Source organism: Citrus sinensis, chromosome 2 (genome assembly GCF_022201045.2).
Source record: "Citrus sinensis cultivar Valencia sweet orange chromosome 2, DVS_A1.0, whole genome shotgun sequence".
In the NCBI taxonomy this organism is placed as follows: Eukaryota; Viridiplantae; Streptophyta; class Magnoliopsida; order Sapindales; family Rutaceae; genus Citrus; species Citrus sinensis.
The window spans coordinates 4634592-4741870 of NC_068557.1; the positions used below are offsets into that span (position 1 = coordinate 4634592).

The following is a 107279-nucleotide window of genomic DNA, read 5'->3' on the forward strand; positions in this document are numbered from 1 at the left end:
AAAAGTCATGTCATAATTAGTCATTAAATCTTATGACTGTAGTTTCATCCAAATGCTATTTTATTTTGTATCTCAATCTTAGTTTGGAAGTGTATTAATAATGCTCGTTTGTTTATTAATTTGTATATGGTTTTGTCTAAACTGTGGACCTAACCCCTTGTTTTCTTATAGTTATTAGATTGAAAATTGATGCTTCGTATCTACCTATTACTCCGTATCTTATTTAATTAAATATCGAAGAATGGTCAACAATAACGTTATCAATTTTGCTAATCGGTAAGATTTGCTATCTAAAGTGGCATCCCTAGTATTTTATTTTAGTTCATGTATATATTTTGTGGACCTTACTTGGTCCTAAAGATCAACGAAGATACGTTTAGTGGGGCCGACTTTACAATCATGTAGATTTAAGAGATTGAAGTAGAGGCTATAAAATAAATTGGGATTAAAAAAATAAATCAATTGAAAATAATTAAACACATGGGAGTTTATAAAATTATAGAATTCTAGCTTTACTATTGCGTTGAGTCATTGGTGGACCCAAGTTTTCCAAATTTGTTGATAACGACTTAACATTTTCACAATTTTACCCGTGGACCATTATGATCAAAAGCATATTTAAGACCAAATTTAATGGACCCTAAATAAGGAGAAGGAGTTGTGATTCTGAACAAGATGTGAAAGCATTGATCACTAATTTGATTAAATGATGCCTATCATATATAATGTGTCAGGTTCGGGTAATAGAAGATTCTTGGATGCTTTCAGAGCTTTGTTCCTTTTTCCCTTCACTCCTTCCTTGTGTAACTTCAACCAACTATGATGATATGCATTTACACATGGTGATAATGAGTAATACTCCAAGAACACCGGGTAATAATAAACAACTTGATTGGAAGTTTCATACATGTGAGAAAGGCAAATGATCTTTATGCCCCAACAAACACTACTCCAAAATGTCTATTACATTTGGACATTTGGTTAACAAAGCTTCTATTTTTTAATACAACCATTTCATAAAAGTTTCAAATTATATATATATATATATATATATATATAGTATATTGCTTCTTTTAGGAAATTTAATTAGAAAAAAAGAGATGCATACTGTTGAGAATTCAGGTTGTGAAGAACCAGCATTTGATCCCAAGGCCCTGTTGGCATGCCACCTGAGCAACCATTTCCAAAGGGCAGCTGATGAGGAAGGTGAGGTGTATCCTATGAGCTGGCAAAACTGTTATGGTGAGGAATATCAACATGTGAATTCTGCAAGCTGGAAATTTCTAGAATGTTTTCAATGATTGGCTGTGCAGCTGTCATTCTTTATCTTATTCATTTTCAGCAGCTCCTTGAGCCAGTAACCGTTGTCTTTAGTTTATGTATAAATATTTGAGACAATTGTATTTTCATTTGAAGCTTCTTTTAATAAAAGAAAAGCATGTTTGTTTCTCTGCTGCTTGCATATTCAAGCAATTCATTAAGAATTTAAGTTGGTATCAGAGCAACTTTAAGCTATGGAAAGCAGCAGAAATTCACAAACAAACATGAATCAAACACTGGAAAATCCAGACGACCAAAACTTGAATCAAAATCAACCAGAAAATGTTGATGACTAGAATTCAAACAACAACACTAGAAATATGACCATAGTGGCTAGAGATGGACTATACGAGCTACTATGCATGCCTACTCATTTGAGTGGCAACAAGGTCACATATGCTACTGAGTTATCTTTCTTTTCAGAGTCTGAGTCAATAAGCTATATTAGCAATCCTATGTCAATGATGTGTTTCAATTTCAGTGTTGGTAGTAATGAGTCAATCAGTACCAGTGTAGTTGAGTCTAGTGAGGCTGACAAAGCAAGTAGTAGGAACCTTAGAACCAATGATATGGATCTTTGGCACTATAGGCTGGGGCATCCAAATTTGTCAGTCCTAAGAAACACTCTACTTTCATGTAATCGGCTCAATATCAATAAAAACATTTTTCCTTCATTTTGCAATGCCTGTCAGTATGGAAAGCAAGCAAAACAAAGCTTCAAAAGCATTGAAACCAAAACTAGCACAGCCTTAGAATTGGTTCACAGTGACCTCTGGGGACCAGCACCTATCCCATCAACCCATGGACATAAATATTACATATCCTTTGTGGATGATAGAACTAGATACACATGGCTGTTTCCTCTAACAGCAAAATCACAGGCCCTTGACACATTCATTGTGTTCAAAACTCAAATAGAAAATCAGTTAAATCTGAAAATCAAAGCCTTACAGACAGACATGGGTGGAGAGTTTAAAACATTTGAACCATATCTAAAAAGAGAAGGAATAGCTCTAAGACATTCATGCCCATATTTACATGAACAAAATGGAAAAGTGGAAAGAAAACACAGACATATTGTGGAAACTGGTCTAGCATTGTTAGCTCAAGCAAAAATGCCTTTAAATTATTGGCAAGAAGCCTTCAGCTATGCCACATATCTCATAAACAGACTGACCTCACCTACACTCGAAAATAAAACTCCTTCTGAGCTGCTATATCTCACCAAACCAGATTACTCACAAGTGTCCCCTCTGAGTCAACACAGCAAAAATCAGCTCATAGTCAATCTCAGGCCACTGCTGAAAACTCATAACAGCTCTCAAATCCTGTTCAAGATGAAGCATGTGAGAATTTGAACCTCAACACTATGTCAGACAACCAATCCCCTACTCAACTCCCATCAAACTCCGCAAAAGAAAACTGCAGCCTGCCAGCTATAACAGAACCAAACACTCAAGCCTCCAATACTCAAAAGGAATTACCTTTACATCCTATGATCACAAGATCAAAGGCAGGAATCTTTAAACCAAAAGTCTACCAAACATCTACTCAACCTGAAACCTCTTTACCCCAAGACTCAATTGTGGCATTGAAGGACCTTAAGTGGAGAAGAGCCATGGAAGATAGGAGTGTCAAAAAAGCCCGCCCGGACCGGACCCGGCCCGGACCCGGCCAATCCGGTCCGGGCAAAACCCGGACCGCATGCATATAAAAACCGGATCCGGGTTTGAAATTCTCAAACCCGGACATTTCCGGGCCCGGGTCCGGGTTCAACACAAAAAACCCGGAACCCGGACCGGACCCGGTTTTTTAATAAATTTAAAAAATAAATATATTATATATAAATATATAATTATGAATTTATGATATGTTAGATGTTATTTAAATTTATTGTGTTGTTGAATTTAATTTATTTATTTTATATATAGATTGAATGAGTTTAAGTTAGAAATTAGATGAATTTAGGTATTAGAAAGTAGATTGAAATAATTTTTATTTATCATTTGTGCAAAATTTGCATTGTTAATGTGTTATATATTTGTATTTGACTATTTTCTTTTTTAAAGTTTGAGATTGAATGAGTTTATTTGATTATTTTCTTTTTTAAAATTTGCATTGTTAGAGAAATGAAAAAAAAATTAAAGAAAAAAATTGAAAAAAAATTGAAATTATCACATGCGGGTTTTAAAAACCCGGATCAAAACCCGGACCCGGAAGGTGCCGGGCTCAAGCCCGGACCGCACCCGGAAAAACCGGGTTTTAACCCGGGTCCGGGCTTGCATTTCTCTCATCCGGTCCGGTCCCGGGCAACACCAAAACCCGGACCGGACCCGAATTTTGCCAAGTCTAATGGAAGATGAATACAATGCCTTAATCAAAAACCAAACCTGGACTTTAATACCACATGACCAGAACTACAAACATATTGGAAACAAGTGGGTGTACAAAGTGAAGGAGAATCCAGATGGTACCATAAATAGATACAAAGCCAGACTTGTCGTGAAACAATTTCTACAGACACCAGGACTTGATTTTAATGAGACTTTCAGCCCTGTGGTCAAAGCTGCAACCATTAGAATCATTCTGACTTTGGCTGTGAATAATGATTGGATGTTGAGGCAAGTTGATATAAATAATGCTTTTCTGAATGGGGAGTTGACAGAAACAGTGTACATGCCACAACCTGAAGGGTTTGAAGACAAAGGAAAGCCAAATCACATTTGCAAACTCAAGAAGGCTCTTTATGGCTTGAGACAGGCACCTAGAGCTTGGTTTGACAAGTTAAAGAGTGCTCTGTACTCTTGGGGGTTCAACAATTCAAAGTGTGATACCTCACTATTTTTTAGAAGGAACAATGCTGAAATGGTCATTATACTTGTGTATGTGGATGGCATAATTGTCACTGGAAGTGATAGCAAAGGAATTGAGGGTGTGATAAGAAAGCTAAGTGAAGCTTTTGCATTGAAAGATCTAGGAAATCTGAGCTACTTCCTTGGGATACAGGTCATAAGAAATCAGAATTCTATTCTACTTTCTCAAGCTAAATATGTCCAAGACCTATTAACTAAAATCGAGATGGAGAGCTGCAAAGGAATAGAGTCTCCATTCAGCACATCAGAAAAGCTGAAGAAAGGAGAAGGTGCCAAGCTCGATAACCCTTCATTCTACAGAAGTGTTATTGGAAGCCTGCAGTATGCTGTTCTAATGAGACCAGAACTTGCCTACTCTGTCAACAAGCTGAGCCAATACATGTCTGACCCAAGACAGCCTCACTGGATAGCCTGCAAACGAGTGTTGAGATATCTAAAGAACACTGGCAACATGTGTTTACAATTCAAAAAATCAGAACATCTTGATTTAGTAGCCTACACAGATGCTGACTGGGCAAGTGATCCAGATGACAGAAGATCAATAAGTGGGTATTGTGTGTTCCTAGGAGATAATTTGGTAGCTTGGAGCTCAAGGAAACAAGGAATGGTGGCAAGATCTACAGCAGAGTCAGAGTACAGAGCCATGGCTCAATGCACCACTGAAATCACTTGGATTAACTCTCTGTTTGATGAGCTGAAGATTGAAATACGGAGAACTCCAATGATTCTGAGTGATAGCACAAGTGCAGCAGCAATAGCCACAAATCTTGTGTATCACTAAAAAACAAAACACTTTGAAATATATCTGCACTTCATTAGAGATAAAGTTACTCAAGGAGAGCTGGATATAAACTTTGTGGCTAGCAGAGACCAAATTGCAGATGTTTTAACCAAACCATTGCCTTACTACAAGTTCAGTCAATTTCGAAGCAAACTCAATGTCTTTGACAAGACCTTAAGTTTGAGAGAGGGTGTTGAGAATTCAGGTTGTGAAGAACCAGCATTTGATCCCAAGGCCCTGCTGGCATGCCACCTGAGCAACCATTTCCAAAGAGCAGCTGATGAGGAAGGTGAGGTGTATCCTATGAGCTGGCAAAACTGTTATGGTGAGGAATATCAACATGTGAACTCTGCAAGCTGGAAATTTCTAGAATGTTTTCAATGATTGGCTGTGCAGCTGTCATTCTTTGTCTTATTCATTTTCAGCAGCTCCTTGAGCCAGCAACCGTTGTCATACGTGCGTACGTACCTGGACAGCCAACTTGAGGGAAGCAAGCTCACATGCAGGATCCCTGGTGCGGATCATGCGGATGCGAAGATCTCTCCTTTTGTGTGTGTGTGTGTGTGTAAACGGCATGCAGGCCGACACTGATAGTTCACTAGTCGCTGCCAGTTTCGTACGCAGATAAGCTTTTGTTGGAGCTATATTTAACTCGTGAATCACATTTCGGATACGTTTTCAAACAAGTGATAATAGCTACAACCACAAACTTTGGACAAATTTATATAGATTTTAGAAACTGATGATGTGCCAATACTGCAATCAACAGTTACATAAAACACTCAACAGCTCACGTGGTTTATTTTGTATCATGAAATTTCTTTTGTGTTAAACAAAGGGCGGTGTACCAACCACACGTTGAGTGTGATTGCTTTCATATCTACTTTGTATATATAGTTATAATGTATGAAAAATCTTCTGAGTTAGATTATTAGTGTGCCATGTAAAAGTTGGGTCTCTTTCAGAATTTTCGTAAACCGCATATATATATCTATTGAGGTACAAACAAAATTTGAAATATCATTGATTATTTTGAGATGATCAAACAAACTTGATGAATGAAATTTTTTTAAGTGAGTTCAAGGGTTATTATTACACAATCGCGTGACCTAATAATTTTGTCACTTTTTCACAGCAGGCTGGCTAGTGGATAACACGTTGACTAAAATCTATCATTTTGATAGAGCCAAATCATGCACTCGCGGAACACCTTTTGAAGGAGGGACCATGCTGATACTCCATCGATTTTAGAAGATCAACATGGTATTTCTTATCATTCATGGTGAAAGAAAATTTATCTGTTACAATACAACCTGTGGTGAATATGAATGGGGCCAAGACTATGCTTCCAGTATTGTACGTAGCACATTAGTTTGCTTCCGTTTAATTACGTCTTATAATTAAGTTATAACCTAAGTTTATATACGTCCGTTTCCAAAAGTACCGTCAGATGTATATTTTATTAAGGCAAATCCAACGATGTAGAAGCAGCCACGCTGGAGATAATTAAGAGTGACTCGCTTTGCTTGTACAGCAGTCACCAGGTCAAATAAACACAAACAGTTGTTCCCTTTAAAAGAACAAGTTGGTGGTCAAATTGAGTTAACAAACTTTCAGGTTAATAGAATCACAAAGGGTTGGCAGACATAAATGGTGGAAAAAATGAAATTAGCACCTTTGCAAGTATAGGTTGCCAATTAATGGTTTAATGTTGATGGAAAATTATGAATAAGATGAAAGATGATGCAAATAAAATTAATTACGTGCAACCCTGAGCTGCATGTGGGAAGATAAGGAGTACGTAATTGATTAGTTCTCTTAATTGTGAACGCGAGGAAGCAACGATTTTTTTTTTTGTTTTGGGGGGGGGGGGGGGGGGGGGGGGGGGGGGCATAGAGGAAGCAAAGAATTGAAAAAGGGATTTGTGATTCCTTTTATGGCAAACCACGTGGCCTGGCTTATCGAGGTTGGTGGCTAATGAAATTACATTAAATGGGTTTTTGGGATTGAAGAGGATGTCGGCAAAAGCTTTATTATTTAAGAAGCCGCATAAAGCCAACAGCCAGAGAATCAGAGGGAGACGAAGATACAGAGGCAGCTTGTGAGGGTCATAGGGTTTGATTAAAGAATTTCAGAGAGAAGATGAAGCGAGTTGATATTAATTTTATTATTGTTTGTTCATAAGTATAATGTATATAATTATTTTTAAGAATAAAAGGAGAAATTCTTGAACATGTTGAAGGTACCACATTTAATTATCGTATGTATGCAGCGATTTATTAAAATAAATACACATATGACATACATGCATTAACTGAGTATAATACCTTTAATATATTCTAAAATCTCTCAAACATGTTAAAAAGAAGCGAGAGTAACGTGCTGTTAACGTATTAGTATATAGTTCTAAATAAAAAGTACCAAATGATAATGTTGATACAGAAATTGTTAGTGAGAGGATTTGTGAGAGCTGAAATTAAATAAGATTATATTTAATGACGAAAGCCAACCAATTAAAGAGCTTTCCGTTTCTTCTTTCTATTACAAAGCAATGGGCATGGGGGCAATTTATAAACAAGTTTTACCGACCATTGGTTGGAATTATAGAACAAGTTCTGAACTTCTGAGTTGCATAATTATGATTAATGATGATAAAGAGATAAGAAATGAAAATATATAATCCAAATATGTCAGAAGCATCTTATAAACATGCATAGACAGTAAAGCCTTTTTATAGGGTATAGGGATATATTTTATGAAAGAATAAGCTCTATATAATCATAAAAAAATTATGATCTTAATTTGGATGAATTATAAATAAAAATAAAGTTTATATTATAATAAATTATAATAGTCTTAAGAAACTTACTTCCATATAATACTAATTATTTATGTATTGAAAAAAAATGTCTTATTAAATTTAAGTTTTAAGATGGAATTAAATATATGAGATAACATCCTCTCCCTTTTTCCTCCCTCTTTCTGTCTTCTTGTTTAATGAGTACTTAAAATTGAGTTTTGCATTTATTTTTTCATATTATTTACAATCAAACCAATTTAACTTGATTATGAAAGAAATAATAAGAAGACAAAGAAGAAGAAGAATGTGAAAATCCTAATTCATATGTATCATCGTTAATGAGAAGAGACATCTCATCATTCTTCTCTTTCAGACATAGTTATTTATTCAACTCCGAAATTTTATTAATATAAATATCAAAACAACAATAGAAACTCCAGGAATAAAGTACATAAAACAAACTAGCTAGCCTCAATTTTGTTTAGGGTTCATGAACCTTTTCCCAGTCAAACCACAAGCCAACGCCTGGTTTGGAATATTACCAACGGTTTCAACACCAAGAGCAAGAACCACACCCATTCCAATATGGAAATGGGGCTCAATATGGCAGTGAAATGCCCAAGCACCTGGATTATCAGCAACAAATCTTAAAGCAGTCCAGCCATATGGGAATATCACCGCAGTATTTTTCAATGGTGGATTCTTCAAGTTAAATTTCTTCTCATCTTCTTTCGTAAACTTCCCTTCTCCGCGCCCTAATACCCAAAAATCATGCCCATGCAAATGCCAAGGGTGGGTTTCACTCAAGTTTGGCCTTATCGCGTTTGCATTTTGAAGTATAACATCAACTGTGGTGTTTAAACCAAGCATGTAAACCCCACTTCCAAGAGTTGTATTAGCGTTTACAGGAGGTTTCATCACGTCATACTCATTCGAGAAGTTTTCGGGGGGACCATTCTGATCAAAAGCATCTTTAAGACCATATTTGATGGATCCTAAGTAAGGAGTGGGGGGTAAATTCAGGGACACATTGTTAATAGCCCACTTAGTGAACCCGTTAATGGTGTTTTGAGTGTTAAGAAGGGTGAGCCGACGGTGGAAATTTGTGGGAGGCTTGGGGGATCCCATTAGGGCAAATATTTTGTTGGAGAATGATTTGCTGTGATCATAGTCGTCCCATCTAGGAGTTATAGGTGGTGGGGAGAGAGGGATTTTGGAAGCAGAAGTGGGATGATAGTTTAAGAGTGTTAGGGCCGGAGGGGTTGCAGGTTTTCTTCCCCTAACACCAGCTGAGATCCAGTAATTATGGGAGGGATCTTGATTTGTTGTTAATAAGACCGAATAGCTCTCACCAGAATATATGTCCATGTCATCTACTTCAAATGGTTGCACGTAATTTCCATCAGCTTCCACAACCACCATTTTGTGATTCTGCAAAAGATTTAAGAGTATTGATCATACGACACGGTATGTGACATAGATATAGCATAAAGTACAAATCAGCAGTGAAACCAAGTTTCAGAGTCAGCCTTCGAATAATTAATAAACAAATAAAAGACGACAAGAACGAGGCCCAAGCAAAAGCTGCATGTGCATGTGCATGTGCATATGTGATGTGAGGTTATAAACAGCCAGGGTACGGATCCAAGTATATGATCAGCAGCAGAGAAATGGGAGTGGGAACCATTCAAATTAGCCATGGCCCCCCATTACACTGTCCTCTTCTCAGTATGTGGGCACGGGCACGTCAGACTTCTTGTAGAATTTGAATGGAAAAGTCATTCAGAGTTCCTGCCTAAAGACTGAAGTAATGTTTAGTGCATGATGGTGGGGGCGGGAATGAGAGCAAATCGATCTCCATTATAATTATGCAACCCCTATCTAGCTGGCTTCCACTAATTAGTAATTATTATGCGTATACACCATGTACATGCTTAATCCACCTGTATAATAAATAAAAGAAGCACAAATGTTTCTCTTTTTTGGCTTTACATACGTACGTACGTACATATATACCTAACGAAAATGTTAAAAAAAACTGATGATTAATAGAACGTTGACAGAATTAATTATAAATTATACGAAGGTATGCCAATATTAATTAAGATTAACTATAAACTCATGTCGGTTACTATGTTAGTTGATTATTATCAAGGTAAGCCCTGCTCAAGTGTTACCTACCTCTGATTATAAATGTCAGAGTTCTTTGAATTCAAGTGTTGAGTGTTCCATACCATACCTACCACTTCCTAAACTTTCGATATCTTTTTGACCCCCACATAAGAATAATTAAGGGATCAAACACATGATTTAAACGTTTCTACTGCTTTTCTCTTGTCCCCGAAAAAAGTTCTGCCACTTTATCTGTCGTTTAACTTTAATCACAGCTTGTCAACTTTTTATTGAGAACGCGAGAAAAAATCTGACAAAGGTCGCATGATGTATCAAAAGATTCCCAATTTTTTAGAGCACAGATATTAAGATTAAAAAATTTTGACAACACAATGATTATAAAAAATATATATATAAAATAAAATAATCAATTAATATTATAACACCGGATTCATTTGATCTGTCTTTTGTATTTTTTTAATCACAGTACCAAATATAAATATAAATATAAATATAAATATAAAACTCTTGTGTAGAAGAGAGTCGTTTTTTCGAAATTTAAAATCTTCAATAAGTTTTAGCTTCAAAATTCAAACTTGTACGTTTCCAATTTACAAAGATTACAACCTTATTTACATTATATATTGGGGAAACCTTAGGTGCAACTGTGGTACCGTGCTACAGTTATATTCAGTCGTTAGATTCCAATGAACCCCACCAATCTAAGTACATCAAACGGTTGCAACTGTGGCACGGTAAAACAATTGCACCATTGCCTGATCCTATTCATTTCGCTCGTTATTGGTGACAATTTATTAGTTATCTGAACAATTATAAAACTGGTATTATACTATTAAGTATAGTGAACAACAACATATTTATTGTAAGACTATAGCTATGTTAGAATTAACCTACGGTAAAGTAGGAATTTCAACTACACTTATTTATCACTTTGAGTGTGTGGTTGAGATTTGTCTAACTCCAACATAACCATAACCGAACCCTTATCAAATAAAATCTTTTGAGACGGCATATCTATTATGTAGTATAAATTATGAATTATTTACCAAAATATAATATTAACAAAGCAAAGCTATGAATATATTTATATTAAAAAAAAAAGATTAGGTAGATTACAGAATACGTACCTTGACAGCCAAGTTGAGTGAAGCGAGTGCAGTGGTACTAGCTATCCTGAGCCTGTAGGTCTTGTTTGGTTGAACATGCAGGATCTGGGGTGCGCACTGTTCATTCCCTCTTAACTTGCACTGTTCCGCCGAGCCGTTGCTAAAATGCGCCGCCAGTGAACAATTGAATTGCCCTCTTCCGTTTATCAGCAGTGTCTGATGTGTGTGTATACGTACACACATCATTCCCAAACGCGAATAAAATTTGAAAAATTAATTATCTTTGCTGCTTTCATGAACATTTGGGTGAAAATTTGGTTATCTTATGGAATTAATTTAATTAATTACCTGTGGCTCACCAATCCAACGTAATGGCCTTGAGGAGAGGCCGACCTCTTGCTCATGGACACTTCTGTGCCACCAATCACTTAACAACAAGTTGAACTCCCCATCATAATGGAATGGCTCTTTCTCTCCGTCTGCCACGTCCACAATCAGAGATCCGTACAGACCTGCTGATCTTTGCATCCCTAAGTGTCCATGGTAAAAGTACGTTCCTGCCTGCACTTGCCATACGTCTAACATATCATGATTCTATTAATTAGTTGGTTGTAAATATAATATAAATACAGAAAAAAATTTTGCTAATAAAGAGACAGAGTGCTGACAAAACGTTAGAAACGAAGTCAATTAGCAGTATCGGTTTAACGTCGTTTGCTGACAGCGTTCTGTCAAAATTTTCTTAATTTCTAAATTAATATGAACATTTTTTACACTACCTTGTCAACTTTGAATCTGTAAAGATAGGTTTCTCCGGGGTTGATAGGACACTGGGAGATGGAAGCAGTGCCATCAGCCCATGGAGTGCCGAGCTGTCTGATTCCGTGCCAATGAATCACAACTCCTTCAGTATAGAGCTTGTTAGTGAGCTCGACGGCGATCGTGTCGCCGGCCCTGGCTCGGATCGTCGGCCCGGGAAACTGACCGTTGATCCCCATCACTATGCTTTCTTTGCAATCTGGGGACCAAAACATGTACTCTACTTCCCACTTATAGTGTCTGGTTTTTGAACCGTACGAGGTCTCAAAAACTGAACACAACATTAGTATCCAACAAGTGACAACAACAGCAACATGTCTCAAACCTAACCCCATTTTTTTCTATCCAACTATTAATGAAGACTAAGAAAGAAGGTGAAAGATGGCTTCAAGAAAAGCTATTGTAAGCATATATATAGCCACGGCGGGCACAAATGGGTCCATTGAAATAATTAAAGATTCATATTTTTAAAGCATGGCTTAGCTTTTGCGCTTTTCTTTTCTTCTTAATTTTTTTTTTAATACTATTTTGAATGATTACATAGGTCATAGGCTGGCAGTATTCACAGTGACTGAGTGCACATGTGGTCATGGCCATATAAATTATTGCTAATCGCTCATAGTGCGCAGACACTGATTATTTTCTTATGCAAATGAGCTTTCGCGTTGTTGGATGGAGCTACCTTTTGCGAAGTGAGATGACACCCACGATCCTTGATATTTCTTATTTTTTTAAAAAAAAATTATTTATCCATTACATTTTCTTATTATAATATTTATAATGTTTCAATTTTAACTTTTTTTAAAATTAATACATTATATTAAAACGGTAAAGAATGACCTATAGTACATCGCCACGTCAGACATAAATATAAGGCCACATTAAAGTTTAATACACACTTAAAATAAAACCTATGACTCGACGGATAACTTCTCGACGAGCTAATGTCAATATATAGACTTCTTACTTCTGATAAGCATATCATAACAGGTTGACGATGAGTTTACAATAGTAAAAGGATCTGAAAAATGTTTTTCTCATTGCAACTTTTAACGTCACGATGCATTTAATCATCATTAAAGAAAATAGAGATCCGAGTGAGAAAAATTAGAAACAGTAAGAATTAACGTAAATATAAAAATAAGTAAATTGATTTTGATTTGTCAAAATGCATTTCATAAGTACGCCGTTGGATTTCGGCTATCAAAAGAGGTTAAGTTGATTCAATTTGATCGGAAGAAGTGATTTTTTTTTCATCTATAATGATTTTTGGAGCTTCGTTTTGAGAATAGAGCCGCACATCAATTCGTTGAACACAACTATATATATTTTTATTACGTAAAATGTCTTCTTCTCGGAGGAATAATAATAACAAGGGTCTGGCTAACTTAGAACCGCTTTAAGTTAGAACATTATTTTATAATCACACAATTAAAGTTATTATGAGTTTTTTTAATTATTTATCACTTTGCGTGTGTAGCTGAGATTCGTAATCCATCGTAGATCAATTCCAACTTATCCATAGCCTAATAATAAATATTTGTACAACTCTAATCTTCGATACTTTGGGACCATTTTCCTTTTATATAATTAAAGAAAGAGTACTGCTAAATATTAAGATTAACGAAAGAAGGACGAGAGAATTACCTCTTCTCTCTCTATTGTCAACTTTTTTTCTCTCTCTCTCCTCCCACCACATGCTTCATTCTCTCGTCCTATGTAAAAAAGATGATGACAAAGCTAAATAACAAAATCAAAAGCAAGAGCTATCATTGCAATTAATCAAAGAATCTCTATATTGGGAGGAAAAAAAAAAGACAAGAAATGATGTCTTCCAGGCAAGGAAACCTTTTCGACAGCACAAATTTTCGGATCGGAAGATTATCTTAATGAATCAAGAAAATTAAAAATCCCATAAGTAAATGTCTAAAAAAATACATAAAAAGTCATGTCATAATTAGTCATTAAATCTTATGATTGTAGTTTCATCCAAATGCTATTTTATTTTGTATCTCAATCTTAGTTTGGAAGTGTATTAATAATGCCCGTTTGTTTATTAATTTGTATATGGTTTTGTCTAAACTGTGGACCTAACCCCTTGTTTTCTTATAGTTATTAGATTGAAAATTGATGCTTCGTATCTACTTGTTACTCTGTATCTTATTTAATTAAATATCAAAGAATGGTCAACAATAACGTTATCAATTTTTGCTAATCGGTAAGATTTGCTGTCTAAAGTAGCATCCCTAGTATTCTATTTTAGAGTAATGATACAGCCATAAACTCTTGTACAAACTTATTTTGTACAAACTGATGTAGCATGATAAGATTGGTTGAATTAAATATCATTTGGCCCACATGATTTATTTTTATTAATTTATATTTTCATTCAATCAATGAATTAATGCCACGTCAGTTTGTACAAAATAAATTTATACAAGAGTTTGTGGCTGTATCATTACTCTTTATTTTAGTTCATGTATATATTTTGATGGACCTTACTTGGTCCTAAAGATCAACAAAGACACGTTTAGCGGGGCCGACTTTACAATCATGTAGATTTAAGAGATTGAAGTAGAGGCTATAAAAAAAATTGGGATTAAAAAAATAAATCAATTGAAAATAATTAAACACATGGGAGTTTATAAAATTATAGAATTCTAGCTTTATTATTGCGTTGAGTCATTGGTGGACCCAAGTATTCCAAACTTGTTGATAACGACTTAACATTTTCACAATTAAAACGAGGCATATTTATGGTTTTTTTTTTTATATCAAATCATTTGATATCTGAAGATTACATTAGGTCTCGACTAATTCAGATTTGAATCGAGTAGGACCACCAGAGCAGTAAAGTTCTCTCAACAAAGATTTAATGTAATTACATTTCCAAATCTCAAATGAAGGATTTTAATTAAATTAGAACAATTTTATGCCAACTGATCTATACATTTATCGATAACGTGACATATTTATGTTTTAACCTGTGGCTGCTATCTAAACCTGCTCTATGATATCTTCAGATTAATTTACACAAAAAATGGTCATTATTGTTGGCCCTCAAAAGGGATCAAAATGACACGTGGATCCTTCCTCGTTCTCAAAGCAAGAGCACTCAAAGTTCTAAAATTTAATTTGTGTAAAAAGAAATAATCGATGTGTGTCTTAAAATAGAACCTCTGTAATCGTTTCTGAGAACATAAAAAATCTCTACGATTATTTCACCTAACTAGTCCTTTTCCCCATTTTTAATTTTAATTGTTATCAAATTTTTTTTTTATATATTACAATCAGAGTGTTATTGATATTTATAATAAAAAAATCAGTCAGGACTCTCTTAAATAGACCCATAGCCCGTTGACACGCCCATTTCGCCAGCCAGGTGAATACAAAAAGAATAAATATGTTTAATTATGATTGATTAAAACATCAAATAATGAAGCTGTTGCGATGAACTGTAAAGAGAAACATAGAGATGTAAACTATTGCAATTTGCAAATATCGTAAAAAAAAAAAAAAAAAGGTATTTTGTTGATTAATATTTAAAGGTATGATGAAAAATTCCAACTTCAGGATGCTTCCTTTTCCAACTGGCCAGACACATGGACGCATAATTTTGGCTTCATTTTTGTTGATTTGCGATATATATATATATATATATATATATATATATATATATATATATATATATATATTTGGGAGCCAAATGGATTTTGGTTTGCTTTCAAATTAGGTTCTAATTATATGTTGTGTTACATCGACTCTCAAGTTCTCAACACTCCTCTTACATATTACCTACTGCCATCTTCATTCTATCAGACCTTGGTAAAAGAATTACAAAAAGTGATGTTGCTTATACATGACGCCTACTTCATTAAATAAAAAACCTTTCTTTAGTAAAATTTAATGGGACAATATCAAATCAAAGAGTTAAAATAAATAAAAATATATACATACATTGTCTAATTTAGCTGAACAAGTTCATCTTCTTCTTTTTTAATCAAAATATAATGATTATTTTGATAATATATTAAGTCCACGCATGTCAATACCGTGTACTAATTTTTGAAAAACTGATGCTGTTAGTAGCATACGGTGAAAGCTACTATTTTAACTTTTTACCAAGCAAAAAAACCAAGTTCAATAGTACATATACATGTGTAAGATTAGAGATTACCTTAGTTTTTCTATTATATATGGGAGATGACAATAATCTTTCCATTATTTTCAATATATTGTATTCTTCTCTGTTATATATCCTCAGTCGTTTTTTCTCACACTTGTAAGGGTGCAATGAACATAGAGAGATTAGGGGAGAGTGAGAGAGAGAGAGAGAGAGAGAATTAAAAGGCCACTTAATTTTAATTGTGTGTGGATGGAATATAAACTTATAATAAATTTATGGGCGCATTGAATTAATATTAGTAAATAATTGAGACAAAGTGAAATTTAACCTATCGATAATTTTATTTTTTCTTTTTCTATTTTAAAATTTTAAAATGGAGATGAAAAATCTCACCTATTAAATACCATCCACTATTTCCCTTATTGTTGCTCGAACTGTTCAGATCAAATGCATTCAAAACAAGCTGAGGAGCATCAATAATTTGATCAATAACGTATATAATATATAACAGAAAGATCGAGACATCTAAAACTTATGAAAAAAAAAACTTAAGAATATAAATATATATCACGTGTATGGTGATAATATTAACTATTAAACTACCAAATATATCCAATAATGTTTTAATCCTTAATTTCGCTATCACCCAATTACGTGTGCCACTAATTTTTATTTTGTCACTTTTAGGTAGAAGACTCATTAGTGAAGGTCTCAATAAAAACTTCGCCGTCCTATCGTGGAGAAATTTTACAATACATCAGAAGTAATACAACTAATTAATGCATATATAACATGCACAATTAAATTTAATATAATTACTATTTGCATAGTGATTTTTTAAAAATAAATGCACATATGTCATAACATTTACTTATTGTATGATTGACATGAAACGTCTTATATATTATATAATTTTTTCCTATAATGCCATACATAAATTAAATAATATAATTTTTTTTTAAATAAAAAATTTATGGGTCATGTTGCTAGATCTATTGGACTTGCCAAATGACAAGCCCTTAATGGGAGGGCTCACAATCTCAGTAAGGGAAAATGATCATCTCCTGATCTGATCTCTTCTGATTTTTTTAAGATCTTCTGCCATGTGTCTTTTAGTGATAGTATATGGGTAAGATTCAACTTCTTTTATTTTTATTTTTTAACTACTAATCAGCAATTGAATTATTTGCTTATGACATGATCAAATCAAGAGAGAATCATGATCCCTCAGTAAGTTGAGGTGGTGCACCTGCGCGACATAGGTTTCTCTTCTCTCATAGGTGAAGCAAGTGTTATAAATTCTATAAATTTGAATTTGGGGGAAAAAAAACACATAACATAATATTCATTTTTAGGCTAGGGTTGGTGCATAGATTAAATTGAAATCACTTACTGAATTTGACTTAATTGGATTAGATTGGATTAATTATTAGAATTAGATTGAATTGTACTAAATAAGATGTAGTACCATGTTATATTTACAATAGTATCGAATTAGAGTATATATATGATAAAAATACAATACTAACATAAAAATAATAAATAAAAATAAAATACTAAAAGTACCAAATAAACCAGACCGCTAATAACAATAAATAAATAACTTTTCGAGTGATATATACTGTGTATAAATGAAGGAATATATTATAAAAGCGCAAAATAGTTTTTCTGTAGTGACGCCAAGTGATCCCATTATGTTTAGACAAAATGTTAAATTTGGACCGCCGACCACGAATCCAATTTTAAGTAAAACATGCAAAACATGGAATAAATATTTATTCTTACACCTAGGGATGGCAATTGTACCCGCAAACCCACAAACCCGTCCAAACCCACCCGCCAAAACCCGCCCGTTGCGGGTAATTTTATTTGTTGCGGGCGGGTTTAGTATTATAAATTAAAACCCGCATATGGATGCGGGTGGGTTTGGTATTAACCTTATACCCGGTGGATACCCGCATGGATATCCACCAAACCCGCAATAATTTTTTTCAAATATTTTTAATTTAATTTAAATATAAAAATATATAAAGAAAATAATGTAATTAATCAAATTACCAAATAGCAAAAGGCTCAAAGTTGTGTATGTGTGTATATGGCTCATCTCTTATTCTAAAGTCATAACCTAAAGAAAACTAAAGGCATTTCCCTTCGAATTAGTATTTGAAAATATTAATCTTAATTATTATTTTAGGCATTGTGTTAGATGGGTGCTTATGGTGGTGAATAAAATAAATATATTCTCTTTGATCTTGTTTTAAATGATAATATGAAATGTAATTATTATTTTTAGATATTAGTTTGTGTTTTTTAAATAGATTTGTATAATTTATACTTAAATTTGAGAATTTGTGTTGAATTGATGTGGAAATTTTAATTTTTCATTTACATTGTTTAAATATAAAATTGAATATGTTATATGGAACTTGAGGTTATTATTATAAATTTATATATTAAATATTTGTGATTTTAAATACGGAAACCCGTAAAAAATCCGCCGGATACCATTGCGGGTTTGGTAATTGTTAAAACCCGCTGCGGGTGGGTTTTTTTAAAAAAATTAAAACCCGCTGCGGGTTGCGGGTGTGTTTGGTAATTTAAATTTTGTGCGAGTTTAGGTTTGGTAATGGCAAACCCGCTGCGGGCGGTGCCCATTGCCATCCCTACTTACACCCCACTCCTACACTTACCCCTCGTTCCCAGACAAGAATTTCAAAAGACTCATGAGATTTTATCCTGTTTGGTAAAATATGAATCCAAGCAGCCCTCATATCCTTCCTCCACAAGAATGGAGATTTGGTGTTCTGGCATTTTAATTTAATTTTATCAATTTCTTCTTGTTTCTAAAATTTCCACTTCTTGAGCCTTCATTAAGTTGTTTCTTCCTGTTTAATGATTAATGATTATAGAAGACGCTCAGGCATCCCACATATCACAATGCTATACTTCACACCAACATGTAAGCGTTTGACACATTTAATACTTTTTTATATGGAACTCTCATAGATGGAATAGAAAACACTTGGCTAGTATTGTATTACATCAATAAAATTCTCATCTTGAAAGTTGAAACATTTTTATGAAGATCACAACGATGCTATTACAGATGCATTTAAGCAGTATAATACAATTTACATATATGATGGCTTCATTTCACCAATAACACTATGCTTTTTAGGTAAAGACGCTTTCAATCTTCGCGGACACATCTATTCGAAACCTGAGTAGAGCTTGAAGCAACAATCAATCGTTTATGAGCAGTTTGTGTCATAACTTGCAAGTCCCAGCAACTCTGGACCTTCTAATCGAGGGTTATTCTCAAAGCTACACCATTCAAACAAAATATGGTCAGGGAGAGCAACAGAGAATAGAAACCTACAACTGGCAGAAGAGATAGAGAGGCGAAGAAAATTATTCAATGCTCTACGGTGTGATGTCCAGCAGACTGCAGAAAAGCAGACACTTCTTGGAGACAAACTTACATTTAGCTATCAGCAAATGACTCCCGTTAAAGTTTCCCTAGAGACTGCTTAATAGCAGCATACAACTATATATCTGTGATAGATATCAGACAAAAATTTCTTCCACAGTATCATTTTGCCCCTCCCATCTAAAGGTTATCAAATTCACTACAATCATTTTGGAAAATAGCATATTACACGTCCACAAAAGCACACAGCATGTAAACTATGAGGATAATGTGTAAGCATGAAGCTGCAAAGCATCCAGTTACCAAGTTATGCACATTTCTAAGTCCCTGTCCTACATATAGTTAGTTGAGAAAATATTATTTCAACACAAAGTTTCAAATAACTTAACTTATTCAAGATTATTTTGGAAGATTCCAAATTACCTGCAATACAAAACAATCATGTTTTACAATACAAAACAATTCATGTTTTCATTTGCAGGATGTGGTTGAAATTTCAATTGATTTAACAGAAGAATGACAATTACCGGTTGAGATTATGGAAATTTTTAATAATGATTTCCGACCTGCAAAAGCCTCTTGTTTTCTAATATGGCGTGCACAAAAAACCTCATACGTATATTATTTTTTCCATTTTTTTTTCTCTGATACAAACCTCAGGCACAAATCAAAATAAATCAACAAGCACATGAGTATAAGAACAAATTAAAAAATCAATAAGATGATCTATTAAGGGCAGAAAACCCAAACTTTCCAGAGTGGTTATTTACAGGTAAGACATCTCGTCAGATACTGTTGCTGAAGCCAAAACCAATTTAACTTAGAAGGTTGAGGCCTCTGAAATGCAAATGCAAGTAAATCTCAAGTCTAGAATTCACTAGCAAAGATGCAACAGGCTCTAAATCTTTTAGCAACCAACTAACGATTTACTAGTAACCTTCAATAGTATTGCCATTGTTCTCAACATCACAACACTTCTTACCATTGTAAATTTCAGAACCGGAAAATGAGTGGTAATTTCACTCAAAAAGTGTTTATACTAATTTGCTGAATTTATAAGACTTAAGTGGTGGCAATAATTTATATGCAGATTTCACAGTAAAGTATAACCTTTCACTATCATTTACAGGCAGAATAACTCCAGAAATATCATAATAACAGAAACAAACACTTTCCCTTTTTACATAAGTAGAGTCAATATTTTGTTGAGAGTTTTGAATGTTGTTGGGCCATTCCTACAACAATCTTTGGGATAGATGGCTCCTCACATAGTATTAAATCAGGCTTACCAAGAAGAAGTCATGCATTCAAATTCCCCATTTGGTTAAGTGAATTACAACACAAAGCAGGTTCCAAACAAGAAGTCACATGGTTGACTCACAGTTCTGAGGAAAAAAAGAAAAAGGAACAAATCCCAGAAGGATCCCCATCAAAGTATCAATGAGACTTGGAAGGTTTATGCCTATTTTTATGACTATCATGTTCTCAAGTCATAATCCACATAACCTATTTATGCCAACCATGTTCCGATGAAGATGCAACAACACAGAAATCACTGTGATTCAGATGTGAATAAGATAATCCTAAAATCCTCTAAAATTCAAGTACAATGCAACTAACATTTCACAATGAATTAAATTTGCAAAGTGACCGTCATAATATATTAATCTATATAAGTTTCAGCCATTTATATAAACTATCTATCATTGCAGGGAAACAGATGGCAATGTCTATTAGAGTGCCGAATGGATACCCTCCTTACCTATAATCTCCCAAATTACATGCAATATAGTTAGAAGAGCGCCATAGTTAATATCCCCAGTCATCACAACTCACACAATTGATAACTCCCCTTGATTGGAAGTATAGAAGTAGGCGATGTTACAGGTATGGAATTCATGCATCATGGATCATAAACTTGCAACATGGAAGGTTACAAGTCCAATGTTAAATAAATTTCATTTTATGATAACCCCATAAACATAACAATCCCAGTCCTGTAAAATAACAAGATTCTCCACAGAATAACGTAAAATAAAAAAGACAGATATAGCCTATTTCTATCAACAAAGAATGACACAAGGACCTCGATAACATAAATTGCAATCCAAGGACAAAAAAATAAGTTAAGAAGAAGCAGAAGGTGTGTGCAGAGATGAATAATTAAATCCATATACATTAGCTTGAACAAAATTACAACAGGGATGCAAGCAGCAAGTTACAAAAAGATGAAACATACTTGTTGAGTGGGATGTGTTCAAATGGTCCGCTTGTAGGAATTGTTCCACACAGATCATTGCTTGAAACATCCCTGATAAGCAGCCAAATTTTTCAATATTACAGCAACAGAAGACAATACCAACAGATACCATCATACAAATGTGTGTACTTACACAACTTTGAGACTTGAAATTCCAACAAGTTCCCTGGGAATTTGTCCAGTTAGCCGATTATCGTTAAGCCGCCTGCAAAACAAAGAACGTGACACTCAGGCCAGCAATTATACATCACCATCTTATATCAACTAATTCCAGAAAAAATGAGGGACAAGTGATAGGTCGCCCAAATTATAACTGTATAGAACGGTCTGCCAGACCCCAATTGCAATGAGATGCAAGGCTGTATTAACCAACAAAACCACTTAAAAGTCTAATGAGGGAGCATACAGGACCAGAACACACTGTTCCAAAAGTAACTTATCTAATTCCAATATCGCATTTGAGTTTTTACATTGGTATCTGACTCCAAGGAATACACTTTGAGCTTGAGAATCAGCACATGTGTTGATATAAGCACTATTACATAACAAACAGTCAAATACGCCAACCCCAAAGAGCATACAAGCACATTGCAAGCACGAGAACTGAATTTTGCCAGTCCCGAATCATAAAAAAGACAAGCTGAGAGCTGATAAATAAAAGCGCAGCAAACCAACACTTACAAAAAAACAAGAGATTTCAATTTAGCCAAGGAAGGAGGGATTTTCCCCGAGATGTTGTTATTATACAAGTCCAAGCTGATGAGGCTCTTCAAGTTACCGAGCTCGACAGGGATAGTTCCTTGGATGTTGTTTTTGTAAAGTTCCCTACACGTAATAGCAATTTAATTTATGTTTAAAAAAAAAAAGAAAACTAATTAATATTTAATATATACATATTACGAAAAGAAATGAACAGAAACAAATTCTGATTCACATACAGGTATTGCAAATGCTCGAGCTTGCCCAGTTCAGGGACGAGACGGCCGGATAGATTTGAATTACCCAAATCCCTGCAAATGAAGACCAGCAAGAGCAAAACGATGAACCCGGGGGAAAAAAAAAATACAAACCAAAATAGGAATTGTGGGGAGGTGGGGTGGGGGGGATGGAGATGGGGCCCACTGACTCACAGTCGGGTAACGCGGTTGTCCTGATTACAGGTTATGTGAAACCAAGTGCAGGGATTGACGAGAGTTGGATCCCAGCTCTGAAGCACGTTATCGGGATCTGATAGGCTTCTCCTGAGCGCGTACAGCGCGTCCCCCTCCGAGTTTCCACTCACCACCGCCACCAAGCTGCTGCTCCCTATTATTATTATTATTAGGCTTACGCTGAACGTTATACACACACTCAACCACTGCGCTGCCGCCGCCGCCGCCGCCGCCATGGCTCTCTCTCTCTCTCTCTCTCTCTCTCTCTAGGGTTTGTGTTTGTCAAAGAGAAAGAGGATCGGCTTTGGGAATATCAGAGAGTCACCACGCACTAATTACAACTTGTACTTTATTTATTTACGGAGCTGCTCTGCTTTTCCTATCTTCCTTTTGTATTTTACTGTGTCTGTTCCACTTCAATTTTTGGCATGTCAAAGATTCCTCTTATTTTTATTCCTTTGAATAAAAAAAATTTGAAAAAAAAATTCCTAAAATTGCCTCTCCTTTTTTTTTTTTATCAATTATTATTTTACTGTAATTAAGATAATTATGTAAAAAATAAAACAAATTTATATAAACCACTTGCTTTTTACTAAAAATTTGGGGTCAATAGAAATTCATATTGAATCAATGACTGATTTGAATTTTTTTTTATTTTTGAAATAAAATTAAAAAAATTAGCAAAATATTGTATACATTCAAAACTTATTCAAACCTCCTGAGGGAAAAAAAATGTAAATAAAACCCCCTTTGATAGTTTTTGTAATTTTGTAGTTTAGAAATATCAATAAGGCGACAAGAAAATATATTCATTGTTCAATCAATGAATGATTTAAAATTTTTTTATCTATAAATTTGATAAGAGACTGATTTATCATTGTCGCATCTTCCACATTTACTTATTTAGGGAGTCTCTCGATCTCTTATTTATGACTTGTTTGAATAACTAATTAATTAATTAATAACAAATTCTTTAAATAATACTCGTTTCAAAATTCTAATTATTATAGGTCGATTATTTTTTTTTCCCCCTTTCTCAACGAAATTCGTGGCTCTACCCTTGGTTTTAGGTCCATCAAATCTCTCTATACATGTAATATAATCAATAAACCAAACTAAATAATAAACCACTTAAATATGTTGTTGTGGTTTTGGTGCGAACTTACTAGTAGTAGTGGTGGAATTGGAAAAAGGCAAGTCCACTTTCTTATCAAAGTGAATTGGTCCAAGTCTGAGTATGACCACCACCTATTTTGTCCTTTTGATTCATCTTTTTGCTTTCCAAAAGTCGTTTCAAATTGACAGTGACAGCCCGTGTTCGCTCCCGCGAACCAGATGGCTTTCCCTTTTGAATGGGTCGTCATCATATAAGCCGTGTCAAACTTAGATATGTTTTTCAGTCCAATCAAAAAGTAAGGCCGAGTTAGTGCCAGCAATTTCGCCGTTAGGTTACAACTTAGAAGGTGCCTTTTTTCAGTTAATTATAAGATAAAGAAAGTCTTTGCAATTGTTATGTGAGTGATTTTTTATGACAGGTTTTTATTTATTCATATATTTTAGCTCGGATTTTAATATATTGGACTTTATTGATATATTTGTATCATGTTGGAAATGAAATTCTTGAATTGAGAATAATGTAGTCACGTGTTTTCTACAAAATAAAAATAAGAATCAAAATGACAAATTTAGTATGTTGCATTTGAAATTTGATATGGGTTTAGTGTTGTTTCTTGTGCCTTATTATAACAAAAATACTAATAAATATTCGGAAGACATAATTGAAAGCGAGCAAAATAATCGATATATGTTCGGCGGTGCTATTTCAAAAATAATTTTGCTAGTAATTACATTTTTTTTTAAAAAAAAAAAGCTATGTAAAGCTAGTCTTATTTTTTTTAAAATTTTTTTAAACGTATAATAAAAATTCTTCTATCATTTGTGATTAGAAGATCTGGCATTTTCGCATTTATATAAATTTGTAAAAATGACTCGACATATAAAAAAGGGTGTTTGGTTTTCTTACCACCATGTATCTCGTTTTGGTTTGTTCCGTTGGGCTGCAGTTATCGAGTTGGCCCACCATGGAATGCTATTTATTCCTAGCGGTGCACGTTCGGACCCCAGTCTGTTTCAAAATGGACTCTATTCGGGAGTGCCACAAAAGTTGGCCCGTGATTGTAATAATGATATTCATGTTTCTTCTTTAAAATATATATATATATATATATATATATATATATATATATATATATATATATATATATATATATTTGTAGTAATAAAAGCGCCCTTGATCGTAATAATAGACAAAATAATTTTTTTTCTAACAAAAAGCATCACACAAATCATGATAACTATTAAATAAGCAGGACATTAGAATGAAACATAAACTAGTTCATTGGTTTTCAACGGTTAAATAACTTCGTATTTTTTTATTATAAATTAAAAATAATTATTGAAAATTTGGCAATAAGGGTAAATTAGCTCACTAAAATGGGTATTCAACTTCTTTTCAGGTGGGGATATTTGGACTCACCAAATTCCTTTATAAGTTTATTTCAAAAAAATAAATTTATTATTAAAAATCTAAATTTAAAAATCTTACAATTATCTTTCACTGATTTCTTTTGCTCTTAACTTTACAATTGCATATTTTCTCTCTAATCTCCTATTCTACAAATTAAACACTTAATTTTACTCACTTTTTAGTTGATTAACTTGGCTTTTCTTATAATATCATGATATAAATTTCATGTTTTTTACAGAAAAACTTTTTTTCTTGATATTTATTAGCTTATGTTTGGTAAAAATTAAATTTATAGAAATTCATTAATTTTCATAACGGATAAAAGTTTGTTAATATTGATTCATAAATGGTGGGTTTTGTTCCTCTTAATTAGTGATATAAATTATTTGTATTTAAAAGTAATTTGAATGAATTGATGTAAATTTATGAAATTGAGAAGAAAAAGAGAAAAAAATATTCATTAAGTAATTTTTTCTAAAATTATTTAAGTAAAAAACTTTTTAATTATAAAAAAAGTGTAGAAAAAAATTAATTATTTCGAATAATCTCGAAACTTTTATATCAAACGAAATAAAAGAAATCGAACTCCCCTCTCTTCACAATTTCCCTTGGGGTAGGCACAGTTCAGTTCGGTTCGGATCAAGATTGATTAGGCCCGATTAAATTCGGTTATTTTATAAAAAGAACCGAATACAATAAAAAAACCGAACATGAACTAATTTATTTGATTTGGTTCGGCTCGGTTCTATTTTTTTCGGTTCTAGGCGTATTGGACATATTTTGAATTTTAAATTTTAAATTTTTAGCTTGTTGGGCCTCATTAATGGAATAATTCTTCTCATTAATTAGTTTAGTTCGGGTCCAGCTAGCTTGCAACCGTGATTTGGTATCCTATTTTTTGTCTTTTTGTGATCCAACCATTGGATTCAACCCAAAAGTTGCAAAAGCTATTCCAACGGCAAGGATACAATTACTTGGTTATTAATGCTGCAGCCCCTCTTGTTTCATAAAATAAAAAAGAAAAGATTAAATTTTAAGATTTTAACACATAAGTCCATCAAAATATTTTATGATGTTTATATGGGTCCAGGTAATTTAATAAATGAATATATTTAGATATACAACAATATGGATGGATTATTTTAACTTACTAAAATATTCCCCACATCCATTTATTTAAAATATCAATTACAAAAAATCCCATTTTTTAATATATTTTTTTAAAAATAAAATACCCATTTAATGTTTTACCATTTAAGATAGTGTTACTTATAAGGATAAATAATTATTTTAATTAAATAAATGAAACTTAACTTTTATTTATTTCTATAAATTTGCTCAACATCAAATAACCTTATAATTGTTAGCATAAGATATAAATTTAGTCTAAAAAATTTATTCAAAGGGTCCCCTTAGGGCAAAAAATTAATTATCATATGATAATTTGGTTGGCACAAACTCCATCATTCTTAATTTACTTATTCATGTCAAACACTATATTGGAATTAAATTTTAGTAAAATAAATAAATGTCACCATCTTTAACCGCATTCAACAGGCCATAATTGTTGAGATTTTGTTATAGAGAGCAAGATATAGTCATTTTCTTATTATAGTAGTAAAAATAAATAAAAATAAACACAATAGATATAGTCATTTAAGTGAATGCAAGCATTATTTTTATGAGATTTTGTGTTCAAGAAATTAATCTAATTATGTGGTTAGAAGACTCTCTATTTTTTGATATTTTAGAAGAATTATATGTTGGATAAATGAATAAATTAAGATCAAAGCAAAAAAAAAAATGATTGAGAAGAAAACCGAGAGAGAATAATTTTTTAGAATTTTAAAATTTTCATATTTTAATTGGGGTTTATTTTGTAAAATTATTGAAATTTATAGTTTTTAATATTACAGAAAACAGTAGAGATTGCTGAAGAAAATGCCAAATAAATTTTTTAAAATTCTAAAATTATTATATTTTAATTAGGGTTTATTGTGTAAAATTTTTAAAATTTATAGTTTTTATTATTTACCAAAAACAATGGGGACTGTTAAAGAAAATGTCAAAATTAGGTGTTTGGTATAATGGAGGCAAAGTAGTTCCGTCTAGTTCATTATAGTTTCATTACAAATACTAACAATAAATATAAAATATTCAAAACACATTTATCATTATTGTCTTACTAACTACTATTAACAAAATATTAAATATTAAGATTTAAGAATACAAATATAAACTCCAATGCTCCATTTAAATAAACATAAAGTTGTAAAGAAAAATAAAAATAACAATAGTTACAACACAAAAAAAAAAATAATAATAATCGTGTGTGAGCAGGTTTATTGTAATCATTTTACATAGTCAATTAACATATAACATATTTTATGTTTTGGTAAAATTATAAAAACATTCCGGTTCTTCGGTTCAGTTATTTGATTCAGCTAAGTGAACTGAAATCTGAACTGATATTTCAATTTTTTCTTATAAATGGAATATTCGAATATTTATAAGAAGGAATATTATCATTTTTCTACCAAAGGTATTCTGACACATCATGTCAGTACCATGGTTTGGTAAAACCATCAGTTTACCACTAAACATTTAAATTGTTAGTATTTTCTTACCATTCCGTTAAAACTCAGTTAATATATGACGGAAAATTCATAAAAGGTCAATTTTACCCCTGGAGCGTAAAAGACCATGTAATTAATCTTTTATGAATTTTGTAATTAAATCATCATTTGTTGTTCTTCCTTCTTAAAGGGCAAAAATTACCCTTTGTGAATTTTGTAAAATTGACCTTTTAAAAGACCATATGGTTAACATTTTATGAATTTTGTAATTAAATCATCATTTGATGTTCTTCATTCTTAAAGAGCAAAATCGTCTTTTATACTTCAAGGGTAAAATTGATATTTTATGAATTTTCCGTTACTTATTAACTGAATTTTAACGGAACAATAAAAAAATACTAACAGTTTAAATATTTGGTGATAAATTGATAATTTTATCAAATCGTAGTACTGACATAATGTGTCAGAATATCGTTAATGAAAAAATGATAATATCCCTTATAAGAATTAAAACCGATTCGAACTCGATCGGATCCACTGATTCGATTCAATTTTTCTTAGACCTCTGTTGTTTTTGGTTTTTTTGCCGGGCCCTACTCATCCCCCCATCCTTCAGGTTAAGTGCAACCGAGTACACCAATTGAATTATTTTCAATTATGCAAGTGGGCCCCGCGGCCGCAGTAATTGGTGGCAGGCACTAAATTTGCATATCTTTGAAGCCGTTAGATTAGCGAACACAAGATCTGCTGCCGTTTCACAAAACGCCAAAGTTTTGGGTAACCATGCCCATCGAGTATCGTAACCAGACCTATTTTCCCCTCATTTACCAAAATTTCTCTTAACTTACTTTCTTTTTTTAATTATTATTCTATTTTATCTTTTTTAGTAAATTTACTCTTTCTTTTTTTTTTTTTATAAAAAAAAATACCAGTTATGATTTGTCAATCATCTTAATTCCATTTAAGGAGGCAGCTGCCATATAAGCTATAACTATCATGAATTTTCATTTTTGGTTATAATAACAAATTAAATCATTTGTAATTAAAATTGAATGGAATAAGCCTGAATAAACGTAACGGGAAAAATAAATACATAAATTCCATTTATTTATGCTATTTGATGGATAAGCTGTCCAGTGTCGGTAAGTTCAAAGCAGTCACAATCCTGTTCCCGTAATAGTCTCAAATTTTAAACTTTTCCATTTAAGCTGGGGGGAGTTGGGCCCACCAGACCCTACCTAATTCGCCACCGAACCAAAGGTAGAAAGATCCAAATTCCAACCAACTCCCTAAAGTTTGAACAAATATCAATTATAATTTTGTTTCTAAAATTACGAATTAAATGAGAACTAATCCGGCAAAATCATTCGCATCAAATTTGTCAGTACATATTTGATACGATCTATTTAATAATCATAAGCAATTTTTTAATTTTATAAGTTATTTTTAAAATTTTTAATATTTTAGAATTTTTGAGAATTAAATAAACAAAAATTTTACTGAAATAAATTTTATTTGAGAAGTTATATCAAATAAAATTTTAATAACATCTCTTAAGTTTTTATTTATTTATTTTAAAATATGAAGCACATTCATTAAAGCTTGAAACAAACTATAGTGCATGAGAAGAATAATGCCGTATTTTCCATGCAAGCAGGCATAGAGAGAATTGATTTTAAGTGCACTGTAGTGCTTGCTGTACATACGACGGGACACGTGTTGATAATTTATTGATTAACAAATGGGACCCGTAAAATAGCCCTACTTATGATTTTGTCACACAGCTGATAATTATTCGAGCAGAGGAAACCCCAAAGCCCAAAGTTGAAATATCAAAATTAAGATAATTTTGGATATTAGCCGCCTCGTAATTGTACGAAGTCAACAATGGCAAAATCGTCAAGTTGGTAAAAGGTAACCAGCGCGCACACATCACATATTAAAGAATGGCAAAATCGTCAAGGTCTGACATGTTCCATGAATCCAAGCGCTTCCGTTTAAGCGTGCGCTTCGGTGACCGAGTTTGAGTTATCTCCACAACTAACCAAAATTCGAAGCTGCTCAGTGCTGTCGCAACGTGTACGGTTGAGATTACTGAAACTGATCCAAACTTAAACATAGATGGCTAAGATTTAACCGAAAAAACACCCAGTTTTAACTTTTAAATACTCAGAGACAAAAATGAGCGAGTGGGTCAATCCATTAAACTGAAATCGGCTTCACTCTCATAGAGTGTAGTATCCTGCTCTTCTCTTGCTCTAGGGTTTTCAATTTTCACTGTAAGCATCTTTTTTTTCTTTTTACCGAAAAAAATTTGGTATTTTTGCTGGAGTTTGCGTGGTTGCATGTAATTCTTTTGTCTGTTAGAGTTCATTTCATTTTTTTTTTCAATTTTTTGTTATTTTTTGGGTTTTTTTGGAGGTGATTTGAGAGTGTTTTTCTGCAATGCTGCTCTGTTTCTGTTTTTGTTTCGCGCCTTATTTGAGCATTTTGTGTTGTTAAGCACGATCTGTATATATATATATTTTATTTTATCAATTTTTTAAATATTGGTCTTAATTTCCCTTGTGTTTTTAACTTTAAATTTGTTCTTGTTTCTTATTTTTAGCTTACAAATTCGATCTGTGCTCTATCGCTTTGTTTCTCTTGTATAAGGTAGTATATTCACTCCATTTGTGCTTATTTTGCTTGCATGTTGTTTCGTTTTAGTCTTTTGAGTTATAAAAAAAAAAGTCATTTTTTGTCTTTTATGGGTATACTTTGTTTTGCGATTTCCAGGGCTTTCTTTTTAGCCTAATATTGTACCCATACGTGATATCTTCTGGGTTTTTTTTTTTTTTTTAGTTTTTCTCTGTTTGTTGTTTGGTGTATTTTTGCAGCCTTTTTGTTGTTTGAATATATATCATTTTCTTGTAGTGTTTTGACTTTTGAAGATGATTGTTCCTTAACATTAATGCTGTTTTTAGCTTCATGTTACATAAAGCATACAGAGTTATAAAAAAATGATTGATTTTGTCAGAATTTTTTCCCCCTCTTGGAGTTTTTCTCTATTTGTTGTTTGGTGGTTTATTTCAGCCTTTGTCGTTGGTTTGAATGTATTTCATTTTCTTGTAGTGTTTTAAAGATGATTGTTCAATAACGGTTCTGCTGTTTTTAGCTTCATGTTACATAAAACATACAGCTAGAAAATCCCTTTTTTTCTTCCATTGGTTTGGTCAGATGGGTTGTGCTTATGTGTCATTTGTATTTCAAGTTCATTTGATTTTATAGATTCTTACAAAGTGCTGTAGCTCTTTGAGTTGTCTTGTCTTTAAACATTCATGCTATTGATTTAATATGCTAGTCATGGTAGTTTTGGGCTCTCTGTGGCGCCTGTTTTCATATCATGAGCCTTTAGCACTTACCTTTATTTTTTTCGCAGTGCTTTCTTTGACATTATGGTGATATGGGTGGTTGCTTTATATTCTTCTTTTGACTGATAATACTCTGAAATATTTCAAAGAATTTCATGCTTTGGCGATTGCTTATTTTTCTTCTGACTTTTGCTTGTGCTCTTTATTTTTGCTATTAGGATATGGATTCCTTTGAACCTGATGGTAATGGTGCCCGTGATGGAAATGGAGCTCCTGATAGTTTGCCGCCTCCGCCTCCTGTTATTCCACCTGACTTTGTTCCAACCCGAGTGGAAGAACAAGAACCAGCTAAGAAAAAGGTGGTGAGGGTTCCAATATCCAGGCGTGGCCTTGGATCCAGAGGGCAAAGGATATCATTGCTAACAAATCACTTCAAGGTTAATGTTACTAATGTTGAGGGTCACTTCTATCACTACAGTGTAAGTCCACATTCTCTCTGTTCTGCTCTTACAGTTCTTTTTCCTTGATATTTAATTCATAATGCCCTTTCTTACCTTTTTTTGTTTTTTTGAATTTGTTGAACAGGTTTCTGTGTCTTATGAAGATGGTCGCCCTGTTGATGGTAAGGGTGCTGGAAGAAAAGTTATTGATAGGGTGCAGGAGACATATAATGCTGAATTAGATGGAAAAGACTTTGCTTATGATGGGGAGAAGAGTTTATTTACTGTTGGTCCCCTCCCACGTAACAAGCTTGAGTTCACTGTTGTGCTTGAGGATATTTCGTCTAACAGGTAAATTTATACATTTTTTATTCATGTTTTTGGGTCTTGTGGAAGCTGTCTCAGAAATTTGTTTTATTTTATCTCTCTTTGGTATGTAGGAACAACGGAAATGCTAGTCCTGATGCGCATGGAAGTCCAAACGGGAATGACAGAAAAAGATTACGGCGTCCATATCGATCCAAAACATTTAAAGTGGAAATTAGCTTTGCTGCAAAAATTCCAATACAGGCCATTGCAAATGCCCTACGTGGTCAGGAATCAGAGAACTCACAGGAGGCCTTTAGGGTACTGGATATTATATTACGGCAGCATGCTGCAAAACAGTGAGTGAAGATTTGGGTATATATGGATTTAGTTATAACAATTCATGATTGCATTCAAGCACATTGAACAGTTGAGATTACATTTAATGTGTCAGTATGTATCATTTCCAAGGTGCCTTAAGAATGTAACGTAATATCAACCACTGACAGTGCGCTTATACAATCAGTAAATAATTGTTGTGATTTGGTAAAACTTGTGGAGTTATAGAAGATTTAATTATTTTTGTGGCTTTCTTTGTTTTTATATCTAACTATGTTGAAATGCTGTAGGGGCTGTCTCCTAGTTCGCCAATCGTTCTTTCACAATGATCCAAAAAATTTTGCTGATGTCGGAGGGGGAGTTCTTGGCTGCAGAGGATTCCATTCAAGTTTTAGGACCACTCAGGGAGGCTTGTCTTTGAATATTGGTTAGAAATTTTCCAACTATTATTGTTGTTGTTACTTTTTGTTCTAGTTACCTTGCTTTCTTATCTCGTCTATCTTCAGATGTATCAACTACCATGATAATTCAGCCGGGTCCAGTAGTTGATTTTCTTATTGCCAACCAAAATGTTAGAGATCCCTTTTCAATTGACTGGGCCAAGGTAGGCAAGATTTGTTGTATTTCTGTTCATTATCTTATTTGTACTTTTGATTTTAAATCTCTGCCACACATTTCAACTTATAGGCTAAACGGACACTAAAAAATCTGAGGATTAAGACGATTACCTCCAATCAAGAGTACAAGATAACTGGACTGAGTGAGAAACTGTGTAAAGAGCAAATGTACGCTTCTTCTGTTGTCTTTATACTGTTTTTGATGTGGTGTTTCTTAGATAGGCTAATAATTCCTTTTATGGTCGTGTTATCTTTCTCACAAAAGAGTATATTTAAATTAGTGTGTTTGTTAAATGCAATTCTTTTGTACTCTAATTATTGTTGGTTATTTTCATTGCTTGTTGTAGGTTTTCACTGAAGCAGAAGAATGTTAAGGATGATGATGGTGAAGTGCAGGAACTGGAAATAACTGTTTATGACTATTTTGTTAATAATCGCAATATAGATTTGCGATATTCTGGAGATCTACCATGCATCAATGTTGGTAAACCAAAGCGGCCGACCTATATTCCTCTTGAGGTGCGTGGATGTATTACGTTTCTGTGTGGTAAACTGTTATGTATAGTGTAAGAGATTTGCTTATGTCAAAGGCTTATTGTCTTTTTGTCTGTTAATTGTAATTTTGTGCAGCTTTGTGAATTGGTGTCCTTACAACGTTACACGAAAGCCCTGACCAATCTACAGAGAGCATCACTAGTGGAGAAGTCAAGGCAGAAGCCACAAGAAAGGATGAGTGTTTTGTCTAATGTTAAGTGTCTTTTCAAGCTATTGACTTTTCAGTCGCAATGTTTCTTTGTCTGCTGAAGCTTACAGCATTTGTTTTCTTGAAGGCTCTGAAACTTAGCAAGTATGATAATGAGCCAATGCTGCGTTCATGTGGCATTTCTATCAGTACTAACTTTGCTCAAGTGGAAGGTCGTGTGCTACCAGCTCCTCGGGTATATCTCAAGCATTTTTATGGCTGGATATTTTGTTTTACCTTTTTGTTACAATATTGATTGATTTGCTTTCAAACTAATTAATCTCTGTTTATTATCTTCCAACAGTTAAAATTTGGCAACGGAGAAGATTTTTCCCCACGAAATGGGCGGTGGAATTTCAATAACAAGGTTTCCGACCCTTTTTTTTCACCTTTCTTCTTCAGTTGTTACTTTTTATTCAGTAATTCTCATCGTGTTGTCAAATGCTGCTCCAGAAATTAGTGCAGCCAACTAAGATAGAACGTTGGGCCGTGGTAAACTTTTCTGCACGTTGTGACATTCGTAGCCTTGTCCGAGATCTGATCAAATGTGGGGAAATGAAAGGAATTGTAAGTCCAGTTAGCTAATGTTTAATGCACTGTCTAATCAAGTAATTGACAGAAGTCTTTTCCATTGCCTTATTGCAGCTCATAGATCAGCCATTTGATGTGTTTGAAGAGAGTCCACAGTATAGGCGTTCCTCTCCTGTTGTTAGAGTGGAGAAGATGTTCGATGAAATTCAGTCTAAACTGCCTGGGGCTCCACAGTTCCTTCTTTGTTTGCTTCCTGAGAGGAAAAACTCTGATTTATACGGTTGATTGTTTGGTCTTATATTTTGTAAAAACTGTTATATTTTTTTTAGAATTTGTCCAATAATTGAACTCATTTGCATCCTTCAGGTCCTTGGAAACGAAAGAATCTTGCCGACTTTGGAATTGTCACTCAGTGTATGGCTCCTATGAGGGTCAATGACCAGTATCTTACAAATGTTCTCCTTAAGATTAATGCTAAGGTGAGGACTGTTCTGATATACGACTAACCGGGAGTTTCCTCCTCCTATTTCTCTCTGTTTTTGAGTTCTGTTTTAAAATACAGCAGTGCTTCAATTTTTGGTTGCCCTGATGTCATGCTGTTTATTGTATCCTGTGTATTGTCTTACTTGCAGCTTGGTGGATTAAATTCATTGTTGGCTGTTGAACATTCCCCTTCAATTCCTATTGTTTCGAAGGTTCCCACCATCATCCTTGGGATGGATGTATCCCATGGGTCTCCTGGACATTCAGATATACCATCTATTGCTGCGGTAATATCCTTTCACTAGATTGCCATTTCTTCTCTTATGTTATTTATTTTTTCTTTTCTGAAATTTACTTGGTAATATCCTTTCCTTAGATTGCCATTTCTTGTCTTATTCTTATTTATTCTTTCTTTTCTGAAATTTACTTTTTTTTTTTAACCTACACATTTTTATTTTTGCTATTTCATATAATGCAACCAATTGAAAATTTAACCTTGTTGGTCTCTTGTTGATCGATATTTGTAGGTAGTCAGTTCCAGGCACTGGCCCTTAATATCTCGCTACAGAGCAGCTGTGCGTACACAGTCTCCAAAAGTCGAAATGATTGATTCTTTGTTCAAGAAAGTATCTGACACTGAGGATGAAGGGATAATAAGGTTGTTTTATTGTTTAACCTATCTTCGTTGGGAAGTTGTGGTAATAGGTTATTTGTATTGTTAGATTGGAGACTTCTGATTGATTGTCAAGAGTAAAAAGTTCATTAGCTTCCAGATATCTTGTTTTGTTGAAGTGAATTGCTAATATTTGTTTTGTTGAAACTATTGAGTCAGTAATATATCTTTCATCAATTTCAGAGAGCTTTTGTTGGACTTCTACACTAGCTCAGGGAAAAGGAAACCTGAACAGATCATCATATTCAGGTATACATTCCTTCACATAGGAAAGCTAGTCTAAATAACTTTTCTTTTTCCTCCCTCTTTGATGGTTCTCTTTCTTTTTGTTGAATTTGAATGTGATGCTCGTTGGTTGCAAGCGCAGATAATGAAAGAAATTCATAACCTTTAACATGTTTGCTAACTGTAGCCAAGTAAATCTACTTTTGAATGAATAAATTATTGTATACAATACAGTTTCGGACATGTATTGTGCTATCACTGCATAATTTCAAGCATTTTTACCCTCTTTTTAGAGGTACCATATCATGCTTCTTGAATGTTGAAATGTGTAGGGTATGTAATTGGTTTAGATAATATAGGAAAATATTTATTGCTGAATCTGCGAAACACTGCAAAACTTGCCCTAAATCATATATAAGCCATTTTCTTATTTAATCAGTACCATTTGATTTATACTCTTTTGTAGCACGAATGAGCTTTCTTTATCCTGTTTTAATAAGTTACCAGTTTAGTTGTGTATAGATTATGACATCAGCAAGTATTCAGTAAACTATCATGTCGTTATTTCATTTTATTGATAGAGGTTGCAAATAGTTTTTTAGGTTTTACCTGAGTTCATTGGTTTTTATGTATGCTTGCAGATTTTTCTCTTGTGCTTATGAGTAAATGTCGTATTTCAGGGATGGTGTCAGTGAATCACAGTTTAATCAAGTCTTGAACGTTGAACTGAATCAGATTATAGAGGTTTCAAGCCTTTGCTTTCTGAAAACATGTTTTACAGGCTGTAATTCTTGTTGGTTTTTTATTAATTTAACGGACTGGCATTTCCAGGCGTGCAAGTTTCTGGATGAGAAGTGGTCCCCAAAGTTTGCGGTGATTGTTGCACAGAAGAATCACCATACAAAATTTTTCCAGTCGGGATCTCCTGACAATGTTCCTCCTGGTGAGCCTTTTCATAATTTTGTACAGCACAAGTCTATTACGGCATTAGACATAACTTTCGAGAATTTTTTGTTTATGCAGGAACTGTTGTTGACAACAAAGTCTGTCATCCAAGAAACTATGACTTCTACCTTTGTGCCCATGCTGGAATGATTGTGAGTAATATCTGAAAACTGTTAGCATTGTAATTGTATGGTTTTGATGCCTCTGCTGGTCCAGGCTTATGATGATAACTTTTGTATGAAATGGTGTGTCTAGAATATAGATTTTGTTATTGGTATTTTTGTATGCTGGTATTTTTGTAGCTAATCATTTATCTTGAATGTTTCTCTTGTATATTCCGAGTATAGTTCCTTTAAAAGATGTGTGGAACACATGCATAATATTGCGAAGTTGCTCATGTATTTATTATCTTTTATTGGCACTTTAACTATTGCTTTTATTTATTTATTGGTTAATTGGGATATGAAATCAGTGGGATTACCCTGTTCTCTGGAATGAATTGCTAAAACATAGATATTTCCTAAAGACGAGGAATCTTTTATTATCATTTGAAGAATAACTCATCTTTGATTCTTGCCCTCTCTCTCTCTCTCTCTCTCTCTCCCTCTCTCTGTGGGGTTTGATTGCTCTGTGCCACCTCAAAAGCCACAAGTTCCCTGCTTCCCAAGATTGCATGGTGCAGAAGTATCTCCGGTTTTGAACGAGCTAACCGAGTGCATTCAGGGCATTTTTTGGTTATTACAACTCTCTTTGTGCATTTAATTGATTTAATGATTTTGACAAATACGTATGTTTAAAGATTCAATCAAGCTTTAGTTTTTGCTAGAAAAATGTGAGAATAAACAAAGTTGTTTCCAAATCTAGGAGATTTATGTACTGCAATCTCATCGACAGCCATTCTTCGTCGACGAGTCTCTTCTTAGTCTCAGGCTTTTGCTTGATGTGAAATTTCCCTTTTCTTCATGTATAGTAAGATTAAATTGACCTTGGCTATTCTGATTTGTTGTTGATGATCAGGGTACTTCAAGGCCAACACATTACCACGTTCTATTTGATGAAATTGGCTTTTCAAGTGATGAGCTGCAGGAACTAGTGCACTCACTTTCTTATGTGTAAGTATATCTGACTTGATTGCTTCATTGTTATGTTTCAGGTCCAGTGTGTATTCTTCTAATTATGTATGCAAAATTTTCAGGTACCAGAGAAGCACTACAGCCATTTCTGTAGGTAATTTGAAGAATCTTATGCTGGTTGTGCTTGCATCTTATTTTTACCGATAAACAGATCTCTTTTGAACTAGTTAAAGTGTTTGGTTTATGCTTTTCCAGACAGGGTCCTCAAGACGCATCCTTATCGCTTTGTACCAGTAGTCAGATTATGTTTGTGTTAGTAGTCCTGAGTTCCGAGTTTACTTAATTTATTCTATTGTGTGTGTGTGCAGTTGCTCCAATTTGCTATGCCCACTTGGCAGCAAGCCAGGTAGGATCATTCATGAAGTTTGACGACTTATCAGAGACATCTTCTAGCCAGGGTGGGATGACATCTGCTGGACCTGTTCCTGTCCCCCAGCTGCCTAGACTGCAGGAGAAAGTGTGCAATTCAATGTTCTTCTGTTGAGACACTTGTGTGGCTTCTACCGTCAATCAGAATCCTATCAAAGTAGTTTGTATATAGTTAGCCTTTTGGTTTTCATCTGGACCATCCAGTGGCAAAGGTGTCTAGAACTTGTAGTGATGCCTTGAAAATCTCTGCTATTTAATTTTGGGTCTAGAAACAGAAAGTGCCCTGTGCCTTTGTTTTTGTGGTGATTACTGGTGTTGTTGACTCTTGCCAGTCCCATGCATTCGCCAGTCTCTCTATTTCCCCAGACAGCAATGGGCTGTTAAACTGTTATTTTGATGGATTCAGGCATTCGGGTATCGGAAATTGGAATGATTGGCATGTTTTTAGTAGCACTTTGTGGCCTTTTCGTAATTGCAAATATTGACATGCATTTAATCATTCAAAGTTTCTTGAACGAATCGTTAAAGAAGTTAGTATTTTACTTTCATATTTAAAATTTAGACGCATCGTTTTTGTTTCCACGAGAGAAGTTTTGGGTTATATAGATGGGTTAATAGGTGTTGGAAATTCTAAACCAACCAAGCCAACATGGTTATTATCCATTTCTAAACCAAAGCCGATTTAATAATTGTGAGATAAATTTGATTAGCTGAATTTATTTATTCATTGTGATAAATTTGACTAGTTACGTTTATTTATTCATGTTATGTTTGTTTGGGATTAGCGGGTCTTGTTAAATTTTGCTACTAAAAATTGATGGATATCTAACCATGTTCTTTCTCATCAGGAGTGTCATTCTATGACTTATTATTATAGCATAATTTCTGTTGATCATACCAAATGTTTTCCTAGAGTAGAAAGTTGCTCTTTGCATGAATTTTAAACGGAAACCGAGCAGAAGATGCTCAAAAAAGCAATGGTGCAAGCAAGCAGAAGGTGGCCATGAATGCTTGATGGAGAAGGAGAAGCACTTATGGTAAGATTAGGTGAAGCAGTTGGTGGCGGCGGGTCGGTTTCTACATGAACAGCAATTTTCATTCCCTTGGAGCAGTAATCACCTCGGCCACAGATGAAGTAAAATGGCTTGGCCTCTGTCAGATTAAACACATCTCTTCCCCCCCTTGTGACATTCTCTATGAAGTCTTTATCTCCGCACTTCTCATAGTTCGTTTTGTTCACTTGCAGTACGTTATACTTGTGCTTGTCGAATCCAAAATCTAGAATGATAATTTTAGAAGAACCGTCAGTATAATTAACTCAAATGGTAAAAAAATAAAAAAAACCAAAATGATAAAAGAGAGCAGCACGAGCTCTGAAAAACGAAGTGAAAAGAGAAAGAGAACTCACAGAGCCAATCACCCACATAAAAGTGTTGGTGCTCTGCCCATTGAGTGAAGTTGACATTCGGTTTCCAAGTGTACTTTCCTCCACCAACCCTGTGAAGAACAGGGCTTCTGGACTCTGTGTGGACGCACAGCACTGACATTGTTACCATCACAACGATGATGAGCCATTGATTATTTTTTTGTAAGCCCTCCATTTTCAATTCTTCCCCTTCTTCGAAAGTATCTATTAATAAACTACCACCACCACCGCAACTGCATGCATTTTATTTTGAACTGCATTTTGCATGAAAATAACCTGCTCTGCTCACAAACTTGCCATGCATGCCCATGCGTTCAATGAGGTTATTTCATTAATTTTTTTCCTCAATGCTATTCTTTTGAGAAACTTCGACAATGTGTTAATGAATATTCTAGAAAAGGATGACTTTTAATTAATATAGTTTTTTCGGCAGAGCGAGTTAGTGTGCTCAATTAGACATTATTGTCTTGTTAAGACTTAAAAGACAAAAAGTATTGTTGTTCTTTCGCATAAGATGTGGCCTTTATCAGAGAAATTGCGACGTATTTAGTATGCACCTCACTTACCTTGATCTTTTGCACATTCATGTGTTAAAGCATGTTTCCATGTAAATCGGGATACAAAATTAGTATTGTAGTTACCACTAAACTTGTGTGCAAAATATGAAATTAACTTGAAACATATGAATTAAATTTGGATATTTCTTTCTATAAATCATACTAAAAGTTAGTTCGGGACTGGAGCGCAGCAGTTCCAATAGCTATAATTTGTGTTATTTAATAGGTGTTGGGGGTCGTGAACTAGACTCAATATCATGTTAGTTGATGTGTAGAGTGTAGCTAAATTATATTATATGTAACTTACATTTTTAAGTCAAGAATTATACTCAATAACTAAAAATATGTTAATAATTACATAACACTTAAATTATTATTGGGTGAAATTCTTAGATGCAAAAAAATTGCATGTGATGTCTACATGATAACATGTTACAATTTAAGAAGTTTAAGTAGTTGACCTCTTCCTCTTGAGATCCCTTCTCTACATTGGTTGACATATTCTCCACGGTTGGGGTAGTTGTCCCTTTTATGCAATCCTCCTATTAGTGAGCCAAAGTCTAGAGAATATGACAGTAAGTCCAACTTCCTAAGGACCTCAAATTAATTTGGGAAAAGCCATTAATGGTTTGTAAAATTGTTCAATCATATAAGAATAAATGTTTTTAAGTCTTTTGGGACTCGTCGACTGATTTCAATTGATTTTTTTTAATCGATCATTCGAATTCGAATCATAAGAGGGTTAAAAAGATTAAAAAAATTAATTTGAGCTACATTTTTAAATATTAAATTGAGAAAACAAACAAGTTAAACCACAAATGATTGAACCAAATCACACAAAGTGTATTAATCGAGAAAAAAATCATTTTCATCCCTAAGGTTTCATGCAATAGCTCATTTCATCCATACTTTTTAAAAATATATCAAAATATCCTTCTGTTAACTCACCATTAGTTTAATGTTGTTAACGAGTAATTCATTAAAGACAATATGATTTTTTATTAAAGTGATACAAACTATATTAAAATAAAATTTTTACATAATTAAATGACACTATAAAATATGCAAAATTCATTAATTTGTTTAAATGAAATCGACGATGAAATAGTTTGATATAACTACTAAATAATTGCCATAAGTAACAAATTGTAATTAACACAATATCTTTAAATCATTGGAAAAAAAAACTCAAAAATACAACCAAATTTTATTTACTTGCATGTGCTAAATATCTTTTTAAACTTCAATCAATTTTTATTTTGAACTTTACCATCACTCTTCTTTGATCATTATTGTCTCTCCAAGTTTGCTCACAGTGTAATTAGAGGGTATATTTATATGAACATAAAAATTGTGATTATTTTTAGTATTTCGATCTAAGTTTTATAGGGCTTTTTATGCCGCTAAAATAGAGAAAACTACAAAAACAATTGCTAGAACTAAAAGTTTCATTTTTTTTTCGGTATTTCTTATTTAGTGAGATTAGATAAAAATAATTTTTAATTATATATAAACTTTTATTTATTTGTTCTAATTTTCTCTTTCATAAAAAAATTATTTTTTACCCTCAACGAATTATTAACAAACGATATTTAACTAACGTTGAGTTAACAGAAGAATATTTTAAACTATTATGTAAAAAATAGAGATGAAATGAAATATTACATGAAACTCTAAGAATGAAAAAAACTTTTTCTCGTATTAATTGTATGTGAATGTTAAATGATAATTTTACCCTTTTAATGTCATCAAACCGCAAACAATATTAAGACAGAAATGGAAATGTTATAAAATATTCAAATGTCTGGACAACTGAAAATTTCAAAATTTGTGTACTTTCTGTAAAGCGTAAAACTTTAAATGACGGTGGATGTTTTCCCTTAAAAAATCTACCATTAAACTAACATGAAGTATCAGAATAAAACTGTAGGTGAGGTTGAACATCCATCACAATCAGAGTTTCTTCACGTCTACAATGTTAACTACTGAAGAAATCAACGTAGATTAATACCAGAAAATTAGACTAACATCAAAAAAATGACTCTCTCTTATTGTTCATTTTCACAAGATTCCTACAATTTTTTTTTTTTTTTTGGGGGTTTTCCAGTTTCCTTTATGTACAAGTTACAATTCAGGGGGAAGTGAAATGACCCAAGAAAAAACAGAGGCACCTCTCCAAGCTTGCAGACAACACAGAATTAACAAAAATAAAAAGGATGGGGAGCCAGAAAAGCTTGAATATTAGAACCATGACAAAACTTCAGCACTCGGCGGCCCTCATGCCTGAACAATCCTTCCCCCAATATACAATATACAAAAAATTCATTGGCGTTGAAAGCATATGCAGGCTGCTACTCCAACTCTCTGTTAACTCGTCAGGATCGGTTTTCAAAATTGGCATATCATTGGCTCGGTGCCACCAGAACACAGGAATTACCTGAAGCTAGCGGCTCTCTGCTTTCAAACTGTTAACTCTCTCTTTGGCACGGAAGTCGTCTATGCTACGGTATTCCTCCCTGAGCAACCTTTCCAGTTCCGGATGTTTCTTTAGGGGATTTTTCTGGTCACGTAGCCCTCGGTAATGATGAAAAGCCCTGCCACATTAGCAATTTTAATTAGAAAAAATAAAATGGAAGCAGCTCACTAAAAATAGTAACAGCAGCTGATCCATAAAAGCAAGCTCAGATAATAATCTTCACATCATCACAGGGTACCCTTTAATTTCTAAGACTAGAAAGAAATAAAAATAAATAAGCATGTATTGTAGTACGTCAGATGATTCTAACTGCACGCAAGTATATTCTGCAATTCTTAAAACATTACAATACAAACTAAATTCAAACTAAAAACTGTAAGTAATGATATCAGAACAATGCTTGATTTCTTCGAGACAGTACAAAAGTCTTGTTAGGCCTTCCAATCAAGAGAATAACCTTTTCACGTCCAAAATAAGTTATATCAGTAAAACTGAATTCATCCATTTATATTCAAGAAATGAATCCATTTGAACAAACATCATAACACTTATACTCAAGAATCAGATCTAATTTAGTGAAGGCTGATATTAGAAATGTCTGAGGCAAAAATAACCCTAGGGGCCTTTGGTGCAAGCCCACAGGAGTTCCCACTGCAATACCCACAAAATGTCACTTTTACCCCTTGAATTTCTAGCAACTCCTTTACCTTCAAAGTTTGAACCTTTTCCATTCACCAAGCGGGCAAGCGATTCTAATTTCAATCTTCTACCCAAATACTTTGCCTGGTCCACCGCAAACTTAAAGACCCAACTACAGTTATAAAGTTTTATCTCCATGTCGTAATAAGAATTTGTCCAATCCCAAATGATTTTGTCCCAATTTTCCAAAATGAGCAAAGGCAGGAAGTACATACCAGTATTTTTCAAGACCATAAAGGTTGCCTTTATGGTAGAAGTCAAGAGTCAGCTGCTCAAAGTCCTTATAGAGGTCCTCTCGGCACTCCTTTTCCAAACCGTAGCTGAAAGAAAAAGTTCTTATATTATTATTAATCTTTTTTAAGATTATTATGTATCAAATTAACAAAACCAGTGGTACCCCTTGCTTCTACTAAGGGAAAAATAAATAATTAAAAGTAGTAGAACAAACATTAATTAAAATGAAAGAGGGAAGCAACATGAAAGTGGGCTTCAAACACCCTACAAGAGTGAAAAACTCATAATTCACCGGAATTACCTATAAAACCTGAAAAGACACTCTATCCCATAATTATAACTTGCAGCAGCATCTTCCAGGGCAAATTTCTGGAACTCATTATACATAGAAGGGATGAACATTTCTCTAAGAAAATATGACCAAAACCTGTACAGTGTATTCATTTCCTGCATGAAAAATGACAGGGGCTGACATTACAATAGCAAAACAAGTGCAAGCCTCTGGAGGCAGAGGAAATGGAAACATCTGGAACTTCTAAATGTGAAAAATAAGACAAACGAAAAGATGAAAGCAAGTTTCTCCTTTATTTATCTAACATAATGACAATGACTTCAAATTAAATTTGTCCGGTTCAGCTTATAAAAATGGACCGAAAGAAGCATTTGGTTAAGACAATGATAACTAGAGACACCCAATAAAAAACAAAAAAAGAGATTTGATTTACTAAATCATCAAAGATGAAACACTAAAAACCATCACCCATAACACTGAACGTATGACAACGCCAAGCTGAGTTGTTGTTTACAAACAATTTATTTGTGGAAGGAGACAGGCCTTTTAACATCCTTCTATTAAAAGTACTTTTGGTAGAGGAGGAGGAACGCAATGTAAGGGACAAGACAAAGCATTAACCATAAAAGTAAAAGTGGAAGTAAATCAGCAAAATGAACAAAAGTGACAAGACTTGGAATAGTTTTTTCTCTAAGCCACGAAACAATCATGAATATGATCAAAACCAATTAATTTGATTTTCTGAAATACAGTTAAAGCATCAAGAGATAAAGTTTCGTGACAAAGTCCACCTCACTGCAGCCGATTCCCAATTTCTTCCTCTCATTTAAGCACCGCTTCCGAAACTTCAGGTACCTTCAGATAAGACGAAAGAGTTCAGCCAACTTCCAACGCACAAGTCCCTCAACAGAGGCATATGCCTACACACACACAAAAGAAAAAAATTCAACATCCCCTTACTTCTGCTGTCTGAAACCATTTTCTTCTAACAGTTGATGACTGGGATGTTGAAATGGTGGAAATGATTTTGGCATGGAACCCACGGGTGGACTACCACTAGAAAGAGTGCCATGTGGTGAAACACTCAACTTTGAAGGCCTAGGGCTGCACAATGTAGATTCATTAGAAAACCCAAAAATTTGGTAAAATCAGCATAGATCTCATCCAATTAGCATACAGAACATAAAATACTTGCATTTGAAACCAATAATAACCTCAGTTATTGCTTTCAAGAGCTACTAATGCTAATATGAAAATCTGAGGTATTGTAGTATAAAAACTAGCAACAATCACTTTCAACTAACCCATGATTTTCTGGAGGGGTGGAACCAAAGAAGTATCCAACTGAATTACTTGGTGGACTTTCTGATATGAATCCATGAGAATTTCGACCAGTTCCATGGTTTCTAAAGTTGCTTGAAAAAAATCGCTGCTTAAGGGAAGTCTGTTGCCTGGGGATATTTTTGTTTTGTTTTCTGCGGGAAGTTCCAGACTCTTCATGATTAATACTGAAAGCTGAATTGTCAACTGCTTTTGAATTTGATACTCCTGAAGTACTGCCTGAAGATCTTAGGTTTCCATCCTTATTCTCAAAACTTGAGCTATTTTTTCTACGACTAGATCTCTTAGTTTTAAGCTCCTGTCAGGATAACATTCAAGGAACTTAATATGGTTACAAAACTTCAATGGTAAGTGAACTTGAACAGTGCAAAAATGTGATGCTGGTAATAAAAGTAAAAGAAGCAACAGGCATCTTAACCTGCTCAAAGAAATAAAGACCATCATTTATGGCAGAAGCGAGCTCATTTGAAATGGACTTTAATCCTTTACCACCAGTTTTAGATCCTTCAACCGCCCAACTATTCTGCACAGGAGTGAGAAGTGTGAGACATTGATCAATTAACAAAATGGAGAGAGAGAAAGATAGGGTATAGCAAGCAAAAGAACAAAAACAGAACAAGAAGTTCAAAAGAAGTTACATTTTGATTCCGAAATTCATAGCTTAAAGCAGCAGGAAAATTATATTATTTTCTAAATAATCAGCAAGAAAACAATAGCCTGATAATGCAGTATGGCTGAAGACTAACCAAATTCTATGTGTCCGTCATCAGACACAATCTCATCAGACACAATCAGCGATGAGCGTTATCAGGAAAGTTAAGGCATAACATAATTGACTTCAAGGCTTTTTAAGCAGTACCCAGAAGGGGTAAGACATGTTAGCTGACGTAAAAAACCTCTTAAGTGATCAAAGCTTGAACAAAATATTTTTCCGGTCACTGGAAAGAGCTGCTTAGAGAGAATATAAGAACTTCCAAGTAGATGAGGAAACTTCCTTTTTAGCCCCTTTACAGTGCCTCCTGTCATGGTGGCTACAACAGTCAGGTAATGGTTGCTAGCAATTATTAGTGAAATGCACACATTCTTTTCCTTTGCCTGGAGATCGTTAAGTACATTTCCAAGAAAGCACACCCGAGATGACTTCAAATTTAAAACAAAACAGAGTGCCATTGAAATGTATAAAGAAAAAACAAATATCCTAAAATTCATTTTAAACCAAAGCCCATAAAGACCCCCCCCCCCAAAAAAGAAACCAAAGCAAAAATTCAGAAAGTATCTTTAAAAATCTATTCTAATCTTCAATGCCAATTAGCCTAAAAAGGAAGCGATACAATAGATCTCTGTGTTGCCAGCTTTTTCACCCTTATCAAGAACATATTGATATATAATAAAACAAAACAATCTAGGACAACCAACAAACGTCTTGCTCGCTCGAAGAGCTTACGTGCAAATTTAAAGCAGAAGAGCAACAGGTTAAAGAATCAGTAAATGATCAGAATAAAACCATAAAAATATTTAAGCTCGTCCTTTCATCTTTCAAGTCTCTTTTCTATTTCCTCTTTCACATAGACATAACCATAACCTAAGTGCTTAGAAATCTTTTTCCATTAGAAATGACAATCAGGACTTGCTCAACAGGTGAGTCTGCATAGTCAAAATGTTCCAACTGCCAAATCGAATGTCACCCAGGTGGACATCAGAGTCAAAATTTCACTTTAGTTATGTAACTCTACATGAAATTGACATTTGAAGTGAATATCTACGGGGAGAAAAAAGAAAATTGATCTCTCATCTGCCGAGGTGAAGAGGTCAAGTAAGATATGTCCTGGTACCCAACTTCCAAGACAGATATTAAAGGATTGTCAGAGACTCAGAATTCTTGACAGTACCCCGAACTGATACATTGGAAGAATCTTTTGGGTCTTCCAATATCAATAGGTTGATTGTTTCGCTCCTGTATCTTCCAAAAGGAAAAAAGATCTCTGAGAGCTTTTTCCTGGATCCGAAAGAGAGTACTTGGGTTCTCCCAATAACTAAAAGGTGTATCATGCCTGAATCTAATTTGGTTCACTGCCTCTACAGCAACCAACTTGACGAAGAAACAAAAAATCCCTAATACATCAATAGCAACGATATAATAGTAGAATTATAATATGCAAGCATGCAAACCTTATTGATTCAGTTCACATGGCATAAACCCATATTAATAGTTAGCGAAGGAAATATGAACCATTAAGAATCAAATGAGACATAAGATACTCTATACAACTGAGAACATTGACAAAGCTGAAAAAAATTAAAATAAAGAAAGGCACATCAACTAAAGAAAAGAAAATTGCCACTCAACGGCCATACCTGGGTGACTATTACAAGTCTCTCAACATCCTGATCGACGACAACATTCTCATCATCTTCATCGTCAATCCTGGAAAAACAAGTCATTCAGAAAATCAAGAATATGGTCAGCATTTGGAGTCTCATACTTAAAAAGAACATCAACAAGAGTTGAACAGCATAAAGAAATCTGTATCCATGGCACTAAGATTCAGAAAAAGCTAGCCAATGTTTTTGATCCCAGAACAAAAGAAAGAACTGCACAAATAAAGAACCTAGTATCAACTATTATATAGAGCAATATTTGCATCAGCCTACTTTCACTGATAAAGAAGTGATATTGCCAGATATTCTCATATGAGCAAGACGCGTTTGAAGTTGAGAATAAATATGCCTTCACCCACCCCAACAACCACAACTCCCCCCCCCCCCCCCCCCCCCCCCCCAAAAAAAAAACAAAAAAATAAAAAGGCCTAAAAGCAGAACATGGGGAAACTAGCAAAAGAAAGCTTCTTTGGTCAGACTTCCATAACAGATCATAAATAGCCAATTATGAACATTATTAAATTATAGACAGATCTTGAAAATTCAGCATAAGAAAGAAAAAAGGTAGCAAGAGCAAGGAACTTCCAATATAATGATCAATCATCCAAGTTACGTAGAGTTGAGCTAGAGTCAGAGTCCAAAACCTCCACATACATTCCAGTTACATAGATATGGGGAAGTACTAGAGATAGGAATCAGATATGGAAGTTTCAAATATAAGGCATACTAAATAGTAACTCCAGATATCCACCATTGAAGAGCAAATTCAATAGCTCCATTTTCAGACTCTTTCCAATTGTAGCCAGTTTTAATAAATTCTTCTTTTAAGCCTATTTGGAATCTGAAGAGCTTATTTTTAAGGAAAACAAAATTTATCTACAGCTAGATTAGGCAATAGTCGGCATGGGCAGAAAGAACTATAACCTAACCAAACTGTTTGAACTGAACCAAACCACCAGGTTAAGTTCAGCTTTTGGTTAGATCTAGTTCTCCAATAGATTTGGTTCAATTTTAGAGAAGAAATTGGTTTTCTCATTCTGACTTGTTTAATTCAGTCTGAGAGGTAAAATCAGTTTGGTTTGGTTTTAGAGGTGAAACAGGACCAGTTATTCTTGGCATGTTTCAGTTTGACCCCATACCAAACCACACAAAACCCTAAGTTTGCCCACCTTGGGCTAAGGAAGCAAAAACTGTTGAAGGATTTTGCATAGGGCAGGAGAAGGCTATTGTTAACTGGAGATGAGGGAAATAGAAAAAAAAATTAGTAACTGTCATTTCAGGGCTTAAATTGAATAGATCATAACAGTTAAACAGCAGGGATAAACTCTGCTAAGGTGGTTGTTCTCAAAATGCCAGCCCTTAAAATATATGTGTCTGCCTTTAAGTGACAATCCAAACAAAAAGGAGTTTTGAGGCTCAGTTAAGTATAGAATTGAGAAAATATTGCAGGCTTGGAAGAGAGCCTACATGCCTAAATAAGGGAACAATAATACCTCCACACTGGTGGATAAGGGACACTTTTAGGGCGCGATATAAGGGTTGTCGAGTTTTCTTTTCTTAAACAATGCAATAGCACTCTGTAATCATTGCGCTAAAAGTCTAGCTGCTTATCTTTACCTTTACTTACAACCCATGACAAGTTCAATATTTGTAATGTTTTACTTACCTCCATATTGGTGTGGGAGGCATAAAACAGAGACGCTAATCTGTCCTCATCATTGGATGGCATCGAAGTTGTGTCTCTTTGAAATGTAAAGATATTTTTATACTTTTGAATAAAGGAAAGATGAGAGTATTATGGAATCATGGAACCACACCATTTTTTGGGTTATATTAAAACCAGAAAATTTAAAATTGGTAGGGAGCTTTTGATTTTCTATGGAATTAGATGCATTCTATTGGGTCTGCTTCTATGTCATTCCCCAACTAGCGTAAGGATTTCCATTCTTTCTCATTCAAGCTCAATGATAAGCAATTTTATTGATATGGTGTTGTCTGTTCTTGTTTGTTTAATATTCTGTTTGTGGAGTACTGGTTCACCTCTCAGCAAAATAATTTAGCTCAATAAATATTCTCATTGAAGCCCCCCCCCCCCAAAAAAAAAAAAAAATTGACTCCTGTATAGTTCCAACAAAGGCTTATCTTAGTTTCTGTAGCTTTGCTGGTCATCAGCTTATTACAATTCTATAGAAGTCCACAATATACCAAAACAGTACTCTGATGATCAAAGGCATGGCTGACTAAGTTCTTACATTCACCCTCGGTAACTCACCTTTACTACTTCTTCTCCATCTTTTCTATTCCTCTTTAAGCAATATCATCAAATCCTCGAAGTAAAAACCTATATGATTTCTAGAACCCATGTGCACCAGATACTTATTCCAATGGCAAAAATGCCAACTTATGTTGCAGAAAGTTTTAAAACACCCAACATTCATATGCAAGCTGAAAAATACGGAGAAATATAAAAACAAAATTTTAGTCACAAGTTATCTACATGAAGAATTTTAATGCCCTTAAAATCATGCAGGCAATTGCACTTGAGTCTATAAATCAAAATTTACAAAATGCCACTAAATATCAATTCAGGAAGTAAAGCAATCTCTCAGGCCTTATAACATCATGCATAAACTCCTCTATACCACAAACAACTGTAGAAAAAACAATAAACAGTCATCTCAAAAAGTCATTGATAAATTATTATAAAAGGATGAAAAAACTTTTTAATGGTTGCTTATTAAATTAATCTAATGCAGTGCCTGTTGCAATACACATGGACTCCTTTTTCCTTGAAATGGCACTCAGACCTAAACTCATTTGATAGAAGCTCGTAAATTCATGAGATAAATATAGTGGTGCTACTTACATCCCTCAAAAGTCCTGATAAAACCCCTATTTTACAATAACAAGTTTAACCTTAAGGGAAATTAAAATAGGACAAAGACAGTTGTCCCACTTTTTAGTTCCAGACTTTGGTTTAAGTATATAGCACATAACCTCTAAATACAAGTATAACACAAGGATTAACATAATTCTCCATGAAAGATTACTTGCCAAAGAAGTGGTGGAAAAAGAAACAGCAGAAACCAAAAAAGTCAGAACTAAAGAAATTAAGTAACACTAATAATTAAAAATTGAGAGAGAGATCCTATTTGTAAACATTTTGAGTAAAAGGAAAGGAAATACAGAAATTTGAAATATAGGATAAAGAAAATTAAGAGAATACAAAGAATGCACTACCTCTTGTGTGCGGAAAGATCATCCTTTTTCATCGTTTTCTGCTCAATCTCTAGCTCTTCATCAAGCATAAATGTGTTTGCAAAATCATTTGATAGCTCAATAAGATTCTGAACAGCCACAGTTGATGATCGCTCCAAGCCTTGAGTTCCATAGTCACCAAATCTTGCAGACTCAGTTCTTTGTGACAAATCTTCAGAGGAAATATTGTGATTGGTTCCAAGGTTGGAAAACTTCATGTCTGATTCAGAGAGTGATGTTCTTGAGTCACCGTTTTCAGCAGAGAAGGCTGGCTTTCCATCATCAAGGAGCAGAAACTCATCACAGTGCTCTTCACCATTATCAGGTTCAATTTCTACACTATCAAAACTAGGTGGCACATTCTCCATCAAATTTCCAGTATTTGATGAAAATCCAACATTTTCTTTGGGCATTTCCCTTTTATTATCTTTATTTATATCACCATTCCCAATAGAATCAACAGGGTTTTCTGCAGATTGGCTCTGTGAAGTCTGAGCTGTTGATGACATTGTCTGCTCCACAGAAGCTGGAATCCACTTGGACCACTCATCACGTCTACGTACCTTGTCACCCTAGATCAATAACAAAATACAAGTAGATTCAGTAAAAGGCTATTAAGAAAAGAAGCAAAAACTGGCAATGTCATTCAATAGTCTATATATCCCCCAGTGTTTTGTCTTTTTTTTTTTTTTTTTGAGAAGCAATGTTTTGTCTTTGAAAGAGTATAATGTCTTAACTTGGGTATGGCAATTTTAGTCCTCATACAAACATAAAGACAGCCTCTTATAGGTTACTAAATTCACAAAGTAGCTCATAGGCTCCTAGGTTATAGAAAGGGAAATTCGACCTGCCATCAGCTAAACCAATCATTTAAAGTTCCATATTATATGTCCCATGTACACTATTTTGAAACTAACAAGGCAACTACAATCATAACTTCAAGTTTTGTGTGCCCCATAAGGAAACGACAAAAGATTTCTAGAGAAAACACCTAATTAAAGTATTCTCTTTTTTTTTTGAATTAAACACCTCATTAAGTTTAATAATAAAGAAAACTGTACTATTAATAAAATTAAATTCATAACGCTTTAGTAAGGGTAAATAGTAAAATAATGTTGATAAAAAAATCCATGATAAAATTGAAAATTTGAACCAAAGCAGACGAATGTGAGGAAAAACCATTAAATATAATCAATTTAAAAGAATAAGACCTAGTTTTTTTCTTGCTAAGAAACGAAACATTTAAGAATAAGACCTAGTTTATGCTTAGAGAGAACAATCAGAATGTAAACCTGATCATTATTACAGTAAAACAGATAAGTAAATAGCTCTATGCTGTAAACTCAGAATTTTGGACTAACAAACCCTCAAGCAACTGTAACAAAAAAACAATAATAATGATATTTAAATAAAAATAAAATAATAGGAAAGAATTATAAGATAGTCTCAGGAAAAACCATTCAAATCTTTGGTCAATTAACAATTGGAGAACCAATAAAAAAAAAAAAACAGTTGGAGAAAAGAGTAAACAATAAAGCTCCAAGCATTCTATAATCTGATGAAAATACAATGACAAAATAAACACTCAATCACGTAATTAAATGAATTACCCAAATCTCCTTGACATGTAAAGTTCATTATTACATAACTTTCTAAGATGAAACACAATAGGTGAAAAGAGTTTTTCATCAAAATCTTGAACACAGAATTCGAAAAGATATAATTTGTATAGGACACTGAATGAGTACTCCATGGTTAGCTTAGACAAACAAAGTTACCTAATTTGAAATTTTCAAGAAGGTTATCTGCTGTGCATTAAACAAATTTGTCTGAAAAATGAGGGTTGCAGACTAACACTCTGGAATACGGGCGATATAAAAATAATTAAAAACAGTAAAAGATCAACTCCTTAAGTAATCACAAATAGTCCGCGTCAAAAAATACCGAGCAGCCACCATCACACATAGAGCATGAAAAGAAATACCTAAGAGCACATATCTCACTGCAAGGAAATCTAACCTGAGCTTCTACAGTGCTAGAATTTTGCAGGGCATCCAGGATAAATGGTAGGTCTGTACTCATTCTTTTTACCTGTTACCCAAATAGGGGGTAAAAATAGAAACTCAATAGGTTATTGTAAATTTTTTTGAGATATTCACATATCAGAAACTGTCAATAAGCAGTTAAATCTTGCAAAAGCTAGCATATCTAATATGTAGCGTTCTAGTAATACAGTATCCATCATTGGTTAAAACATACCCTTTTGAAGTCTGCGATGATGGCTATCGGAACCCAACCTTGGGCATCCATTAAGGATATTAGGTAATGGTCATTCTGAAGATTTTCATCACTGCCAAAAGAAGTTAAAAATGCAACAGAAAATAATACAACACTTCAATTATGAACAGATAAAAACGTTTTTGATTTGAAAGAAATATAAAGAGAAACACTGGCATTTTTTTTTCCCTTGTTCCAGCCAACCGCATAGTAAATAAAGGCACCTTTACACTGGTATCATTGAAGACACAAATCCAGAGAGATTGAAGCTACCATCAAATGGCAGAAATAACTCAATGCGGTAAATCATGACATCATTGGCTCACAAATTAACATAGAAGCTACATTTATTAGATTAGCAACAACACATTTTGTTGGAGCCCCATTACAAATAAAATAATTTTTGCCCTAATCAGCAATATACAATTTAATACTGAAATAACAGCAAATAACATTAAGCCAAATATGTGGTAAAGTGTGGATGAATACCTGAAATAATACTCAATTTGTTTCACAATGTTAGCCTTCAATGCTAATGTCTCTGGAGGCAGCATTGGAGCCCCTAAATTTACAGGATATGGAAAAAAACGCTGAGGATGAGGTCCCCTAATAGAGCCTGGAGGTACGACAGGCACATAGCAAAGTGCAGCTCCTGTGCGATAGATACAAATAATTTCGGACAGCAATTAATTTAAAAATGGAAAAAAAGAAAGAAAGAGCTTCCCAAAATGAAAATATGCAACATTCAGGGTGGTACTCCTCAGAGTGAGATAATTTATAATAAATTGAATCTTCACATGGTAAATAAAGGCACCTTTACATTGGTATCAAGTTATTACCAGGAAAGCCAGGACCGACCATATATCCAGGACCAGGAGCTGGACCAAAAAAGGCAGGCCTTACCAAAGGCCTAGGTCCGATACTCTGTGGCACAGGTACACTGTCTCGGGGACCAAAAGCTCGCTGATGATGCCAGGCATGATTCATGTGGCCACCAGGTTCTTGAGTATTAGGTCTTCTATTAGGAAAATTGGCAACAGAAGCATTGGGATCTCCACGAGGAGGAGGAGGCTGAACATTTCTAGCAGCATCAATAGCATGAACTGGGGGAACAAAAGCTTGCACTGGCGTTTGATTTTCAGCACCAGGAAAGGGTCCGGGGTAAGGTGGATAAGCATACCCAGGAACAGCAAAGTGTGGTGGAGGCACCATAGTATGAAAAACTGGTGGCATCGCTGAAGGATGATGGTAAGATAATGGAACAGGAAAAGGCGGCGCGGCATTTGGATTACGCTTAGAGCCGGACTTGTGATTACGAACAGGCAAACTCTTGTGGGAAGGATTCGAATTTCCAGAACCATGTGTCTTATGCTGCGCAACTGCTCCCTGAAAGACTCCAGGAATCAAATGATCAATACCTGTACTAAGAAGCTACAGTTGAAATACTTGATTCATTTACAAAACCATCAAGGCGCGTAGCCATATAGTGATGAGTAATGGCATAAACGTAAAGCCAAAAGTGTAAGCAGAGGAGACAAATGAGAGAAACCTGAGGATCAGAGGAGAGCTTAAAAGAAGAATCGACAACAGCAGGATTAGTCTTGGGGCGTTGGTGGTGAGTTTGAGCATCGGAGAGAGCAGGCCAAGAATCAGAAGCACCCATGACAGGAGCATCATTACCAGTGCTGGTCACCACATTTTTATTCCATACATGCTTGGGGCCACTCACCATCTCTTTCGGTTCATCTCCTCCTTCATTCTCCGCCATCACCATAATCAATCAATCAATAAACCAATCAACTGCCAGTGGCACCACCCTGAGGGTTTTGTTGGGATTAGGGTTTTCTATTTATTTATTGTGCAAGAAAGAGTGTGAGTGTGCGTGTTGTTGGTGAGAGAGATTGACAGTTGCAACTTGCAAACGTCTAAAAGGGCTAAAAAAAAAAAAAAAAAAAGGGCGGAGAACAGCGCAAGTGTTTGTGCGACTTGTTTTTTATACGATACGAGTGCGTGAAAGAGAGAGAGAGAGAGAGAAAGAAAGAAAGAAAAAGAGGTAAAGTTGAATTGAAACAGCAGCAATAGCAGCAGCAGTAGTAGTAGTAGTGGTAGTATAAATCAGTGAGTGTTGTGTCGTAGTGTTTTAGTTAAGCAAGGGAAATAAGTATGCTTATTATTGCTTTCAGTCAGTCCTCTTGCAAGAGGAGATGATGCCATGTAATGTACAAAACCCTAGAATTAGAAGTACACTGTTAACTTACTATACTACTACCAAGTTCTAGGGCCAGGCCCAACTGCTTCCTTCTCTATCTAAACCCCACAAACAACACTATTTACTTTTATTTTACGCTTATCATTTTTTTAAATAAATAAAAAAAGACTTACAATTTATTTTATGAAGTTTCCAAAAAAGTTCCAAGACTGTAGTTCAAGATGGTTAATAACAACAATTAGTGTTTGTACATCTGTCACTAAACAATAGTAGGATTCGTTTGTTAGTAAAATATTGTGGCTTTATATCTGAAATGGAATTAAAACTATATTTTTCATTTGTCAAAGAAAAGCTTAATATCCTTATATGGTAAATATTTTTTTCTTTTTTTTCTGTTAACAGTTATATTGAAAAATTATTTTAGATAGCAGCTGTGGAGCTGGATCGTTGAAACTTGAAAATGAGACCAGACGGGTCGTTAGTATTATTACATTAACAGTACATTTACCAAATACGAATCGAGATAGTTTAGAATCGAAATGAATAAGAATAAGAAAAAATTGAAATGAGAATGAAAAATAAAAATTATAATAAGTTATTTACTTTAACTGTATGAATCGTAATTGTAATAAATTAGATTATTATTAACGTGTTTATTTTATCTTAAAGTCATAATAGAAATAAGTTAAATTGTGAGAAGTTATTAAAAGGTCCTTAATGATTTATTGTCATAATCATTGCTGCCGATGTCACTATTGTTGCTACTCAACAACCAACGGCATTGATTTGGCAGCAGGCTTCTGCTTCTCGTCAGCTGCAAATCAATCCCGAGATACTGCAAATCAATCCCAAGATAGACTGCGTTCTTTTTTTTTTTTTTTTAATTGAGGACAAAATGTGTATTTTTGATTTGGGGAGGATAAATCGATTAGTTATGGCAATCAGTGCCCATTATTAATCCTTTTAAGAATCAGTCTCTCGTTCTCCATTCCTAAACTAGGGTGAGCTCATGATTCTAATTCTGATTCCCAACCTTATTTTATAAAGTAAAAACCGTCAATAATTCTGATTTAAATTCTGATTTTCTAGTCCGGAAAATAAACACACTATTAAGTTAACATGAATTTTATCTTAACTTACCCAATATTATAATTTAAAACAAGAGAAATTAAACTTTAAAAAAATTAAATTGAATCCTATGAATATTTACATTGCACTCACTCATCCTAGCCGCCTAAAGTACACTAAGGTTCTTTGAAGCAACTTTTTAAATAGAGTTTATTTAATTAGAGTTGTTGTTAGTAAAGTTTTTATAAATAAAATTTTTACCAAATAAATTTTAGTTTTTTAGTTGACAATAAAAGCTTTTATTAAAAATTTATGAAATTACTTTAATAGACAAATTTTTTTAAAGTTATGTTATGATAAATAAAATAAAATATTCAAATAAATAAAAAAATATTTTAAATATTTTTATATTTAAAAAAAATTTTCAGCCTCAATTCCCAAAAACTTAAAATTTAAACTTTTACTAATACATGCAAAATAACTTATTTAAAATTTAAAAGCTCTATTAGAAAAATAATAAAACAACAACAAAAATTATTATAAGAGTTTATGAAATTAAATAAGCACTTATGTCCATTAAATAAATCATACCATAAATGCACTAACCCTCAAAATATTTAGGAATTTTTTGGATTTATCTATTTAAGTTTGAAACTTAGACTTGTTTGCTAAAAATCTGAAATTGAAATTTTTATAAATTTCAGACTTTTAAAAATTTATTTGCATTTGAATAGAGAAATTAAACTTTTGTAACTTTTATCTGAATAGAAAAAAGATATAAATGAGAAATAAATATTACATTCTAAAATTATTTCCATTAGTCATACTTATTTCCTAAATTATAAAATTTAATCTCCTTTTTTTGTTATAATATACAAAGAAATGAATGTCAAATAATCATGTTAAATTTTTTTTATTTAAAAAAACAAACAAGATACCACTTATATTTAGATATTGAAAAAATGAAAAACAAACATGTCGCTCGCTCATTCAAATTTCTGATTAAAAAAAAAAAACACTACCTAATATTACACATGGAGGCGACGTGAGTCTACCAAAGCCAATTAACAAGAAGAGAAATAACAATTTGATATAAATAATTTTGAGGCCAAATTAACCTAATTAACTAGGCTCAAGGCCAGACATCATGCACTCACTAGGACTTTTAAAGGAAATATTGTACTTACAAAAACTAACCCCTATTTCAAAAACCTAGAGGCAAAAACTTAGAATGGTGTTGAAGAAAATGAATACCCCTCAAATCAATCTGTATTGTATTTGCATCACTTCTTCAAATTTGTTTTAAATATATTCTCCTTGTAGTACTTGAGTTCCATGATGCTTTCTCTGATATCATCCAAGGCTCTGTGTTTCTGTTCTTTTGAAGGAACTTTCCTGTAATCTGTACAAATGATTTGGCATTGATCAATAAACTATTTTTAGTATTTAGATAAAGATTGATGAGTGCTTGAGAACTGACTGTCTATTGACACTGTCTTGAGTATACACAGAGTATGAAGTGGCTTCAGACTGACTCATTACTTTTCCATATATGTTGGAACCGAAAGAAAAGAAAAAAACAGTAAGCAAGCACATGGACTAAGATTAAGTGGTTTCAGGTTCAACTACTTAAACAACAGTAGTCTTCATTCCTGTTTATTTTTAAGGTCAAAGCATAATCTAAAAATCCAGGTTTCAACTGTTTGACCTCATCTCCAGCCATCGACACTCAAGATTCACAAAACTCAGCTTGAGTTCAGAAACATTATTGCAAGCCAAAACAAAAGTTAAAAGTCAAAGTGGCTGCTTTTGTAAAGGAACTAAGGCCAACAAAAAACATTCTACACTGGATTTTCAACTTTTATCTCAGTATATTAATTTTAATTAGAAAATAATGTAAAATATTTATGGCATCATAAGGCACTGATCAATAGTAAGCCCGACAGAACAATGTATATTGAATCACACTATTTATGAGTCAAAATGCAGTATGGTTCCTGAAGACTCATAGTGACAAGGACAAGAAAACACAAATGTGAATCATATGATGGTCGCATATTCTATAAAATAAGCAATGGTAACTTTTAACAAACAACTTATAGATCCTTAGGGCAAAATTTATGATTTGGAATCTCAACTGAAACTTCGAAAAGTAACAAAGCTATACCAATTTAAAATCCATTATGCTTTCTGTGGAAAACACACAACTTTCAGAATTCACATGGCAATACAAGAAACATACCTCTAGGATACCAGCGCATGCATAAAGCCTTGATACTGCTAACATCGACAAGTACATGAGAGAAAAGACTAGCTAAGTCTGGCATGTATTTCTGCAAAACTGAATCAGGTTAGGAAGACAAATAGTGCACCTGTTTTGATGGAAGTCACAACAATATTAAAATCCAAGGGTTTTTAAAATCTGTCAAGAATAGCATTCAACAGATGATTCTAGAAAAAAGCATTTGAATTCTGTGTAACTATATGGTTTGTAAAAGAAAGGTTACATCAATAATTCTTTAAAACAAAGTGGATTCATTAAAGGACAGAGATAACAACATTGACGTATCCTACCTTTAAGAACATAAAATCCACATACACTGAATTCCCTGCAAGAAGAGGAGTGTATGTACCAACATTTTTCTTGACAAATTCTACAACCTGCACTAAGCATGATCAGTGTATCTTTAGGAGATAAAACAGAAATGGAAGTTCAATAAGGACCTATGATTTGAAATTTCTAATGCCTCAATAAAATTGCTAAATTCTAGATACAATCAAAATGGTAGGAAAAAATAACTCGTTATTAATTTTCTTGACAGGAAATAAAGAAAACTTGTAATATGGTATCAATTTAAATATAAATCATCATTCTGACATGAATAAATAATGAAAATAAAGTCATCAGAAACTGCAAAAGGACCCAACAAAATTTTCCATGTCGAACATCTCAAAATAAAAATAAATTAAACAAAAGAATCAAAAGAAAAAGAAAACGTTATTAATCCCTTGATTTCAGGAGATTCAAAGAACCCTCTCTGATGATCTCACTTCCTTTCCAGACTTAGTAAAGCTTACAAAGTAGATACTTTCTGAAGCTTACTGACCATCTGAAAGACATCCTTTTGTACTGAAAAAATACTAACCAATTAAAGCCCCCGTTACAGAATCGAAGTATCTGCTACTAAACTTTTGGGGGAAATTTTTTCAAATGTTGTAAACAAAATCCACCCTAAGAAGTTTGGTTATATTTATGGTACTTTAACTATTAATTTATCAAAATCTGTATCCTTAATGTAAATAACATTACATCTATCATGTCATTTCTTCAAAACAGTGGCCACGTTCTTTTGAAAAGTGGAATAAAAGAAAGACAAGGCCTGGCGGTGTTGTAGTTGTGTAAGCACAACCCAATTGCACATAGTCGGACAGTTCTTGTCTATCTAACATTGACTTTTACAGTTCGCTTTAACAGCAACCTCCCCAAACCCCCCCCCCCCCAACAAAGCAGTAAAATAAAATAAAAAAGAACCATGTTTGCTGCAGTGGTAAATTATCAGGGTACAAGTGCCAAATCGTTGGCTTTATACTAAAAAGAAGAAGGTAGAACTGCTGCACATGTTCAGTGACCCATTCAACAATTGAAACTAACACTGCAGTAAAGAAGAGAACACATGAGAAAGGAAGGCACGTTAAGGATCCATCTTGTTATAGCTTCTTCAAGTAGATCTTCTTCAAATAGAGCTAATATGAGTAGAACTTTAGCAGAGTGTTGGTGGTGGTTTGTTTGTCGTCACATCATTTAGGAATAAATTGTGCAAATACCATAACAAATAAGTTTTTAAAATGAAAGTTACTAATTGAAATTTCAACAATATAAGACAGGTCTTTTCAACAATTTAACCTTTTAAATAAAGCTCAAAAGAGTTCTGGTAAAAGCCGAACATTTCACTTCCCATGTAGATATAAAACAACATTTGTAATCCTTCATAAGCTCTTTTGAAGTTGCAACTAACTACATAAAAAGTAAATAAATAACAATAAAAACCTAAAAAATAGTTGAGAAACTCTATGCTGGATAATGGGAAAAAATGTTTCTGAATCAAGCCAACTCTTAATTCTCAGGTTTACTAAACAACCACTCTTTCTGCTTTCTGATAGTAAAAACCTAAAAGACAGCCTATATTAGTGTATCAGAGTCTAGCTTTCTTTTAAACAAAAATACTACTTTTTGAGTTCCTTGGAATACAGCGCCATTCACTTTAATACCATCATCTTCATTTACAATTAAAAATAAAAATAAATAAAATCCCTTTTTCTTTTTCTTTTTCTTTTTTTTTTCCTTTTTAAAAGTTCTTGTCTAGGAAACTAAAAAAAATTCTAAATTTAAGAAAATTATGAAGTTTTGAACAAAAGGAAGCAAGCTGTCGCCAACAATCAACAAAAAATATCAGCTAAAGACAAAGACTAGCCTTTAAATATAAAAGAAATGATTGATTAGCCATATCATGGAGTTTCGGGTTGGTTCATGAAAAAAAATAAATGAAGAAGGGAATTTGAAAAGTTACTTTTTGACTATTCTAGTTCTGGCTATAAATATTCAGGAATATTCAAAGCATCCAAAAAATTTAAATGACAGCAGCAATTCACTGTAAAGTCTAAATATAAACCAATAGTACAATTAATGTCATATTGCGATATTATCTCTCAATTTTTTTTTAATTCTGAAATTTGAATAGATATGCATTTTGATTGACATCTGAATAAATTTGAATGTAAATATTTGAATAAAACGTTTGCTTTCCTTTCTTCAAAATCTTAAAACAAGTGTTACATTTGTTTGTTTTTCTTAGAAGAATATTTGGGAAAAAAATATTTAGACAAGATTACATTTAACAAAGCAGAAAGTTATGGTTTGTTATGAAAAAAACACTTTTCGTTTTAGAAGATCTCTTCAGACCATTTGCATTCAGATATATGTGACAAAAAATAATTCCACCTATTCAGATCATAATTTCCTAAAATAATTGTCAGTTAGGAAAATAACGAAACAAAAATGTCTGAATGACTGAAACTAAGCCATATTCGTCCATTAAACCAAATCAAACAACATCTAAGCTAGAATAGAGGATGAGCAATTCTTCTTCTCCCCACCAGGACAATATCTCACTTCCAGTATTGAAAATCGTCCGCCACAGAAGGACATTACCAGAAACAAATCCTAAATGAGATTTACAAAACTTGAAAAATTTCACAAATGATAATGGCATAGCAATGAAACTAAAGCTCATGGCTGACCACTTATAAATGTTATCACAAACCTGCTTTTCAGCTTCTCTTTCAGTCAGGGCACTATGAAGCACCTTTTCTGTCAATCCTGCAGCAAGTTTTGAAGCATCTGTGATATTCTCCGACAAAGAAATGCTATAATAATGCAGCAATAACCAGATGTTCAATGAAGATAAACTGTCAAACCATTTGTGTGAAAGTGCTTACCACTAGCTTCATGATGATTTTGACACCATTCACCCATGCTATCTAAACACTCTTTAGTTTGATGGATAACCAAATCAGGTCCCTAAAGAATAGTTATTGACATTAGAAGTAAGGAATATCACATATGAGCCTATGCTAAGTTACCGAAATTTAGTTCAGGTGCACACTTGGGCAAATAAAAGAGCAAAGTTGAAAAATTTCGCATGCACTTCTTTACATATTACAATACATCAAACTCGCTTTTTCCTTAAGAGATGTGGTCAACACAACAGAATTCTTAATAAGATTAAAGCAATTTGACGACTTTGACTTATCGATGACTTATCCTTGTCTCTGGTAAATAAACATCCTCAACTAAAACAAGTTTGAATATTGTCCAACTCGGTCTACAAGAAGCTCCGCAAAAATCAAGGGCTATAAAAATCTAAAAGCATGCATTAATGCTAATATGATATGCAAACTAGTACGACGTGACATGTTTTGTGATGGCAGCGCATTATTTTTCTACATGGTATCTATCAATGATGTCGGTACATGGATTTTAGTATTCAGAATTGCAGTAGAAGCACAATTATCTTCTCCAAGTAACCAGAAGATTCTTCCACCAGATGCTTCTTTACAGATGACTCACAATGACAAACATTGGAAAAGTGATATAAGTATGGCTAAAAGAGTTAAAAAGCAACCATTTACTATAGAAATGTCTACAATGTGTAAGATTATTTTTCGTAAGGAAGAATATTCAAGACTGAGAAAAGCATGGAAGAAAAGAACACAATGAAAGTGTGAAATAGAGGTCAGCATATTGGCATTAAATCCACTAAAAACAGGGATAAATACCTCCACTGATTTTGTCAACTTGCCATCAGTAATTATACAAGCAATCTCCAGTATTCGATCAACTTCAATTTTCAAACCTGCAGAGCAGCAGACAGAATGAGATAAGACTACATATCTGTCGATGTCTTTGTATCCAGTGCAGTCTGATGAGTTTAATAACAAAAAATATATAAATTTGGACGAATCTTATTAATCAGGCTGATCCTGTTGAGACTGGAAAACAATATACGGGGACATTCAAGGGTTGTATCAACTAAAATCAATTCATGTTAGGAGCAAAACAGTATCTAAACAGGGAAAATGTGCATTACTAGGAAGGAAGAGCAAAAGAAAATGAATGTCTATTGGAAATCTTAAATAGAACAATTCTGAAGAAAGAGCTAGCAGAATGAGAATCAAATTCACAGGTTAAAAATTAAACGAGTGCTAAAAATTGAGAGAGCAGCAAGAACAGATTTCTGTCAATGTCTTTGTATCCAGTACTGTCATGCTATAATGTATTTAAAGAAAAAATAAATAAACTTGTTTTCTCAGAAACTAGAACCTAGTGTCAACCTCTAATCTTAGCAATTCAGACTCATGATCATCTCAAAAGATTTGCAACTCTAACAAATAAGGCAAGAGTGCATCCTATTAATGAAAATTCTTGCAACAATATATGATACAATGAAACTTGGAAAAGGAACCAAAGAAGTGTATCTTATATGAGCTAATTGCCCCAGCGCAAGAGATCATAAGGACCTCAACACCAATATTTCAAGATAAACATATCAATAAAGAAAGTGATGTTGACATATTGATTTCAGGAAAAATTAGAATAGGTCTTGAATAAAAGATGGTTTAACTTCATCTTAATGTGCGATAGACAAAATTAGCAGTAAGTACCCAACCCAACATTGTATAAATCAAATGGAGACACCTGAATAAAATTAGTTTGTTTTATTTTAGCACTTCAAAACTATAAAAGAAACTCTTAAAATCAAGAAATTTAAGAATGCATAGAGATAAAATATATGGCGATGAAAAATACTGATGATATGCAAAGCATGAACTCCTAGTAGCTTAAGACCAAGAAACACAAACCTGTCATTTCCAAGTCAATCCACACAAGGGGCATTTTGTACTCAAATTCCAAGGGAGTCTGAGAATTTTGTTGGTTTTCAAGAGTCAAATTGCTAGAGCTGTTTGCTTTGCTTTTGCTCTCAACTGTCTCGAGCAAACACATATAATCCGTTAGATAAGTACTTCAAAACAAAAGGCCCACAAAACAAACTCTGAAGGCATGTAATTAAGCATTTAATAAATCAATTCACGTCATAAACGGACTAAATTACATCTGTAAATCTACTTCTTTTTTGTTGAAAATTTTAGTTTTCATTAACAAACAGTTGTGAAAAAGACAACAACACCCTAAACAGAACAAATCACACTGTGTTCATATTTATGCTAAGTATTAACAAAACCTGATTTGCAGGAAGAAGAAGAAGAAGAAGAAGAAGAAGAAGAGGAAGAAGAAGCAGCAGCAGGCATTTTGACTTGACTGTCGTCAGCGTCCAGCTCTAACACAGAGAATGCATTTGAGAGTCCATCCATCTTCACTGATTGGTCTCCTCACTCGCTCACTCCGATATTACTTAAACCCTAATTCACCAAATCAAAAGTGAAGATTATATTTTATTTCAGTAACTTTCCCATTAAGGAATTATTTCGCCAACGGTAACTTTTAGTTTTACCCGGGGTTTTTGTTAGTGATTGATTGAACGCACACCTCTTGGTGATATATGAGGAGTAAGGACGTCGGCTGATGAAATTACCGTAATGCCCTTAATTTAATTGGAGTGGAGAGGTGGCAAAAATACCTGTTCGGTCTGGACCTGGACCGTACTCGGGCGTTGTGGGCCGGGTATGAAGCCGGGTCGATCTTGAGCATCACTTGATAAATTTGGAACTCAGATTTTATTAAAAAAATATTATAAAATATATATTATTTTAAATATTTATATTTATTTGACTCATTTATTATACATATATAAAGTTTTAAACACTTAAAGTTTATAATTTCATGTCAAATTTTATTGAAATAAATTTAAAACTTATAAAATTAGCAAAAAATAAAAAATATATACACATATAATATTAAAAAATATAAAATTCGGATACTCGGATTAAAACCCAGTCCGGACCCGGACCCGGACCGGTTGCATCCGGGCAGGGTCCGGTCATTGCAATATCTGGACCCAGCCCGGAATTTTACCATCCCTAGGAGTGGCTAGCATCAGAGTTGGTTTGAGGATAATTTCATCTTTCATCAATATAAGAATAATTTAGATAAATTTATTTATCCATATTTGAAATTATTAGATATACTAGGAACCTTAATTCATAAACACTAATAATTTATTAATATATATACACACACACACACACACACACAAAAGGCAGCATGTCTCATTTGCTACATCATTTCCATGAACTTTAATTTTTTTTAATTTTAAATATGATAAGAAACTAGAAAAGAAAAAAAAAAATCGAGATGAATGCATAAAATGGTCACATCATAGTTCTTAACAATTATGGATACGCTAAAGCCAATTTTCATACTGAAGACAAAAGAATTAACTCCACCAATTCACCATGAAAGCAATTTATTTGAATTGTAAACAAAGAATATCCACAAGTGACTTGTGAGAGGATATCACCGAACCCTTGGTTGAGAAGGATAGAATAATGAAAGCAAAGGGGAAGATCATTACGTGCAATGGAAGGGAATAAGATGCTCCAATCACATGATCCATTGGTCCTACTTATCGTATGACTTTAATTTTTGTTGTTAGTATGACTTTTATTTTATTTTATTTTTCAATCAATCATCTCTTAATAGTATAGTTGCCAATGCTATTCTAAATTTTTGTTTGGAATTGAGGTGATGTAACTTTTAAATTACAACTATTATAAAAAAATTATAATTATAAAATAAAAATTAATAGTTTATAATAAATATAAAATTAAAATAATAATTTTGATAAAATTATTAAAGATATAATATATTTTTTATGATATAAGTGAAAAATTATATCAACATAACTTAAAAGTTACAACAGCTAATGTTTACTAAATATTTTAATATTGTATCTTTTAATAGATTTTTCGTGATACGATCCTAGACGCACCCTTAGAACTATCTTTTTTTTTTAATTAAAGAAAAATAAATTCCTTTTGTCATAACCTTTATTTATAACTACAATTTTCAAGTCGGCCCTAGGCATAACTCAGTTGCTTGCAATCTCGGTCACTTTGAGTTGGAATAACAATAGTGACTATATTTTTAGGCTTTAAAAGTTTGTTTAATGGTATGGGAAACTATTTTGAATACAAAAGGGTTATTGTATAATATGTATGTTATTCTAAAAGTTAGTGGAGGGGTAAAAATGGAAATATACAAGACTGTACAATATAAATACCCAGCGTCTCTTCATTCATGTTTCACAAACCAAAAACGAGAGAAGTAAACACGGGAGCAGCTCTGTTTCTGTCTAAGTTTTCTCAACGATAATGGCTGATCAACTCACCGATGATCAGATCTCTGAATTTAAGGAAGCCTTCAGCCTCTTTGACAAGGATGGAGACGGTCTTTTCTCTTATCTCTTATTGATTTTTCATCTAGGGTTTTGATTTATTTTTTTATTCTTTTCATTTTCATCTTCCTTTTATCTTTTTTAATTTTATTAATTTATTCAAACTTATCAGTTTCCATTTCTTGATTAGATCGTATGACTAATTTTAGCTAGCATTTTGAAAATGCCTTGTGCTTTTAGGCGTTAAGAAATTTGGTGTTCATGTATTAAGTAATGTTCCTTGTTGTATCATCGGCCATGTTCTTGTAGCTATTCCTTTTCAAGTCTATGATATCGGAATTTGGAATTTTATGGACTCTTTCAGTGTTGGTGTTGAAATTGGTTCATCTGGTGTGTACCCTTGTGTTGAGATTATGCTTTGCTCGTTCTGCATGGTTCTTTACAACCTATAACAACATTTTCCAGACCTGGAGTTTTATATTTGTTGATCTGTTTTGGTGTTGCTGCTTCTCCTCTTGTTAAGATTTTGCAAGTGTGTTGGTTGTTGGACTGGAAGAGGTGAAAGAGCTAAAACTCATTGAGATGAGAGCCAGAGGAAGCTTGTGTAGTTGTCATCGGTGTCTGCATTAATTGTATGTTAAAATTCCATATTGTATTTGTGATTAATTATGAATTTCTTACAGGGTGTATTACTACTAAGGAGCTTGGAACTGTTATGAGGTCACTCGGGCAGAACCCTACCGAAGCAGAACTCCAGGATATGATTAATGAAGTCGATGCTGACGGGAATGGTACCATTGACTTCCCGGAGTTCCTTAACTTGATGGCGCGCAAGATGAAGGACACTGATTCAGAGGAGGAGTTAAAGGAGGCTTTTCGGGTTTTTGATAAGGATCAGAATGGGTTCATTTCTGCTGCTGAACTCCGCCATGTGATGACAAATCTTGGTGAGAAGTTGACTGATGAGGAAGTTGATGAGATGATTCGTGAAGCTGATGTGGATGGTGATGGCCAGATCAATTATGAAGAGTTTGTTAAAGTCATGATGGCCAAGTGAGAACCTCTCAACTATCACTTAAAAAAAAAAAAATAAATAAATATCAAAATCAAAAGACTAAAAAATCAAAGTGAAGAGTGCAGTTGTGACATCCTACATCGATCTCAAGAGGTCTTGGCTTGTTTAAATATCCTGTGAGCTCCTTGACTTGTGGTTGTGTTTAGGGTTGCAAGTCCATCAAAATCGTGATGACTTGTGTTCCTAATATAGATAGTATCTACATTGGGCTGGGGTGTTACAATTGGTTTTAGAGCCGGCTCGTGACTTGTTGTGTGGATAGATCTTTATTACCGTTTGTGGTGACATCCTATATTGCTAGTGATGGCTAATTTAACTATCTCCTTAAAGTCTAGATGCATTTTGGGTTTGAAAGCCAAAATTATATGGTGATGGGTTGTGCCCGAAGTGGACAATATCTACACACTGCGCCACAGTGTTATAGCAGTAGGAAATATGCAATTGTTGTTATTAGCTTTGGTTGAGTGGTTCTCAATTTTTTCGTACGTGCATTGGTATGGGGCACTCTTTTTTTTATGCTACTTGTTTGATCTTTTAGGGTTACTAGTTTCTAGCTTTGGCATTTTCTTTCTACATTTGGCTTTATGAACCAAAAACAATTGGGAGAATTTCTTTTTGGGCTTATGGAATACTAGATTTGTTGATGTTTAATCCCTTATATTTTTGCTTGTATAAATTTTGTTGTTAATTTGTTATGGGTGGTTGAGGATTTGATCTGACCTTTATTATCATTGAGTATATTCTTTGAATTGGCTGTATTGATGCATAGTGGGTGTTTGTAGTTTCCCTGATAAAAAGAAGTGAGTGGTCTGCACAAGGTTGTGTTTCGATTCCCTATCTTTTTACTTGTATCTCCAAGTTTTGAAACTTGAAAAGCATTCAAATTTGTCTAGAGAATAAATTCTCCCACTTTAATTGTGCCTACCAATATGAGCCGAAAGCAGAAAAGTTGATGTTAAAAGAGGCATTCTAAGGGATACAAATCTCTTTTTTTTTTAAAGGAAATGCATTTTCTTTACAAATACTATTTGGATTTCCTGAGCCAAAATGTGATGCTGGTTAGATCAGTCATATGTTCCTTCTCTGATTTTGACTACTTTGTTTGGAAATGGCATCACATAGAATACAATATTGATGGGGTTGGTCCGGGGATAATATGCTTTCTGTTTTAATATGCTTTTTGTTTGGTAACTAGTTCGAGTTGGTTCCCAATGTTTTTCTATTGATACAGCACATGACCAAAGGCTTTTATGATTTTTTTTTTTTGGGTTAAAGATATGGTTATCTATATTTTATAAATCATGGACTTGAAAATGGTCATAGCCTGTAGTTAAAATTAAGAAAGGCTTTCTCCAAGTCTTAGGAGTCCAGGGAGTTTGAGAAAAATTAACTTACACTGAAATTGCGCTGTGTAATAATTAAAATCAGGAAAGATTGAACATCTTTCTTGTCCTTACTGAATCATTTTTAAGTTTCAGTGACGATGATTGTGAATTCAAATAATGTCGTTTTATATTATTCAAATGGAATAAACACTTGAGTCCATATTTACGTAGGAGACTCTTTTATAGTTTCTATACTTTTTAATTTCAAGTACTTTCAGGATTTTTTATTACTTTAATAAATAATGGTGTCGTAGACATCTCATTATTAAACAGTCATTTTTAAGTGCTTTTTGTTAAGTTGTATTTTTCTTGCTTCTGGTTTTTTAAATGCAAAATTATTTTTATTGGGTCACGCTTAAAATTTTGACACAAATTATCATTGGTCTCGTGAAACCGGATAATAAATATTTAAAGTTAAAGATAGTATTAGCAATACATTTACTATTAAATTGCAGGGGATGGAGGAGAATTTATGTGAATTTTTCAATAAAAAATTTAACAATAATTATTGGAAGTAATGAGAAAATTTGTAAGATAAGTTAATTTATTTAAAGCATATTAAAAAAATAATCTTAAAATCATCACGAAAGTTAAGTGGAAGGTCGGATAAAATAGAATATAGAGCTAAAAAAGTAGATAAGTTGGTATTTCTGTTCACTCAATCAATTTATTATACGCTTGAACTGCAGGAGGAGGAGAAAAAGGATCGAAGAGAGAAGCAGCGCTATGGAAAATGAGAAAGAAGGGAAAAAAGTTGACGGCGAAAGAAAACGACGTCGTTGTGCAATTCTCTAATTACGATAAGCGTTTCACGTCATTGTGTGTAGGGGATGGAATAATTATATTATTTTAGTGAAGAAATATCAAGCGTGCTAATTTAATGGGTATGGCTATTTTCATTTCTCAACTCATATTTTCTTTATAAACACTTTTGTTAATTACATTGTGGATCTAAATGAAAAGTTAAACAAACTATTGGTGCCGATAATACAAATGAGCATAAAATAAAGGGAAAAATGAAAATAGAGTCACGGCCCCAAATCAAAAACCAGAATTAATATTTCAAACGGTTAAAATTAATCCGTCAACCAATCGTCACCTCTCTCGCTTTGCCGCGCGCCGCGCCTGCAGTTGAATCGCCGCGCGCCGCGCCTGCAGTTGAATCGCCGCGCGCCGCGCCGTGCCTGCGTCATCAACCAGGTGTGCTAAAGTTTCTTTTCCCGCCTTATTTTTTTTTAAAGTGCTTTCAGCTGCATAGTGACGAATGGCGAGTACCGATATTGGTTTAGTTTTAAATATGGGAGTAATTTTCTAGTAAATCATAAATGTTGAAAATATAAATTTCATATTTTTCTTTTCTCTTGTTAAGTTTACCTGCTAGTTCTTGAATATGAAAAATAAGTTTCATATTTTTTTTCATATTTTCAATTCTCAAGATCAGTGTTGCAAGTTCTTCAGCCTCTCCATTGCTCAAGTCTCTTTCAAAATGAACTTCCAATCCCAATTCCAATTCCAATTCTTGTAGAGTGGAGATAAAGAAAAAGTTAAGCTCAAAAAATTGAGACATTTCTAGAAAGGCATAATCTGTACAAATAGGAGAATTTCTTACACAACAAAAAATGGCCCCTCCATTTATCCTCCCAGTAACGTATATAGTTCCCATTTCCCACTTCTAAGGCAATGTAATTAAGAAAATAAGGGTACTCTTTGGATGTAGCTTTCCAAGGGGTTCTATTGCACCCATTCCAATTCACGGCCTTCATTTTATGGGCCAGCATTAGTTTGATACCAGGTCGGTTAATGGGTTTTTAGCTTTTTAACAAATTACAATCTTTTTTTGCTTCAATGTTTGTTCTCTTTCTTTCTTTTTTATTTTTTGTGATTTTAATTTTTTATCTTTTGTTTTTTACACCTTCTAGACAAGAATAAACTAGCTTGTAGATTAAGATGATTGTATTGTTTTTATTTCAAGGTTTTTGAAGTTTTAAATGAGGGAACTCAATGATGCAATTGTGAGTTCCAGGAAAATCAAGTTTGAAGAATTCAAGGAAGAAGACCACAAAACCACTTCTGTTTCTTCTTCAGAAGAGGTAACTAAAGCTTTTTTTTAATAAAAAAATAATAATTGTTTTCATTAAAAGAAGGATGAGATAGAGCGTGAACTGGCTGAAATTAGATTTGAGGACTTACAAAAGGCACGGTCTGATGGGTTGAATTTGGTTTATAGGAAGATCAATCAAGCAAACAAAACCAGGTTATTAAATTTATTTATTTATTTTTTTTGTTGGTTATGTATACAGTTTTTTGGTTTTAATGTCTGGTATTTGTGATTAACGTCTGTGAAAGCCAATGGAGAATGGTGCAAAGCAGCTGGTGATTCGGTTTAGAAAGGTTGTTCAAGCTCCTAAAAGGGTATGTTTTGTTGTTCATGTTGCAGTGCGCTGTTGTTTGAATATAAGTTACATAGATGTTGGTTAGTTGTCAAGAGGATTATTGTAACTTCTTCAAAATGCTAAGAGTGATTTGTGGAAGCATGGGAATTCGATGGACTTTGTCTTATGTTCCTTAAATTTTTTGTGATTTTGATGATAGTAAATTGATTTCGTATTTGTTTTGGCACTTTAATTCATTAATACTCTGGAATGTGAAATTTCACTGTGCTCACACAAGTTATCATGATTCCATTTGTTGGTCTTTGGAGAGTGTTGCTTTTTTCCCTTTCGTGTTAGGATGTGAAATTTAATGCTTTTAGAACATCGCATCTTATAAGAAATATTGATGGTTTTCTCTTGGAAGAAGCAATCCACTTACTGGCTGGATACTATAGTCAATTGTAATAGGAAAAATTGTTTGAATGAGATGCTTTTGCCCTGGTGGTATGTGACCCACGTATTGAATCACTGTGTGGTAATCTTCATTTTGAAGGGTAGGCCTCTTTCCTCCCAATGCCCTTTTATATTGCATTATGTTGTTTGTTTTTATAGTCCTGAGTTTTATGTTTCTTGCTGCTACAATTTTTTTTTTCTTTTGATTTTCTGATGTTAGTGTGAATGTTACATGCTAGAATGGTTGATAAAATCTCAAGCTCACGTATTTGTCAAACTTCAAGTAGTCAATGAGAGCAGGCCAGAAGAATGCAAATAATACTTTCTATTTGATCTTGTGAATTTCTAAATGTTTTCTCATACCTAATAATATACAATTTCTCATTCTATGAAAGTCTTCATTATCTGTCTTTGGAATCATTTTTGCTTCATAAATAATACTTTCTATTTGATCTTGTAGGTTTAGGAAAAGATACTATTTTCTTTTTGAAAATAACCTTCCTGCTGGGAAAGAGGTGATCATCTTAAAATCATTACACATGGAGATTTGTTTATGCTGTCTAGTCATCTATTTATCTTCTGAGCAAATTATTTTGTCCTCCACAGGAACTAAAGAAGCAATTGAAGAAAAGCATTGACCCGAATGCTATTGAGAATATGAAGAAGTGGATATCTTGGATTGTAAGTGCTTATCGGACTTTTGTGGTGGATCTTTGGTCCATTACATATGTTATGTCTTTACTCCATTAATATACTTCCATCTATCTTACTGAAAAAAGGTGATTATCTTATTGGAAAGAAATTGTTAGTGGTGAACTAGTGCTCTACCTAATGGTGTTATATATCTTCTTAAGCCTCTATATAGACTGACATACATCTTGAATATGGGGTTTCTTCATTGTTTGATGCATCCATCAGGATAAATGATTAAAGTTTGAATCAGCAAAGAGTACTGATGCTACTCTACTGGCTAAGCAAAAGAAGAAAGAGAGAGCGGAAGCAAAACACGGGGAATGACCCTTTCATCTTAACAAATGTAATGTTATTACTCTTCTGTTTCCTCTCCCTCTCTCCTCTTTTGGGGGCTCTTTTTCTGTGCCTTTGGCCATCGACTATTTTGATGGTTCTCAATTATAAATTATGTTTGATGAGTGTACGATTATTTTTCGATTACTTTGTGGTGGAAAAGGTTAAAAACTTGTCTGATAAATGGCTCGCAAATCACAATTTACATTCAGTATTGAAAGATAATGATGTTCCTACGGCTTGCAATTTGAAGTACCCTATTGGTACTCTGGTTCTGACAGTGATCTTTATATTTTATTTATTCTTTCATGATAATGGTGGAGGTTCAATTTGTGTTTATTGTGGCAAGTGCAAGTGTTGCTCTTGTTGGTGATGGCTATGGGCCTATAGCTGTGTCGTTGATGTTAATGGAATAATAAGAGGTCAATAACAGCAATAAACACTAATATATTCACATTTCTTTATTGGTCACTTTTCTATTGTTCTTCTATTTCTTCAAGGAACAATTGTGGTGATTTAGATATTCTCCTTTTTTTCTTTTCAGTTAATTTTGTTCTTGTGAAAGTCCCTTATTAGATTTGTGTTGTCCCTTATTAGATTTGTGCTCACAATGTGCCTAAATAAATGACACATAATAAATGTTATGAAACCTGACCTTGTTCTATCTTTTTTTACAGCGGAAATCCGCAGGCGAAGTCTCATGGAGAAATATAACAAGCTCAAGGTACTTATTTGGCGAGTCCCTGTGTCGAGATCTGTCACATAACAACTGTTCTAGTAAATACATGGTTTAAACTAATGATATCTTTCTTGATGCAATTAGGAATATGCCTAGCTTGAATCATTCATTGAGAAAAGGAGGAGCAATAATGCTGCTGAGGATCATATATGCATGCCTTATCGTAGGCCCATTAATAATGACCAATAGAACTAAAAGCTAATGAACTTGCATTTTTCTAGGTATAATAAATACATTTGTCATTTCTTATCATATTTTGTGGTAAAGATTAAAAACATCCATGCTTGTGCTTCTGTTATTAACGGATTTTGTGGTCATTGTTTAGAATTTGAGTTGTTACTGAACACAAAATATTAAGGCAAGAAAGAGTTAATCGTAATTTAGAATTGGACATTTATACATCCGTGATCCGTGTGTGGTATGTTGTATCAGCCTCTTTGGCCTGAGTTTATCAAATTCAATAGACCATCAAAATATCTATTGTGATTGGTTCTTTAACACCGTTTAATTTGTTAATTGCAAAAGGCGTTGTGTTGGCTGGGGTGTTTCAAAAGGAGGTTGATATTGAATCTAAATGTCAAAAGGTCGGGCAGGTGTACCTACAAAAGAGAGCAAAAATGGGTGCAACAAAGAGAAACGTATAATCTAATTCGAATTAAACAACAGTTTACTGTAAGCATAATGAGAATAAGAATAAATTGTTTACTTTAACTATAAGAATCGAAATTTGAATGAACTATGTTGTTATTGATGTGTTTATTTTATCTTATAATCGGAATGGATATTTACAAGTTACTAAACTAATCTAAGATAAACAAAGTGGGATACATAAGCTGGATGAAGTGACATGTATTAATTATTTTTATTTCACTCTACGGTGGATATAAGTTGGCAGTTGCTAAGAAAAATAAGATATTTTGATTAAACAGAAAAGAGAATCTAAATTTATTTTGTTCCTTTATTATTAACTCAAATTCAATCTTCCTAAGGTACATAGCATAGACAGGACTGAAGAGTCTAGAGGTGCCAACATGAGTTTTTTTTTTTTTATCTAAATTGACACAACACAGTTTAAGTGATAATCGTGTAATATTCATATCGTTCAACTTCAACACGTTTTTCTCTTATGACATATTAATTAACATGTTAACATTATTGAAAAGAACTAATATATTAAGTGGATCAACACAATTACATAGTTTTAATAAGCGGATCACAATCTTATGTTAAGCTTTCAACACAATTATTTCAACAGGGTCATATCAATGTCCATGGTACCTTTGCATTTGACACATCTCGATGACAAAATCTGACACCCCTAAGCCTTTTAACATAGATTGCATTGACACTATCTGTTGCAAGATTACAGAGTTCGTCTACAGCTAGTCAGATGATATCTGATTAATGAAAAGAAAATCAAGAAAATAAATCCACAATTGCCGATCTACAAAGGATACTATATCTTCCTACGTTTGAGCTTCGTTTGTTGTCAAAAACTCAAAATAACAATTAAAAAGTTCAACGAACGCATAACGCCACCATTAAACGGCAGGATGGTGCTGCATCACCTTCATCCATTGTAGATCTTTAACTGTAAATCTACATAAAGGTGGTGGTGAGGCACCAATAGTGGTGCTACAAGTTGTTTAAATCTTCACCCTCAAAACCTTTTTTTCTTTTTATTTTTAGAAGAAGAAGAATAAAAAGAAACTACTAAAGAAACCAACAATGTTGGGCAAACGTTAAATGTAGTGCTATATTATAAACACTCCTCAAATCTGTGAAAGTTTATAATCTTTCCTTTACAGGGTGGATCATGGAAAGTTGAGTGCTACCTTTTATGCGGCTTATATAGAACAACAGTGACATACTTGGACTGAAACCTGTGGGTTAATCCAAGGGCAACCACAGACTTGGATTTCCATCCATCATCCACGAAAACGTGATTAAGCACGACATGTTTTGGCTTTGAAGAAGATGCCTCATCTGAATTCTCTGTACCGAGTAGAGTCAGGTGCAGCTGGGATGGAACTGTTAATGGCTCCTTTGCACAATCTTCTTCTGAGGGAAGAGCCTGACTATAACTTGACTCTGGAGATGCGGGAGCTTCAAACTCAGCTACACTATCAAGAATTTCTGGCACGCAACTCTGCACAACATAGTTATTTTTATTAATATCACATAAGTTAACAACATGATAGACAATTGTCACACATATCCTCAAAATGTAAATGAAAAGGTAAGGGGATAACGGCCATTGCAGGCTTTCTTCAACAATAACCATTCCTCCACGTAACTTCAGGAAAACCTTCACACATAGCATCCTTAAGTCTTCTGAAATCCAAGCATATTGAGGAGTAACCAAGTAGCAGACAACTAAATGTAATACTTCCAAATGCTAGGAAAGCTTCTCATAACCAATCAGAATCTTATGATGTTCAGTATAATCAAGGACAAAAAGAATACAAGGAACATTTCTAATTAGAAAAGGAAAAGATAATAACAATAATACTGCATACTGATGTAGTGTGGAGTGTAAAATGTTCACTAATTAACACTGAAAAGCTAAAAATAAGATGTACAAAAAAATGGAAGTTTTCATTCTGATATCAATGCTAGTATCCAAGAAACTTGTGAAGCATTATTTAAAAAATCAAAGCAGAAATCTAGAATCATCATCTACTGCATCATGTTTCTTCTTCCTTTTAACATTAGTGCAGAATTCATTTCTACAATCTGCATAGGCTACATCCAGCATAAAAAACTGCTGTCATTTTGAAATTTAAAATGTGATGAACTATACCAATTCGGTTTATGATTTTTGCTCCCTAAACCAAACCCCACTAGGCCACATCTTAATGTAATTTAATCTTTTGTTAAGCTTCTCCAATCTTTCATACATAAAATTCTCAAATCTGCAAGGAGACTATTTGGCAGTCATGAGCTCAACTGTTGCATGATAATCTTTTATTTTTTAATTGATTAGATAAACACTTAATTTTAGAAAATTCAAAATATAATTATATTTAATGTCCAGTTTAGATTTTTCTTTTATATGAAGGCAGAAACTTATTCTTCCTGCTAAAATGCTAACATGTAACTCTATATCTCTCTTCTTAAAAATATTTGTTCTTATTTTCTTTATCTTACATGTGACTGCATTTTCACTCTCTTTATACTGAGCTGAGAAAGGTACAGTTCAGGAGATCAGATGCTAGCCGCGATATAGAGAGATACTTACATGAACATCAAGAAGATTACAAACACCACCCAGTTCATCAGCTACAAAGGGCAAATCTGGAATATATCTCCAATCACCATCCACGATGAACTTGTAATGGTATACGCCAGATGGAAGGACCAAAAGAATTGAGTGATCCTTTCCAGATCTATGAAGTATCCTCCTGCACACAAAAGCAGACTATTACATTTTCTCCACATCTGGTTATCTCAACAATAGATTATCATTTAATAAAATTTGTATGAAAATATCTTCTGTGGGCTATGGATTCAATGATGTGTAAATGTATCCATACTTGTGATGAACAACAAGCTAAAACTTGCCTCCCCAGCAGGAGAAAAAAGGGACAAGAATTACCTTGATGTCCAATTATCCCAGGATCCTTCCACAGCCACTTCATTACCACCATAATTCCATGTAATAATAGTGGGGACTCCTTTCTCCAGAGGATTACTAGCAGCTGCATGAGATTCATGTTGCCTCATTTGATTGTAAAGGGGAGGATCATCAGCCCTTTGCAAGGGAGCAACAGGAACCTGCAATGGTGGAAAACGACTGGTGCATCAGCTGAAAGACCATTAAACAGGAAAATAGTTTCTGTATCTTGTCACCATTCCAGTACGAAGGGGGGAGGGGGAACGAAGGTTTTTCTTTCATTTATTTTCCCTTTTTTTGGGTGTTTTTGTCTTAGACTAAGCAACCTCAGGTAATTGTAAAGAAAACAAGAAGTCTCTTCCACACTGTAGATAGGGCTGGGATGGGCTTTCAAACCTATCCAATGACCTAACTTGCACACATACAAATATACAAGTGGTCCTAATCAAGTGGTGCTAATCACACTACCGGAGATATTACAGAAATAATATTAACTATTAACTGATAGCAGTTTCAATTTTGGACATGAACAACTTCACTACTGGCAATTATGGTGAAGTTTCCAAACTTCACTATTGCTAATTGAGATGTCACGAACATCCCAGAGTAAATATAATTCACATCTTCTGCTTCTTCCAAAAATCATAAACCACCGATATGAATCGCACATACAGACTCTTGGCAACATCTTATTTACATTTATGAAATAGCACCAGGACTTCGCCTCCAATCATGTTTGAGCCTAAGTTCAAACCAAACTATCCCCCTATTTGATTGAATAAAGGTGGAAAAAATTCATAGAACATTACCATCAGTGGGCCTCGCACAGCTCACAAATACCTAGCACGGATAAATCTTTGGTCACAAGACACACATGCCGAAAGCAATATCTTCTCATTAAACACACACCCAACAAGCCCAAGAAACCTGATTCAAATGCTTGGGCCACAATTCCTATCAAAAGTGAATGCTTTTACAGTGTCACTGAAAGTGGCAGATGAACATGCTCATACAAGCATGAATGTATGTGATAGGTTTTCAACATAAAATCACAGGGGAAAACATCTTATTGAAATGAAACTTGTAAATTGTTTCTTTCTCTTTACTTGACTATTTATTTATTTGATAAGAAATGAAGCCTGAATTGTATTAAAAAACACATTATAGGAAATACAAAAATGTGGAGAAGCTGTCTGCAAAAACCAGGATCAGCCTGGGAAGGACCTTAAAATCTACACAAATGTAAACAGTCCCCTCAATCCTAGACGACAACAAACTAATCCACTGAACAATTCTACAAAAGATAAAAATAGAATAATCAAACTTAGCCCAAAACCGCTTCCCAATCAAACTTTATAAACGAGAAAGTAGTATACTGAAATTCCTCTGTCACTGATGCCTAAATAGAAGCTTGTTAATGAACTCTTTCCTATAAACAGTTAACATCTTCCCAAAAACCAAACTTTCAAAAATTCTTCTATTTCTTTATTGCCAAAACAGTACACTTCCATGTAACGCATGCTTCAAAATGCTGGCCAAGCCCACACAACCTATAATCAGGATGTTGAAGAAACCCATGTCTGTAACAATTCCCCAACATATATATAACCAAGTTTGTAACCATATACATATAACATATTTTTATAACATATTTCTCAAAAATGAATGTCATGCATCATAAATACATTGCATATAACACTAATCCCCACACAAGTGATGATTCTTAGGCCTATTTATTGCAATATTCATATCTGTTTCAAAGAACATCCACGTACACATGATATTATAGGGTATACACTCTATGCCCCTTTTTATTGTTGTCACTGATCTATTTCGTAAACATAGCAGTTAAATTATGCGGCTTATTTAACTAAGGTGACTTATTCTGTGTATTGTAATTTTCATAGGCTACCCGAATCCTAACCTGAGGAGCGAACGAGAGAGGAGATCGAGCTGAATAAAATAAGCAATTTTCATATTATTCTGTGTAAGTATATTTCTCTTCTATTGAAACATTCCAAGCTGAATAAAATAAGCAATTTTTAAGACAGAGCTTGCAGCAGAACCCAACCCGAATCCTAACCTGAGGAGCGAACAAGAGAGGAGATCGAGAACGATGAGGAGTCGCTGGAGGACTGATATTGCTCATTGAATGATCACCGCCGTTGATCTGAATCTCATCGTTTGCTCCTGCTCCTCCTGCTCCTCCCGCTCCTGCTCCTCCTCCTCCTCCCTCTTCTCTCCCGTTTGCATTTCCCATCACATTCACAATCACAGATCCAAGCTCAAATCTTTGACAAAATGCACTCTCAGCTTTCGACTTTATCTACGGGAAAATGAAAATGCAGCGGCCAAAGGGCAAAGGGCAAGCTGCCGGTTGAATCTCTCTCTAGTCTAGCCTCCCTCGCAATTATCGTTTATCCGATTTGTTTAAGAATTAAAAAAAAAAGAAAAAAAATTATATATATATATATATATATATAAATATATTGTCAACCTAAAACCATTCTCATTTTTCATCCCATGAGCTCCTCCCAAGGTGATAAGCATCAGTCAAGTCAAAGCCACCTCATCTTTAATGTACTATCTATGATCGGTAAAAATGACCCACCTGTCTTTTGCTCTGTAGAGTCTGGCCTGCTCAACTCAGAAGAAACAAAGCCAAAAACGTTTTGGCTAAATTACGTGCGGTTTTAGGGAGACCGGCTCCTACGTGGCAAATGCGAACCGCGTGTATGGTTATCTGACGCCCGCTGATTGGCTCTTCGAGTTGGCGATCACGTGATTTAGGGGATGGTTTTGGATAAGATTTTCTTTTGTCTTTTTTATTTATTTATTTATTGTAATGAAACTTGCTTTTATTTATGGATAATATATATTTATAAATAAGATAATAATATAACAGTCTCAGATGATCATCTCCTGGTGTGAGCCCTACTTTCTATTTATGCGTAACACATGATAGATTTGTATACTCATGAGATTTTCTTTTCTTTTTTTTTAATGCTCCAAAATTTTCTATGAGATGGTAGCTTATTGGGGGCATTGAAGATGCTAAGGTATGTTATCAACTCAGTATTATTATACTCCATAATAATTTTCTTATATGACATTTCAATCTTATACGTCATGTTTTAGGCTGCTGCAAAAAACAAATAGCATATTAAAAGGCAAATAGCATCCATATATTCAATTAAAAAATTGTCCAATTTGAGCCAAAAAGTTGTTACCTCGTCCATGCCATTGCATATTAAGCACTAATTTATTATCGCTAAGTTCCCTAAAGTATCAACTATCAAGGGTTTAATTAAATCCAATGACTAAGTTCTAAAGGAACTCCATTTTCATTTATAGTTGATGACTCTAATATATTAATCATAAGTTTTCTTCAAACAGAATGTACGTGAATGACAAGGCAGCACCTTTTACCTCTTTATATTCCACGCTCAGGTAAAAGGTGATAAACCATTCACATAATTTTTACCAATGTTCAATATTAAATACTCTAAATAATTAACCAATTAAACTCTCGTTAATTTCTCTTGACCATCTTTGATCACTGAGTATCTTTAATGTTAATTTAATTTGACTAATTTAAAATAAGGTAAACGTATTAACATACCCAAACTTATTTTAACTTCACTAATTTTTTTAATAAAAAAATTATATTTCCAAATAATACATCACTAATATAATACTTCATGAAATTTTATTAACTATCAAGTTTATGTTGTTTACATGTCGGGAGTGTTGAAAAAAATATTGGATTTCAATTACTGATGTTAGATTATTTAGGTAATAAAACTAAATATCTATATTATTATGGCAAAATGGTAGATCTTTTAGATAGTATGATCATTTTATGTTATAAGAATAAAATAATAAAACTAAAATTATGATAAAGAAACACAAGTGACCAACAATTGTCAAAAGAAATGTTAGATTATATAGCATTAAAACTAAATACCTAGATTATTATTACACAATAGCAATTTTTTGTTGTTGTTGATAATTTAGTCATTTTATGTTATATGGGTAAAATGGTTAAATTAAAATTATGATAAAGAAACATTAGTGACCAACATGGTTAAATTAAAATTATGATAAAGAATCATTAGTGAACAACATTGATAATAACTAAATAAATGATCTAAATGAATAACTGCTTAAACTTTTTCTCTATTTGAAATTTTATAAAATAATGTGAATTGTTTGTAAATAATTTCTAAAGATGGGGTGGTCCACGCAAATTACCGGTGGAAATAAATCCTGAACCTCCCGTAGGCAAGTTTAGGTACGAGGTGATGAGCCAGCCGTTGGATTTGTTAAGATACAATCCGACGGCCAATAAATTTTAAAAAATAAAAATTTAACTTTGATTATTAAGAAAAAGACCAGTTTGCGTTTTGATTTGTAAGTTTCACTTTCGAATTCGATGCTCTCTGTTTCTTCGCGTAATACGTGGAATCCAGATGTAACAGCAACAGGCAGCAGCTTGCCTAAGCAGGGAATCTTTTTTGTCGATTCAAGATCAGATCCCCCAGGTATTATTATTATTATTGTATACGCAAGATATTGTTCAGTGAATTGCAGAACAATTTGTTCATATTTTGAAATGTCCGCTCTGCAGAATTGAAGGCTTCTATTTTATTTTGAAATTAGTATTGCATTTATTCCAGCTCTTGAGGTCGATCAAAGCACTTTCGGAGATTTAGCTGATAGTATGGTCGGTTTTCTAGCGATTTTGTGTTGATTTTAAGTTTGGTTTTGGATTGATTGGATGGGGGCTATAGTCTATATAGCGCAGATAAATTCATTATAAAATGTTTCTCTTTTCATGATTATGATTTTTATTTCATCTTTGATTAGTTTGTGGAGCTGAAAATTTCGCTGAATGGGGATTCAAACAATGGGGTCTCAAAGTAATGGCCAACAGTCTCATTTACAACCTTCTTTGGTGAGGCAAAACTCGTGGTATAGTCTCACTCTCAATGAAGTTGAAAACCAGTTAGGAAATTTAGGGAAACCGTTGGGTAGCATGAACCTCGATGAGCTTCTTAAAAGTGTCTGGAGCACTGAAGCAAATGATTCCACAGGGATAGACATTGAGAATTCCTCCACAGCGTCATCTTCTCTCCAGCGTCAGGCCAGCCTGACATTGGCTAGGGCTTTGAGTGGTAAAACGGTTGAGCAGGTCTGGAATGAAATCCAACAAGGTCAAAAGAAGAGGTATGGGCAAGAGATGAAGAGCCATCAGAGGGAACCTACGCTAGGAGAAATGACTTTGGAGGACTTCTTGGTACAAGCAGGGCTTTTTGCTGAAGCATCTGTTAGTCCTATGGATTTGGACACGGTCGGGGTGGTGACAATGCAAAGTTTTCCCGAAAAGATGAGCTTATCACCTTCCTCTTCAATTGGGACATTAACACCTCGGCGGAAGAGAGATGACAATGCATTCGAGAAGAGTATTGAAAGGAGGCTTAGGCGGAAGATAAAAAATAGGGAATCTGCTGCACGTTCACGAGCAAGAAAACAGGTAGCTTATAATTGTTCTTATTAGTTACTTACTATTTTTTTATTGGAGCATACATGTCCACAATCATCAAACTAATTTTTTTCCCCCTCCCTTTCTGCACATATGATCTGAACTAATCCTGGTGGCAATAATCAGGCCTATCATAATGAGCTGGTCAGCAAGGTTTCACGATTAGAAGAGGAAAATTTGAAGCTCAAGAAAGAGAAGGTAAGAATTTCATCAATGTTTCTGGTGTAGTCTATTTTTCAAACTCCATTTAACATTATTCGTGCGCAAGTAGTTTGCCTTTTCTTTTTGAAATTTATTTGTTAAAATATTTTATGCTTTTTGCGAAGTGCTTCCTACTTCTAATGACTGCTTCCTACGCTCAGATTTTGCATCTGCGAATGACTGCTAGACAATTTCATTTAACATATTGAATTTTCAAGTTCAGACTTATTTGTCCCTTCGGGACAACTTAGTTGATTTTGTCGCTTGAAAGCAAATGGTCAATGGTTCAAAAATCCCCCACAACAACATAGGTGGGTGATTTTTTTTTGGGGGGGGATAGGAAATAGAGAAACTTTATAGAATACAAGAAGGAAAAATGCATTACAAAAGTGAATCAGAAGTCCACAAACTAAAATCTCCCCTATAGAGTAGAACTCTGAAAACTATACAAAACTCTGAAAAAGGAAAACCCTGAAACCCGAGACAGGGGAAGGAAAAATACCAAACTCAGACCAACAAAATTAACCCAAGACTGCCGTCCAGTCAAGCTGAATGAAAAATAATGAGGTATATTGGAATTCCTTGAAAACTGGAGCCCAAGTAGAAGAAAAGAAAAGAATCCTGTCCCATAACCCATTAATATCTTACACTTTTCCCCCTATGAAAATGGAGCTATTTCTTTCTTGCCATATCACCTATGAGAGAGCTAGGACTACACACTTCCATAATGTTTTGGCCTGCTTTTCTTTCTAAAAGCGAAAATGTTCTCCATCAATAATGCCTTACAAGAGACTGGAGCTGCCCAAAGAATATTAGCTTTTCCACATAATCCAGCCCATAAAGAGGATGCAGTGTCAAAATGAATAAAAAACTTGGTTTCTGGTTTCTTTGTACTCAAACATGCCATAAAGGGAAAGACACACCTTGGGATTTCACCTCTGAATCTTCTCTCTATTATTATTTCAAGAGCCACTGTCCAAGCAAAAATTTGGATTTTAGGAGGATCATTAGCCTTCCAGGCCATCCCAAATTGATGAATAGAATTGTCTTCCACCAACCAAGAAAATTATGGCTTGCAAGAGAACTTGCCAGAGAAATCCATCTTCCAATTCTGTCATCATCTGTTCTTAAAAGGTAAAAGAATCCAGTAAAGCTGTGAGGGCTGAGTACTCTTGAATTTCTATATCATTCAAATTTCTCCTCAAACTAAAATGCCAACTCCATTTTAAGGAAGGGCGATCCTTGACCACTCTGGATTCAGTGAATGCATTCTTAGAAAGATAATCTATACAGATGATGAAATTGCTCACAAAGAGAGACTCCCCTACCCAACAATGGTGGGAAAGTGGTTTCATTTAGGTGTGATGAGGTGAGGTTCATGGTAACTTTAAAATAAACCCCCCACCCCGCCACAAAAAAGAAAAAGTGCGACTTTGCATTTCTTGAACAGAAAATAAGAAATCCTCTCAACGACAAGATGATATTTTTGATGCTAGTGTTTCTGTTATAGGAAGGGAAACATGAATTCAGTGATGAGAAACTACTGTGAGTTTGGATTACAGTCAATCATGGGCTGCTGATAAACCTCTTTGTAATTTCCTCTATGATTAACAAAGTATCCAGATTCTTATAAAAAATGAGGAAACATGAATTATTCCTGTTCTAAGTTGTACTATGCTTACAAGCGACCAGGTTCCAGATCTCTGGGGCTTTTGACTGTGATCTAATGAGAGTTTTGATGTTCTTCAGTTAACCTAAATGATATTGATGTTCGTATTAATGAGACTAAAGAGTTTTGTGTAAATTCATTTATTAGAAGTTTTAAAAACGTGGACTATAAGAAGATATTACATGCTAGCATATGAGGTATTAGATTTAAGAGAGGCACATCAATTGTGTGATATGTTAGTGCTTGCGACTATTTGTCATTGTATTTCGTTTAGAAATTTTTCTACAGCACATTTCTCATTGTAGTCAGGTTTTATTTTATTATTTTTTTAAATCTCTGGAAACAAATTATAGAGAAGCAAAAATAGAAAAGGAGAAGGCACCCCATAAGTTGAGGCTTCTCTCAATGGATACATCATATCATGTCTTACATCTCGACTTGTTAGTGTCTACCATCTGGCATGAAAAACTTGTGAACCTCTTGACCTCATATGAGGGTTGAAAGAAGGGAAGCCTTTGTAATTATATTTCTTAATTCTATGCAGGAAGCTAGCACAATATTCTTGCTGAGATCCAATTGAACAAATTAGATTCATCAAATTTTGGTTTCAGCTTGTAAGGAATCACACTGAAATTTATAACTAAATTCCAGATCATTATTTTCCATATTTTGAAGTTTATTTCTTAATTATCATACAAGTGAATAATTGTTAGATTGGATTGTTTGTATGGTTGAACAAGGATATTAATTTGTTTCTTTACTCAGCAAGACAAAAGGAAAAAGAGAAGGTACCTAATATTTTATTCAGGTTGTTTTGTATTTTATTAGGTTATAGAGTTTCTCCACAAAATTTTGAGTTAGATATCTCACTAAAATACATTCTTTTGTTTTTTATTTTTTATTTTTCCAGACAACTTGAGGACTTCCATTTATGAAGGCATATAGTTCTTATATAATACACTGCTACTTTTCTAAGATATCTTTTAGACGAAGGTGATGACTTACTTTGTTTCTATACGATTGTTGTAATGTGGTAGTTTGAGTAATACCTGTAAGCACATACTTTTAGGCTTGCAGCTGGACATTGGCCTCTTGCTAGATTCAATCTTTTTTTGTTTTTAAGTCTCAGACATGGTGAAATTAATTACAGAGCAATTAAGCTATGAAGGGATAGTTGTATCAGTTCATCTATCCTTTGGTTCTTATGATAGTGAATTTTTAGGTTGATTAAGGTGCTACATCTAGTTAATGCATTGACTTTATGTTAGAAAAAGGTTGTCTATAAGTGTTATTTTTGTCCAAATATGAATATACCTGTCAGATTCATACGATAATAAATGTGTATCTAAAATGTGTATCCAAAGTATCTATAATGTGGTGTTCGTCAATAGTGATGTCATTTGCTGAACTGACATGATGCAGTGTCTTCATCTATGGAAAGATACAGAATGTAATTAATAAGGTAAGTTAAAAAGAATAGTAACTAATTTTTCACCTCATTCTAGTTCGGATATCCTGCTTAATGCTTATGAAAAAATATACTTAGATTCTTATTTTTTTATTGTTTTACATAAGACAACCTTCTTAGCATTTCTCAAATTTAAAATGTATTCAGAATAATTTCGTATTATCTTTTATCTTATTGCTAATACATATTTGTTTAGGGGTTTTCCAAGTGACCTCAGATTTTAACTCAAAAGTAGGGCCAATGGTTTGCTCCTAGAAAGTTTGGGTTTGAGTACTCGGGTTCACCTACTTGGTACAAAAGCCATGGTTTTATACTTCAAGAAGATCGGGCTTTGGCATGTCCCAGTTTTGAACTAAAGTTCGCTAAGGATTTCTGTGTTTTGAGTGAATAAAGAAGAAACCTCTAAGTAGAGCAGTGGAATTAGATGTTCTTTGGATGGGATAAGATTGTTAAGGAGCAGTCTATTCTCTGTTGTCACCTTTCATCTGTTGGAGTAAGCAGTTTAGAGAGTATTTAATCTTTGTAACTTATGGTCGGTAAATTCTTGGGATTTGGGGTGTTTTGGGATTTGCATTCATAGGATAAAGCTAGTATTGCAAATTATGGTGATGTAGAAGCTAACAGGACTGTAAGAGGAGTATGTTAAATGTTCATGGTGACAGATAAATTAAGAAATTCACTAATATGCTTTTAACATGTTTGAAACGATAGTAAGGTATCCCTGATTTCTCCCTTGTTGTTCATTCTCTTCTTTTGAATTTATATAATATAATTCAGGTTTATTTGTGCAGTTTATTTGGAACCATGGGATTTTTGCCATGTTTGAAACCATGGAATTTTTGCCTGCTAAGTTTTTGACCTTTTCCAGGTCAACTACTTTTCTTTAACATCTCTCTATTTGAAAGGGTGAGTTTAATTGGGACATCTATAGTTTTACAATGCATCATTAGTAAAGATCCATGGTGCGAAAAGAAAGTCTGTCTGGGCTTGCTTTGAATTGCCCGAAACATTGGATGTACAAAGCAAGACAATTGGTGTTCCAAAGGAGAGAGAACATTAAAGAGAGGAGAAAGAGAAGGAAATAAAATTATTTGTTTTTCTGTTTATTAGTTTTTTAACCTAGTTATGAAGAGATAATATGAGTATTTTTAAGGATCAATTTGTCTTTTTAACAGTTTGTGCTTTTTCTTTTTATATATTAGCATTTTAATTTTTAGTTCTTTTCTTTTCTTCTTTTTTTTCCTTTTAAATTTATTTTTTATATTTTAATTTTGTTTTATTAATACAGATGATGTTATACTTTCCCTGGTTAGTGTCAGTCAGCATGTAAATGTACAGAAAATGGGGGCTGTGTTGATATGTCAATTCATTAGTCGGCAAACTAAGGAATGTCATTTCTTCTGGGAGGGTAAATTGAAAGTAATCCTTTTGATATAAAGTACAGATGATTGAAGCATCTCAGTATTAGGTGTTTTTTTCTTCCTTCTCTTCTGTTCATTCGAGGGTGTATATAATATGCTCTAGTAAATAGTCTAAATCAAGTAGTTTGGAATTTGAGGAGCTAAACAATGTGAATGGATTTCAAATTTATGATTTAGGGTTTCCTTCTGGTAATGTGTACATATTATTCTCATATCTTTAGTTTCTTGTCTGATGCCTTTCTCCAGGAAATCTTAGCTATATTATTAATCTCTCACTTTTCTCTGCACGTTTATTTAGATCAATGTTGCAGTGACCATGTAAGAAACTTGAAGTGAAGCTATTGATTAAATAATAGAATTCTTTTTTGCATACATATATGCTCTTTGTTATATTCATTCAACAGCACTAATGAAAGAATATGTGTTGACTGAATTTGCTGCTTTAAAACATATTATGAATTTTTCATCGCCTTTCTAGTTGCAAGATATTCATATTTCTGGTATCTGGGTAGGTTTGTGCTTATCAAAGTTCCCACAGTCTATACGCTTCATTGACTGTGGTAACGCTGTATGTCCTGAAGATGAACAAATAACTAATTGCAATTTATAGATTTCCTTAAGAATGACTTTATTATTTATACTTTTAGTCTTAACTCTCAGTAAAATTATTTATTTCATAATTGTAGGAATTTGAGAAGATGCTGCCATCTGATTCCTTACAAGAACCAAAATATCAACTTCGAAGAATGAGTTCAGCCTCTTTCTGATGTCAATTTACTGCTTGTTAGAGCTAGATTGTTTGAGTATGTAAGTGGACCACTTTCTTTTGATCTTGTCATCAAGGCTTTGTGTTGCTTCTGCTGCTGCTTCTCTTCCACCAACTGGTTGGGAATCGCCTTTATGTAAATTTATAATGAACTCTCTTTCTTGGAATTAAAACAGCGCAAAATGTGCGGTGTTGATAGATAAGGTTCTGTTAGTTTGCTGGGAAACAAGATGGGTAAAGGATTGAGTGCATGGTGTATGCTGGGCTGCATATTGTCAATAGGAAGCGCCCTTAAGGTCTCTCTCTTTTGGCAGTTTGAGGTTAAAAAGTAGTGTAGTTACCCAGTTCATGTATGAATGTGCTGAAATATTATGATCTTAAAAGAATTTAACTAGCTTTTACGTAATTAAGCTTAATGAACTTGACATTCTCAAAAAACTTCACCCTGGTTTTTATTTTATGAAAAGCTTTTCCTCGTTATAATTTTATTTTTTCTGAAATTACCAAAGGGGTCAAATAATCTTCTTTCATACGGTCTTAACTGTGATATACGTATACCCAATGGCATTCTAAGCTCTTGTTTGATTTCTTCTGCAACTTGGATCATTTTATTCTGTGTTTCTTTCCATTTGACAAATTTTACGTTTAATTGATTGTGTATTTTGGAATGGACAAAAATATCACAGAACGGAAAAGGTGTGTCCAAAAAAGAAATGCATTTAATCTATAGAAGGGATTTTGTAACAAGGTTGTTTAAATTTGGCCAAGGATATATGTTAACATGTTTGTGTCGCGACGTTTTGGCAGTAGAATGTATTGAACGTATGGGTTTAATTAGATATATTGTGTTTTTTTAATGTAAATTCAACAAAAATTTGTAAATATTTAGAAAGGGTCTTAAAAGATTTTGGGTGTGTAGATAGACCAACTTAGTTCAATATCACTTCAACTCATACGTATATGCCGCACCATCATCTTACAAACAGAAGTCACAGTCAATGGCTAGAGTCCACTTAAACATTCAAAACTCAATGGCCTTAGATTGGGCATTGGACATAACAATTAACAAGAACATCAGCCAACATTTTATTTAAAATATAATGAAAAACACGATTCCGGATTTGATTTTAAATCCGGACCAGAGCTGTTGGATTGACAATCCAACTGACTTCTGTTTCTTTTTCTCTTTAATTATTTGGCCCTCCATGTGCAACACAATTGTGGTTTAGGTTCAACTCCACAGGCCACAGTTCAAATCCGAACTTTAATTAAAGTCTTGAATTTTGAGATCGTAAAATTGTTTTGTGTATAAAGTATTTGATCTAATAGAGTATGATTTAAAGCAATTTTTTCAATAAATTATATTTTCATTCAACCAATGCAGTTATAGCACATCAATTTATACAAAATATGCACATCAATTTATACAAAAAGTATGTTTCCATCAGAGTTGATCATTACTCACACTTTAGTGCAACTATGGAAACAAAATAATTAAAGACAAAACATGGAAATAAATTTATGCAGCTCTATACATATGTATTTGCTGATACAAATAATGAAAACATGTATGGTATGATACTGGTGTTTGTTATAACTAAATATTAAAAAAAAACAACGAAAAAAAAAAGAGGTATAACTAAATATTTAAGAAAAGGATATATCAAGTAAAAAATTTTCAAAAAATTATTTTTTTAAACAGCAGCACCGGACCGGCCCATCAGGTTGGGCTAAAGCCTGGTCGAACCGGACTTGCTGGATTTTTTTTTTTTTTTGCCAACCCTAGATTAAAATTATAATTTCCATGCCTAACATATACATGGTTCCATTTATAAAGAATTTGTCACTAAAGGGATTACCAAGACAGAAAAGCTCCTCCACTATGGGAATCATCCATGCTTTCCAACAATAATAACACAGGAAAACAATTGATGAATCCTTGATCGTGTATCTACAAGAAAGAGGGTAAAAGAATGAAGATATAAAAGCAACAAGATAGCATCAAGGAAAGATTGTATCATCACTCTTTCTTCAAACCAGTTTATTTCATTTCCTGCATATCCTCCTCAGTTTTCCAAACAACATCCTCTAGGCAGGTTGAAAGATTTTTATAGAACTGCAGAGAAATTTTCAGGCCAATGAAAACAATAGATTATAAGCATCATAAGCAACTTTATCAATCAAATAGATGCATTAGTGTAAATATATTATTGGTTGTCAGACTAAATGGCGGCCTTGAGATAAGGTCAATCTTTTTTGAACTACCATAAGTTTTGTAGACCTTTTAACTATATGGCGTTTTAAGAATAAAAATACTGTTTTTATGTTTTGTTATTACAGTTTATGCCCTTGAAACAGTTGGTGTCAGATAGTTTATTGAAATTAATAACAGTATTTATTTTCTTTTGCATGCATAAGAGTAAGTAAATCATTTATTTGGGATACAGTAATTACAAACAGAAAACTACTAAAATACATTTTACATGATTTATGAATTATGGACATTTTACTCATTCAAGGTATGGTAATAACTTACGAGGTTTCTTAAGTCAATGACATAATAGGGTTGCAACCATGCTCTTTGCTTTATTATAATTTAAACGGGTGTCTGGATTGCAAGCATATTCTCCGGGGAACACCGAATACAAGTAATGGAAAATCAAAGTGAGTTATGAGACTATTTTGATTTTGCTTTCCTGTCAGACCTAGAATTCTTATGGGGTCCTAAAATATTCATTACATTGGTAAAGAGTTGATCTAGAAAGAATGGAAATTCTTAAACCATAGGGAAGGGAGAAAGGAAATGGCAGTGAGGTCAGTCGTTTGAATTTATCGAGGTTTCTCAAGTTGTTTTGGTAGTTAAGATGCCAATATACCGTGTTTCAATCATAATGAAATAGCGGCAAGATTCTTGGCTTCTTGATCAAAATATTGCAAATCATGCTCATCGAAAAAAAAACGTCCACCAACTCTAGGCTTCACTTTCACCCCAGATGTAAATATGGGATTGATGAAAAGACATAGCTAACAAACTTAAAAATGAAAACTTGAAAGATCAGATTTTGTAAAACTCTACTCTACTCTTAGGCTAGGAGTTGTGCAAGTTGTTAATTAATTCCAAGAAGTTCAATCATAATGTATAGATTTTATGAAAAACATTTTATCGAGGTTCACTCATGTTAAAGCTTTATGCTACTGTCTGGGCCCTCACCCCTCACCTAACCCCTTGTGCTTTAAGGTCAAGCAGTCACATAACATGGCATCAAAACTGGTTTGACCAACAGATCCTCTGTCAAATACCCACTTTTGATTTTTGTTTTCGTTTGTTTCTGTCTTCCCTGTCTGTTTGGGCTTTGTCTCCTATCTCTGGCTGGGATTCCCATGTGATTTCTATTTGCATTTGTTTTCCCAATGGCAATTCTGGTCAAAGGGCCTCGTCTAGGCTGCTTCAGTAATATTTGATGCAGCATTTTTTTAATTTTGGGCTAAATTATTCTATAACGGTTTCAATTCTCAAAACATGATTGTATGCAATTGAAGGCTTTATGTAAGGCTTTTACTTCTTCAAAATGACAGTTTTGTTTCCTTCAACTTTAGCCTCTTTTATTCCAACTAAGGAAAATCCTACTCTAGATCAGATACTTGTGATAAGAAATAACAAATATATAGAGAATATAATAAAGAAACTGAAACTATATCGAAGAAGAAAATCATACCTTATGAAACTCCAAAGTGTCCCCTTTTGCTTTTCGCACCTCAACCATATGAAGAGAAGGTGCCACTTGAAAAACCTATTTGACAATAAGCAAACATAAATAACCATAGGAAACCTATGCCAAAGTCAAAGCATCAACTAAATAAAAGTTCGCAATCGCATACCTCCGTGGCCACATTAAGGTTTCCCTTTCTACCAGCTTTCATATTTTCAAGCCTCATCTGAGTTAAATAAAGTTAAAAAATAATAACAATAACCCATCAATTTTGTAATGCTTTACAAAATTATTCTGAAGTTTTGTTCTTTGTTCATCTACTTAATTTCAGAAAATTTCTAACCTTGTAATTTTTCTTGTGAACATCAAAACCAAGAGGCTTTGCCGCTTCTTCAATTTTATTAATTATCTCATTAGCAGGACATCTAGATGTGAACCTTGTCTCTCTCTTGAAATCCTACATCCAAAGACTCAACGACATGTAAGTATAGAAAATACCAAACCAAAATCTGATAAGTTAATGAAACCTAAATTTTGCCACTGCTAAATCCAATATATAATAAAATGCCATTGTATGTGTGGCTTCAATAAGTCAACCTATACTGGACTAGCTGAGAGTAATCGACAATGGAAAAGAACATGATCTATTAATAAAGGATCCTATAATGTCACGGTCAATAGTTCGAAGATGTAACAAATCTGCAGTCTCACATGCATTTGATAGTCAATCAAGGAGTTTCCAAAGCTGCTAATTTGCTTCAATGGAAGTCAGAGAGGATAACTAGCTGTAAAGCATTTTCCTTTTAATATAAAGAACATTTTTACATCAAACCTGTTCTGCATCAAACAAATTCCCAAGGTTCAGTCCTTTTGACAAAGAAATCAACTCAAACGCATTCATTGCTGCCGGCTGTTCTTCTTTCTGCTCTGTCACATGGTGCTCCTATTACAATAGCAACAACACATAACTTAATGAGTATGTGGCATTTTCCAATTATTCCAATTTAAGTCATTAAATAACTTCGCTAAACCATCCAACACACTTCTGAGTCCTTAAAAACAGCTTCCACATCATCCAAGTTCGTATCTTTTTTCTCCTCAAACACTGGAGGTTTGTAATCTTTTTTAAACCATTCATCTTCCAATATTTCCGGTATAGTAATACGCTGCAACAGAACAAATAAATCAGAGAAGAAAAATAAGTCAAGTAATTGCGAGAGGCCAATTATTTATCAGGAAAAAAAAAAGTATTATTACAGCCACAAACTCTTGTAGGAACCAATTTTGTACAAATTGATGCGACAGACATGATTGGATGAGTGAAAATTTTAAAATAATAAAAATAAATCATGTGGGCCATGCGGGGTTTTCATTTAATCAGTCATGTTATGCCACAGTAGTTATACAAAAATATTTTGTACAAGAGCTTGTGGATTTGTCATTACTTATGAAAAAAAAAGATTGGAGATAAAATCTGCAAAATAAGTTTGTGATACAGTGGTACCTACAGCCCAAAGTAGGAGCACAGGTTGAAGATGTCTTAGTTCATATGTTCGATATTAGTAAAAAAACATCAGGATCAGGTCATGCAAAATGCTATAGAAAATAAGCTTTGGGCAGTGCCTAGCCAGTTAAACCATAGAATTGATTGACCTCTATATATCATAAAGATTTTTGCAACTAAACAGCCAGAGTAACCTAGTTAGAATATGAAATGCTGAAATTCTTTTTGACACTTTTCCTTTTGCTACCTGAGATGCAGAAATTAGAATCTCATGTACAGAATGTCAGCAAAAGGATAAATACTTACAGTCATTGGGTTTGGATCCAAGATGCGAGCAATCAATTTCCTGGCAGTGAAAGAGAGCCAAGGTGGACAAGTGAACTCAGCAGCAGAAATCTATACAGGGAGAAGTGAGTTAGTGCCAAACAGTGGAGTAAAATAGGATAACTGCTATTGAATTCAAGAAATGCTCACTTTTTTATACAGGTTCATAAGATTAGAATCATCGAAAGGCAAGTACCCTGCAAGTAATACAAATAGTATCACTCCACAAGACCACAAGTCAGCGGTTGAGCCATCGTAGCCTCTATCATTAAGAACCTAAACATGAAAATAATAAATTACTTGAGGCCAAACCACCAATGGTTTTAAATACATGGTTGAAAAAATATGGGTTAATAGATCAGTGTTACACACACCTCGGGAGCAACATAATTAGGAGTTCCACAAGTAGTGTGAAGAAGACCATCATCCTGCCAAATTACTTTTGAAAATCAGTAATATATCCCATATTTTCAAAGGTTAAAAAAAAAAAAATCACTAATCAGGCATGGTCTTCCACTTAGTAATTCTAAAATGTGGTATGGGATTCTTTTTGTTTTTCCTGAGGGGAAGGAGAGTAAAGAAGGTGGGTCGGGGACTCGCATACTAGCCCCTAAGTCTTAGATATTTATTGATTTTTAAGTCGCCTTTAAACTACAAAAGATTTATATTTATCTGTGTGCAATTCACACCCCATTCTATCTTCATGTCTTTTGCCTATCTGCTCAAAATCAATTATACCTTGACTGAAAAATTTTACATGCCAAGACATTTAATATCAAATAAATCAAAAATAATGATCAAGAAGAGAGAACAGCAGAGGGGGAAAAAAAGCTTGCACTTTCAGAAGTCATAACCATAATTACCCTGACTTGTTGTGACAAAGCACTCAATCCAAAATCAGACACTTTTAGGTTTCCATAAGCATCCAACAATAGATTTTCTGGCTGCAATAGAGACCATGAAAAGTAAGGAAAAAAAAAATCTTTTTCCAATACAGCATAACAGATTTACCTAAAAACAAAGCCAAACGAAGACAGTAATACCCATCTTTACAGGACTTAAATACCTTCAAGTCTCTGTGGTAGACACCCCTGCTATGGCAATAATCAACAGCATTAATAAGCTGCTGAAAGTATCTCCGTGCCTCATCTTCCTTCATCCGCCCATGATTTACCTTCACAATCCAATAAATATATCATGCTATGCAGTGTAAAAGAATTCATGGACGATGAAAAAATGTCAGCCCTTTATGTAATAGCTCAACTTTATGCAGGACTTAGCTGCCACGATGGCTAACAAGTATACTTAAGTTATATGGGAATGGTCCAAACATCCAATAAGTGAAACGATAATACAGAAATGATGTTGAACCTCATAAATAGATAGAGGCAAAACTAGTACATGAAAAACATTGGCCAAGAATTCGCTGACTCACAATTTTGTCAAACAACTCTCCCCCTGTGACGAACTCCAAGACAATAAATATTTTAGTCTTGCTTCCCATCACCTGAAATCAAATATAATTATTCAACAAATAACTTGATATATGAACTTAACATCTAAATACAGTACCTTTTCATGTTCTAATTTGGGCCCATAAAATTTCGCATTCCACATCTGTAACATCTAATCTCACACCTATTACTTTTATATTCTATCTTCTACAACTTATATCAAATTTGCAATAAGTAAAAAATTAAAAAAAAATGACATCTGGTAAACATGATATCAACTTGAGCCCAGGCACTTGTGTTGAACAGAATCTGTTTAAAAACAGTAATACAAAATGGTACAGAATGACATATGAACATTGAAGGTAGGCTAAAATTGTAATTAACAAGCAAAAATGTTAGTGAAATATGTGTGCGTGTGGGGGGAAGAGAGAAGAGAGAGAGAGAGAGAGAGAGAGAGAGAGACCTCATATAATCGCACAACATTTGGATGCTTAACCAATTTCATTGTTGCAACTTCCCGCTTGATCTGTAAAAGTATGCAGAAAGCATCTAAGTATTTCGATAAATCTTGAAACAACATTCTTTCATGACAGTTAAAGAAAGCTTCCCAATCGAACTAACAATGGAAATCCATTTCCTAAGAAAATAGAACCATTAAGACCGATCCCAGAAGTCAAACAATGTCTCCTAAAACACGTATGGAATCTTGTGAAAGAAGTTTTCCAGACTAATAAGGATGGGGACTAGAAACTTGTTACATACAAACAATAGAACCATATTTGCAATGAGCTAGAGTGTGAGAATAGAAATTAAAGCAGAGGAAAAAAGTGAATTAAAGATATAAAAAAATATACAGAACCTGTTCAGCCATCTTGTGCTTGAGAACCTTCTCTTTATCAAGAATCTTAAGAGCAACAGGTTCGCCAGTCTCAGAATTCCTTGCAAACTTAACTTTTGCAAATGAACCCTCACCAATTGTTCTCCCCACCTCATATTTACCCACTCGGCGTTTAATTTTAGGTTGACTCATGTTCGATTTACAAGCTGTGCCTTCTTCTACTGAATGTTCTGCAGGCTTTAAACTCTTCCCCAAATGGTAACACAAGAAATTGATGAAGTCCTAGAACAAGTTACATTTATACAACTTAGCAAATATAAAATTAATAAGCATGATAATACAATGCTAACATAGGCAGGAGTCTGTGAGATTTGTCAACTGCGATGCCTAGAAAACTGAGATCTGAAATAAATCTGTCCTCCAATTACACAGATTCTATGCAAAATGAAATGTGTGAATTACAAACTTTCAAACTAAATTCAATTCCGAGCTATAAGGAAATGAGAAGTAGAGCGACTGGGAGAGGAAACAATGGAAAATAATGTCAAAAGACTCGAAATTGGGATGTCCACACTTAAAACTTCATAATTTCTAAATAAAAAGAAAGTTCCAGAGGATTTAAATAGTCGTAACTGGCATATGCAAGTTCATTAAAAAGAATCCAATTGCCAAAGTCGGTAAAAATACAAGCTCATTAAAGAGAACAAGGTTTAGCATAACTACTTGAAACTTTTTGAATTTCACAGGAAGGATGGAAAACAAAAAGATTTACTACTACAGCACTTGAATTGAAAAGAAAGAGCATCAAACCCCATTTTGGAGTACATCAAACAATGAAAATCTCTCACAATTAATAACACACAAAGGATAGATGCCACAAAGAGGAAGCATAGCTAATCTATAAGAGAGAACATTCTCAACAAGCCTGATCCCGTGAATACAAACTGTACCAACTTAGTGAGAAATTAACAAGATAACAATGTCCAGCTGCGGAACTGAACTAATAATTCAGTGAGAGGACTGGAATTCAGATCGAATTCGAACTTGTTTCATTCAACAACTTTGAAAAAGAATTATCATACAATTCGTGAATTAAAAACCATTAAATATTCGAAGAGAATCTTTTTCTGTTAGTCTAAAAACCGTACCGGCTCTATAAAAAAATTCATTAATAAATAAATATTGTGAAGGAAGCTTAAAATATGATAAAACTCGATTAAAAGCGGAAACCCACCTCCTCGAATTTCCAATTTCAAGAATTGACCCCCCAGAAACTGAAGAAATCTTAGTAGGAGTCTGAAAGTAAACTCAAGAACGGCGTCACGTGTTTGTTATATCTACTGTATGGAAACACAGATACGAATAGAATAATTGCAATAAGAAACATTAAAATAAAGAAAAATGATTAAAATGAGAAAAGAGGATATACTTTGAACTTTGGTTACAGAATGGAGATAAAAGATGCTAAAGCTGGCAAAAAAATGGCTCTTGACGTGGTTGAAAAGACAGGAAGACTCGTTTTTCATCCCGTTTTCTACTGCATCAAGACAAAACACGCAGCATAACTCGTAATAGAACTCACTCTCCCCACTGTCTAAAAAACAAATTTGACTGCTACTTCTTCTGCCTTCGGTTACCAATTTTCCACCTTTTTAACTCTCTCTCTCTCTTTAATTTTAATTTTATCATTTCTAAATTCCAATAATGGAGTTTAGAATGTGATTATTTAAAAGGCACTTTCGCTTTCACTGGTAAGAGAAAATGCTTCTAAGAAAAAATATGGACCATGAATTTGATTTGAGGACCACTTTCTGCAATTACAACTCCCGACAAATTTTAATTTTACCAGCGCAAATCTTTTTTGGAGTCAAATACGGCCTGCTTGGATGGCTGCTGTTAAAGAGGGTGGGGCCGCGGTACTATTAGCGCCCTTTTATTGTTCTAATGAAACCCCCACTTAAAATGATTGATGAAATGGGATAAGATTAGATATAATATTATCTTGTATTTATTGTAATATTAGGTTGGATTACAAATAATCAGTTTTTCGTGCGATATGTTACTAGATTGGATAATCGCTAATATGTTTTATATATTAATTTAATTAAAATTATCTTAAATTAACCATTGCACCAAAATTAGAAAAATAAAATTACTCCCTACAAACTCATATTTTAGAGATGAAGCTTTAAAATTTTGCACCAGATGGTGAACATAGTTAAAAAAAAAAAAAAAACTATTTTATAAACTACCTTTCTTCCAACACAAAATGCGAAAAACAGTAGTTGAAACTACTCGTTTTGGTTCCAAATTTTGGAGATCATAAAGAATTCCCACTTGCACTGGCACGTCATTTTTTGGTACCATTCTAAGAAGTTGGAAGTTGGAGAATTGGAGGTCAAGGTTTTATAGTAGTTGAAAAGTAGGGCTGGGCAGTGGGCAACGGCTTGATTCAATATGGAACTTTTGAGAACTAATAAGAATCGAATCATAACTAAAATTTTTGGTTTGGTTCCGCTCTTCACATATTTATGTACATTTATTTTATTCTATTACATAATTTAATAGTTTTAGGACATGAACTTACCTCTTATTTTCTCTAATTTCATGCCACGTGGCATTTTTTTTGCTTTAAAAAATATTTTCAATGTTTTTGTTTGGCACTGGTTCTAAGAGTTTGAATTGAGAATCGAACTGAAAAATTCAAATAATATCAATTTTTATTGGTCGGATCTTCTTTTTTTTTTAAAAAAAATCGAACTAAATTTGAAAAAATTCAAACCAAACTGAATTTTTTTTATAGCGAACAATGAAGGTCAAGCAAGGTCAGGAACAACGAATCTCTTTATGATAAACATATCCGTTTTGCAAGTTCGTTAACTTGGGGGGTTTTGATGTTTTATGCAATTAAAAAATTTTCGTGATATTGTAGTTTCATTGATTTAGCGTCCTCTCACATCTTGCTGTGATAGTCTCCAATAACATGTTAATGTAATCTCGCAGTACCAAATCAAAAAATTCAATAGGTTAATTTATCTTAGAATATAATAATAGTAAAAAAAAATTGTGCGGCTATAGCGCTTTAATAAATCATATCACACGTTTATTATTATTATTATTATTATTATTATTATTATTTTCGGAGAATCAAACAATATCGATTTATCACAAATAATTCCAAGAATAATTGATTGTCTCTTGCGTGTGAAAATTTTGTCGACAGATCATCTAAATTGAGATTTGAGAGAATTGGGTGACTTGTCGCTAATCCATTTAGGAGAAGATAAAATATCATCTGACTCAAGAGGTACATAACAGTAGGCTTGAAGAACTACGATTACGATAGAAACAAACTCTTTTGTTGAGCCTGGACTGCCATAGTGCCTCTGCCTCGCCCGCGGCACCTAAATAACCTTCAATATGCAAACTGCTCACGGCTCACCGGCCCAGGGCCATGATCAAGCCACGATCGATGATTCATAATTCTGTATATCAGAGTGCATGAAATGAACACATTCAAACTGAGAACACGGAGGCGGGTATTGGGTTCCATTTGTAACCCAAAGTTTTAACTCAATCCCATGAATTTGCAACCCAAAGAGACAGACCCTTGCGGTTTCTGCGTTAATATCTTGGGAACGTTTTAATTTGTCGGCTGCTTGGAAATGAATCAAAGGCCGCTACCATGCTTTGGAGTTTGTACCACAACTCTCAGTCAGGGCATTCACGCCATATCATCGCCGCTGGTTATCTCTCCTTTTCTTTCTTCATTCGTACATATAGATAATTCAAGAGATGAAGATAAGCACTTTTAAGATTCAGTGTGCTAACCAATTAAAAAAAAAAAAAAAGATTATACTAGAAGTATATTCCTGAACAACATAATGCCAAAAACCAGTAGCAACTTTCCGCCGACTCATCAACAAAATACTACAAAATTCCAATCAAGCACCTTTTGCTACCATCCCACATATATCTATGTACTCAAGACACTCGATTGCTGACAGTTTGATACAGAGACCTTAGCTGCGAGTTCCATTTGTCTATGGCAGTATACTTCTTCATTCCCTTTGACCTGCGAGAGCAAGTCAATTATCCCAGTTCAGACACTAGATATGAGCAAGTTAAAATATGCATTTTTTTTTAATAGAAGAAAAGTCAGATATGCTGACCTGTCTCCTCGCTCTAATAGCCGGTTCACTTGATCAATATGTCCGTCAATTCGATTATCCAGAATAAGTGAAACCAACAACTGCTCAACATCTTTTTCTGGCACATTGAGCTCCTGTCATCAGACATGTTCAGCAAGTCCAGATAGAAATGAGATGATACTCTTTAAGTACACCAGAGCGTAAGCAAGTTTACAACACAACAGTAAGAATGATAATGAAAGAACACTATAGAAGCAAGTTTAGATAGGTAACAACTTTTCTTATGAACATAGTCCACACCTTAGATATGAAGGGGATCCGGATCCTTGTGTAGGGCTTGATAAGCTTAAGCAAGACTTGAGTCCTGACATTCTTCAACAGATCTTCAATGTAATTCCGAATAAATGGATCATCCATGATAGTCTTTCTGTTGCTCTGAAAAATCCCCACAAGGAACAAAACTGGGAGACCGTGAAGGGAATGCTCGGGGTGGTAGCCCTTAAAATTCATGTAAAAGCACATTTACAACATTTGGGATGGTAATTTTACCTTGAGGATTTTTTCAAACTCTATTATCTCATTTCTTTGGTATGCTGCGATCAGATTTGTCATAGCCAGAATCTCAGGATCATTCTTATATCTGCAGAAAAGCAATCAGATATATATGAGTGTGTGTGTGTGAGAGAGAGAGAGAGAGAGAGAGAGAGAACCATAAGCTAAACTTAGAACTGTTGTATCTCTCATAAGTCACTTACGGCTTTGCCTCTTGTCCATCAAATGGATTCACTTGAGATTCCATCAGCATATTCGCCAGAACCAGATACCTATTAAGCGAAAAGCAGTTAGAATGAGGAGACTATGATTAATTATTATTTCTAAATAGAAATTGAGAGATACAAAGGTAAAGCATTCAACAACAAACTGAGTGTACAAGAATAAAAGCTGTACAGCTCAAAGTAACAAAAGAAGAATTGCTTTTGGGGTAAACAGAGGATATTTATGACAATTCAAATTTTCAAGGTTGGACATATAAGAGTGTATAAAACTGATTTTATATAAGTGCTTAAATTTTTCCAAATCTGGAAATTCAATTTAGTAGAGGACGATGTAGTTGAGGAAGTATAGAACCAAAGCACCAAAAAAGAAAAAAAAAATAAAAGAGCTTTTAACTATGCATCAAATAATTTCAAGAAATTAGGTGTTACTGTATGAAAACCTACTCCAATAGACATGTACCAGGCCACTCCCACAAATAAAGGTGGGATGGTGACATTTGGATGCCAAAACAAGTCGTTCAGGCACATGGTAATACATCACATGTCCTGACGCCCTCAAAGACTTGCTATGCAATTTTTCAGATTCCTAACAGAGTTCCCAGCTCTTTTTTTTTTTTTTAAATCTTTTCTCTTTCGTAAAATTAAATTTCAAAAAAAATGGAAGGGGGCGTCGTGGGTTGAAGATTTTTAAGGTCTTATTAAAAAAAAAGAAAAGAAAAAAAAGGTCATGATTAATACGTAGAATTCATGGATTAGTTTTAGATACCTTCCATAGTATTAAAATGTAGCCTAAGCAATCAAGCAACTAGTGAGATATAATATCCCCAGAAAGTGGCTCCAAGTGGTTCCTTTGTGGACATCTTGTCTCAGATGTATTTTCTTTATTTTACCAATATTAGCAATTTTTTTTTTCAGAGTAATATAAAAAAAAAAAAATCAAGAGATTTGAACCTGATCATCCCTTGGGGTTATTTAATCAAGTCATCTGTAAAAAACCTCACCTTAGCCTTTCATGCTTAGAAACCGAACACAAAGAGACAGATAATGCGAGTGAGAAAATATAGGTATAAAAATAAATTGATATTAAAAATAAGAGATGGAGATAGAAGCCATACTTCAAGCATTGAATACGCCTCTGGTTCCCTGCTTCGTCATAGTTCTTAAATGCTTCAAAGAAATCAGTTGCTGCATCTGCCCATTGACGTTCTGCCATGTGCATCTTCCCACCACATTCACGAATTATTCCCATGATCCTTGGATGTGGTATGGCTGACTTGATAGCAAGAGCTTTCTGGTATAATTGCTGCATTTAATTTGTTAGGTCAAAAACTGCTCAACCAAAATGGCAAATAGACACCATTGACTACCATAATTGTGGAAAAACGATGACAACGAATTATGAAAGGAAGTCTTTGAGCTCTTCAACAAATCATCACAAACATTAACAGAAACTGGTTGTATTATAATGGTGATCTGGTAATCACTAATGGAGTAAATATTCTAGAAACATGAAGTGCATCAAAATATGATAAAACTCACAAAACAAGTGTTGGGGCATGAAAACATTAACTGCAGTGGAAACATAGTTCACGCAAAATAACACAACAATATCAATAAAGTCACAGTCTTGCATACAACCTGATAAACCACAGCATCTTTCTGCATCATGTTTTTGAAACTTATCTTCTCCCAGCTTTATGCACTCATCCATAGTAAGAATTGCCTTTTAAATAGTTTACTATTGGCATATCCTAATTTTGATAACCAAACAGATGCCATTTTCATTACAATACTTCTCTATCAGTCCAATAGCTAGGACCCTGGATAGTCATGCCACAACTTGAGCAGTCTGTAGCAGTTTTTCTCCAAGCCATGCCCCACACTCGCACTCTAATTTGAGGAAATAATTTGAAGTCTATTCCTTTTTGTTGCTTTGATAAATCTGTCAGAATTCGTCATCAACCTCTACAATAAAAGTTTCAGTTCTATTCTAAAAGCCTTAGAGAATCGTTTGTACTCATGTGGTCAAACATCTTCTTTCAACCGTTAAGACCATGCCTTTAATAAGCAAGCAGTTAAGAGTATGATGGAAAAAAAAAAGGGCAATACAGAGGTAAATTTCCTGATTCCTGAAGAAAATTTTGAAATTTCAGGGATACTTTCTGCTGAAACAGAATTGGCTTGTGCACTTACAAACTGAATATTCAAAAACAACAAATTCATACATTATAACATGCAGATCAATTTTGTCAGAGATGACTGCCACCTTCCAGGGAGTCTTGCAATGTCAATTTCGGCTAACATATCTTTCAAGCACTTATATCCACTAACTTATCTTTCAAGCACTTAAATCCACTCACTTAAACTTTTAAGTTTGGTTTTCTATTATGGTATAAGAGCTAGGCCCGTTTCTGGCTCATTTCTTTATCTGTTTTAGCATATCTTTGACCATCATTTCCTTCAAACCTCCACAAGTGATTTAAAAATTAAAAACCAATAGAGAAATACAGATAGAATGGGGAGAACAAAAAGAAAAAAAAGGAGGAAATGAATTCTTTTATTCAATAATTCAATAGTCTACGATCATGACTCCAACCGAAAATGACATAAAGCCCTACTTGTAGCGGCCAAAGACCTAATCAAAATCGAAAATAGAAATCTACTTCAACTAGAAAACATTGTCAACTGAAATAAGAAAATTACTTGGAAAAATAAATCGAAACAAAGAAGTAACAAAATATGACTCACGAGCTAAAATTAAAAAAGTGATACCATAATAAAAAAGATAAAATATAACTCCTCAATAACCTAGTTTACCCTCCATCATCTTAACAGACCAATTCTTTGATAATGGCATCTTAGCTTGTCAATGTTCAAGGCATTAAATAATTACTTCTACTGTTATACTCCACATGTCAGATCTCTCTTTTAATTTTTCATATCGCTACTTTGTTGGAGAATCTCACATCAACAAAATATTGGTTTTGATATCACTACTTTGTTGGACAGTCTTCTACCTAATAGCCTAAATTTTGGGATTGAATACTCTATCAAATATTAAACTTTGATTCCTTTCCAATATCATTGAATTAGCCACATACGGTTACATAAAACAATAGTCAAGAATACTCAGATATAGAATATCCTATTCAACCACCTTTTAGTGCTCATTTATAATTCTACTAATACATAGGAATGATAAGTGAAATTAAGATAGAAGAATATATTTCTATCATCAAGGTTTAACATTGAAATGAAGAAATAGAATGTTATACGGTTCCAAAATGCACAAGATTTACATGAACAAGTTCATGTGTGAGCATAGGCATGCTATAAGTAAATCACACAACATCTGCTCAAGACTAAAGCACAACCAAGGATTGAAAAATCTTAAACCTAGCACAACAGAGATCAAAGTATTGTTAAGCATTACAAATATGAAGGCACATGCAAATGTGATAAAACCCTTACCTTTAGCTTCTTGTTATTTTTGGTTTCAGTGTACATTTGAATCTCGATTGCATAGACCTCCAGAAGTTGACTTCCTTTCTTTTGATCATCTGTCCCATCTTCTCTTTGACAAGATTTATGAAGTTCCTTCAAAATCTGGTTGTTTGTAACATGTTATTCTCATAAGCAACAGTATAAATCAGAAAAATCAGGATTCCAAATGGTATTTAATAAATGATACCTTACTCATTCGCCCATATTCACCCATATCGAACCAGATTTTGCAAAGCTTAAGATTCGTCTTGAACCAAAGCCTCTGTAAAACAATAGAGAATAAATCACATATTGATAGGAAAAACACCATTGTGATGCCGAAAGATCAGAAAAACATTCTGACCTCATTCTTAGCCTCTTCAAGAGCCTTCAAAGTGGTCTGATAAAATTCTTGCAGGAGACTGAAATTCTGACTTGCAGATCCAGAAACAAAATCCATTATGTTGTTTATGCACTTCTCACTGTAGTTTCGTGTCACTGCAGATTTGATATATGTTAACATCTCCCTATAAGCATCCATCATTTCTTTATACTTCCCTAGCCGATAATAGAGCTTTACAGTTTGCTTCAGTGCTTTGAATCCCCTGGAAACAAGCAGAAGGTACAACTAATTAATTTTTAGAAAAGAGGAGGCTCAAAGCCTTAAGTCAAATGTAAAATTCTCAGAGGATAAAATGGAAATAGAGTAAAGAAAAAATTAAATAGAACAAATATAACCACCACCCCACTCCACCAACAATCCAACGGAGAGATTAATCTGACTGACAATGCTCAAAACAGGCAAGCAGATATTACCATACAAAATGAGTATAACATATAGAATTTGAATTCACATGTGGATACTTTACCACCTTGTTGGTTTTAGGATGACTCCTATGGTTTGGTTTTTCTATATTACAACAACAAGAGAATTCTCCATCTTTAGCAAGTAATAAAACCCTAACTTCATTCAGCAGCAAATATGAACTCACCACTCAGCCTTCTCAGGTTCCATGGCAACTACTTCAGCAAAACCAGCAAGTGCCCCTTCTGGATCCGTTTCAACCAAACCTTTTTCAAGAATAGAACAAAGAACTCGTGAAACAGTGAACTCATCCGAGAAAAGAAAAAATATATATATCCACATCTCTGTGTGATAAAGAGATGGAAAGAGAACTGAACTTGAAAGAATAATTAACAGTTGAGGTCAATAAATGCTACTTGTGAACAAATTAAGAAAATAACACACACACACAAACAGAGTAGCTGAAAGAAACTAAGAACAGTATTCCTAGCTACCTAATATGATAAAATGATCTTTGATACAACATGTTCAGGAAGGGTTTTGCGAGGAAAAAACAAAAAAATAATAATAATAATAATAATCAACTATTCGGTTCAATTCTAGGATAGAGATGATACGAGCATGTCTCTATCCTAGAATTTTGGCAAAATTGCAGTGCATAAAGGAAAATCATTTCAGCTGGAATACACTAAGTACCAGATTACAGAAAAAGAAACCACATAATCCAATAAGATGTTAAGAGAGGTTGTTCCTTCTAGTAGAGCCATCAGACAAAACGATTTCATGTAAACAATAGAATTTGGTTGGAATTAAACTCTTATTTAGTTAAAAGACCGTAAAGCAGAGAGAAAAGATAATCAAAGAATATATAGTCAGACTTCCATCATTTGGGTTCTACCTTTGACGGATGTAAATGATGAGTTCCAATAAACTTCTCTCACCAAAAACAAAAAAGGAGCTTGAAATCTAGATCAAGGGGAATGAACGACATATTGCTTTAAAAGTCTGGCCTTGCTATTTTTGGGTCATTTGGGAGGAAAGGAAAACTTCGAAGATAAGAAAGAGAACAGCCGTTTAGCTAGTGGGGTGAATTTCATTTTTGGCACCTCTTTGGGCCTCTTTTTCTACAGAAATTCAAGCCAGGATATTTCTTTTTCATAACTCAAATGTGGAAACATAGCCCCTTTTTATTTCTTAAGAAAGACACGCCATTGAGAGATCTCTAATATTCTGAAAATTTATCCACTTTTTTCACATTAAATACAGAACCCAAGTGTTGATTACCACAAGCAAAGACAATAAGTACGTATATGTCACGAAAACAAAAACAAGGGAGTGTATGACAGGTAAAACATCTCTAATCATCTCAATAGCCAATTGAAACAAAAGAATATCAACAAAAAAACATCAAGGATATTCATAAATGGAATTGGAATTGCAAAATCTACTAATGCAAGTAAAAATTGTAAAATTAGTATATCATGGAGAGTTCCATACACAATGTCAAGGCCCTAACTTAAAGCTAAAAACAATAAAAAAAATATATAATTATATTTTATACATACATATACAAGATAATCCCTCAAAAACAACGACCAATCGAATACCCTTCGGAAAATAAAATCACATTCAGAAATTTTAGACATTTGAAAAAAGAAAAAAGAAAAGAAAAGAACCTTTGGAGTTGTAATATTGATTCTCGATGTCGACATCCTGCTCTTCAGGCTCCTCATCTGAGTATTCAAACCCATAATCCTCCATATCCGCATCTGCAAAATTCCAAAACGAATTTATGTAATTGCATGTATACAAATTCAATAAACAACAATAAAACGCAAAAGATTTTTGTAAAGTTTTAGGGACCTGAACCCATGGTTGGTGAAGAAGAAACCGTTAAATATTTCAATAACAATTATGATTATTTAACAGTGCCTACTATTTCTTGTTGGGGCGATTGCAGTGAGCTTTGGGTCCTTTATAACAATAATAATCACTTATCGCAGGTGCTGGAAATCGCCATTACCCGTTTGGTATTTTTGTAATTTGGTACGTCTTTCTATATTTAAAAAAAAAAAAAAAAGGTACGTCTTTCTAACTCTTTTTTTTTTTAACTTAATTTCGTTTTTCTAATTTTAATATTTTTTAATTAAATCTTAGGATCCTATTGAAATTATTTTTGGAAAGATCAAAATTAATTTTTAAAAATTAAAAATTAAAAATTAATTTTGATATTTGAAATATTTTATTTCTAATTAATAAAGATAATTATATATAATTATAATTATCTTTATTAATTAAAAATAAAATCTTTAA

The 107279-nt window shown here is 33.7% G+C and overlaps 11 protein-coding genes and 1 long non-coding RNA gene across 41 annotated transcripts; 3 read left to right on the plus strand and 9 right to left on the minus strand.

The window, feature by feature from the left end:
- Positions 1–8153: 8153 nt before the first annotated feature.
- LOC102622926 (L-ascorbate oxidase-like) lies at positions 8154–12224 on the minus strand. The gene is made up of 4 exons (XM_006470373.4): positions 11793–12224; positions 11362–11574; positions 11035–11229; positions 8154–9205 (listed from the first exon to the last, which is right to left on the minus strand). Exons 1-4 carry the CDS (start codon positions 12165–12167, stop codon positions 8246–8248), a joined length of 1743 nt encoding a protein of 580 aa, XP_006470436.2. The 5' UTR covers positions 12168–12224; the 3' UTR covers positions 8154–8245.
- A 6741-nt stretch (positions 12225–18965) lies between these two features.
- LOC102622636 (leucine-rich repeat protein 1) lies at positions 18966–23183 on the minus strand. Its single transcript, XM_006470372.4, has 6 exons — positions 22779–23183; positions 22587–22658; positions 22330–22473; positions 21782–21853; positions 21628–21699; positions 18966–19282 (listed from the first exon to the last, which is right to left on the minus strand). The coding sequence occupies exons 1-6, from the start codon at positions 23033–23035 to the stop codon at positions 19210–19212; spliced, it is 690 nt and encodes a 229-aa protein (XP_006470435.2). The 5' UTR covers positions 23036–23183; the 3' UTR covers positions 18966–19209.
- Positions 23184–29960: 6777 nt separating this feature from the next.
- On the plus strand, positions 29961–38511 carry LOC102622330 (protein argonaute 4-like). The gene is made up of 23 exons (XM_006470371.4): positions 29961–30181; positions 31474–31734; positions 31841–32046; positions 32136–32360; positions 32631–32767; positions 32847–32944; positions 33028–33125; positions 33305–33476; positions 33588–33704; positions 33788–33895; positions 34004–34066; positions 34153–34266; positions 34345–34510; positions 34597–34709; positions 34863–35000; positions 35241–35371; positions 35570–35635; positions 36292–36355; positions 36443–36554; positions 36635–36708; positions 37574–37668; positions 37752–37783; positions 37998–38511. Exons 2-23 carry the CDS (start codon positions 31477–31479, stop codon positions 38171–38173), a joined length of 2763 nt encoding a protein of 920 aa, XP_006470434.2. The 5' UTR covers positions 29961–30181; positions 31474–31476; the 3' UTR covers positions 38174–38511.
- A 381-nt stretch (positions 38512–38892) lies between these two features.
- LOC102622030 (lamin-like protein) lies at positions 38893–39707 on the minus strand. The gene is made up of 2 exons (XM_006470370.4): positions 39467–39707; positions 38893–39336 (listed from the first exon to the last, which is right to left on the minus strand). Exons 1-2 carry the CDS (start codon positions 39657–39659, stop codon positions 38999–39001), a joined length of 531 nt encoding a protein of 176 aa, XP_006470433.3. The 5' UTR covers positions 39660–39707; the 3' UTR covers positions 38893–38998.
- A 2317-nt stretch (positions 39708–42024) lies between these two features.
- Positions 42025–55213, minus strand: LOC102621746 (la-related protein 1A). 3 transcript variants are annotated; one of them, XM_025094763.2, is made up of 14 exons: positions 54547–55210; positions 53837–54428; positions 53487–53649; positions 52980–53070; positions 52740–52811; positions 50703–51292; positions 47439–47508; positions 45502–45606; positions 45047–45381; positions 44703–44846; positions 44534–44597; positions 43752–43897; positions 43432–43536; positions 42025–42635 (listed from the first exon to the last, which is right to left on the minus strand). In XM_025094763.2, the coding sequence occupies exons 1-14, from the start codon at positions 54769–54771 to the stop codon at positions 42485–42487; spliced, it is 2853 nt and encodes a 950-aa protein (XP_024950531.2). In that variant the 5' UTR covers positions 54772–55210; the 3' UTR covers positions 42025–42484. The 3 variants fall into 3 exon arrangements, with proteins under 3 accessions (XP_024950531.2, XP_006470432.2, XP_052290621.1); XM_006470369.4 differs by having other exon boundaries at positions 53837–54383; positions 54547–55208; XM_052434661.1 differs by lacking the exons at positions 42025–42635; positions 43752–43897 and having other exon boundaries at positions 43472–43536; positions 54547–55213.
- A 2125-nt stretch (positions 55214–57338) lies between these two features.
- On the minus strand, positions 57339–64343 carry LOC102621451 (oligoribonuclease). The gene is made up of 8 exons (XM_006470368.4): positions 64074–64343; positions 63694–63816; positions 62611–62687; positions 61771–61852; positions 61596–61651; positions 58849–58935; positions 58517–58607; positions 57339–57676 (listed from the first exon to the last, which is right to left on the minus strand). The coding sequence occupies exons 1-8, from the start codon at positions 64201–64203 to the stop codon at positions 57558–57560; spliced, it is 765 nt and encodes a 254-aa protein (XP_006470431.2). The 5' UTR covers positions 64204–64343; the 3' UTR covers positions 57339–57557.
- Positions 64344–66071: 1728 nt separating this feature from the next.
- On the plus strand, positions 66072–73634 carry LOC102620326 (calmodulin-7-like). 17 transcript variants are annotated; one of them, XM_052435601.1, is made up of 11 exons: positions 66072–66238; positions 66869–67238; positions 69335–69845; positions 70618–70735; positions 70822–70899; positions 70992–71057; positions 71931–71985; positions 72077–72151; positions 72389–72506; positions 73174–73220; positions 73320–73634. In XM_052435601.1, the coding sequence occupies exons 1-3, from the start codon at positions 66163–66165 to the stop codon at positions 69438–69440; spliced, it is 552 nt and encodes a 183-aa protein (XP_052291561.1). In that variant the 5' UTR covers positions 66072–66162; the 3' UTR covers positions 69441–69845; positions 70618–70735; positions 70822–70899; positions 70992–71057; positions 71931–71985; positions 72077–72151; positions 72389–72506; positions 73174–73220; positions 73320–73634. The 17 variants fall into 17 exon arrangements, with proteins under 17 accessions (XP_052291561.1, XP_052291563.1, XP_052291565.1 ...); XM_052435603.1 differs by having other exon boundaries at positions 70873–70899; XM_052435605.1 differs by having other exon boundaries at positions 70669–70735; positions 70873–70899.
- On the minus strand, positions 69417–70156 carry LOC127900458 (uncharacterized). The gene is made up of 2 exons (XR_008052633.1): positions 70020–70156; positions 69417–69895 (listed from the first exon to the last, which is right to left on the minus strand). It is a non-coding gene; the product is annotated as an uncharacterized LOC127900458 (long non-coding RNA).
- A 1332-nt stretch (positions 73635–74966) lies between the features above and the next one.
- Positions 74967–79342, minus strand: LOC102619774 (SNF1-related protein kinase regulatory subunit beta-1). Its single transcript, XM_006470363.4, has 4 exons — positions 78935–79342; positions 76834–77012; positions 76477–76639; positions 74967–75384 (listed from the first exon to the last, which is right to left on the minus strand). Exons 1-4 carry the CDS (start codon positions 79109–79111, stop codon positions 75067–75069), a joined length of 837 nt encoding a protein of 278 aa, XP_006470426.2. The 5' UTR covers positions 79112–79342; the 3' UTR covers positions 74967–75066.
- Positions 79343–81229: 1887 nt separating this feature from the next.
- On the plus strand, positions 81230–88327 carry LOC102618880 (ABSCISIC ACID-INSENSITIVE 5-like protein 2). Of its 9 annotated transcripts, none has more exons than XR_003063977.2 (7): positions 81230–81395; positions 81721–82387; positions 82523–82594; positions 84811–84880; positions 85007–85054; positions 85177–85259; positions 87842–88327. XR_003063977.2 is itself a non-coding variant. In XM_025095384.2 (5 exons), exons 2-4 carry the CDS (start codon positions 81746–81748, stop codon positions 84844–84846), a joined length of 750 nt encoding a protein of 249 aa, XP_024951152.2. In that variant the 5' UTR covers positions 81230–81395; positions 81721–81745; the 3' UTR covers positions 84847–84880; positions 87842–88327. The 9 variants fall into 9 exon arrangements, 4 of the variants coding, with proteins under 4 accessions (XP_024951152.2, XP_052291551.1, XP_006470422.2 ...); XR_008052626.1 differs by having other exon boundaries at positions 85032–85054; XR_008052625.1 differs by lacking the exon at positions 87842–88327 and adding an exon at positions 85689–86808.
- A 1255-nt stretch (positions 88328–89582) lies between these two features.
- LOC102618018 (CBL-interacting protein kinase 32) lies at positions 89583–97419 on the minus strand. 4 transcript variants are annotated; one of them, XM_006470356.4, is made up of 16 exons: positions 97181–97417; positions 96986–97088; positions 95773–96033; positions 95377–95439; positions 94895–94966; positions 94526–94633; positions 94323–94403; positions 93834–93887; positions 93610–93735; positions 93442–93531; positions 92675–92797; positions 92464–92574; positions 91975–92088; positions 91801–91857; positions 91638–91712; positions 89583–90037 (listed from the first exon to the last, which is right to left on the minus strand). In XM_006470356.4, the coding sequence occupies exons 3-16, from the start codon at positions 95941–95943 to the stop codon at positions 89963–89965; spliced, it is 1320 nt and encodes a 439-aa protein (XP_006470419.2). In that variant the 5' UTR covers positions 95944–96033; positions 96986–97088; positions 97181–97417; the 3' UTR covers positions 89583–89962. The 4 variants fall into 4 exon arrangements, with proteins under 4 accessions (XP_006470419.2, XP_006470418.2, XP_006470421.2 ...); XM_006470355.4 differs by having other exon boundaries at positions 96986–97091; XM_006470358.4 differs by lacking the exon at positions 96986–97088 and having other exon boundaries at positions 97181–97419.
- A 2176-nt stretch (positions 97420–99595) lies between these two features.
- Positions 99596–106995, minus strand: LOC102617735 (COP9 signalosome complex subunit 2). The gene is made up of 12 exons (XM_006470354.4): positions 106830–106995; positions 106643–106735; positions 105154–105232; positions 104526–104766; positions 104370–104444; positions 104150–104284; positions 101794–101981; positions 100658–100726; positions 100452–100542; positions 100203–100337; positions 99924–100036; positions 99596–99826 (listed from the first exon to the last, which is right to left on the minus strand). Exons 1-12 carry the CDS (start codon positions 106837–106839, stop codon positions 99736–99738), a joined length of 1320 nt encoding a protein of 439 aa, XP_006470417.2. The 5' UTR covers positions 106840–106995; the 3' UTR covers positions 99596–99735.
- Positions 106996–107279: the final 284 nt, after the last annotated feature.

Bases quoted from the DNA above. Each gene is read 5' to 3' on its own strand.
- LOC102622926 (XM_006470373.4), bottom strand. From the start codon at position 12,167: ATGGGGTTAGGTTTGAGACATGTTGCTGTTGTTGTCACTTGTTGGATA. The intron at 11,575-11,792 runs GTAGTGTAAAAA...TGGCAAGTGCAG, and splicing joins ACAGATTCAAAGTTGACAAG to GCAGGAACGTACTTTTACCA. The intron at 9,206-11,034 runs GTACGTATTCTG...AATCTTTTGCAG, and splicing joins CACTCAACTTGGCTGTCAAG to AATCACAAAATGGTGGTTGT.
- LOC102622636 (XM_006470372.4), bottom strand. From the start codon at position 23,035: ATGGCGGCGGCGGCGGCGGCGGCAGCGCAGTGGTTGAGTGTGTGTATA. The intron at 22,659-22,778 runs GTGAGTCAGTGG...CTTCATTTGCAG, and splicing joins GACAACCGCGTTACCCGACT to GGATTTGGGTAATTCAAATC. The intron at 19,283-21,627 runs GTATGTTTCATC...TGAATGGTGTAG, and splicing joins GAACACATCCCACTCAACAA to CTTTGAGAATAACCCTCGAT.
- LOC102622330 (XM_006470371.4), top strand. From the start codon at position 31,477: ATGGATTCCTTTGAACCTGATGGTAATGGTGCCCGTGATGGAAATGGA. The intron at 32,361-32,630 runs GTGAGTGAAGAT...GAAATGCTGTAG, and splicing joins CGGCAGCATGCTGCAAAACA to GGGCTGTCTCCTAGTTCGCC. The intron at 34,710-34,862 runs GTGAGGACTGTT...TCTTACTTGCAG, and splicing joins TCCTTAAGATTAATGCTAAG to CTTGGTGGATTAAATTCATT.
- LOC102622030 (XM_006470370.4), bottom strand. From the start codon at position 39,659: ATGGAGGGCTTACAAAAAAATAATCAATGGCTCATCATCGTTGTGATG. The intron at 39,337-39,466 runs GTGAGTTCTCTT...TTATCATTCTAG, and splicing joins TTATGTGGGTGATTGGCTCT to ATTTTGGATTCGACAAGCAC.
- LOC102621746 (XM_025094763.2), bottom strand. From the start codon at position 54,771: ATGGTGATGGCGGAGAATGAAGGAGGAGATGAACCGAAAGAGATGGTG. The intron at 47,509-50,702 runs GTAGTGCATTCT...TTGTTTTTCCAG, and splicing joins GATCTTTCCGCACACAAGAG to GATTGACGATGAAGATGATG. The intron at 42,636-43,431 runs GTATGTACTTCC...CTAATGTGGCAG, and splicing joins TATGGTCTTGAAAAATACTG to GGCTTTTCATCATTACCGAG.
- LOC102621451 (XM_006470368.4), bottom strand. From the start codon at position 64,203: ATGGATGGACTCTCAAATGCATTCTCTGTGTTAGAGCTGGACGCTGAC. The intron at 63,817-64,073 runs GTTTTGTTAATA...TGCTCGAGACAG, and splicing joins TTCTTCTTCCTGCAAATCAG to TTGAGAGCAAAAGCAAAGCA. The intron at 57,677-58,516 runs GTATGTTTCTTG...TCATTTGTACAG, and splicing joins CATGCGCTGGTATCCTAGAG to ATTACAGGAAAGTTCCTTCA.
- LOC102620326 (XM_052435592.1), top strand. From the start codon at position 66,163: ATGGCTGATCAACTCACCGATGATCAGATCTCTGAATTTAAGGAAGCC. The intron at 66,239-66,868 runs GTCTTTTCTCTT...AATTTCTTACAG, and splicing joins CTTTGACAAGGATGGAGACG to GGTGTATTACTACTAAGGAG. The intron at 67,239-69,334 runs GTGAGAACCTCT...CTTGAACTGCAG, and splicing joins GTTAAAGTCATGATGGCCAA to GAGGAGGAGAAAAAGGATCG.
- LOC102619774 (XM_006470363.4), bottom strand. From the start codon at position 79,111: ATGGGAAATGCAAACGGGAGAGAAGAGGGAGGAGGAGGAGGAGCAGGA. The intron at 77,013-78,934 runs GTTAGGATTCGG...CCACCATTGCAG, and splicing joins CTCTCTTGTTCGCTCCTCAG to GTTCCTGTTGCTCCCTTGCA. The intron at 76,640-76,833 runs GTAATTCTTGTC...TTTTGTGTGCAG, and splicing joins TGGGATAATTGGACATCAAG to GAGGATACTTCATAGATCTG.
- LOC102618880 (XM_006470359.3), top strand. From the start codon at position 81,746: ATGGGGATTCAAACAATGGGGTCTCAAAGTAATGGCCAACAGTCTCAT. The intron at 82,388-82,522 runs GTAGCTTATAAT...GGCAATAATCAG, and splicing joins GTTCACGAGCAAGAAAACAG to GCCTATCATAATGAGCTGGT. The intron at 82,595-87,841 runs GTAAGAATTTCA...TCATAATTGTAG, and splicing joins TGAAGCTCAAGAAAGAGAAG to GAATTTGAGAAGATGCTGCC.
- LOC102618018 (XM_006470358.4), bottom strand. From the start codon at position 95,943: ATGAGTCAACCTAAAATTAAACGCCGAGTGGGTAAATATGAGGTGGGG. The intron at 94,967-95,376 runs GTCTCTCTCTCT...ATTTGATTTCAG, and splicing joins ATGTTGTGCGATTATATGAG to GTGATGGGAAGCAAGACTAA. The intron at 91,858-91,974 runs GTTAGAAATTTT...TATTTAACTCAG, and splicing joins TTCACAAGAAAAATTACAAG to ATGAGGCTTGAAAATATGAA.
- LOC102617735 (XM_006470354.4), bottom strand. The intron at 104,445-104,525 runs GTCAGAATGTTT...ATTGTTTTACAG, and splicing joins TTGAAGAGGCTAAGAATGAG to AGGCTTTGGTTCAAGACGAA. The intron at 100,338-100,451 runs GTAAAATTACCA...GGGATTTTTCAG, and splicing joins AGTTTGAAAAAATCCTCAAG to AGCAACAGAAAGACTATCAT.